At 37.3% G+C, this 144,179-nt stretch overlaps 1 long non-coding RNA gene across 2 annotated transcripts; it reads right to left on the reverse strand.

Annotated features, from left to right (window-relative positions):
* Positions 1-21,553: 21,553 nt before the first annotated feature.
* Positions 21,554-108,962, reverse strand: LOC109029116 (uncharacterized). Of its 2 annotated transcripts, none has more exons than XR_008672610.2 (5): positions 108,411-108,962; positions 79,187-79,305; positions 75,937-75,984; positions 32,956-33,271; positions 21,554-29,047 (listed from the first exon to the last, which is right to left on the reverse strand). It is a non-coding gene; the product is annotated as an uncharacterized lncRNA (long non-coding RNA). The 2 variants fall into 2 exon arrangements; XR_008672596.2 differs by having other exon boundaries at positions 108,347-108,962.
* Between the last annotated feature and the right edge of the window lie 35,217 nt (positions 108,963-144,179).

Consider the following 144,179-nt stretch of genomic DNA (forward strand, 5'->3'; position numbering starts at 1 on the left):
ATGAGACTTATTCACTACCACGAGAACCGTGAGAATCTTGGGGGAAACCACCCTCATGATTCAAATTATCTCCCACTGGGTCCCTTCCGCAACACATGGGAATTATGGGAGTACAATTCAAGATGAGATTTAGGTGGGGACACAGAGCCAAACCATATCATTCTGCCCCTGCCCACTCCAAATCTCATGTCCTTACATTTCAAAACCAATCTTGCCTTCCCAACAGTCCCCCAAAGCCTTAACTCATTTCATCATTAACTCAAAAGTTCACAGTCCAAAGTCTCATCTGAGATGAGGCAAGTCCCTTCTGACTATGAGCCTGTAAAATCAAAAGCAAGTTAGTTAATTTCTAGATACAACGGGGGTACAGGCATTAGGTAAATACAGCCATTCCAAAGGGGAGAAATGGGCCAAAACAAAGGTGCTACAGGCCCCCATGCAAGTCCGAAATCCAGGGGGACAGTCAAATCTTAAGCTCCAAAATGATCTCCTCTGACTCCATGTCTCACATCCAGGTCACGCTAATGCAGGAAGTGGGCTCTCACCACCTTGGGAAGCTCTGCCTCTGTGGCTTTGCAGGATACAGCCCTTTTTCTGGCTGCTTTCGTGGGCTGGCATTGAGTGTCTGCACCTTTTCCAGGCACATGGTGCAAGCTCTCGGTGGATCCACTATTCTGGGGTCTGGAAGATGGTGGTTCTCTTCTCACAGCTCCAGTAGGCAGTGCCCCAGTAGGGATTCTGTGTGGAAGCTCCGACCCCAGATTTTCCTTCCATGCTGCCCTAGCAAAGTCTCTCCATGAGACCCTAACCCCTGTAGCAAACTTCTTCCTGGACATCCAGGCAATTCCATACATCATTTGAAATCTAGGGGGGGGTTCCCAAACTTCAATTATTGACTTCTGTGCACTCACAGTCTCAACACCACATGAAAGCTGCCAAGGCTTGGGGTTTGCATCCTGTGAAGCCATGGCCCGAGCTCTACCTTGGTCCCAGTCATGGTTGGAGTGGCTGGAATGCAGGGCACCAAGTCCCTAGGCTGCACACAGCACAGGGACCCTCGGCTCGGCCCATGAAACCACTTTTTCCTCCTGGGCCTCCAGGCCTGTGATGGAGGGGCTGCCATGAAGACCTCTGACATGCCCTGGAGACATTTTCCCCAGTGTCTTGGGGATTAACATTTGGCTCCTCGTTACTTATGCAAGTTTCTCCAGATTGCTTGAATTTCTCCTCAGAAAATGGGATTTTCTTTTCTATTGCATTGTCAGGCTACACATTTTCCAATGATCTGTTTTCCTTTTAAAATTGAATGCCTTTAACAGCACCCAAGTCACCTCCTGAATGCTTTGCTGCTTAGAAATTTCTTCCACCAGATACCCTAAATCATCTCTCTCAAGTTCAAAGTTCCACAGATTTCTAAGGCAAGGGCAACATGCCACTAGTCTGTTTGCTAAAACATAACAAGAGTCACCTTTACTCCAGTTCCCAACAAGTTCCTCATCTCCATCTGAGACCACTTCAGCCTGGATTTCATTGCCTATATCATTATCAGCATTTTGGTCAAAGCCATTCAACAAGTATCTAGGAGGTTCCAAACTTTCACACATTTTGCTGTCTTCTGAGTCCTCCAAACTGTTCCAACCACTGCCTGTTACCCAGTTTCAAAGTCGCTTCCACATTTTCAGGTATCAGCAATGCCCCACTCTATTGGTACTAATTTACTGTATTATTAGTTTGTTTTCACATTGCTGATAAAGTCATATCAAAAACTGGGAAGAAAGAAAGGTTTAATTGGATTTAAAGTTGTATGTGGCTGCAGAAGCCTCAGAATCATGGTGGGAGGCAAAAGGCACTTCATACATGGCAGTGGCAAGAGAAAAGATTTAAAAGCGGAAACCCTTGATAAAACCATCAGCTCTCATGAGACTTATTTACTACCATGAGAACAGTAGAGGGGAAACTGCCCCCATGATTCAAATTATCTCTCACTGTGTCCGTTCCACAACACATGGGAATTGTGTGAGTACAATTAAAGATGAGATTTGGGTGGGGACACAGAGCCAAACCCTATCAATCTTCAACTCCTCTTTGGCTTTGAGTAGGCTCTTCAGCTGCATCTAGAAATCAAACGGACACCAGGCAGATTAACAGGAGAAAAAAAATACAAATTTTATTAGTTTTACATGTACGTGAGGACCTTCACAAGACAGTGAAGTCTAAAAAAGCCAAAGCAAAATGCTTCTATATTTTTTAGACAAAAAATAATAAATATAGAAGAAGTGACAGGACAAAAAAAATCTGGCTAACGGCAGTAAATTTTTAGGGAAGTCACGAGAAGATATAGGAGGTGGGGTGTAAAACTAATGGAAGATAAGGGTTACTTCGGTAAGCATATTTATTCAGGTCCATTGCAGCCCCCAATTCCCAGTCTCTGGTGATAGGGCTATTTTTTCACCCTGATACAGGGAGGCTACCCCTTTCAGATAAATTTTTATGGTTTGCTGCATGCAGGAAGAGACAGATGAGCTAGCCCTTTGTGAAACTACAATTTCTCCAATATTTTCCAAATAATCAGAATAGCAATCTGGTATATTTGGGAATGTCACATCTTTCCCTCCACAGTAAGTTGACACATAAAATTATTCATAACAAATATATCCCTTGGTCTCTGCTGCTGGTAGACAGGGCACTCAGCAGCAGCCATAACAAGGCTTACCTTGGTAAGTAGAAGACCATGTTGCTGAGCCCATATATAACCTCTGTTCTTGCCACCATGGCCACTTTGTCCATAAGCCTATTAGTAAATGGCAGGAGTGAGTGGAGAAAGAAGTGGACTTGTATCTACTGAATGTGCCTTCCTAACAACTTCATTTTTAAAATCGTCCTCTTCTTAGGTCACACTGTGGTAAGCATTCATTTGACACACAAATATCTTCATGGTTTTTTTTGCCTATTTAGAGAGCTCTATCTACATACCTTTTCCCAAAATTTCCTTGTCACCAATTTGCCAATCATCTTCCAAGTCCCTGACCATCCGGCCGTTGACCTCATTATATACTGAGTGTATGACTCAGTATATAATCACACATCTGGCCATTTCTCCTTCTAAGTAAAGTGAAATCTGATGCACTACTTGGAGTTTTTCCTACTGAAAAGATTAAAATTTACCAACACAGTGTCCAAATTCCCTACTGGTTTACGAATTCTGTGTACATGGTCTCTGTGACTTAATTCTTGTTCTTTCTGAGTCTTCTATATGGCTGCTGAAATTACCTGTCTTAAGATGTAAATCTAATGACATAATTCCTCTACTCAAAAATTTTCCAAATATTTAACTCTAGGTTGAAATCAAAACACTTTACCATGACATTCAATACTTTAATTATCTGATGTCAGAATTTTTTAAGCTGTATCATTTACCATTCTTATATTACACTGTGACCCAGTTATTCTGAATATTTTCATCATTTAATGTCCTGTCCTTTATGTTGCATCTATGACTTTCGTGTTTAAAGGTTGTCCTTGACTTCTCCACTTTGCGTTAAGCCTCTTTATTGTTTCCTCAATGCCACTGGCCCGCTCCCCTTAAAGAAATTCTCACAGATTGCATTGCAATAGTATATGTTTGCTTTTCTCTCTCACTGAAGTGTGTGCTCTTCATGGGTGGGCTTGATGTGTTTATGTCTGTAGAAATGGTATTTGGAACTTTAGAGAGAGAGATTGATGTATTTTTTTCTGGAAAATATTTTCTTCTAACTACCAAGTGAGCTACTAGTTTCAATATCCCCTATCAATTGATTACACAGAGTTTGGCAACAGACCATATTCAATTCCTTCCTCTGCCATATATTATCTGTATGACATGAGACAGTTTACATAACCTCAGTAAGCCTCAGTTTTCCCACAGCGTCTACCTAACCTAATAACTATAATAATTTTTTTTTTTTTTTTTTTTGAGACGGAGTTTCACTCTTGTTGCCCAGGCTGGAGTACAATGGCAGGATCTTGGCTCACCGCAACCTCTGCCTCCCAAGTTCAAGCGATTCTCCTGCCTCAGCCTTCCCAAGTAGCTGGGATTACAGGCATGTGCCACCATGCCTGGCTAATTTTGTATTTTTTTAGTAGAGACGGGGTTTCTCCATGTTGGTCAGGCTGGTCTCGAACTCCCGACCTCAGGTGATCCACCCGCCCTGGCCTTCCAAAGTGCTGGGATTACAGGCATGAGCCACCACACCCAGCCAATAACTATAATAATTTAAACAATATAATTCATTTGTACCAAGCCTAATAGTTTGAGGTTGTTTAATAAATGCTGGGTGATGGTCATGGTAATAGTAGTAGTAGAAATGCAAGTAATGCTAGTAAAACTTGAGAAGAAAAAAAGCTAAACTGTAATTCAGGTGAAACATAAAGCATATTATCTTTTACTCTAGTAGCTCTCAGTAAACACACACAAATCTTTTCTTGCCTCAAACTGAACTCATTGCATCATCGTTCCCTGATTCTCCCTAACCCCATCTTGAATTTTCTATCTACTGAAGAGCACCACCACCCATACTCACAGCAAATCTAGTAGCTTTGGAGGCCTTCTTTATTCCTTCCCACTCTCAGTTCTTTCAGCCAATTAATCATCAAACCCTGTTGCTTCTATAATGCGACAACTATCATACTAGTCTCACTGCATTGTGTCTCGCCAACTCTAATTGATTTTCTAAACAGCTGCCAGAATAAGCTGAATGTTTCTATCCCCTTCAGTGCTTCCTATTGAGCAAACTCCTTCCCATTGCCCAAATGAGACTCAAAAGATTCACAAAACTCTATTCTGGCCTAATACTCCGCCATCATCCCTCACCACTTCTACCCTTATACCCTGTACTCTGTCTGGTAATAATCTGTTCCATTATTTCAATTTATCTTGCTCTTTCTCGGAATTATGTCTTCACCCAAGCCATTTCCTTGTCTAAAACAGGCTCCCCAAGTCTTCTTAACCTGGTCATCTATCATCATTCAGTTTTCACCATATGTGTGATTGACTTCCTCCAAAAAGTCTTACCTGACATACATTATCCCCATACACACACTCCAACTAACCATGGGAATATCTCCTATGGCTCGTTCAACACAGCACTTAACCTATTTCATTGTATTACAAATACCTGTTTTCTTGTCCTTCTTTCCCACTGCATTATGCTATAAGCTTTGTGAGAGCAGAAAACAGATGTGTCTTACTTATCTCAATCCCTGCTGCACATAGTAGGAATTGCAGTATTTATACATGATAAAATAAATGAGTGAATGAGGAAAATTTTAAGCCTATTTTGAAGCCATCTGAGTGAAACTGGTGGGTCTAAAATTCTTTCTTCTGTAGCCCAGCTTCTGAGGTGACCCTAAAAAAATGGCTGCATTCCTGAGTTTTCATAGCTGTCTGCAGCCACTGTTTGAAGTTTAGCAGTTCTGTGAAGTTCTGTGGTGTGACGTATAGCAACTCTCTTCTGCTCAGCAGTAAGAAACTTTTTCACTTTATTTATGAGACTGGACACACTCATTCTTTCACTGAAAATTTCTTCTTCAACTGATTGATTTTATTTTTCATAAACATTACTTTTAAAAACTCTGTTTATTTGATTCTTCCTTTCTGCTGTCTGTGTTTAGAATGCCACTGGGTTTTATTACCATTACAATTGGTAAAACCAGCCAGCTATGCTGACTGGGTCAAGATCTTATTTTGCTTATTCAAACTTTTCTTTTTAACTTAATAAACAAATAAAAACTACATTTCTAGACATCAGTGATTTGTTGTACTTGAAATGATACTGTCTATTATATACAACCTTCATTCTTTGAAGAAAACTCTGGACAATCCTTGCCTCTATTATTATTTCTAATGAGAGGAATGGTTAGGTTTCAGTGGTGCAAATCAAATCCTTCCCAGAAAGTTTTGGCATCATCTACTTGTGAAGATAAATAAAAGAGCAATTTGGCATAATGGATAAAACATGGGCTTTTGGGAATCTGATGGCAGTGAATGAAGTTGGAGTCATGGCTTCATTAATTCCTAGCTGTGCAAACTTTGGCATTTTAATAAACCCTCTCAGACTCACTTTTCTCATTTGTTTTTTAAAAGGTTTACAATAATAGTTACAACAAGATTGAGTGTTAATTGAGTAGTGGACATTAAGTGCTATATTCATTATACATTATTATCATAGTTTATATATGTGCGTTACTGTTTACAGTGAAGAAACATCTGCAGCAGAGTATATAAAAACATTATACTATTATATAATCCCAACCTGAATGATGCATGTTGATCCTGGCAATCTTGATAAATAGTCCTTTGAGGAGAGCTAACCTGGGAGCTACCTTTCCAGCTGGGGATTCGGCATGATCTGATGTTTTTCCCATTTTCATGTAGGGTGGTTCGATTGTTAGTATGGAAGTTAGAACATTCGAAGGCCCTTGTTATTGTACATATACATCACAACTCTTGACCTACAACTTTCAAGATGATGTCAGGCGATATGGATTATTGCAACTTTTTCTGAACTTTATTCTTGAGCTTTAAAATGGCATATTCACCCAATGTGACTCAATGTGATCTCTAAAAGAATGTGCTTGAATGTTGAATACAAAAGCAAACTATGGATAGAATACTATTCAGTTTGAGCTCAATGTTTGAAATAGGCTAAAGATTTTCTAGAATTGGTACTTCTTCTCACTTACTGACTCAAATGGGAAACAGTCTCTACCTAAGTACTATGTCCAAGATTAATACTGAAAAGATGCTTCTTTAATTTTGTAAATGTTAATGAAGTGGCTTCTCTGAATAGATTTCTTATTTGAATTACTAAAAGATTACAGATTTTACTCAGCTAAAGACTTGCTGATGGAAGAAAGATGTTTTCTGGTTATCTATAGGTGCTTGAGAAACCATCTAAAACTTAGGTGGCTGTGGGAGACTCACTCTAAGGTGACCACCCATGAGTCATGCTCTTGCATAAGTGGAATTTGTGCAAATAAGTTCAAGTAGAATCTATGGCTTGCTTCTAACCATTAGAAAATGACAAAGGTGATGAGATGTCTCTTGAGTGATTAGATTATGTTGTGTGGTGAAGGTGATGGGATGTCGTCTTTGATTATGCTGTATTACACAAGACCGTGTCTCAGCTGATTGGAGTAAGGAGCAAACACCACATTGTGAATGGCATCTGGAGAAGGCCATGAGGCAGGGTCTGCTAATGGTCTCCAGGACCTCAGAGAGGCCTTCTGCTGACAGCCAGAAAGAAGACAGGCCATGAAGTATATAGCTGCAAGGAAATGGATTCTGCCAAGAACATGAATGAGCCTGGAAGTGGATTCTTCTCTAGACAACACTTAGATGAGATGGTAGTTTTGTGTAACATCTTAATTACAATCTTCTGAGATCCTGAACAGAGGACCCAGTTAGGTTAAGACCTGACTTTTGACCCAGAGAAACTCTAAGATGATAAATGTGTGTTATTTTATGCTAGTAAATTTGTGGTAATTTCCTGTATATCATTAGAAAAGTAATACAGTGGCTGAAGCAAAAATGATTTATTATTTCTGATTCTTCTTTGGGTTGACTTGGTCTCATGTGGGGTCAGCTGGAATAATCACATGGTTACCTTCAGCTGGAAGCTCAGATGTAATGTCTAAGATAGTCTCACACTCCGCCCACGCCACCCACCACAACAGGAAAACTGAACTTCTTATATGGTGGCTCAGAACTCCAAAAGAGAGAAAAAGTGGAAGTTGTCAATTCTCCTAAGGCTTAGACTCAGCACTCTCAGACCTTCCTTCTCCCTTATCTAATTAGTCTAAGCAGAGCACATGGCATCTCAGGTTCAAGAGTAGAAGAAATAGACTCCACCTCTTAGTGCTGGAGCATCATGGGCATATTTGAATGGAATTAACTGTTGATGGCAATATTTTCAGGTAATTTACCACAATACACTGTCTGGCTTTAACAATTCACATCTATCCCACATACAAAAGGCACTCACTCCCACTCAAGACACAAAAGTCTTATCTAATTATGGAATCGAGTTCGAAGCCCAGTATCAGGTGATCTACGTTCATATCAGATAAATCTCTTACCATGTGGATCTTGTCAGTTGGAGATTTGCAATCCAAAGAAGACAAAAATATGTATACAATGGCAAGGCATATGTTCCCATAGCTTGCTACTCTGGGACAGAAAATATTCTGATTCTAGTCTGTTTCCTGGAAATGATTCTCCATGACTCTAAGCTCCATCCTTGACCTTTGGCTCTGTCCTCAGAATGATCCTTCCTTTTGATAAGAAATGTCCTATAGTTATAGCTGAGTAACTTTCTCAGTCTTCATCCTGCTCATAGAAGGCTGGGAATTTAAATACCTCTTTTCATTTTAAACTTTCTTTGTTCCAATATAATTCAACTACCTTTAAAAACACTGAGTTTTCAAGATATCAAATTGTAATCCACTACATTAGAAAAATGCCACAATCACAAATCTCTTTAAGGCAGGCCTCTCTCCACTTTAAGTTGAGATTCAGGATGCCCCAAGATAATATCTTTAAAATCCCTAGAAGGCTTTTGTCTGGTTGCATTTTTCTACCAAGCACTGTCCTTCAATCTTTCAGTTTTTAACATTCTATACCATTACTTTGTTCTTAATGCTGAGGCCACACATTATTGTCAGAGCCTCAGTTTCATGTTTTCTCTGAAGCTACTTCTTATTTTGGAAGCCTTTTGTTGATTTGAAAAATTAAGAATGATAAATAGTGTCCTTTTCCATCCCAGCAATAACTGGGTTAAAAACATTTCTTCTCAATTCTGCTTGAAAATTGAAAATTTTCTTCTTTAGTTCATCTGTCTTTTGCATTACTTTCTCATAAGCAGCTTAAAAAGCCATTTTCAAAAATTTGCCTAGAAACTTACCCAGCCAGATCCAGAGTTCTTTAGATACTTTTATCTGTCTTCCCAGTAACTTTAGGCAACAGTCTCACAAATTTTTCTGCCAATACATGACATGATCTACCCTTTCTCCACTTTTCCATAGCAATTTCCCCAGTGTCCATTTTCCTCCATTAGCAATCACCTCACTTACCATTCAGGTCTCTGCCCGCTACCCAGTCACATGCCAAGCAAGGCCTTATATTTTATGTTGCAAACTCTACCCAAGACCCTGAGTATCTTTATCCATATCTGGGCTTGATTGAAGTGACAGAATCCTGGACTTGGAGCTGGTTCCATAATGGGACGTCACCTTTTAAGGAGATATGAATGTATTTTCAGGTGAAGGGAGATGTGAATTGTTGTGGCAGAGTACAGAGATAGATGGTCTCTAAATATGGCTGTCAACGCTACTTTCCATCCTTGTCCATGTCTGTCACTCTCTCCATCAAGAAATGGAGTCTATTTCCTCTCTGCTTGAGATTGGCCTAGTCTTCTGACTTCCTTTAAATGCAGCTAGACTGGCATTCTGGATCTAAGTGTTAGGAAGACTGCATGTTCTGCTTTCTACCTTTTGGAACCAAGTCACAAGACTAATGTATGTCAGAAAGCCATTTGTACAGGCACCCTAGAGGATAAGATGACATTTTGGTCATTTTAGCCCCAGCTGACTTTCTAGTCAAATGTGTTCCAACAGCCACCTGGAAAAACTACCCAAATTAGCCCAGTCAATGCATAGAACTATGAGAAACAATAAATAATGTTTTGTATCACTAAGTTTTATAGTATTTTTTAAGGCAGCAGCAGAAACCTGAAATAGAAATCTTGATTATAAAATCACATGCAACACAATTATGTTACATCTCAGTTAAAATTGTGGTTCCCTCATAAACAACTACCACTTATTTGACACTAATGTGACACAAAGACAGTTGCTTGTATCCACCAAAATGTATCTGAATAATATGACATTGAGTCTAGTTCTCTAATTATTTAGTGATTTCTTCAAATATACTTGATTACGATGAGTCAGAAATACAAAAGGCTTAAGAAATAAGTTTGTCCTTCACAAACACATAGGAATTGATTATTTGATATTATGTTTGTTATAAGGTAGTTCTGGGTTTCTCACAAATGCATACCAAAGGGCATGGTAACTAATATGGAATACTAATAATGTGCCTACTAGTTACCTTTTTATTCATATAATTTACTCACATATGGAGGCTGGATTAATTTGCTTAGGAGAAATTTAAATTAAATTGCCTTTCTCGATATTTAGTTTTCTTTTTCACACTAGGATTCTAGTCTCATTAGCTGAAAATACAGTGTCTGGTATTTGGTAATAACATAGCAAAGGTTATGTTTTAGACCTAAAAATCATAGAACGAATCAAGCTCTACATACTTTAGCTTAGGAAAATAAAAACCGCAAGCCAAAGTAAATATAAACATACTCAGATAATCATTGCTTTTACTAGGAGGAAACTGAGTTTCAGGGAGATCAAGTATCTTGCCCAGGATTGCATAGCTTTCAGAGATGGAATTTTGAGCCCAAGTCTGTCTGTGCTAAAAGTTCATGCTTGTCTCTTTTTCTTTTCCTCTTTGTCACAGTGCCTTCTAGAAACTGAGGTACCCTGTAAAGTGTGAAACCTGGGAATAGAACATTGAACAAACCTTTGGAAGGAATGTGTCCTGTGTTTTTTTAGTGGCCATGGTAGACTACAACTCTAGAAGGTACTAGTCTCCTGCAGAATAGAACAGTGTTACTTATCAATCACTGACTATGGCTGCCTTCATTTTATGTACTATGAAGTTCCATTATACTTTTTAAATTCTTAATTATTCTGTGTCAATGTATTCAACTCTCAAAAAAACTTACAAAGGAGAATGAAAAAAGGCATCTAATACAATTGCTATCTTTTATTGAGTGCATACTATGTGCCACCAATAATTATATACCTAGAAATTTCTATTTAATAATTTCTATATCTATGGTATCACTTATTTATGGTATCACTAGGGTCTCATGAGAAGATAAATTTTCCCTAAAAATCAGGAAAGTAACTAAGGTTGTATGATTGCAAAAGGCTAATATAATAAATTCATTGTACCTGGGTAGTTAATATATCTGAATATACCACCAGTAAACAAAGCATGGAAAGAGCCATGGACCAGTATTTACCAAATCTAGCCTAAGGATCTGTCAAAAAAAAATATTTCTAGTTTAAAACTTCATAGATTCTGATTAATTAGTTGTATCAGGCATGATTTCAGCATGAGTCAAAAGAAGTAATTGAAAAAGATTATGAAGAGAGTGTTTTTAAAACCAAATTAATGCAAAAAAATTATGATCAACAAAATATCACAATTTTAAATAAAGTGTCAGGCACAGCCATATTGGAACCTGAAGGAAAATAAAAAATCACTAATAATGATATCATTTTTGTTCAAAATTTTGATATTGTATTCAGCATAGATTTTTTTTCATTAGTTTTAAATTTAATAAATTAGTGCATTAGAATATTACCAATCTTGATTACTGAGATGTATGGCAAATTTTGTTCCCTTAAATTTTGTGCTTGAGGCAAGAGCCTGAGGTTCGTCATTCCACCCTGTCCCATAGAGCATGTGACATCAAACATGAGCCACTTAACTAACTGCTTGGCTCCAGAATTTATGCCACAGCTTTACTGCTTATCAACCTCATGGCCTTGAATTATTTTATTTATTTAATAACTTATTGTATAAATCTATTGTGAGAATTAAATGAAATAAACCTTATGAAACAGTACAATGTTCAGTACCAAGTAAACTCTTAACAAGTATAAGTTAGTATTTATGTCTAGAGTTTTAATTGTATTTGATTAATTGAGGAAGTAAAATTCTTCATTTTATAATATTATATATTAATAAAGTGTTTGTTTAGAATTGTAAATAGTAACAGTGGCATCGGGAAAAATATCTACTTGAAAATCTCCGTTTGAAAACCTCTGCCTTCTAAGAGGTCTAATTCCAAAGTAGTTCTATCCAACAGTAACAGAAATAAAATGATAGGAACATTCTAAAATATATACTGTCCAATATGGTAATCACTAGCCATGTGGTTTAACATGTAGCTAGCATAACTAAGGAACCAACAATTTTAATATAATTTAATTTTAATTCATTTAAATTTAAATAGCCACATGTGGATGGTAGCTACTTTATTGGATACCACAGATACAGGTCCCAGAGAATATGAATTTACTATTTTTCTTCCACGCAGAAAAGGAGAATCAACGTGAAAGTACTTACTAAAAGACTTGTCACAAAACGGGTGTCCAATCACGGCTGTTTCCCCTCACTCAAACTTAAAGAACTCACCTTTACTCATCACTCCAGTTTTTGATAATTTTTCCACATACATTCAAAGTTTGCAGTTTTTACAGTGGTCTACAAAGTGGGAGGTGCATAACCAGGAATGGGCAAGATGATCCACTGAGGGCAGGAGGAAAATAAAGTTACAGTACCTGATATTTATTTTTAATATAAATATGAGGAGGAAATTAAGGTTTATAATATTCAATAAATGGGCTAACCATGACATCCTTACTCTTTCTTTATATCAGAAAATCTTCCCCGCAAAGCAGAAGAACTCCACAAGTTGGAGATGTTGATAGTTGTGATCTCACTGGATGGCTTCAATATTGTAGCATATCATAGTTTGAATTTATGATATGTTATCATATTGTTAATTACATTAAAAATAAAGAATTTAAAAACATCTCTTTCATGTAAAAGTGATGTTTCAAGAATAAATTAGAGACTTTTTTCAAGATGGCTGACTAGACAATTGCATGCTGAATACAGTATCCAAAAGGAAATATGGGAGCTCAACAGACAAGTGATGGGAAACAGCAAAACCCAGGAAGGAGAAGAAAGGCAGCTGTTTTACCAGGATAGACCAGGAACTGTGAGTGACTTCCCAGAACGAGAGAGCATGAGTAACAGTATTTCGGATCTCCACTTTCCCCCTGGGGAATTTTACAATTCAGGTCTTGGGAGAGCACCTTGACCTCCAAAGCTCTAAATATAACTTAGGTTGTGGCTGAGAGACTCAGAAGAAACTGCTTCAGGAAGGGGACACATCCTGGGTCCCACACACTTTCTGAAGCCTAAGCAGCTACAGCAAGATGTCATTCTTGATCCTAGATTTGAGTAGACTATGCACAGACCTGGGAACCAGTGACAGCAGTCCTAGGAGTTAGGGAAACTTGGGCTGCTGCTTGCTGAACCAGGGCAAAAGTAAGGGGTGGGGTCATACAACCAAGACTGAGAAGAAAGCATGGTGTGGGATTTAGCTACTGTCACTGGAAGTTGGAACCACCCCCAAAATTGAGCAGAACAAGATACTGCGGAGGCTTAGCCTTGGGTTGGGGGAGGGATCCTATGGCAATCCTATAAGTTGTGGGCTAGGAGTGAATTGCTGGGTCCGAAGGAACAGCTAGGTCAGCTGTGACAGTCAGGACTGGGAAGCAAGCCCTGCTGGGACTGAGGCATGAGAAGGATGTAAGTCCCCTACCTGCCAGTAAAGGCTGTGGCTTCTGGGCCTGACCTCACCTACTATGGGAGAATGTAAGTGCAGTGGCATCTGCCTTTCACCCAAGCATTCTATCAGAAGCCTTAGACCACCATACCCCTACCTGTCATGGATGGTGCATGCGCTTGCCACTGGGGGCCTGAGTGCAAGCTTGCTCAGTCAGATTCTACCGAGCTTCACCCCCATATGGAACAGAAAACAGAGTGTGAGATCCAGAGTCCTGGAGGATGCACAACCGAATTCACCACATGAAACACCTGAACACTCCTTCCAGGGTACTAGGGTTGAGCATAAACATCCTACCACTATGACCTCTGCTGCCTCCTACCTGCAAGCACTACCTGCTGGTCTGGAGGCCAGCCTGCAAAACCCATTGCAACCACTGCCAAGCACATAGCATTAGAAACCAAGGAAAGCCTCTCAACACCACTACCGTTATTGCCACACTATGCCAGCCACCCAGGGGCTTGAGATCCTGCTCATCCACCTGGTACGCTGCTACTACAACTCACATTTGAGAAAGCCACCCAGAGGCACAAGAATTAGCCTGTCTGGCATACCAATCCCCAGCACAACTTCACTACAGCCTCCACAAATAACTGCACTCTAACACACTGAAGAAAATACAGATACCAATAATGCTGTTTATAGTCAAAGAAATCATACAGAAACTTCACTACTACATGCACACAGAAGCGAAGCCTACCTAACCGACATTATAGTAGCCTACCTAACAACATTATAGTAGCATCTGCAGGAAAAAGCTTTCACTACAGTGAAAGGATATTTTAAAAGAAGCAGCAGCAATATTTACACCAGATGTGCAGAAATCAAGTTAAAGACATGGGAAACATAAAAAAGTGAGGTAATATAGCACCCTCAGAGAACCACAATAATTCTCAAGCAATAAATATTAACCCAAAAGAAATTATCTAAATCCTAAAGTATTTAAAAATTGATTTTGAAAGAAGCTAAATGAGATGCAAGATAAATCTGAAAACCAATATAAAAAGCTCAGAAAAATAATTCAGAATATGAATGAGAAATTCATGAAGGATATAGATATCTTAAAAAATAAAATAAAAATAAAACAAGACAACAAAAAAGTCTGAAATCCTATAACTAAAGATTTTATTGAAGGAAATACAAAACATATTCAAAAGCTTCAACAATAGGCTAGAGCAAACAAACAGAAGGAAGAATTTCAGACCTTGAATACGGGTCTTTTGAAATAATTCAATTAGATAAAAACAAAGAAGAAAGAATTAAAAGAATAAATAAAGCATTTGAGATGTTTGGGACAATATAGAGTGACCAAATTTATGGATTATTTGTATCTCTGAGATTGAAAAGACATTGAAAGGTTTAAACTTATTTAATGACATAGCAGATGAAAACTTCCCAAATCTAGCAAGAGACCTAGGCATCTAAATACAGAAGGCTAAACATTCTCCAGGAAAATACAATGCATAAAGGATTTCGCCACGTCACATTATAATCAGACTGTCTAAAGGCAAAATGTAAGAGAAAATTCTGAAAACATCACAGGAAAACCATCTAGTTACAAGTACAGGAAATCTCATCAGACTAACAGCAGATTTTTCAGAAGAAGCCTTACAGGCCAGGAGAAAATGGGATACCATATTCGAAGTGCTGAAAGAAAAAAACTGGCAGGCAAGAATTCGATATCCAGCAAAATTAACCTACGTAAATGAAGGAGAAATAAAGCCTTTTCCAGACAAGCAAATGCTAAGGAAATTTGTCACCAGTAAACCAGTCCTACAAAAATAGTTTAAGGGATTCCTAAATGTGGAAACAAAAGCACAATTTTTACCATCGTGAAAAAACACAAAAGTATCAAACTCACTGGTGAATCAATTAAATAGAGAAAAAGAAAGGAATCAAATGGCATCACCACAGAATCCCACCAATCACAATGAAAAAAACAGAAAAAAGAAAAAAAAATATGACACAACTAGAAAACAATTAACAATGTGACAGAAACAAAATCTTACATATATACATTTACCTTGAACACAAATGGATTAGACGTTGCAGTTAAAAAGACAGACTGACTGAATGGATTAAAAAACCACCCAACTATATTTTCCTTACAAGAAACTCACCTTACCTGTAAAGACACGTATCAACTGAAAGTAAGGGAATGACAAAGGATACTCCACACAAACTGAAACCAAAAGCAAGCAGGAGCTATACTTTTACCAGAAAAAACAGACTTAAAAACAGTAAAAAAGAAAAAGAAGGAAATTATATAATGATAAAGGAATAAGTTGGCAAAAGGAAATCACAATTCTAAATATATATGTACCCAATTGTGGAGCACCCAGATTCATAAAACAAATATTACTAGACTTAAAAAGAGAGATAGAAATACAGTAATAATGGGAGCCTTCAACACCCCACTCACAGCATTAGACATATCATCTAGACAAAAAAAAATCAACCAAAAATATTGAATTTAAGTTGGACTTTAGACAAGATGGATGTTATAGACATTTACAGAATATTCTACCCAATAACTGCAGAATATACATTCTTTTCAACAGCACATGGAACATTCTCCAAAATAGACTATAGTTTTGGCCACAAAACAGGTCTCAGCACATTTTCTAAAAATCAAAATTATATCAAGTGTCTTCTCAGGCCATAGTGGAACAAAACTAGAAATCGATACCAAGAAAAACTTTGGAACCTACAAAAGTATGTGAATTAAGCAACATTATCTTGAATGATCACTGGGTCAGTGAAGAAATTAAGACAGGAATCAAACTTTTTTTGAAACAAGTGAAAATAAAACGAAATTTGTAGGACACAGCAAAAACAGTGTTAAGAAGGAAGTTTATATCATTAAATGCCTACCTCAAAAAAATAGACTACAAATTAATCTAATGATGCATCTCAAGAAATTAGAAAAGCAAGAACAAATAAAATCCCAATTTATCAGAACAAGAGAAACAAAGCTCAGAGCAGAACTAAATGAAATACAGACTAAGAAAATAATACAAAGAATTGAGGAAACAAAAAGTTGGTCCTATGAAAGAAAAACAAAATTGATAAACTGCTAGCTAAACTAACAAAGATAAGAAGAGAGAACATCCAAACAAGTTCAGAATGAAAAAGGAGACATTACAACTGATAACACAGAAATATAAAAGATTATCATAAATTATTATATTTGCATGCTTACAAACTAGAAAACAGAGAAAACGACAAATTCATGAGCACAAAATCTACTAAGATTGAGCCACGAAGAGATAAAAAACCTGAACAGCCCAATAATGAGGAGTAGCAAGATTGAACCTGTAATAATAATTTTTAAAAACTCCCAAGGAAAAAAATCCCAGGAGCAATAAAATCACAGATGAGTACTACCAAATATACAAAGAAAAACTAATTTCAATTCTCCAGAAACTGCTCCAAAAAATGAAGAAGGAAATTTTTCTTAACTCTTTCTACAAGGCCAATATTATCCTGACACCAAAACCAGATAAAGACATAACAAAAATCAAAACTACAGACCAATATGCCTGATGAACATTGATGCAAAACTTAATAACAAAATACCAGCAAACTGAATCCAACAGCACATCAAAAAGATAATACACCATGATCAAATGGTATTTATCTCAGGGATGTAAGAATGGTTTACATATGCAAATCAATAAATGTGCTACATCACATAAACAGAATCAAAGGCAAAATACCATGTGATCATCTTAACAGACACACAAAAAACATTTGATAAAATTCATCATTCCTTCATGATAAAAACCCTCAACATAGCAGGCAGAGAAGGAACATATCTCAAAATAACAAAGGCTATATAAGCTGAGGAAGAGTTGAAAGTATTTCTCCTAAGAACTGGAACAAGACAAGGATGCCCACTTTCACCATGACTATTCAACATATTACTGGAAGTCCTAACCAGAGCAATCAGGCAAGAAAAAGAAATAAAAGACATACAAATTGGAAAAGAAGATGACAAACTGTTTTTCTTTGCTGATGATATTTTCTTATATCTATAAAAACTTAGTCTCCTCCAAAAACCTCTTACATGTGATAAATTAATTCAGTAAAGTTGCCGGATACAAAGGTAAAGCACAAAAATCAGTAACATTTCTATACACCAATAATGATGTAACTGAGCAAGAAATAAAGAAAGAAATTCTACTTACAAAGCAACAACAACAAAAATAACTGAGACTAAATTTAACCAAGGAGGTGAAAGATCTCTACAAAAAAATTACAACACTGATGAAAGAAATTGTAGATGACACAAACAAATGGAAAAAGGTTTCATACTCATGAAACACAAAAATAAACCTTGTTAAAAGGACCATACTTCCCAATCTACAGATTCAATGCAATCCTTATCAAAATACCAATGTCATTTTTCATATGTAGATCAATGGAACATAATAGAGAGCTTAGAAACAAAGCTATATATTTAAAGCCAACTGGTCCTTGACAAAATCAACAAGAAAAGACATTGGGGAAAATATACTGTTTTCAATAAATGGTGCTGGGAAAACTGAATTGTCATATGCAGAATAATAAAACTAGCCCATCTTACCACATACAAAATTCAAATCAAGATGGATTAAAAACTTGAATGTAAGTCTCAAAATTATAGAAATACTAGAAGAAAACCTAGGGAAAACTCTTCTGGACATTGGTTCAGACAAAGAATTTATGACTAAGACCTCAAAAGCACAGGCATGAAAAACAAAAATAGACAAATGAGACAATTAAACTACAAAACTTCTGCACAGCAAAAGAAACAATCAACAGAGTAAAGAGACAACCAGAAGAATGGGAGAAAATATTTGCAAACTATGTATCTGACAGTGGACTAATATCCAGAATATATAAGGAACTCAAACAGTTCCATATTAAGAAAACAAATGATTTCATTAAAAAATGGGCAAAGGATATGAACAGACATTTCTCAAAAGAAGACATACAAATGGCCAACAGGTATGTAAAAATATGCTCAACATCACTAATCACTAGGGAAATGTAAATCAAAACCACAGTGAGACATTATCTTACCCGAGTCAGAATGGCTATTATAAAAAGGACAAAAAATAACAGATGTCATTGAGGAGGTGGAGAAAAGGAAACTCTTACACATTGTTGGAATGTAAATTAGTACAGTGTCATGGAAAACAGTATGGATATTTCCCAAAGAAATAAAACTAGAACTACCATTTATTTATTCCAGCAATCCCACTGCTAGGTATTTATCCAAAAGAAAAGAAATCAATATATCAAAAAGATATCTTCATTCATATGTTTATCACAGCACTATTCATAATAGCAAAGATATAAAATTATCCTAAGTATCCATCACTGGATGAATGGGTAAATAAAATGTAGACTACATACACAACAGAACACTATTCAGCCATAAAAAAGGATGAAATTATGTCCTTTGCAGCAATATAAGTGGAACTGAAAGTTATTGTCTTAAGTGAAACAGACCAGTCACAGAAAGTCAAACATCACATCTTCTCACTTATCATTGGGTGGTAAAAAATGTATACTCATGAACGTAGAGAATGGAAGTGCAGAAAATGTAGACTCAGAAGGCAAACCACATGGGAAGGGGGTAGATGATGAAAAATTAGTTAATGTGTACAATGGGTACCCATTATTATTATCATTTGGGTAATGTATATCCTAAAAGCCCTGACTTGACAAGTACACCGTCTATGCATGTAACAAAATTGCACATGTACCTATAAATTTGTACAAATTTTAAAACAAGTTAGAAAATAATCGCATTTTGAAAGAAACTCTCACTGTGGAGAGATAAAAAATAGATGGTTAGAATTGTTTCCATTCCTAGGGGTATTACTGCCAAAAATGCTGTATATCATTCCTAAAAACATTGATATCTGGAGTCTATATCATCTCAGAAACATACATTTTTTATCTTCCTAAAATCTTTGAAGTGGTTTGAATCCTATTTTAAAAATATAAAAATGGAATATTTTGCAGTTAGGTTGATAAACAATCAATTGAATCACAGAAGAATAAATTTTATGAGATGAAATTTAACATAAACTTTGCATAATTGGTAAATAAACTTAAATTTTTGTGTAATTTTTTAAGTACAGTCACCTTTTTACAATTTGGATTATGTTTTTTTTTCAGTTATGACAGTCAAAAATCAGGAATTTAAAAAAGAAGCCAAAATTAGTCCTTTTTATTGCTATGTCACAAAATGCTAAACCAAGATTAAAAATAAAGGAGGCATATTTAATCACATTGCTTTTCCAAAAGAATAACGTACGTATATCTTGTTAATACTGTTTTAGCAAGAGGAAAAAAGATTTTACGTTTTTTTGTTTGTTTGTTCGTTTTGAGAGGGAGCCTCGCTCTGTAACCCAGGCTGGAGTGCAGTGGCGCAATCTCGGCTCACTTCAACCTACGCCTCCTGGATTCAAACAATTCGCCTGCCTCCGCCTTCTGAGTAGCTGGGATTACAGGTGTGTGCCATCACGCCTGGCTAATTTTTGTATTTTTAGTAGAGAGGGGTTTCACCATGTTGGCCAGGCTGGTGTTCAACTCCTGACCTCATGATCCGTCCGCCTCAGCCTCCCAAAGCGCTGGGATTACAGGCATGAGCCACCACACTTGGTCAGATTTTACATTTTTAATAATGTGTTATGTCATTCTTTTAGTCTGTTTGTATATATAATACATTAGTACAATAACATATGGTAGTTTGTTTTAGATATAAATAAATATTCATATATTGGCAAAGTCCAACTGATTTACTGTGAGCTACCAAAAATTTTAAATGTTTGGATGATTCACTTCCTAGTGTACTCTGTATGTCTTTACTTCCTAATTACATTTAGAAAGAGATCTGGAACATATATTTTTTAACTTCCCAATATTTGCCTTTAAAATATTAACATCGAAAAAATTAGGTGATAATAACAATTACTATTGCCTATTGAATGCTATGCCAGAAATTATATGGGTGCTTTGCAGTATAGTTTAAAATTCTCAGGAAGGCTTTGTTTAAACCTCATAGCATATCTATAAGGCAGACAATATTATCCTTTTATGACATAGAAATAAATTGAGTCAAAGGAGCTAAACAAGTTTTTCAAGTTTACAAAGCTAGTGTGAGACAAAATTGTGATCTAAATACATTTCTTTCTGGATCTGAGTAATAATATTTCAGATAAATAATTATAGTAATAATAATGTCTATGATTGATTGAGTTTTTATTATATGCCAGTATTCTAAGTGCTTTATCTTATATCATAATCCTTATAAGTCTGGGCATGGTTGCTCATGCCTGTAATCCTAGTACTTTAGGATGACCGAGGTAGGTGGATTGCTTGAGCCCAGGAGTTCAAGAATAGCCTGGGCAACATGGCGAAACCCTGTCTCTACAATAAATATTTAAAAATTAGCCAGGCACAGTGGTGAGTGCCTATAGTCCTAGCTACTCAGGACGCTAAGGTGGGAGGATCGCTTGAGCCCTGGAGGTTGAGGCTGCAGTGAGCCAAGATCGTGCCACTGCACTCAAGCCTGGGTGACAGGGTGAAACCCTGCCTCAAAAAAAGAAAAAAAAAATCCTCAAATCCTCATATGAATTCTATGAAGTAGATGCTATTACAATTTTCCTGTACAGAGTGTAATAAGTACAGTTTAAAATACAGTTGATGTTACGAGTGAAAGCTGGTAATTAGTGAAGCCAGTATTTAAATCCTCATGTCCATGCTCTTCAGTACCCCATGCTGCCTCTTTAGAATACGACATCCTTCTAACATTCACCACAATAATAGTATCATTGCTGACTTCATCATCTTAAGACCATTTCTAGGTTTTTATACTTATACATTATGTTTCCAAATAGTTAAGATTAATAAATATCATAATGTTAGAGGCAAAAGCCAAACAAGATAAATTTGAAAGTTGAAAAATTTATATACATAAGTTCTGGACTCCTTTAGATATTTTAAGCCTAAGTATTTTGTTTACTTATGTAACTTAGCTTTAGAATTGTCTGACTTCTCCACTTCTCTGAGAATATCTGCTGGGTAGGAATGATGTGAAGGAGAATTTGTCTCATAATTAGATGATAGTGCTTAAGATATTCACTGTAAAATCTGTGACAAATTGATGAGCCCTTGTTGAAAGCAAAATTATTAAAATGTCACTTGTGAATTTTATGCTCCAGGCTTTCTACCTTATGGCAACCTGGAATTCAAGCCACTATCAGAATATTTTGACTTGAACACTATAGTTTATCTATTCCTAAGTGCCCTAAAAATCTATCCTATGTAGCTATTGTTAGCTATTGATGGAAATGTCTTCATAGTAAATGGGATAAAAGATTCAGTACCAGGCAAATATATATTCGGCTTGCCATGATGAAAATCCTTTTGTTAGGTCCTGAGGAATCTTAAGTTTAAACTGGCTTGTGCTTTTCCCCATAGTCTGTGGAAGACTCACCAGGACTGTATAGTTTCATTTCTATTGAAAGAAAATGTAGTCTCAATTCACTGATTATGATGCTATGTTGTATTAAGTCTCCTATTATGCTAAACCAGCTGGACACACTTGACTAACTCTGGAAGACAGTGGATGAATACGTTGGCTGTCTGGCCCAAATTCTAACTTTCCATCTGTGAGTTGGCTCCATTTGCTGATGCTCTACACAGGAGATTAATTTTTTTAAAGTTAGAAGAGTATTTATAAGGACAGTAGAAAGGGGAGCATAGAAAATAAAGATAGAGAAAGCATTTCGAAATAAAATTGTTATTATTCACTGGGATTTTCAAACTTAGACCTTTTTTTCTTTCCCTGAGAAATAACTTAGGAGCTCTAGATAAAAGAGTTACAGGAAACAGATTTTTAATGCACTTCAATTCAATTCAACAAATATTGATTCATCACTCTCCACTAGGAGTAAATCAAAATGGAATCTTTTTCTTGAGTAATAGGGTATTTTTTAACAAAGTTACAGATTTAGTAACCTTGGCTATGACCTTTCAAACAAATCTCTGAAGAGAACCAAACATTAGGCACATCCAGCACTTCCCCCACAGGTTCTCTCTCCATCCATTTAGCTACCAATCTATAATCTTATTTATAAAGGGCAATGAAACATAGATCATGAAGATAAATATTCAAGTAGTTTGATGTTTTCTTCAAAGACAAAAATGTTTCTTGAGGAGAATTATATCATTGAACAACGGTAAAAATTATAACTTTAATCATATACTGAAATACTTCATGTACTTTACAAACAATATTATTTTTAATTAATATTCTGACATAGTGACAATACTCTGTCATATATTAGATAATGGAAATACTGTAAATAAATTAAACTTACTGCGGAGACCATTATGTGAACTTCTGATACAGGCAAAAGAGAATACAGATGTTATTTCCAGAAATTTTCAATGTGAGCAAAGGTTTCATCACCCTTCCTTAAGATAACATTTCATAAAAATTTTAATAAACATCTATTAAGGACTACCTATACATCAACTGCAGCTTTTAACATTTAGCAAGAGGAAAAAATGCAAAAGCATATGATTACAATATTATGTGGTGAGTGTGATAATAAAGATAAGACCAGAAAAGGTGTTACCATGGCTGCCTACAGATAGTGTGTAAGGACAGCTAAGAAACAAGTCTTCAAAGAAGAGTGGACTTAATGTACTTTTTAAAGAACATACTTAGTTAATTTTTAAATTCAGATAAGAAAGAATACATCTTAGCATAAGTATGTGTCTAATGTTGCATGGGATATACTTATGTTAAAAATATTTGTGGCATATCTGAATCTTAAATTTAACCAGGCACTCTTTTTTATTTGCTACTGACTACCCTACTGTTAAGTCAGGCTTAGAACTGGAATATCATTGCTTCTACGCAAATTTCATTGGCCAAAAAAAGCTACATGGAAGAGCCCAAAGTGTCAGGTACATTCAAGTCAAGAAAAGGAGGGAATAAGTATTTTGAGTAACAATCTAATCTACCACGACTTGTCAAGCCTGGAAAAAGGATCAATATAACATAAGTTAGATGTTTTAAATGCTTTTTTCTGAAAAAAATGGTTGCTTTATTTTACTCAATTTTGAAAAATCTGCTTTTGTGAGCAATATAAAATGATATTATAATAAGGTTCATAGGCCATAATGCAAAGTTAGTCTCAGTGGCTTTGTTCATACCTTTTACAGAAAAAGTAACATACGAATATTTCCAAATAGTATGTCAGTTAAATTTAAATACCCATTTCCTAAAGTAATAGCGCTTTTTAATTTCTCCATGCATAATTTTGTGCCAATTTGCATTAAAACAATTGTATGTTATCTGAATATTTCTTTTAATTATTCCTAGCTACAGTGTTTCATCTCTGAGTTAGAAGATTCACTCTAAGTACAGCTCCAAACATCTTTACACGTTGGAAGTTTCTAAATGGCATATTTATTCTATGGACTATTTTATAAAATCAGATTGCACTCAACCATCTCCGGTAATTCTAATCCGGTAACAGTGTTGTTGCATTCTGGATAAACAGATTATTTTCTCTTGCCCTAGTTTGGATATGATTTGTGCTTACTCAGTTCCAGCTATATCCTCTGGCACTGCATGCTTTTAAAATACAAGGTGAAGCATTATTGATATTATCTCACAGCAAAAATCATTCAGAAGCAAGCAAGCAGATAAGCAGGAACACTGATAATGTAGGAGTATATCTTGACTATTTCAGTGAGGAACTCATATTGTGAGAGGTCTGCAACCTTTGGAGGCACTGTATACATCGTTTACTCATTTATTCATTATTCATTCTACAGGTATTTCTTAAGTGTCTATAACATAGTAGACAGTACACAAAATGCTGAGATGCAGGGTGAAAAGAAGAGCAATCTTCTAATATAATATAATAAATACTTTTTAACTATAAGACAACATATCACACACTTTGCATACACTGCTTCATGTAATCTTCATTGCAAGCTGGATAAATTGAAAGTTTATTAGTCATTATACTGATTAAGAAACTGAGGCTCATGACGTCCGACTTGTCAATGATCATAAAATTAACGATTCATGGAACCAGATTTCAAACTCCAATCTCTTTTTTCCTTTATAAACCATGCTTTATATACTAATTTTACTATATGGAAATAAAAACTTCTAGGAATCTAGAAGACAGCATTATGTAGGGTTTGAGAACACGTACTTTGGAGTCAAATAAATGCAGGTTCAATTTTTTAACTAACACAGGTGAAATCCTGGGCAAGTGACTTAAAGTTCTAATGTTAAATTTATTTACAAAGGGATAAAAGGACAAAATAGCACTGATATCACAGGTTTCTTTACTAGCATTATGCTTGGAACACAACGCACAAGACTCTAAGTACTAAGTAAATCCTTGTGGAATAAATGTAGTAAAACATATTAAGCATTTTGCATACTCCTCCTAGCACACCATCAGTACTTAACAAATGTTAAATTCTGGAAACTCCCCTGACTACTGGAGCTCTGATTTCTAGGTAAGTTCCTAATTCTTTTTCAAATGTAGTTTTTTTCTTATGTTACCTATCCCTCTGTTCTCTAATAAAGGCAATTTTCCACCCAGTAGTGGTTAGTACTCTGAATTAACTTATCTAAATCAATGAAAATAATAGTGAACCTCTGCTTTATTGTGTTACATGGGAAACATTGTTATCACTGATTTCGTTATATCACATTTAATCCACCCAGCAATTCCAAGAGGACACTAGGTTTCATAGAGTTTAATGAGAGAGAAGAAATAACAGCTTGGTTTTATACTCTCACTCCTTATCATAATAATCAAACTCAGTGATATTTCACAGACCTATGAGTTTTATAAAATACCTGAATCTGGTTGTGTATATACAAGATACATAAAGAGAATGAAAAGTAGTTGATTGGTCTGGGTCAATTTTTTTGTATCTGTATAATTATTCTGAATTGCCATAGTTGTACTGTGGGCATCTGTACTAATTGTTAAGTATGCTCTGGCCTGAGAGAGTGATCAGTTTTAGAATAATTTTGTCCAGTATTATGCTGCACGAAACCACTGCTTTATTCCCCAAAAAATCAGGATACATTCTGCTTAAGGAAAATCTCCAGACACGGCTTTTGCAAACAGGTTGGTATGGTTTACCACTATTGGCTTGGAGGAAAGCAGAGAATAAACCTGACATTTTTGTTTGACCAAAAGGATGCTGTGCTATCTATCAATATAAAGAGTACAGGATGGTTAAGTTATTTTTATTTTTAAAGGTATGATTTTAAACAACACAAATTTGTCTAGGAGCTCAATTTTAAGTCAAATTAATTCCAAGATGTAATATAAGGTACAAGACAGTATAAAATGGCCTAGGTCTCAGAGTAATTTGATTTGAATTCTACATCCTCCTTCTACCAGCTGTGTGAAATTGGGAATTTACTTGTAATCTCTTTTTTTCTCATGTGTAAATAAGGATGATATTATCTCCTTTAAAAGGCTGTAATAAGGTTGACACAATGCATGGAAAGTGCTCAGCACAGAGCATAGCATAGTACAGGATACCCAGCTAAGGAGGTCTAGTATGCAATTTAATACATGGCTGTAGAGCTCAGGGCAAAGTTGGAGCTAGAGAAAGAGGTTTGAGAGAGTCCCCACTACACAGATAATAGCATATAAAAATGACATCATATCTGAGAAAGGGGTAGTTTGAAGATCACAGAATTCAGTTGATCTGAAGAAGCCATTCAAATGAAAGCCTCGTTGCTAGTTATAACCTTAATGTTGAATGTAGTTAATCATGTTTTGAGTGCAGGTCCTATAACCAGAAAGAAAATGAGAGCTCTGGAGACCCAAAATGACAAGCCAGTGATTGTGACTGTTCAATGGTGTGTCCATGCTGATTTAAAACTAAATAATCATCACTCCATTGGTGAGTCCGATGATGCTTTTATCACAGCAGGATAAATTCCTCTTGTCAAAATTGGCACCCATTATGCAAATGAAATTTGAAGGGTTCATTAGCTAAATGGTAATTGGAATAACTTGCATTAAAGAAATGATATACAAAATTTCTATCAAGCAAAATTACTTTGTTTCTACAATAACCTTTAAAATGTTTATCAGTGAATAATACATCAAAATTCTAAAATTATAGATATTTAATGGCTTCATAGCTGACATTCTGTTCATGATGCATTTTTAAATTTGTTTTTTTCCTGGCTATTTCTTTGGTTACTGCCTCCGGTACTAACAGGAAAGATATTGTCCATTATTTCAAGGCACAGCATTGTATTGACAGCTTACAGACATGTACAATCAACAAGGTTTGAAAGAAAATTCAAAGCTTTCCCAATCATCTCATGTAGATCTATAAATACCTCATATGTGCTGCAATAATAACATCTATCACTGGCCTTGTTCATGCAATAAGTTTTAAAGTATTTCTTCTTCAATTTTTCTGGAAAAACATTTGTATTGAATCAGCATTATTTTCCTAAAATGTTTGCTAGAATTTAACAGTGCAACCATCTGAGCTTTATCTGTGGAACATTTTAATTTGAAGTGAGGCAGCATATGGTTAAGTCTGGCTTTTTAAACCAAATATAACAATCTCTATCTTTAAATTGATGCACTTAGATCATTTACATTGATCTTAACTATTGTCATAGTTAAGTTTAAAGCTATTGTCTTGCTATTTATTTTCTATTTTCTCTTGTTTCCTTTTTTGTCTTCCATTGAGTTCACTGAATATTTTTTATGATTCTATTTTATTCTGTTATTGTCTTATTAGCTATAAATCATTTTAGTGGTTGCATTAGAATTTATAGCATTCATCTTTAACTCATTTAGTAAACCTCTAAGTGATATTATTTTACTTCATGTATAGTATGAGTCTTAGAATAGTATACTTTTAAAAATAGACTTTATTTTTTAGCAAAGTTTTATGTTCAAGCATAATTAGCAGAAGTTACAAAGGTTCCCCATATACCTCCTGTCCCCATGCATGCATAGCCTTCCCCATTATCAACATCCCCCACAAGAGTGGTTCATTTGTTAGAATTAATGAACCTATATTGACACCTCACTATCACCCAAATCCCATAGTTTACATTAGGTTTTACTCTTGGTGTTGTAAATTCTGTGGGTCTGGACAAATGTATAATGACATGTATCCACTTTTATAGTATCATACAGAATAGCTTTCCTACACTAAAAGTTCTCAGCTGGGGATGGTGGCTCATGCCTGGAATCCCAGCACTTTGGGAAGCTGAGGCAGGTGGAGCACCTGAGGTCAGGAGTTTGAGACCAGCCTGGTCAACATGACAGAACCTCGTCTCTACTAAGAATACAAAAATTAGCAGGGCGTGGTGGTACACGCCTGTAGTCCCAGCTGCTTGGGAGGCTGAGGCAGGAGAATCATCTGAAACCAGGAGACAGAGGTTGCAGTGAGCCAAGATCATGCTACTGCACTCCAGCCTGGGCAACAGAGTGAGACCCTGTCTCAAAAAAATAAAAATAAATAAATTCTCTGTACTCCACTTGTTCATCCTTGTTTTCCTCAACCTCTAGACAACCATGAATTGTTTTAATGTCTCCATCATTTCCCTCTCCTCAAATGTCATATACTTAGACTCATAGAGTATGTTGCCTTTTCAAATTGTCTTCTTTCTCTTAATAATATGCATATAGGTTTTCTCTCTTTTTTCATGGCTTGATAGCCATTTCTTTTGAGTGATGAATAATATTTTATTGTATTTCCACAATTTATTTCTCTATTCACTTATTGAAGGATATCTTTGTTGCTTCCAAGTTTGGGCAATTATGAATAAAGTTGCTGTAAACAATTATATGTAATTTTTTGTGTGGATATAAGTTTTCAGCTTCTTTGGGTAAATACCAAGGAGGATGATTGGTGGATCATATAGTAAGAGTATGTTTAGTTTTGTTAAAAACTGCCAGCCAAACTGTCTTTCATAGTGGCTATATCATTTTGCATTCCTACCAGCAATGAATGAGAGTTCCTGTTGCTCCACGTCCTTATCAGCATTTGGTATACTTTTGTTTTTCCCCGCTTGGCCTTAATGCCATACATTTTACCATTATATCTGTAATAAAATCTATAAGGTACTGTTATTTGTTTTGATTTTTATAGCTAATATCTTTTTATTATTATACTTTAAGTTCTGGGATACATGTGCAGAATGTACAGGTTCATTACATAGGTATATACATGCCATGGTGGTTTGCTACATCCATCAACCCATCATCTACATTAAGTATTTCTCCTAATGCTATCCCTCCCCTAGCCCCCGACCCTGGACAGGCCCTGGTGTGTGATGTTCCCCTCCCTGTGTCCATGTGTTCTCATTGTTCAACTCCCACTTACGAGTGAGAACATGTGGTTTCTGGTTTTCTGTTCCTGTGTTAGTTTGCTGAGAATTATGGTTTCCAGCTTCATCCATGTCCCTGCAAAAGACAAGATATCATTCTTATTTATGGCTGCATAGTATTCCATGGTGTATATGTGCCACATTTTCTTTATCCAGTCTATCACTGATGGGCATTTGGGTTGGTTCCAAGTCTTTGCTGTTGTGAACAGTGCCACAATAAACATACATGTGCATGTGTCTTTATAGTAGAATGACCTACAATCCTTTGGGTATATACCCAGTAATGGGATTGCTGGGTAGAATGATATTTCTGGTTCCAGATCTTTGGGGAATCACCACAGTGTCTTCCACAGTGGTTGAACTAATTTACACTCCCACCAACAGTGTAAAAGCATTTCTATTTCTCCACATCCTCTCCAGCATCTGTTGTTTCCTGACTTTTTAATGATCGCCATTCTAACTGGCGTGAGATGGTATCTCATTGTGATTTTGATTTACATTTCTTTAATGACCAGTGATGATGAGCTTTTCTCATATGTTTGTTGGTTACATAAATGTCTTCTTTTGAGAAGTGTCTGTTCATATCCTTCTCCCAATTTTTGATTTGGTTGTTTTTTTTCCTTGTAAATTTGTTTAAGTTCTTTGTAGATTCTGGATATCAGCCTTTTGTCAGATGTATAGATTGCAAAAATTTTCTCCCATTCTGTAGGTTGCCTGTTCACTCTGATGATAGTTTCTTTTGCTGTGCAAAAGAAGCTCTTAATATCTTTTAAAGAGAACTAATAATAAATAATATTATATTTACCCACATGGTTATCATTTCTAGTGCTCTTATGAGTGAGAACATGTGGTGTTTGGTTTTCTGTTCCTGTGTTAGTTTGCTGAGAATGATGGTTTCCAACCTTATCCATGTCCCTGCAAAGGACATGAACATTCATTTGTGTGGAGCCATATTTCCATCTCCATTTTATTTTGTTCTGCCTGGAGGACTTAATATTTTTTGTAGTGTGAATTAACTAGTAATAAATTATTTCAGCTTTTGTATGTATGTCTGACAGTGAGTTTATGTTATATAGCCTTCACTTTTGAAATATATTTGTGCTGGGTATAGAATTCTAGGTTGACAGTTTTTTCTTTCAATACTTTAAAGACTTAGCTATATTTTCTTCTCATTTGTATTGCTGTCAAAAAGAAATCTGCTGTTACCCTTAAATTTGTTCTTCTGCATGAAATTCATGTTGTTTTCCCTCTGGTTGAAGTTCAAATCTTTAACTTCGTCACAAGCTTGAGTATTTTAATCATGATGTGCCTTGGTTTAGTTTTCCTCATAGTTTTTATGTTTGGGGTTCATAGAGTTTCTTGGATTCACAGATTTACTTCTCCTCCCTCTACCTCAGGGACTCTGATTATCCATACATTATGTTTCTTAAAGTTATTTCACAGCTCATTAATGTTGTTTTACTGATTTTGTTTTCTTTTATCTTTTTGCTTCAGTTTGGATGCTTTCTAGTTATATCTTCAAATTCACAATTTTTTTCTTCTACTATATCTAATATGCCTTTAATCTTCTCTAGGTTATCAACTAGTACATTTTTAATCACTGTCATTGTAGTTTTAATCCTCATAATTCAGATTCCGAACTTTTTTATATCTTATGTGTCTTCTCTTAACTTTTTGAACATATAGAATATAGTTATAGTAACTAATTAAACATCTTTGCCTACTAATTCTAAGATCTATTTCTATTCTGGATCCACCTCAACTTACTAATTATTCTCATTGTGAGTCATGTTTTTCTGCTTTCTCAGTATACCTGAAAATATTTGATTGGATGCCACACATTTTGAATTTTACCTTGTTGAATGGTGGACATTTTTGTACTCCCAATTTAAGCTTTGTTGTGTTTAATTTAGTAATTTAAAGTTGTTTAATACTTGAAAACAGTTTGATTCTTTCGGGTATGGATATTATGCTTTGCAAGGTGGGTTTTCAGCAGTGCTCCAACTAGGGCTAATTATTTTTCACTCCTGAGAGAAGACCTTCTTGATTAGTCTACCTAATACCCTGTCAATTAGTTTCTCCATTTAAGATGGTGGGAAGAGGCACTGCTCCCAACCCTGTATGAATATAAAGGTAGTAATCCCTTTTTTCTCTAGCCTCAAGTTATTTCTTCACATGCACACACTGATTACTCCACAACTGAATAGTTGAGAGGTATCCTCTGCAAATCTCAAGGTTTTTTTCTTTTTTTTTTCTTCCTTCATGCAGCTCTCTGTTATTCTGTCATGTCACTTTGGTTTTCCTGATCTTGCTTCTCATCTTCTCAATTAAGGAAGTTGGTTGGTTTCTGCCTGAGTCTTCTCTTGGTGAGCTACAGCCTAGAAACTCTCTCAAGCTGCTAATTTTGGGTAATTATAAGGCTTACCTCATTTGTTTCCTGTCTTTTATGGTTTATCATCTTTTGTAGCTAATTCTAGTGTCTTGAAAAAAAGTGTTTCATATATTTGTCTGTCTTCTTTTTTGTGTTTTTCTGCATTATTTTGGCATTGAGTGAAAATCCAAATTCTGAGACTGCATCATATTTTATTTTAGCTATAAATACAGTATGTGAATTCATATTTTCCCCAAAATAGCCTGTGCTCTTAACTATTATGCTATGCCACAATATTGCAGATGCTACTGTGTTACTTTTAGAGAAAAAGAGAGTATCATCTTTTCTTCTACAGGGAATAGTAAAGATAAACACGGAGGTACTAAGCAGGAGGATGGAGAATTCACACCTCACTGAAGGAATAGAAAAAGTTGTCATCTGTAAGGAGAGGTGGGTGAAAGAAAAGGAATGGAAGGCCAAAGCATAGATCTGCCACTGAAAGGAGGGAGCCAGAAATCCAATGAGGGATGAACAAGAGCATTGCCAAGCAAGTGTCCTCAGCCAAGTTGTGGTTGGAGAGCACAAGCGTCTAGTAAGCCAAGCTTGATGGCTACAGCTAACACTGTAGCCCAGAAGTAGGAACAGAGTAGAGAAAGCAAAACGTGAGGATAACGCAGGGCTTGCTACTGAAATGCCAAGAGATGGGTGTGTCAAAGCAAGGGAGTATATCAGCAAGTGAGGTAACAGAATTCAGGTGTCTGGATTGGAAAAAAAAATCACATTTAACCATGAGAAGACTCATTTAATAATTTAAGATAATAATATTTAAAAATGTAAATATGATGGAAAAGAATTTTTGTCCCTAAGAAGAAGGAAGGTAAGAGATGACAAGTTATTTTGTTTTTGGACAGTACTGAAGGAACTCAGGGACAGTATTTTATTCTGTTATTTGTGGCAGATGGCCAATATGAAGTGGAAATTAAGATTAACAGAAAAAGAGGGTAATTGACCATTAGACCAAGTATCTGAAAGATAGTGAGTGCTTACAAAGAAGTGATATTGTTGAGTCAAATACTGGAGAACTCCAGTCAGGATGACACTAACAGAAGAGGGTTGAGGTAGATGCATTAATATAATCTCCAGTGCTGAAGAGCTGAGGGATGATGGTCAATCAGTTCATTATGGTTCCAGGCTGATATCACTACATGTGATATTTCCAGCTCAATTACAGGCAACCATAAAGTCTTGCCTGGCAGGACTCATGGAAGGAAACTGCCCATTCTACACAAGTCTTGGTGCACTGTAGTTTTCTGAAAGGAGTTTCAGTCAAGTACTCAAGCCACTCCCACTTCCCCGAGTCAGCCATGCTTATGCACATATCTGCATTCTAGCCTAAGCGCTTCATTCAAAATCTCTGCTCTGGTGGCCTTGGCTGAGGTATTTTTCTCCACTTTAACTCAGTACTTTTCCACTCCTCCCCTCCATCCCTGAAACACTGGTCCATAAAAAAGGCAGGAGCCTTTCATTCAGGTCTCTTGGGCAGTAAGACAATTCTCCCCTGACCCCCATCCCCTTACCACCTCCTTGTCTGCACTGATCCACCTGACCCTTACCTACTGCTGTTCCACAGGGAAAAAAAAGAAACGCCAGTGAGCCAGTGCCAACGTTTGCCTCTTGATTGCTATGCCACAGTCAGTGAATAAAAGCTTGATTGTTACTTTAAGTTTGGCTCATTGTCCTGATTGACCATCTCAACACCTGGTTCTTCAATGGCCAGGGACTAAAAAATGATCATTTTCAAACTAAAATGAAATCACTTCAAGTTTCATATCAAACTTAAAATTATAAAGGCTTCTCTAGTTTCAGTGAATGACTGCTATATCTTCGTGGCACAAAGTTTTACACATGAAGACTCTTTCCTCTGAGTTTCTGCAAAATGGACAAAAGGCCAGAAAACTAATTAGTAAGATTAATCATGGCATTCTTGATATTCAATACCTACTGTCACAATTATGTCAATTAAACAAAACTTGATGCTGATTACTTAAAAACACCATGACAAAATATGTGGCTGATATTAAAACTGTTCTTTGAAGATCAGACGCTTCCTAATTTCCTGTAATTTACAGCATTGAATTCAGTGTGTTAACTATAGCAGTCACACAGTAAACATTTGTGATTTTCAACTAAATTAGGTACTCAGGCTGGTGTATTGTTTTATTTTGTTTTGTTTTAAATTTGACCTTTCTCATTTACACAACATTTAATCATCTTTTTTTTATCAAATACTTTATGGTGTGTCTACTACATTTCAGCCACTTCACTAAGCATTAAGATATAAAGATGAAAAATACTGGTACCTGACCTCAATGAAATATCAGTGTTTATGCAATGCTAGCTCTCTTATGAACAGCATGATTCAGTGTTGGTAAGAATAGTTTTTATAAAACTGTACTAAAATATTAAGAGGAAAATAAGAAAATTTTAAACATCAAATGCAATAGAGAGAAATGATGTTCCATGTTGTATAATAAAAAAACATAGATTCATTTCTTAAAGTTTCCCAGAACATGGCAGGAAAGCAAATATCCTCCTTAGTTTTTCTATGTTTGTACAAGATTTTCTCCAGTCTTTGATTATTTTTCTCCCAGCATTGAAGCCTTGCCTTGAAAACATTACCTATTTGCAGCTTTAAGAATCTAAGTAAAAGGTCCTTTCCCTCCTTTCCTTTCTCTCTCTCTTCCTTTCCCTACATCTGCTTTCTTCCTTTTTACTTTTATAATCATAGAGGATTTAGAAAGCAGCTACCTGGGGAGAAAAAAATCACTGTTACGTTTTTATCTCAATAAAAAAGATGTATCAAGAAATTTGTTAGGTAAATCTTAGACCTAGATCTGCTTTTTTATGTGTGATGTAGTGAATTAACAACAGAAAAAGTGAAGCAAAAATATAAGTGGTTTAAATTCACATAGGATTTCCCCTTAGAAATGCTTAATGATTTGCTTGATTCTAATTGCAGTACAAGAATAAGATGAGTGCCCAGATCTCAAATCAAAAGCAAAATCATCTAGATTTTTAAAAAATGCATTATGTTTCTTTTCTCTTGGCATTTGGAAGCTGAAAACAAAAATAATCCCATAGACAAGTAAAAAAAAACCTGACTAAAGCATTCTGAGATTGCCATGTATATATGCTTGCCATATCATATAGACAGTACTTACTTCAGAGATAATTCTTCTTTTTCAACCAAAAGAAAAATCTGTAGTTAAAATGGATACTAAGGAAGAAACAACTTTTGACCAACAGTTATTGCAGTTATCTTACAATCTAAGAAAAGAATATAGTCATGTTAAATATTTTTGGGCTAAAATCTAGGGTAAATTCACAGCTCTACATTCAGGGATAATAAAAGAAAAGCCATCCTTTCTAGATAATAGAATTTGCTCATTCTTTTTTCATTCTTCCCTCCCGCTCTCCCTCCCTCCCTCCTTCCCTTTCTCCTCCCTCTCTTTCATTCTTTCTTCCTTTTTTTGTTTATATTTTCTCCCAGCACCCCACCCAAATGATGTTTGATGAAAAATGCATTTGAGGCAGACGTGGCTCTCAATTATTTCTTTTTTAAAAAGTTTTGTCTTTTTATATAAATCTTATCCCTACCACTTATATCTCATTTTAAAAATAGCACAGGCTTCTAGGATGCTGATGATCTTTGTCCTCATATTACCAGTAGTATAAAACAGAGCACTTAGATTTGAAGTCTAATGAAAAAAATACTCAGGAACAGAATATAACCCCATGCAAAATAACCCAGATGGTGGTTCTCAAGAGCAAAGAATACAACTGTCCAGTGCTTACCAACTTCATGCATTGTGTAACAATCCACAGCTTTGCCATATTGGAGTGTCACTTGTATTGTCAATATTCTTTTAACTTAAACTATTTGCTTATTGGTTTAAATACATTTATTCTAAAGAAAAATGATATGTTAGCTCTAATTAAAGAGAAATCTTAAAATAAAATGACAAAAATAAAAATCATATTATAAAATTGTAATGATATTGTTGTGTACCTCAAATATTTAGAATGATGCCTCTCCCTTTTGTAAACATACTTGTATTAGAGAGGAGCTTAAGGTATAGGAGCATCAAGCTGAAGTATTCTCCTTGATAATACTTAGGAGGTTTCGAAGAGAGGTGAAAAGAGCTTACCCATTGTATGATGCTCTGCCATTTAATACCATCTCAATCTACTACCTAAAACCATTATCTAAACCACAGTTAGTGCGATGCACTAACTTAGTAATTTTCTCCCTGCACATACACAATATCTAGCAAATGCTTGATGCATACGTATTAAATATCTGCTGAGTCGAACTTGGACTGATTATCTCTTTAGTTCCTTTATTTGGCCAGATTACCTTTATAATCTTAATTGATGGCATCAGACTTTGTGTGTTGTCCCAAGCACAAAATAAATACTTGGTAATAACTTCTCAGTCAATATTTAGAGCCATATGGACAGAACAAGCCACGCATCTCTACCATCAATCTAAATGATAGGGATGAAGTTCCTATATACTTTGTGCTGTAAAGAGTCAAATGAGTTACATACTATTTATATTTTTCCACCAGTATATTCAGTAAGATACTGAACTACAAGGTTTCACATAGAACTCAAAGAAAAAATGATTTACGTATATTGGCTATAATATCATTATGGAAGAAGCTAGTGCTTCTCTGTTGACTCATCTGCTTAGGAAAGCTAACCTTTTTCTCACTACAATTTCTACTTTAGACTTTGCCCTAAAATGACAATAGCATGTGTTTGGTGTTAAAATTCAATTTTATTCTAGTTGACTTTAAAAACATGTATATTTGGTCCTAATTGCATCCAGAAGCATAAAGTTGCACCATGTTTTAAAAGTAAAGAGGGTTCTGTACAGCAATAAAAATAACATGTTTGCCCCAGCATGGAGGCTCACACCTGTAATCTCAGCACTTTGGGAGGCCAAGGCGGGTGGATCACCTAAGGTCAGGAGATCAAGACCAGCCTGATCAACATGGTGAAACCCCATCTCTACTAAAAATACAAAAAATTAGCTGGGCATGGTGGCAGACACCTGTAGTCCCAGTTACTCGGGAGGCTGAGGCAGGAGAATCACTTGAACCTAGGAGATGGAGGTTGCAGTGAGCTGGGATTGCACTACTGCACTCCAGCCTGGGAGACAGAGCAAGACTCTGTGTCAAAAAAATAAAAGTAACATGCTTATATATTAATACCATGATTTAGGAAACCTAGAGAGGTTGAATATATAAAAACATGTCTTTGAGAATAATAAACATCATCCTAATTCAGAAGCATTGCAAAGCCATTGAAGACTTAATAATGAAAAAAGTATAAAATTTAAAATGTGAATGCGCTGTTCATATAGAATAATATCAGGAAAAAAAAAACACGTTGGATAACCAGTAAGAAAAAAGTAAGAAAAATGAAAACAATTTTAAAAAGATACATACAGGTTAATATTAGGAGATATGGTGCACATGTTTCAAGTTTTATCTAAAAGCAAGCTAGAACCTTTTAAAAAATAATAAAGCTAGATAAGTTAGGAGAAAGGTCTTAGAATAAATCAAATACGTGTTCCTGTGTACTTCACACTTCTAAATATAAAACTTATGAATTATGAAAATAATATGCCATGAAATTGTTATGTGACAATTTTTATGACTTCATTAGTCCAAAATTATCTAATTGTTATTCTGCCTGAACCCAGGGAGATGGATTAATCAATGATCTTTCTGGCCATTTTCAGCTCTGTAATTATACATGGATAGCACAATGGTAAAGGAGAAACTGAAATGGAAATAGAACAAAATCTTAAAATTTTAAGGAAACTAACGATGTTCAAAGTAAAGATATCGGTCAAGTGTTAGTTCTGTGCAAATGTCTTATTGGATTTTTAGGTTATGTTTGACTGAGTAGGTTCAACACATTCAGGTGCACCCTTTTCTCTGAGAAAGGTGATAAGTTAATTTTATGCAGCTATCTCAGGGAAATCTTATCTTCAGATGAGCTCTTATGTTTAATGGTCTCAAAAAATGGACCAGAGAATTACTCAGTATAAAATCTTACAGTCATAAGACTGGACAGAAATCAATTTTAGGGGGCATTTTAAAGAGCTTCTCATTAAATATTTTATCATTTACAACTCTCAGAAAAATGATCAGTCTTATTCATTTAACAAATGTTTATTGTGTGCCTCATGTATGTCAGACATAACTTTAGTGTCTGGAAATTTGCTTCTGCCTGGCCAAATTATCTTATTTGGCACAGTTTAATTTATTAGAAAGTCCTTTCTTATTTAATTGCTCTTGATTATGCCTTTGAAACTATGTAGGCTAAGTCTACTTCCTCTTTCAGAAGACATTCTCCAAGATTAAGGAAAAGTTTTCAGCTTTACTAGAGAAGAGTTCAGAACAGAATATTTCTTTTTATATGCTCCAAAGTGTTTTATATATGAATATATGTGTATATATGTATATTTTAAAATACATTAAATATATTTAAACATAATTAAATATATTAAGATACATATCTATATATTTTAGTACTATATTTAGTGCTTTAAAATGCCAATAGCAGAGTTGTTATTAATTAATTACATGTGGCATTTCCAAGGTTTAATCTGTAGGTCTGTTTCTACTTGTAGTAGTCTTTCCAGTTATCTCATATCTCCATAACCTGGATACTATAAGTATCTCTCCCTAGACATCCTGATTGAGCTCCATGTGTGATTTTTCCATTGACTGCTGGTCATCTTAAATTAAATATCCCATAACCACTTCATAGCAAAATTTCCAAATCTCAACATTTTCTCAACAGATTTGTGCATCCTCTATCTTGGTAAATTGAGCCACCATCTACCCAAATTTCTAAGGCAGATGCTTTAAGTCTCATATTTACTGTTAAGTTCACCTCTTCATTATCCCTCAAATATGGCCCCTTCTTTTGACCATGTAAGTGTATTAGTTTAGACATCCATTATTTCTTATCTACATTTCTGTAAAACCACCAAATTGGCTTTTTGACACTTGTTTTTCCCCTCTAATCACTGTCATGCTGTTTTAAGAATATGCAAATTAATTATGTCATTCCCCTTCTTAAATTTCTTAAAATACTGTATCTTGTATAGCATATGTAGTCACATAAAAGATTTTCCCAATTTTCCCTTCTATATTTTGCACAAATTCTACTCTTTCCTAGCTCTATTCTAATTAAGAGTTCCACTTACCAACTCTTGGTAAAATCTATAAAGTCTTATTTTTTTCTTTGTGTTAAAACCAGAGCTTTACATTATTCTTTACCCACATTCTGGATTGAACAGAAATTCCTGAAGATATTGGTAGAATTTTCAGTTTCCTCATCACATAGGAATATTCCGAATTACTGGGAAATTTCATCATGTCCATTTCCTTTCAATGTTATATCCAGTGTCTTTCACTTTAGGGATCTTATGTGTAGTCAGGAACCAAGAGTATATTAATGTCAATAGTTAGCACATATATACCAAGACAATATGTAAGTTCAAACCTCAGTATTTTTCCTGAAGCTATTCAACACATCATAGTCATTATATGCATGCAAACCTACGCTAGAGGTGAATGGGGTTTGGAAAACATAAGAATCAAAGATAATTAGCTATTAAAGGTATTATATTAGGAAGCAAGTTTAGTGGGCAAATGGATACTCGTTTTTCCTTTTATTTGTCATATTTTGATTTCATTGTTATTTTAAATGCTTTGGTTTAAAAATTTTCAAACATTCACAAAAGTGGAAGGAAAAACATCATCTACACTGGCAATAGTGGTCTGTATATGTCCTGTGATTAGTCATTTAACCTTTGCACTACCTTTTCACCTGAGATCTCAAGACAGAATTCTAATAACCTCCCCTTAGTGCTCTTAAACATGCTATAAAAATTAAAGCTTCTGCTGGAGAAGCTAAATACAATTTACATTTAAATACAAATACAATTCAGATTTAATGGGAGAATTGGGGCATGTAAATACAGCAATCAGAGCAAGAGAGCAGGGTGTTGACTGCATTTTATTGATGAGAACAGGGACCTAGGAATCAGAGTGTGAATTATATTCCCAATTCTGTTACTTTTGCTGTTACCAGGAGAAACACATTTTACCTGTCTCAGTTTATCCAGCTGCAAGGAAAAACTGCTTTTATTTTCTGATGTGGTCTTCACTCAGATTTCAGATTATTAAAGCTGTCTGAACGCATTTTTTAAATGTAAAAAAAATATGATTTCAAAATAAATATTACATCATTCAGTAGAGTGTTGTTTATTACCACACTCAGTTTCTACAACTGAGATAAAAGAAATAAAGGCAACTGTATGAGTTGTCAGGTGGAGTATCATGTCCTAATGGTTAAAGACTTAGGAGTATGAATGTTCACAGTTCATAGGTCAAAGGTAAGAAACACAGGTCATTTCAGAAGAAAAGATGGTGCCATGATAAGCCTACTGCCTTCCACTGACCAAGACACTGTCCTCTATGAGATTTTAGACAAGCTCTTCTGAATCCTGTTTTCAACTGAGCCTCATTCTTGGGCCTTGTCTTTGGCTTACTTAATCTGGTTTTAGCAAGAATCCTGCTAGGTGACTTTAGAGAAATTCCCCTACCTTTTATATCTGATCATCCTCAACATTTGATCAAATTCCTCAACCTCAAACCTTGGTTTCATTAAGTTAGTTCAGCAAAAATTCTCCATAGCACTGATATCTTCTCTTAGTCATTCTTTATCCACTGTCCCCTGCCCCTTGCTTCTTGGCTATAAATCCCTAGTTCTCCAGCTATCTTTGAAGTATTCAGAATTGAGCCTTTTCTCACTCTGTATTGAGATAGTTTGGCACCTACTGAAATAGTCCTAAATAAAGTGTTCCTTATTAAAATAAAGGGTTCCTTATGACAGGAACACTGAATAATTTTTTTCTTTAACATGATCAACACACCACACACACACACACACACACACACACACACGGACAAGTCCTAGTGTGTGAGAGGAATCAAGTGTACAGAAAGCCCAGATGCTGGGAAGCCTGTAGAAAAATGAATGAACAGGCTGGGCACGGTGGCTCAAGCCTGTAATCCCAGCACTTTGGGAGGCTGAGGCGGGAGGATCACGAGGTGAGGAGATCAAGACCATCCTGGCTAACACGGTGAAATCCCGTCTCTACTAAAAATACAAAAAATTAGCCCAGCGTGCTGGCAGGCACCTGTAGTCCCAGCTACTCGGGAGGCTGAGGCAGGAGAATGGCGTGAACCCGGGAGGCAGAGCTTGCAGTGAGCTGAGATCACGCCACTGCACTCCAGCCTGTGCAACAGAGCGAGACTCCGTCTCAAAAACAAAAAACCAAAATGAAAAATGAATGAACAGAAAACTGTGGAACAATGCCAATTAGCTATAGAAAGCTTCATAGAGTAACTGGTACTTCTTCTAGACTCCCAACCTGTGTCACTGGCCAAGTCACGATTCTTTGCCCTGGAACTTTTTGATTAATGTTTATTCAAAATGAGGGCCTTAGAAGAGGGGATTTCTGGAAGTGTCAAACTGTCATTTGTCTTTCTTCTTTCCTGTGAGGCTGAATTCCCCTGATTGGCTACTGCGTATCAGAGAGTTTTGTTCCACCATTACCAATGATACTGCTCTGGTGTCTGTTAGGTGGTGCTGCCCCTAGACATGGACAGGGAGCCAAAATTAAGTTGGAGAGTATTCTGAGACTCCTCTGTCTGGTGGAGCTGCCTCTGAACTAAACACTTTGCTCCCACTCCACTCTTGAACCTGCACCTGGCAGTCCCCTCCTTACCCTGTTTCGTTATTTTATTTTCAAATTTCTGCAGCCAGGGAAGACTTACAGTCAGGTCAATGCTTCTCTGCCCTTGCATTAGGATCCAGTTACTAATCCACAATCTGCTTCTCTCCACCCTGCCCTTACGTAAGCTGAGAAGCCATTCCCTCTGCCTTTCTCTGAGATATCATCAACCACTTTGCTTTGTATATTCCTCCCAGTGCCCCTCACCCCTCTTTTAATAAAAGCCCAGACCCTTCCCTTCCCTTCAGCAGAACCACATTGTTGTTTGTTTGGTTTTCGATTTAGCTGTGGGATTACAAACCAAAAGAGGATTGGGAAGTCATCATAGAGATTATCTGGTTCATATTCCCCATCTGGTATCTGATCACTCCGATGTACCAGCGGCCAGCCTCTGTCTGCCTCTAAACCACTCACATGAAATTCACCTCTGCCTGGGCAGCTTTTCTCATTTAGGGGCAATTAGACATCCTTATACCACAGAGCTGCTACTGCTTAGACAAAGAAATAATAGAAAAGATCCAGGTTAAGATAAGTAGAAATGTATCTGATTCCCTAATTTAACTAATTGTTAATAATTGTTTAAAAAAATTGTTTTAAAACAACTACCTTGTATTTTAGTTTCTAATATGTTAAATGGGACAAACAATGACTTTCCCCAGCTGTCTCAAAAGGTTGTCAGAAAAACCTCCCGTGTGAGCCTAAACTGGGCCCAGTGCTAGGGTTTTTCTGAGTGTGCCTTATGAGTTGATGGGGGACCTGCTCAAAAAATCTGTACTTGGTGATAAGTATCCAATTATGTGGAAGAAGAAGGGAGGAAAATGTAGCATAAAATTGGTTAAAGCAAAGCATTCTCTCCACTTCCCTGGGGAACACAGCACCTCTCTGGTACAAGGGTCAGCATGGACATTAGCACTGTCATTTTAGCATTGTTACAGTCCCTGTGAGGCATTTTCAAAGTAGTTTGGAGGACAGAGAACACGAAGAAAACAAACCAGAACAGAAGAGAAAGAAAACAATGGACATCTTGGGATAACAGTACCTGCCACGCAATGTTTTGAGACAAAATCAAACATCACCTCCAAGCTTTATAAAACACAAAGATGAGAGGCACTGCCAGTGTATGCACAAATGGGGTCAAGATGCCACCATGTTTGGTTTTAATGTTAATATTACCTATTTGTATCCAGAAAAGAAAAGTTGTATTATTTATATTAAAGTACTTTGCAAGCTACAAAGTTCTATGCAAAATTAATGTAATACTATGCTTTTAAAATGAGTAAAACCTCTAGGCATGCCTTTTCTATATAGATGCACAATAAAAAAAAATGTTATAAACCTCTCAGCTTCATGATACGAATGTGCAACTCTGAACCACTACTGAAATAAAGAGAAAACAGGTTGCTTTACTTTGTTCCTGACCAGGCTTCTGTCTATTTTTAGACATTTGCAGGAGTGCTGCTCTTGAATAGCTAATTAAAGAGCTAAGAAGGAAAGTCAACGCGGGGGAAATTCTTTTGATTAACTTATATGCTGCATTTATTTCCTCTGGAATAATCTGCATCATCTATAAAGCACCCACTTAGCCAAATTTTTTTTTTTTTATAAAGCGCCATTTCTGAGAAAGGATGGGGAGGGACAGGCATAAAAAACATGAAGGAATCCTTCCGCTACTCTTAAGCAAACCTCTTTTGTCACCTGTGCTCAGTTTTAGAATCTTACATACCACCTGTCTGAAAGATGAATTTCCCTTCAGCTCCAGTATGCTGAACTTTGCCCAAAGTTAAAGCAAACATGTTTTATGCATGATCTTGAAGGCAAATGAATACAAGGAGCAAAACTATATAGACAGCATATTTCCTACTTCTGCAGACTAATTACGGTCAGCTTTGCTTGCCTTCCAGAATACCAGTTCAGCTCTTGAACAAAATCTGTGGTGGGGTGTCTCTGGTACACAAACCCTTGCTTCCAGGATGGGCGTGACACTAGGCCCTGGCTTCTATATATACCAGACATTTTAGCGATACTCTAAACAACAAACAAATTGCTCAAGGAAGTCTGATACATGAAAGGCACTAAACAAATATTGATGGTTGTTATTTAATTTATTCAATCCAAACCTGTACCAAGTTGGGAGTAAAGCAGTGAAGGCAAAATCCCTCCCATCATGGAAATTACATGCAAAATAAATGCATAAACAAGTAAAGTTAGTATTTTTAAATAGGGTCAAATTCTATTAAAAAATAATGCAGATTAATTAAGGTAGTCCGTGAGTATGAGAAGGTGCCTTACTGAGTATGAGAAAGTATGAATCATGTAAAAATCTGGGGGTAGAGCAGCCCAGGCAGAGAGAAAATAGCAAATGTGAAGGCCTTGAAGAGAGAAATGAGTAACAGCAAGACAGAATAGTTGGAGAAAAGGAGGGCAGAGACAGTGAAGTCTGAGGGACAGCTGGAGTTGGCTTTGTAGGCGCTCATCAAAATTTGGGTTGTATCATCAGGGTGGGAGCAGAAACCACTGCAAAGAGAGATTTTAGTAGGAAAATGATACAAACTGATTTGTGTTTGGAGCTCACTCTGACAGCAATGTGAAGAATGAACAATACCAGGCAGGTCAACATATCAAAGGGTTGTTGAATAAACAAATGAGAGGGAAGTCAATATAAGTTGTTATGAGAGGTTTGTTTTGTTTTTTTCCAATTTTTAGTACAATTGCAAGGAATATGGTCCTGTGCAACTTTTTTTGAGATTCTTTTCTAAAGAAATCTGTTGCTAAGGAGGTTGCTAAGGAGACTGAGCAAAGCCTGGAAGATAAGTGACTTAAGTATTTTATGCAGACTAATTTAAATACCAGAGAGGTGGAGCCAAGAGTAGTTTAATCCCCCAAAGGAGAAAAATGCATGAGTTAGAAAAGGTCAGTGAAGGAGCTTGCAAGTCTATGTGTGAGTGTGTATGTCTATGTGTATGTACATGTTTCAACCAGGAAAATGGTGGCATGCCTCAGGGGACTAACCAAAGAATTTGTTTAAAAAAAACATGTAATTCTTGATTCAAGAAAGTTAGAACTAGCTAAGATACCACTGGCTGATTTTAAAAAGTCAGTAAAAATAGGAAGATTGACCTCATTTGGGGAAAAGAGCACAAAGAAAGAACAGAAAGGACTGTTGCTCACTGAAGATGGTTTAGTGTAGTGTTGCATACCTACGCTTAAAATTAGATAAAAATTGAGCAGCCACTTAAAGGTCGTGAATCCTAAAGTTCTTTGAATCTTCATGACCTTTGGTATTCTTAATTGTAAAATAATGAAACAGAAATGCATCTTGCTTTTTGTGGCTGAGAAGTTTAGTGACATGGTTTGGCTCTGTGTCCCCACCCGAATCTCATCTTGAATTGTAATCCCCATAATTCCCATGTGTTGAGGGCAGGACCTGGTAGGATGTCATTGGATAATGGGAGCTATTTCCCCCATGCCATTCTTGTGATAGTGAAGAAGTTCTCCTGAGAGCTGATGGTTTTAAAAGGGGCTCTTCCCCCTTTTGCTTCTTTCACATTCTCTCTCTCTCTCTCTCTCTCCCGCCACCATGTAAGACGTGCTTCTTCCACTTCCACCATGACTGTAAGTTTCCTGAAGCCTCCCCAGCCCTGCCAAACTGTGAATTCATTAAACCTCTTTTTTTAATATATTAACCAGTCTTGGGTATGTCTTTATAGCAGTGTGAAAATGGACTAATACAGTTAGTCATCCACTCCCAAATTTATTCTCTCTTTCCTAGCCAGGACTCTTTGGGAAACAGCCACCCATTTGGGGCCTATATCTCCCAGGGTCTTTCTGACTCGTTCTCTTGTATTTCCCCACCACCTCCCTTGCTTTGAAGTTTGGTCTTGTGAGTTATTCTGGCTAATGGAAGAAGAACTCATTTTCTAGGCAGCTGTTAAGAAGCAGTTGTGCTACTATATACACTTTAGGTGATAAAAGACCCACAAGATGCAGGAAGCCTAGGTTCTAGAATCATCACATGAAATAAAGTGTATCATTTAACAGGATCAAAGACAGGGTAGTTAAATATATGGAATAAACTTTTATTGTGTTAAGCTACTAAAATTTGGGGGTTAATTTATAGCAGTTTATATTACTACAACCAATGCATGTGCTGATTGTGAACATTGCAAATGTTGTATAGTCTCACTCTGGCAATGACTATTTCATAAATTAAATGACAATTGGTATTAGTTGTGATACCTTGGACAAGTTATTCAACCTCTCTGAGTCTCAATTCACTCACATATATACTACGTCTTCCCCAAATATTTTCTTCTCCACTCAACATCCCCAATTTTGTCCTTCATTTTTCAAGTTAGATCTTTATCATCCTTGCATTTTCTAAAAGCCCTCAGGTTGATAAATGCTCCTCTTAAAATAGAGCACTCAGAATTAAGGGCATTACCATAGACAGGTCTAATACAAGAGTTCCATAACTTTGCCTGTTTTGAATATTAGACATCTATTATAGTTAAAGATTACATGGACATAGGTAAAACCAGTGTCACTTTACTTATTAAGATAGCAATTAGGTACTGTGTATAAGTGAGCCTATATCTTTATTCTATATTGATGCAATCATATTCTAAGACTTTAGTTTGAATTTCATCATATTTGTTTTAACTTGTTTTATGATGGGTGTGACACATCACGTTAATTATTATTCTCAACATTGTTTTATTTCTATATCTGATAAGCATGACACGTATATCTTTTTCCAAGCTATTATGAAAATGCTGAACTGAAAGAGTCACTTCCATCATATTTTCTTCTAAAAGATGGTTTTAAATATCCTAATAAATATCCAAGTTTTTAAACCCATATTTTTAAAGCGTCAATCTTTATAGTCAGGAGGTGGTTTTTAAAACATTGGCTAATTTCTACTTTTTATATTCCTAGACTATTTGAATTCCTTGAAATTTTACCTATTCACAACTAACCCAATACTGAGGGTCTATTTGCTCAATAAGCAGATGCACTTAACAAACATTGAACATAGCAGTTCTCAATGGTGCAGCATCACTTTCAAAGAGGTGTTTTTGAATTTTAGGTATGTTTTGGTTGTCACAGTGATTAGCTGATTGTCTAGGAATGAACAGGGATGCTATCCATCCTTCAATGCCCAGGCCTATCCTGTATATCAGAGAACTGTTCTGTATCTGGAAACTATCAAATATCCTGTGGGAGATTTATGTTGATGAATAATCTCTATATAACCGACCCTAGATTCTAGCTGTCTACATAGAGTTACAAATAAACACAAATATAAACATATTTTTCTCCATTTTAATTACAAAGAACTTTTCAGAAATGTCATGTTAAACAATGAGAGAAGTAATTTCATTGTGAATTAAGATTTCATTTCTTAATGAAATTAAATCTTTCATTTTATTTCTTCACAAAAGCATGCTGATTGTGAACATTGCAAATGATGTATAGTCTCACCCTGGCAATGACTATTTGATAAATTAAATGACAATCAGTATTAGTTTTGATACCTCGGACAAGTTATTCAACCTCTCTGAGTTTCAATTCACTCACATATATACTATGTCTTCCCTAAATATTTTCTTCTCCACTCAACATCCCCAATTCTGTCCTCCATTTTTCAGGTTAGATCTTTATCACCCTTGTATTTGCTAAAAGCCCTCAGGTTGATAAAAGCATGCCATAAGCCATAATCTCATGAAATTTAACTTGTAAATATAACACTTCCTGTTATTCTGCATATTTATTATTGTATTCACACTGAGTCTATTTATATATACATTGAGTCTATGTATTAGCCCATATTTCATTAACAAAGATTTTTTAAGTGGCAACAATATTCAGATGAATGTTTTCTGTTTTCTCTTAAAACTAAATACATTTTTATAAGTACGTGCAAGTACTTTATCATATTATGCCTTCTAGTGTACTCATGCCTGATCTTTTATGTAATGAAATTCATATTATTTTATTATATATTAGTTGCTTATTATTCCTTCTTTTTATTAGAATTAAGACATACCCACATTAATCATGTGCGTAAGTAGGCTGCCATAACAAAATACTATAGTCTGTGTGGTATAACAACAGAAGCTTGTTTTCTAACAGTTCCAGAGGCTGACTATCTGAGATCAAAGTGCCAGCATTGTCCAGCTCTGGTGAGGGCTCTCTTCCTGACTGCCAACTTCTCATTGTGTTCTTACATGGCAGAGAGAGAGAGAGAGAGAGAGAGAGAGAGAGAGAGGAGAAAAAAGAAAGAGGAGAAGGAGATCTCTTCTTCTTATAAGGCCAAAGTTCTATCACATTAGGGCCATACCTTGTAAGCTCATTTAACCTTAATTCCTTCCTAAAGGCCCTGTCTCCCAATACAGTCACATTGGCAGTTAGGGTTGCACCATACGAATATTGGGAGAACAATGTAGCCCATCACAGTAGGTTATATTATATCTTAATTTCAGGGTGGTAAATAGAATATATCAAATTACTGTTAATAAAAAGGGAAGAACTTGGGTCTGACAGAGTTAATAAATATCTATTTAATATCTTACATTTATTAAGGATTTCTGTGGCCTATTAATGGGGATTAGATAAAGAATAGGAAATAGCTTCTGCCTTAAGGAGCAAAAGTTTGCATTAGAAACAGATAGGTAATAAATGCAGTGATAGACATATAAAGAAGGCACTAAAGACACACGGAAGAGAAGCACCTAATTCAGTCTTGTGAATACAGCAGGTACTGCCATAGTCCCTTCTCACTCACCGTTCCTGCACATGCTGACAGGATCTTACTGCAAGCACTTGTGATTCTCTGCCTGTGGACTTTCTGTGACTGTAGGAACATGTTAACCCCAAGCCCAAGGCAGGCTGGAAGTGCCATCCAGGTACTGGGCCATCTCCCCCTAAGAGCAATTTTCAATCAAAGATGGAGGAGAGTTGGTGCATACATATGTTGACTTCCTCACCCCTCAGGTAGAATATCTGATGCATTTTCTATGTAATCTCTCCAGTGTCCCCAGCATGACTAAGCTCTACCCAGTTGCCCACAGTGGCAATCTGCTTATTAATGCATTGACTTCCGTACTTTCCATGTATCATTTTTCTACTTCTGTTCCTAGGTACATTGGATTCACCTCCCATGTAAACTACTTGAACTCAAGTCCTGGTTTCAGAGCACTTTTGAGTAGGCCAAATCTAAGACAGGTTGTGGAATTCATGTACACGTTTGCTGTAAGATTCACTCCCCTCTCCTTGCTGCTCTGCTTTGTATCTTAGGGAATGACATTCCCTGAGCTCCCTTGCCAACTGACCTGTAACTAGTTTAGGCAACGGAAGTCACTGGTGGAAGAATGAAGGCCAGGAAGAGAAGCCAGAATATTTACATGTCTCTCACTCTGTATCGTGGAATTTCTAGCAGTTGCTGTGTTTTTTTTATTTACCTCCCAAGGGAAAACCCATTTCTTTGTAGTCTCAGGTCCCACCAGACAGCTCATACCATGGTTCTAGCTCTTTCAGGACAATCCCAGCTTCCAGACTCAGATAAACCACCTGCTCCTTGTTTCCCTACAGCATGGTGTATATAGAAAATTTAAATACTTCTGTGTTGTTGAAATATTCAGTGTCAGCTGATGAGTGACAGGAATGGACCGAAAGGTAAGAAGCACATAAATGAAAGAGGACCTCAGACATCATGGAATTTATCCTGTTAAGTAAAATTTATTTATTGAATTCAAATACTATCTTTTATGTTTCCTTTTAAAGATAACCCATCATAGTGTTAAATTATTCAACACAATCTGAATCCTTATTTCTAAATTACAAGAACGTTTCTCCATTTATTTTAGAAGCACTTCCTTTTTGGGCAACAAAATTTTTCTCTCCCTTGGGATTTAAAGATTTCACAGAAGGCATGATTCATATCTATGGAATCTAAGCCCAAAACAGGCAAAGAAATATGCAAGAGGAAGGTGTAATGTGATGACCATCAGACTGAGTATTAGATGTGAATTCTATACTCTATCCTCCCATTTTGGGATGGTGATGACAAAAACAAACAAATCAATTAAGTTAGAACAAAAGCCACTGGAGATCACACCAACTTCCAGATACCCACCAGCCCTCAAAATGCTTCTTGACTCTTGTTACTTTAGAGAAATTGTAGACCAAAATTCAGATACATGTGGGGCCAGACACTGTACACTAAATGTGTTACTACATCTTACCCTTTCAATAAATACAAAATCTAAAGTTGTGACCCAACACTGTACAAAAATAAATTGCATCAGAACAACTGAGGAAATTATAAAGTAATTGTTTTTCCTCCTGGTTTCTTCTCCCCAACACTGAAAAAAGGATACTTCAGGAAATGGTGGCCAAAAATCTAAACTGATAAAGCATAGAATACTAAAGACCAGAAGCTGAATACATGCACATGGCAGCAATTTTATATTCCCTCATGTTTTCAGAGATCTGATGAATTTATTGCAAGGGATGTTAAATTGACTGAAGCTTAATTCATTTTAATCAAGATATATTTAAAACAAAACAAAAGTCTCTAAAACCACAGTTGTTCTTTTATTTCTAAGCCCTGTCCACATGTTCAAATTTCAGCAGAAGTCATGATTAGAAAGAGGCTAAATCAAAGCAACTTTGACAAAAACTGCATTTGATTGATGCGGACATGGTGGTGGTAAGCGTGGTTCAGGCATTTCCATAGAAGATTCAAGTGCTTTCAAGTCTTCACATCCCAGTGCACCCTAAACCTCCTTAGTTACCAAAAAAAAGTGCTTTTCTTTGTAGGAGATTGGCAATTTCCCTGGTATTGCAGCATGACATTTTCCCAGATAGGCTGTCAAAAACTAGGGCATTGAGCTGCATGCTTTGCCAAGTAGTTTCCCTTCTGATTTATAAAAACAAGTGATATTTTATCCTCCTTTACTGGATTCATTCAAATGTAACATAAACTCATATCTACAGGCTTTCATCAAAATGATACAAAATCGAGAAACCCAAAGGATGCTTATTATTTTGCCTCTACCCTAAACAAAGACTTTACTAATTAAGGCAGATTTTTGTTTTACTCTCCAGTCTGTCCTCAAAGTATCTCTGGTTGGAAATCGCTCTGTCAATAATTTTTAAAATTCAATTGCATAAGTATCATCTAGGAAACATGTTAAATACAGAAACCCCATAAATTACTGAGACTGCATAAACAAGGATTCTAATCTGGGGTTAGGCCTAGAAAGCTGCACTTGCAACAAGAACACCAGGTATTACTGATGCAGGTAGTTTAGAGATAGTGCTTTAAGAAACACAGCTACAGATATTTAGGAAATGGTATAGTATAGTTGACTTCTGGGAATGCAACCTTTTCACATTTTCAAGAGTGAGCCATTCTAGAACATGTGGCCAAAGTATGGTAATTCTCAACCCGGCATGTGCAGCAGAATCCCCTGTGTGGCTTGTAAAAAGCACATATTACTGGGCTCCTCCTCTGATCCCTAGCCCAGAAGGCCTATGAGTCAGGTCAGGTCAGAGTCAGCTTGAGGCATGCAGGTTTTTAGAAAGTTCATCAACTGTTCCTATGCACAGCCATGACTGAGAATCACTGGAAAGAACTGAAGACAACAAGCTGTTATAAGCATTAAATAACAACAGAATATTGAATAACCCTCCTCCAGGATGGTGATCCAAGATGAAGTACATTGGCTGGAACGTATTAAATGATTAGTCTTTGTCTAATGATTACTTGATTTCTATTCCTTTGCCAAAGTTAAACACAGAAGGAAGATGGACATGGTGGATTGAAATACAGCTGTGTAAGGTACTTATACTTTTAAAGTATTAGAACAATCTTATGAAGAGTCATTATCCCCATCTTAAGAATGAGAAAAAAATGGAGGTTCATGGTGGTTAGATAACCTTCCAAGATCATACATTTTGACTCACTTTCTACTCTCTCTCAATATGTATTACCACTCAATAGTTAGGCTAGAAAGTATATGCAATGCCAGGAAAAAGGATGAAGTCCCAGTCTAGCAGAGAAATTCAAAGAAAAGTATTGAGAACTAATTTCTTTAACTTAAAAACAAGTAAGCTGAAAATCTCCCCAGTCATCAAGGTGTAGATTTGGAGAAAGCTTTAGAAAACATCTGTGCGGCGATCACTTCTGATAGCCAAGAGACTTGCAAACACATGTGGTCTAGTTGACTCTGATCTGGATTTGCAAGTCTAAAGACTTAGATTTCCAATATTGAATTAATTTTGGCAAATCTCTTAAATTTCCAAAGATTTGTTTATCTCTGTAAAACAGAAATCTATCTCAAAGAGATGTTCAAGTGATGAAGATGAATAATGTCACTAAGAAAGAGATTAGTTTAATATATGCCCTTGATAAATGTTAGTTCCTTCTCTCCACTCTGCTAATAAGAAAAATGTGAAAAGAAACTCTACCCAGGGTGAGCTCTAAGAGCTAGGAGCAGAGCCTAGCTCCTCTCCCACTATTGTTTTTTCCTAATCAAAAGAGAATACTGGGAATGTAAATATTTGGTCTCACAAGCCTCAGACGTATCTCTCTGCTCATATAATCTACAGCATTTCTGAAATAGGAAAAAATATTCAAAGTTTATCAGTCACTGCTTCTCCTAATTCTACTCCTTGCATCATTGCATCCCTCAGGTAAACTGAAAGGGTCAACTCAAACCTTTCAGGGACCAATCCCTTATAGTGACCTTTATCCCTCAGGGAGTAATAATTCAGCAGCTAATGCCAGGCAGTCATTTTCTGTCCTGGGATTTGTGTTGTATTTTCTGGCTGAGCAACTGGCACCATCTATTGCATTGGAGTTTGGCAGACCTTGGCCCCCCTCTGGCTTTCCTCCTCTTCTAAAAAGAAAAAAAGTTAAAAACTAGTTTGATTTTTTTAAATCATAATCATGAAGTTATTTCTATTTCTAGTTCTTTTCTTTCAGTGAGTAATTATAATATTTGTATTAATTCCAGTAACTATTTTCTGTGATATTTCATTAGATGACTTCCTAGCTTCATAAGAAATTACCAGTTTCTAGCCATATAGAACTACTTGAGGGACATGATATTACATAGATCCCACACATGTTGTAATTTGGAGGTACCTAAGATTCTAAAACTAAAGTATAGTGGCTCAAAGTCAAACAGTCAAAGATATAGGTCAAGACTTCTAAATACCACATTATTAAACAGTCTCATTGATTTCTGGGTGATAGCAGTTTTGCCAACATATTTATAACTTTCATTAAATTAAAATCCAATAAGCTTTCCAATCAATCAAAATGAATGTATCGATCTCCTGTGTCATGTAGCTTGTGTCTGACAGGCCTGGCTATATATTCTGGCGTTAGTTATGCTCTTTAAAATGTTGAAAAAAAGCACTAAATTATCCTGAGTCTCAATGTCCCTCAGAAGTAGAAAACTGAAATACCCCTTCCTTAAAATGATATTGTGAGGACAACATTAGATAATATGGTGGGTCATATCCTAGGCATATTTATTTTTCTTATGTGATTTCAAAAGTATATATACTTGGCAGAAAGAGAGAGAGAGAATGTTAAATAATGTCTGTAGTATTACCTGACAATCTCTCAATGAGCAAATGTCCTAGAGCAAGAACAAGAATCTGTAATATTTATTGAAATAAACTCAGTTCTCATTTGCCTTACATATTTTGTGCATCTCACTACACAGGGTATTATTAGAGAGTTTTAAAAGTATATTTTTCCTAACATGGCCCTTAATAAAAACCAAGCATGGCCGGGCGCAGTGGCTCACGCCTGTAATCCCAGCACTTTGGGAGGCTGAGGCAGGCAGATCATGAGGTCAGGAGATCGAGACCATCCTGACCAACATGGTGAAACCCCGTCTCTACTGAAATACAAAAAATTAGCCGAGTGTGGTGGTACATGCCTGTAGTCCCAGCTACTTGGGAGGCTGAAGCAAGAGAACCACCTGAACCCAGGAGGTGGAGATTGTAGTGAGCTGAGATCGCGCCACTGCACTCTATCTAGCCTGGCAACAGAGTGAGATGCCATCTCAAAAAAACAAAACAAACAAACAAAAAACAAGCTCCTGCTCAATTCAAAAAGCAACAATCTGTTTCAATAATAAAGAAAAAGCACTTGTTGTATTGGTCTTACTACGAGATTTTGTGACTATCTCTAACATAATGACATGAGACTTTTTACTTTCCCTGGATAATCAGGTAGGATTTGTAGTTGTGAGGAATAGAAAAACAACTCAAACTGTCCTAAACAATAAAAAAATCTATTAGTTCCTAGTCTTGGGTCAGGAGTGACTTGGGACTCAAACAATATTCTTGAGACCCAGGTCTTGCTCACTATTTTATAGCTTAGGATTTTCTTCTTGGTCCTCACAAAGGACTTGACTTGAAGCTGTGGAAAAAGGAAAAGAACTTTTCTTATACCTCAAGCCAAAACCCAGAAATTATGTTTCAATTGGTTTTGCTGGAGCCATGTGACATCCTTGAATCAATAACTGTAGCCAAGGATGAATGACATGGAATTCATTGACTGATATGAGTCAATTAGGGCCCATCCTAAAGCTGTGATGGACCAGTCTCATTCAAATTCCACATGGCTAGGAAGTGAGCATATGCCTTTCCAGGCAACTTGATGCTGGGGAAAGTAATCACCATATGTGCTGACTTTAGAATCTAATCCTCACATAAAATGTGATTCCATAGGAACCTGTGTTGAGCACATACATGATAATATCTTGTCTGCTCCCTTGTCTTTGCTGTAGCTGGATTTCTTATCTTATGTGAGGCCCAGAGGAGGACACAAAGAACACTTTAAAAAAATTAAAAAATAAGCCAAGCTGCCCTTAAGGATTGATCTTCATAAAAGAAACAGAACGATTTGTGAGAATATAAAACTATGTGCTAAATTAAGTGGTGCAGATATTGAAACATCTTCAATTTCTGGCTCTGTCATACATTATGAATAAAATATTCAATTTCACTGTCTTACATTTCATAGGAATGTTTTTAAATGTTGGTGGGTTTCACAGTGCAATTCCAAAATCAGATTGGAAAGGCTATAAAATAGCACAAATTTTAGAGATAAACAGATCTAAGGTTAAGCTGACTCATTTAAACTCCCTGAGATTATTATAATAGACATTATAAATATCTGCTTCTATGGAATATGGGGTATGATTAAAAGAGGAGATGCATACAGCATACTGCCAAGCTCAAAACAAATAATAAATAACCATTATTGTTATTACCACGATTTGTCCCTGGCAATTTGATTTGGCATTCAAATAGTCTCTTCCACAAAGTCAATAAAGATCGCATAAATAATAGTTTGACAATCATGATGAACCAGAGTTCTGGTACACACACACACACACACACACACACACACACACACACACACACACACACACATATTCTACTTCTCTGCAGCATTGGCTGCAGACCTCACAGCTTGTGGATCAAGATGCTGGGAGTTGCAGCCTGCAAAGTCAACATTCAAGCAGAGGAAGGAGCATTGTTACCCCATGGCATTCTGCTTCATCTTTCCTTGGCCACACACATAATTTGTATGAGTAGGTGTTATCAACCCCTTAATCAAGTATGACTCATGTACTCCCCAGTATATGAATCGAAAGAGAACAGAACATGACCAGACCCCCCAAGAACTAGTTGGGCTGTGCCATTCTTCCAAAATTTAAGGAAATACATGTTACATTTTCAAGTGAATTGTAGGGAAGAAATTCCACTTGAAGGAGCCACTCTGTCATTCTTTCAGAAACTGTTATGGAAGCTGCTAATGGCCAAAATTCAGAAAAATTCTAAATACTGAAGCAAAACAAGCCAATCCAAAGGGAAAAACCAAATGTCACCTGCAGGTCTCTTTCCTTATGAAGGGTCCTCCTCTCAACTCAGTTGTTCACAGATGTGATCTGCTTTCTCAGCAGTGTCTTCTCCTAGCATTTTTATGTCTGAATGTGATTTCTTTCTTTGCAAGCATTCCCAAAATAGCCTCTTCTCTTCAATGTGTGCATGTACTTGTGGGGGTAGAGAGGGAAAGAGGTGGAGAGAATGAAAAGTAAATGGAGGCAGATAAGGGAAGGTCGCCCCCACAATTTTTCAGGCACACAAGGGTACACAAGGCACACCAAATCCTGAGATGCCCATGCTTGTCTATCCACTTCTTCTGGCCATCCCTTTATGAGTCATGGCCAGAATCTCCACCCTTTTCTGCAGGCAAGTAGGAGACTGTTTTGGCTAGAATCAAATAGACACAGTCACTGCTGCAAAGTACAACACCTACTGTAAGTTCTTTTGTGCTTGCTATCTCCAGAACAGCTCTTGATATTTTATCAATTTGTTCACAGAGGGAGGAGATGTATCATCAAGAAAACACATGGGATCTTGACAAATGTCTTTCTCGGTTGTGTGTTAGTGCTGAAAGAGGCATCTTTTTAAAGTGTTTGCTTTTCTTTCTTTCCTATTTTTATTTTTGTTTTTATTTATTTATTTATTTATTTTTTTATTATACTTTAAGTTTTAGGGTACGTATGCACATTGTGCAGGTTAGTTACATACGTATACATGTGCCATGCTGGTGCGCCGCACCCACTAACTCGTCATCTAGCATTAGGTGTATCTCCCAATGCTATCCCTCCCCCATCCCCCCACCCCACCACAGTCCCCAGAGTGTGATATTCCCCTTCCTGTGTCCATGTGATCTCATTGTTCAATTCCCACCTATGAGTGAGAATATGCGGTGTTTGGTTTTTTGTTCTTGTGATAGTTTACTGAGAATGATGATTTCCAATTTCATCCATGTCCCTACAAAGGACATGAACTCATCATTTTTTATGGCTGCATAGTATTCCATGGTATATATGTGCCACATTTTCTTAATCCAGTCTATCATTGTTGGACATTTGGGTTGGTTCCAAGTCTTTGCTATTATGAATAGTGCCGCAATAAACATACGTCTGCATGTGTCTTTATAGCAGCATGATTTATAGTCATTTGGGTATATACCCAGTAATGGGATGGCTGGGTCAAATGGTATTTCCAGTTCTAGATCCCTGAGGAATCGTCACACTGACTTCCACAATGGTTGAACTAGTTTACAGTCCCACCAACAGTGTAAAAGTGTTCCTATTTCTCCACATCCTCTCCAGCACCTGTTGTTTCCTGACTTTTTAATGATTGCCATTCTAACTGGTGTGAGATGGTATCTCATTGTGGTTTTGATTTGCATTTGCTTTTCTTTCCTTCCTTTCCTATTTTTAAATATTTAAAGGTGCTCATCTGTACCTTCTCCTGGGCATTTTCCTTCTCTTTTCCCTTCTATTTTAAGTAAATGTATTCTTCTAGATCTTGGTATTACTCATGGAACAGTATTTGCAAAGGTGAGTTTCATTTGAGTTAACTATACCCCACTTAGCCCAGGGCCAGTTTGAACATGGGTCAAGGAGTCTGTGGGTGCCTCTGGATAGGAAACAAGACATATCAAATGACTTATGAAGAGATTTCCTTGAGACAACTTACTCCCCATCACTAATGTCTGTATCAGCTGCTGATTTTAAATTAGATTTCACTCAAAATGTTCAGCCTAATGGGAGTGGAGAAAGGGATTGGGCAGCCAAGAGTATTTGAATGATTCTGCTACAGCCACCAAACTATGCTAGGTGTTTACCAAGAAACTATCTCAAAAGCTTCCTGGGAGTTCTCCTTAGGCTCTCGCTCTCCTTTCCAGCCAACAATTCTTTGCTTAGTCTGTGCTTCCTCCCTGCAATAACTTTTCCTTTCTGTTCTTTCTGAATTCCTATTCATTATTTATGCCCTTCTTTTTTTTTTTTTTGAGACAGAGTCTCGCTCTGTCACCCAGGCTGGAGTGCAGTGGTGCGATCTCGGCTCACTGTAAGCCCTGCTTCCCGGGTTCACACAATTCTCCTGCCTCAACCTCCCAAGTACCTGGGACTACAGACGCCCGCCACCACACCCGGATAATATTTTGTATTTTTTTTTTAGCAGAGACAAGGTTTCACCGTGTTAGCCAGGATGGTCTCAATCTTTATGCCCTTCTTAGTACCATCTCCTCTCTGAAACCTTTCCCTACCTTGCCACACTCCATGGCAGAATGAATTGCTTCTTCCTATGAATTCTCAGAGTTTTGTGCACATAGGTCCATCACAAAAACTTATCACACCATACCATAATGAATGGTTTATATGCCTGTCAATCTCCCTGTAATCATTATTGGGATTTTCAAGGGTATTTATTTACTTATTCTTTTGATACATCACTTAAAACTTGTATGATCTCTGGCACACAAGTGCTAAATACATATTAAGTTTGAACTGCCTTTGGAGGCTTTGCTTTATTACTTAGGATGTGGCCACATTGTATCTGAAATAAAAGAGCCTGCAACAAGAAATTCAGTGCTCTGCAACCTGCCTTCTCATACCATCAGTTGAATCTCTGCTGTCGCCATCCATCCCACCACCATTAAAACATTTCCTGGAATTTCCTACCTGATCATCCTTCCAATCCATCACTCCTTTGAGCAAAACACCAACAAATACATTATGTCTAACCATTTTATTTTCTAAATTATAAAATGCACACCATATCACTAAAGAATGCATCAACCTGTATTGGGAAGAAAGGATTTTTTTTTTTTCCTAATGAGCAACAATCATAGAATAACTATAGTAGGGTCCATATATGGCTTTCTTCAGGAACTCTTGCTGGTCTCCGTATGTAGTTATATTTACTAAGGCTTTTGATTTATGCTTTGAAGCAAATATTTAGAACAAATCTTGAAAGTGAATGTTTCTCTTTTTTTTCTTCCTATCCCTGTATGTGAAGTAGCAAGGGTGTGAAATAGTTCAAATATCTGTCCCACTGACAATGCCTCTGTGACATCACTGTTTCAGGCAGAGTTCTTTAGTTTGCAAAGAACAAAGACCCACAAAGCTAGATCAATTAACCTGGAACCTGTGGTATTATAAGGCTGCTCAGTAGGTTCTCATACAGATCCAGGAATAGGAATCGAGTACAGCTGACCCGATGGGGACTGAACTGGGAAATGCACTCCTCCTCTCTGCCCATCTAAATCATTCCATTTCTCTTTACTGATTATCTTCCTATTTACTGATAGTTCATAGAGCTCATATTGCCATCTTCTGTGCCCTAACTCTACTTAAACTTTGTGTGCCATTGTCAACTGGCAACTTTTACTGAGTCCCTAAGTAAAAACTCCCAAGACAGAGAGAGACTGAGAGAGAAAGAGAGAATGGTAGGAATGGTTCTGATTGTCCCAGATCACTGTTTTGAGCCACACAAGCACACAAGTCATGTATCTATGGCCTCTCTTTCACTTTGGTTTATGTGTCTACCATTTTCTTAACTCAGCTGGGGCCAAGATGATGGGATCAACGTTAAATAAAACATAGGTATTTAGGGCAATTGATTATGTTTCATAAAGGATGAAACATGTCTAGTAGAAAAAGCAATACAGAATATCTTCCCTCTAACAGTTCTTAAGCCTGTGCTCTATTCTCAGAGCCAAGCTGTCTCTTGGTAGGCCATTAAAAAAAATAAAAGTTTCAATTCAAGGTATTTTACAGAGAAACATATGACTAAAAATTAATTAACTAATTAATTAACAAATGAAATGAGTGAAAAGTTAGAATTTGTCTATGTACAATCACTTCCAATGAAAAATGTTTCTGCCAGGCATGGTGGCTCACAATCCCAGCACTTTGAGAGGCCAAAGCAGGTGGATCACTTGAGACCAGGAGTTCAAGACCAACCTGACCAACATAGCAAAATCCCATCTCTGCTAAAAATACAATAATTAGTCAGGTGTGTTGGTGGGCACCTGTCATCCCAGCTACTTGGGAGGCTGAGACATGAGAATTGCTTGAACCGGGAGGCAGAGTTTGCAGTGAGCCCAGATTGCACCACTGCACTCCAGCCGGGGCAACAGCGTGAGACTCTTATATCAAAAAAAAAAAAATCTATTTGAGTTTCACGTTGTACCTGTTCAGGGAGTTTTAACACACATTTGTTAGTTTTAGTGGGCACAGAATGACCTCTGGAATCCAAAGGACTAGGTTTCACTTCACTTTTACTATTATGCACTGTAAAGTTTTGGCAGAACCTATTGATCATTTAAAACCTTCCTTATTTATAAAATGGGAATATGAATAATAATTGTTCATTAAAAATTATGTATTAACTATTGTGCTGTGAGATTTACATATGCTACCTTATTTAATATTCATAAATATCATAGGAGCTTAACCCCAGTTTATACAGAGAAGATAATAATAATAATTGCATTTATCTCAAGCATCTATTGAAGGGCTCTTTATGCTTGAGGCAGATAATACTACCTTCATCTAACAGATTAGGTGGCTGAGGAACTAAGAGGGTAATTGTCTGCCCAAGCACACACAGCTCATAAGTAACAGAACTAAATTCCTATTCCAATCTCTTTCCAAAGCTTCTGTTCTTAAGCAGAATACATCACTATCCTAAAATAACCTGCTGCTGCACTTCCTCACATTTGTTGAGCAGAACCAGTGAGACTGTAAAAGTGAAAATGTTTGGATGCAGTAAGTGTCTATATTAGGGATGAGACATGTATGGCATCTGTGTCACCAATCCCTCTCTGTCCACTGACAGCACTGCTAATTGCAGGGGTCAACAAACTCTGGCCCAGCAGTGGGCCAAAGCCTGCAAACTGTTTTTGTAAAGGAAGGTTTTTTGGGACACAGCCACACCATTTCATTTATGTATTGTCTTGGCTGCTTTTGGACCAAAAACAGCAAAATCGAGCAGTTGCAACAGAGATCATATGGCTTGCAAAGCCTAAAATATTTACTATCTGGCCCTATACAGAAAAAGTTTGCCAACCTCTGGATTAGAGCATAATGATCTGGTAACTAAGACACAGCTTCAGATTTGTTATCAACAAATCTGAAGCCATTTTCCTCCTGGTACCTACTACCGGTTGACTGAAATTTGACAAGGAAATAAACCTATTGAATATTCCTGTAATCTAAAACTGTTTATTATTATTACTACTAAATCAAATAGAGAAATGAATGGAGTCATTGATAAATCAATGGACTCAAGTAAGGTAACAGGAATACCTAGCCGCATTTGGAAATTCAGATTTCCTTTTGCCTGGATTTCTCCTTTTAAATCTTGGGGTGAAAAGATAGTGGGAATCACTCAATTAAAGTGTTTCTGACTTAGGGGCAGAAAGGGAGCAGAATGGGGAGAATACTGGGCAAACCACATTGTTATCCCGTTTTTTCTGGAGATCCTATCCTCTGGGGCCTTAGCAGGCTTCCATATCACAATATGACTAACTGCCACCTAAATGAACGAAATCTGATTCACCACATACTTGAATACAGGAGGAAAAATGTGGATGAAAAAGAGCTATCTGAAAACCTTCAGGAGAAAGTAGAGTATAGAGAGTGAAGGGGGTGGAGTGGGCTGTGTTGCCTATTCTGGTACATTCAGAAATTCTATTTCAAGTCAACTTTAAATTTCAATATCTTGTTCTTAAATGCCAGGCACAAAATGGCCACAGCACAGCTATCTTAACCTTGGGAGGGACAATTTTTTTAAACATATGCCTTCAGCCATGTACAGAGTGAGCTGAAGGGCCACAGTGCAGAATATGTAGAACAATGGTCTAGTAGCTTATCCAAAAGGAATATGGTGCATGCGGTTTTCCAAGACACCCACTCCTCAGAGATAATGCCAGTGAGTTAATCAACTACTTTTCTGCCTGCACAACTGTGATACCTAAAGCTGCTAGGAACATCATTTTTAGACATTCGTAGGAGGGATTCTTTTTTGTAATTCTACATTTCTTTAACTCCTACCACATGTCTAGGCTTGCCTTCCAGAGACACACATTGCTACCTTTTCAGAGCACTTCTTTCTTTTTTTTTTTGATCATGGACTAAGGAGCCCTCCTACAGCTAATTGCAGTAAATGCTAAAACAGCAAACAATTTCACTGGAAGGACATAAAATGACCTGCACGCAGGTCCTGTTAGGCACCCTAAAATGAAGGCTATCATTCTCCTCTCCTTCAAACCTCCTTTTGTTCTTGCCTCCCCAGGAACCATGACTCCCCTCCAGTACCCAAACTAAAACAAAAGGGATAGTCAACTCTTGATACCTTTTTCTTGAAAGTATACTATATGCCAAAGCCTAGAACAATGACAGTAAACAAGGAAGGAATTCAGGTGATTCAGTGATCAAGAATAAAATATTCTAATGGCTTAGTGACAGGTAAATAAAGCATGCAAAAGAATGGATCATGTGCTGATAGAGGCAATGAATCATATAGAGAAGAAGGGATGTGAGGGAAGGCTTCCAAGAAGAAGATATATTTAAATTGAAGTATAAAAACATGAACAAGACTTAGCCAAGAAAAGAGTGGGAAAAAAATCTGTCCCAGGCACAAGGAACAGCATATACAAAGACCTGGAAAAGACAGAAAGCATTTTGCAACTGCAGGAAGACAGATAGAATTAGTTACGAAATTAGGCACTTAAGCTTGGTGGTCAGAAAGATCTGGATCTGGATCTCAATTCTGTGACTTTGAGTAAGTTATGTAACCTTTCTATGTCTCATACTTTTCATCTGCAAAATAGAGATTATAACAGTGCTTTTTCTGTGGAGTTACTGTAAGGATTAAACACATATAATTCAAGTGGCATAAAATTAGGCAATCAAAAACTGTCAGGTTATTATATTACTATTTTATTATTTATATTATTGTGACTATTATTTTTAATATCAAAAAGCTTACTTTTAAACTTTTTTATACCAATCTTTAAAAAATCTCAACTGAGAAAAAAAACTACCTACTCTCCTGGAATTTTATAAAAATTAAAAAAGTAATGCTTGTCTCCAAGTAAAAATAAAAAATAAGTATTAGAAATGCTTTCAGCTACTAATAACAGAAGACCTTCTGGCAGAGTCAATATAAAAACAAAAAAATAGGGCAGTTCCAAGATGGCCAAATAGGAACAGCTCCAGTCTATAGCTCCCAGCATGAGCGATGCAGAAGACGGGTGATTTCTGCATTTCCAACTGAGGTACCGAGTTCATCTCACTGGGGCTTGTCGGACAGTGGGTGCAGCGCACCGAGCATGAGCCAAAGCAGAGGGAGGCATCGCCTCACCCGGGAAGCACAAGGGGTCAGGGAATTCCCTTTCCTAGCCAAGGGAAGCTGTGACAGACGACACCTGGAAAATCGGGTCACTCCCACCCTAATACTGTGCTTTTCCAACCGTCTTAGAAAATGGCGCACCAGAAGATTATATCCCGCACTGGGCTCAGAGGGTCCCACACCCATGGAGCCTCGCTCCTTGCTAGCACAGCAGTCTGAGATTGAACTGCAAGGCGGCAGCGAGTCTGGGGGAGGGGCGCCCACCATTGCCGAGGTTTGAGTAGGTAAACAAAGCGGCCAGGAAGCTCTAACTGGGTGGAGGCCACTGCAGCTCAAGGAGGCCTGCCTGCCTCTGTAGACTCCACCTCTGGGGGCAGGGCATAGCCGAACAAAAGGCAGCAGAAACCTTTGCAGACTTAAATGTCCCTGTCTGACAGCTTTGAAGAGAGCAGTGGTTCTCCCAGCACGGAGTCTGAGATCTGAGAACGGACAGACTGCCTCCTCAGGTGGGTCCCTGACCCCCGAGTAGCCTAACTGGGAGGCAGCCCCCCGTAGGGGCAGACTGACACCTGACATGGCCAGGTACCCCTCTGAGATGAAGCTTCCAGAGGAACGATCAGGCAGCAACATTTGCTGTTCAGCAATATTCACTGTTCTGCATCCTCCGCTGGTGATAGCCAGGCAAAAAGGGTCTGGAGTGGACCTCCAGCAAACTCCAGCAGACCTGCAGCTGAGGGTCCCGACTGTTAGAAGGAAATCTAACAAACAGAAAGCACATCCACACCAAAACCCCATGTGTACGTCACCATCATCAAAGACCAAAGGCAGATAAAACCACAAAGATGGGGGAAAATGCAGAGCAGAAAAGCTGAAAGTGATGGGGAGAATGGAACCAAGTTGGAAAACACTCTGCAGGATATTATCCAGGAGAACTTTCCCAATCTAGCAAGGCAGGCCAACATTCAGATTCAGGGAATACAGAGAACGCCACAAAGATACTCCTCGAGAAGAGCAACTCCAAGACACATAATTGTCAGATTCACCAAAGTTGAAATGAAGGAAAAAATGTTAAGGGCAGCCAGAGAGAAAGATCAGGTTACCCAAAAAGGGAAGCCCATCAGACTAACAGCGGATCTCTCAGCAGAAACTCTACAAGCCAGAAGAGAGTGGGGGCCAATATTCAACATTCTTAAAGAAAAGAATTTTCAACCCAGAATTTCATATCCAGCTAAACTAAGCTTCATAAGTGAAGGAGAAATAAAATGCTTTACAGACAAGCAAATGCTGAGAGTATTTGTCACCACCAGGCCTGCCCTAAAAGAGCTCCTGAAGGAAGCACTAAACATGGAAAGGAACAACCGATACCAGCCACTGCAAAAACATGCCAAATTGTAAAGACCATCAATGCTAGGAAGAAACTGCATCAACTAACAAGCAAAATAACCAGCTAACATCATAATGACAGGATCAAATTCACACATAACAATATTAACCTTAAATGTAAATGGGCTAAATGCTCCAATCAAAAGACACAGAATGGCAAAGTGGATAAAGAATCAAGACCCATCAGTGTGCTGTATTAAGGAGACCCATCTCACGTGCAGAAACACACATAGGCTCAAAATAAAGGGATAGAGGAAGATCTACCAAGCAAACGGAAAACAAAAAAAGGCATGGGTTGCAATCCTAGTCTATGATAAAACAGACTTTAAACCAACAAAGATCAAAAGAGACAAAGAAAGCCATTACATAATGGTAAGGGGATCAATTCAACAAGAAGAGCTATACTGTCCTAAATATATATGCACCCAATACAGGAGCACCCAGATTCATAAAGCAAGTCCTTAGGGACCTACAGAGAGACTTAGACTCCCACACAATAATAATGGGAGACTTTAACACCCCACTGTCAACATTAGATCAACGAGACAGAAAGTTAAAAAGGATATCCAGGAATTGAACTCAGCTCTGCACCAAGCGGACCTAATAGACATCTACAGAACTCTCCACACCAAATCAACAGAATATACATTCTTCTCAGCACCACATCACACTTATTCCAAAATTGTCCACACAGTTGGAAGTAAAGCACTCCTCAGCAAATGTAAAAGAACAGAAATTATAACAAACTGTCTCTCAGACCACAGTGCAATCAAACTAGAACTCAAGATTAAGAAACTCACTCAAAACCACTCAACTACATGGAAACTGAACAACCTGCTCCTGAATGACTACTGGGTACATAACGAAAGGAAGGCAGAAATAAAGATGTTCTTTGAAACCAACGAGAACAAAGACGCAACATACCAGAATCTCTGGGACACACTAAATTTCCCTCTACATGTGTAGAGGGAAATTTATAGCACTAATTGCCCACAAGAGAAAGTAGGAAAGATCTAAAATTGACACCCTAACATCACAATTAAAAGAACTAGAGAAGCAACAGCAAACACATTCAAAAGCTAGCAGAAGGCAAGAAATAACTAAGATCAGAGCAGAACTGAAGGAGATAGAGACACAAAAAACTCTTCAAAAAATCAATGAATCCAGGAGCTGGTTTTTTGAAAAGATCAACAAAATTGATAGACAGCTAGCAAGACTAATAAAGAAGAAAAGAGAGAAGAATCAAATAGACACAATAAAAAATGATAAAGGGGATATCACCACTGATCCCACAGAAATACAAACCACCATCAGAGAATACTATAAACACCTTTACGCAAATAAACTAGAAAATCTAGAAGAAATGAATAAATTCCTTGACACATACACCCTCCCAAGACTAAACCAGGAAGAAGTTGAATCCCTGAATAGACGAATAACAGGCTCTGAAATTGAGGCAATAATTAATAGCCTACCAACAAAAAAAAGTCCAGGACCAGATGGATTCACAGCCAAATTCTACCAGAGGTAAAAGGAGGAACTGGTACCATTCCCTCTGAAACTATTCCAATCAATAGAAAAAGAGGGAATCCTCCCTAACTCATTTTATGAGGCCAGCATCATCCTGATACCAAAGCCGGGCAGAGACACAACAAAAAAGAGAATTTTAGACCAATATCCTTGATGAACATCGATGCAAAAATCCTCAGTAAAATACTGGCAAACTGAATCCAGCAGCACATCAAAAAGTTTATCCACCATGGTGAAGCGGGCTTCATTCCTGGTATGCAAGGCTGGTTCAACATATGCAAATCAATAAACGTAATCCAGCATATAAACAGAACCAAAGAGAAAAACCACATGATTATCTCAATAGATGCAGAAAAGGCCTTTGACAAAATTCAACAGCCCTTCATGCTAAAAACTCTCAATAAATTAGGTATTGATGGGATGTATCTCAAAATAATAAGAGCTATTTAGGGCAAAGCCACAGCCAATATCATACTGAATGGGCAAAAACTGGAAGCATTCCCTTTGAAAACTGGCACAAGACATGGATGCCCGCTCTCACCACTCCTATTCAACATAGTGTTGGAAGTTCCAGCCAGGGCAATCAGGCAGGAGAAAGAAATAAAGGGTGTTCAATTAGGAAAAGAGGAAGTCAAATTGTCCCTGTTCGCAGATGACATGATTGTGTATTTAGAAAACCCAATTGTCTCAGCCCAAAATCTCCTTAAGCTGATAAGCAACTTCAGCAAAGTCTCAGGATACAAAACCAATGTGCAAAAATCACAAGCATTCTTATATACCAATAACAGACAAACAGAGAGCCAAATCATGAGTGAACTCCCATTCACAATTGCTTCAAAGAGAATAAAATACCTAGGAATCCACCTTACAAGGGATATGAAGGACCTCTTCAAGGAGAACTACTAACCACTGCTCAATGAGATAAAAGAGGACATAAAGAAATGGAAGAACATTCCATGCTCATGGATAGGAAGAATCAATATCGTGAAAATGGCCATACTGCCCAAGGAAATTTATAGATTCAATGCCATCCCCATCAAGCTACCAATGACTTTCTTCACAGAATTGGAAAAAACTACTTTAAAGTTCATATGGAACCAAAAAAGAGCCCACATTGCCAAGACAATCCCAAACCAAAAGAACAAAGCTGGAGGCATCACACTACCCGACTTCAAACTAGACTACAAGGCTAGAGTAACCAAAACAGCATGGTACTGGTACCAAAACAGAGATATAGACCAATGGAACAGAACAGAGCCCTCAGAAATAATACCACACATCTACAACCATCTGATCTTTGACAAACCTGACAAAAACAAGAAATGGGGAAAGGATTCCCTACTTAAAAATGGTGCTGGGAAAACTGGCTAGCCATATGTAGAAAACTGAAACTGGATCCCTTCCTTACACCTTATACAAAAATTAATTCAAGATGGATGAAAGACTTAAATGTCAGACCTAAAACCATAAAAACCCTAGAAGAAAACCTAGGCAATACCATTCAGGACATAGGCATGGGCAAGGACTTCATGTCTAAAACACCAAAAGCAATGGCAACAAAAGCCAAAATTGACAAGTGGGATCTAATTAAACTAAAGAGCTTCTGCACAGCAAAAGAAACTACCATCAGAGTGAACAGGCAACCTACAGAATGGGAGAAAATTTTTGCAATCTACTCATCTGACAAAGTGTTAATATCCAGAATCTACAAAGAACTCAAACAAATTTACAAGAAAAAAACCAACAACGCCATCAAAAAGTGGGCACTTCTCAAAAGAAGATATTTATGCAGCCAACAGACACATGAAAAAATGCTCATCATCACTGGCCATCAGAGAAATGCAAATCAAAACCACAATGAGATAACATCTCACACCAGTTAGAATGGCCATCATTAAAAAGTCAGGAAACAACAGGTGCTGGAAAGGATGTGGAGATATAGGAACACTTTTACACTGTTTGTGGGACTGTAAACTAGTTCAACAATTGTGGAAGTCAGTGTGGCGATTCCTCAAGGATCTAGAACTAGAATTACCATTTGACACAGCTATCCCATTACTGGGTATATACCCAAAGGATTATAAATCATGCTGCTATAAAGACACATGCACACGTATGTTTATTGCAACACTATTCACAATAGCAAAGACTTGGAACAACACAAATGTCCATCAATGATAGACTGGATTAAGAAAATGTGGCACATATATACCATGGAATACTATGTAGCCATAAAAAGGATAGTTCATGTCCTTTGTGGGGACATGGATGAAGCTGGAAACCATCATTCTCAGCAAACTATTGCAAGGACAAAAAACCAAACACCGCATGTCCTAACTCATAGGTGGGAATTGAACAATGAGAACACTTGGGCACAAGAAGGGGAACATCACACACCGGGGCCTGTCGTGGGGTCGGGGGAGAGGGGAGGGATAGCATTAGGAGATATACCTAATGTCAATGACGAGTTAATGGGTTCAGCACACCAACATGGCACATGTATACATATGTAACAAACCTGCTTGTTGTGCACATGTATTCTAGAACTTAAATTATAATAATAAAAAATAAAAATTAAAAAGGGGGTATTTTTCTTACATAAAAATAAACTTGGAGATAGGTGCTTGCTGGTATTGATTTAGAAGGTTGATGCTGTTTGGGCTGACATTCTGAAATTTTCTTGAAATTTCCATTCTTCTTCCTTCTCTAAGGGCAGAAAGGTATGATGTATTTTCTCACCCATTATAAGGATCATGGCCTACATGCCTTCTACATGAAAGCTGGGTTAACAAGAGAAAAGCGTAGCAAACTTAGTCAAAGCTTTATGTGACATGGGAGCCTTCAGAAATGAAGACCCAAAGATCCAGGGAAAGCTATCTATTTTTATGCTTAGGTACAATGAAGAATAAATGGCTGTGTAGAAATCTGATTGGACAAAGGGTATAATATAATGGTAATAGACTAGTAAGGGAGGGGAGACCCTGTAAGGCTTGCCTGTTCAGATTGTTGTTGGTTTCTGTGTAGCATTCTTTCCTCCCAGGTATGGGGCAAGAGCCCTCTGAAATGAGACTTCAAGAGAAAAATTAAAGGAGTGACTTTCTAGGTTTTATGGCTTGTTTTGGAGGAGAAATTTGGTTGGTGTGTTGTCTCATCTGCCATTAAACCAGACTGCCAATCTCAAGAATAGGTCAGTCCAGTTAAACAGTTAACAATTGTATCTCATCTCAGGAGGCAATGTTGTAGGTGAGCTTTCACCAAAGTTAGGCTTTTATGTAGTGTAAGCAATCAAGTATTTAATAAGAGGTATTTTTATAGAAACGAAGTAAAAACAAAGGTTAATAGAACAAACTAAACTCAATTTTTGAGTCCAGAGGGCACCTGGTCAAGATTTCTAGATGTTAGTCTCCAAGTAGCTTCAGTTGAAACAAGGGCAGGCAGTGGTAGTTTGAACAAATTTTCTTGGTTTACTGCTTGCATGGGGTGCACCAGTGAACTTCCTGAATAGTCTATACAGCAACAGGCATGAAGGTTGTTCGTACACAAGTTGTGGTAATTTATCTGAAGTCTATATAAAGTGATCCAGCTTCAGTTTGCTAGGCTTCAGGAAAATAGCAGTTTTTTTGTTTTTGTATTTTTTTCAATGATTCCAAGCCAGAAAGTGGGAGAAAAATTAGTATTAATTATTTGAAGACTTGCAGCCAGAACTGGGAGGAAACTAGAAAATTCAAGAATGCAGTCCAGATTTTAGGTAACTAACAAACCTTCAAAAACAATGAGCTAGAATGTAATAACAGATACACTATAATTTTATTCTGAAACAGAATTTTTTTGTACAGTCACCCGCATTTCTACCAAAAATAAATCAGACTGATTTGTTTGCACAATTGGTTTAGTTTCATTCAACTTGACCTGCTTATTTTAAAAAGTGCAGCAAGAATAGTGATTGACCAATAAGCTCTCTTTACATTTGCTTTGCTGGTACTTCTTATAAGAAATCTCAGTGAGGAAGTCAAGACAAGAACTCACCATCAAAATTAACCTATAGGACCTATAAATTTGGATACATTTATTTCTACTTGAGGTCCCCAAAATATCCCGAGGTTTCTTGGTCTGTCAGGAAGTGAGATTCTTTACCTACTTAAAGGGTAACTGTGTGGACCATATATTTAAGGCAGCAAGCCAGTTTTTCCAAGGAGTTCTTTATTGGCTCTATAAAGTCAACCCTAGTTTCTTAAAGTTGTCTGATCACAAATGAAAATAAGGCATTCCAAAAAAGTTTTGGTAATAAAACCAGTATTTCTATTTGTATCCTGTTATAAGGATAACAGATTTATATTGAACTTATGCAAATAACTATATTGCCATAAGAATAAGAATACTCAGGCCAGGTATGGTGGCTCATGCCTGTAATCCCAGCACTTTGACAGGCCAAGGTGGGCAGATCACTTGGAGCCAGGCGAAATCCCATCTCTACTAAAAGTACAAAAATTAGCCAGGTGTGGTGGCAGGTGCCTGTAATCCCAGCTACTTGGGAGGCTGAGGCACGAGAATCACTTGAACCCAGGAGGCAGAGGTTGTAGTGAGCCAAGATCATGCACTGAACTCCAGCCTGGGCAACAGAGAGTGAGACTCTGTCTCAAAAAAAAAAAAAGAAAAAGAAAAAGAAAAAAGAATAAGAATACTCATAAATAATATTTTTTAATTCTGAAGGAATCAGGTGAAAAAAAGTAAATTTTTTATATTTTTGTTCATAAAATTATAGTTTACCAAATGACTGTAAGCTATAGCTAGCTTAAACAAAAATAAATTTCTTAAATCTGAATAACAAAACTTTTATTAAAACAATAAAATTTCAAAGAAAATGTCATAAAAACATTTTTTTTTCTTTTTTGAGACAGGGTCTCACCTTGTCACCCAGGCTGCAGTGGCATGATCCCAGTTCACTGCAACTTCCACCTCCTGGGTTCAAGTGATTCTCATGCCTCAGCCACCCAAGTAGCTGTGATTACAGGTGCATGCCACCACCACCACACCCGACTAATTTTTGTATTTTTCACAGAGATAGGCTTTCACCATGTTGGCCAGGCTGGTCTTGAACTCCTGGCTTCAAGTGACCCTTCTGCAGCAGCCTCCCAAAGTACTGGGATTACAGGCATGAGCCACTGCGCCCTGACAAAAATATTCTTATCAGTTAATTTAGTTCCATGTAATTAATTATTGTTCTGTTTGATTTTGGTTAGCAGTTTCATAAAGCCATCAGTTTCTTCATTAGAGTACTGAAAATTCTTACCCAGTCCAATGATGTATTCTTTATCAGAAACCTATACTCAAGAGTACTTTAGAGTCTTTTTCATGAATCTTCCTGAAAAAGCAAGTTTGGACTATACCTGATTAAAAGTGCTTTTAGAGAAGAAGGAAAACAATAACCATCTATGAATGACAAAGAATGGCCATGTATGACAAAGAATGGCCATCTATGAATGACAAAGAATGGCCATGTATAAAATCAGATGAGAGACTTCATTATAAAAATGATGCAACTTACAAAAAGTTTTGGTTATTTCTGTGGTATACAACATTTTAATATAATAATCAAAATTATGACAGATTTCTAGGAATTCTATATAATTTTTGGAACACTATCAAAAACATACTTAGATGTTGATATTAACATATATATGTTTAAAAGGTTTAGCAACACTTATTATTTGACAATGCATCCCATGTAATTTAACATATCAAATAAGACTTATTAGTTTAATATCTCTCTTTTATAAAGTGAGAGAGACATCCTTTAAGCTTTCCAGGGACCCAACTGAACAATTCCAAAGTTAATTCAAAGTCAAACAGAGTTAATTTAGAATTTGACTTTGGGAAGTTTGTCAAAAATGTCAAATGGTTTAAAACACATGATTAAATATGAGCTTGGCTATCTATTCAAAATGACAATAACATATTTTAAAGGCAAATGCAGGAGGTTACATATTGTGAACAACGACATAGCTCTTTTAATACTGAGAAGACTCACTTTTTATTAATAAAAATAATCAAGGCCAGGTGTGGTGGCTCAAGCCTGTAATTCCAACATTTTGGGAGGCTGAGGTGTGCAAATCACTTGATCCCAGGAGTTCAAGACTAGCCTGGGCAACATAGTAAAACTCCCATTTCTACAAAAACTACAAAAAATTAGTCGGGCATTGTGGCATGCACTTGTGGTCCCAGCTTGGGACTTGGAGGCTGAGATGAAAGGATCAGTTAAGTCCAGACGGCGGAGGTTGCAGTGAGCTGAGATCACACCACTGCACCCCAGGCTGAGTGACAAAGTGAAATCCTGTCTCAAAAAAAAAAAAAAAAAAAAAAAAGTAATCAAAGACCTAATAACATAAAGTGTAAGAAATTATCTTTTTTTTTTTTTTGAGACAAAGTTTTGCTCTTGTTGAACAGGCTGGAGTGCAATGGCGCAATCTTGGCTCACCACAACCTCCACCTCAAGGGTTCAAGTGATTCTCCTGCCTCAGCCTCCCGAGTAGCTGGGATTACAGGCATGTGCCACCACGCCCGGCTAATTTTGTATTTTTAGTAGAGACAGGGTTTCTCCATGTTGGTCAGGCTGGTCTTGAACTGCTGACCTCAGGTGATCCGCCCACCTCGGCCTCCCAAAGTGCTGGGATTACAGGTGTGAGCCAACGTGAGCCACCACGCCCGGCCTAGAAATTATCTTGACAAAACACAAAATATTTGTCCTAACAAATTATTTAAAAGGAAAAAAAAAAAAAAACCCTTCACATTCTCAGACCAATACTCCAAGAAAACGTCATGATTTTAAACTAAGAAAAAGAAATTCTAGTTAGATCAGGGTAATATAGCTAATTTTAATAAAACCTGATGAATAAATTTATCCAGTCTCAGTCATCTTTGACTGATAACACAAGGTAAAATTTTTACAAACCTTTTATAACTTTTTGTTATATCCATAAGCTTTTTTTTTAAAAAACATACTTTTGTATCTTTCTTTATCAAAACATCTATTTTCTTCACATACAGAGTTGTTTCTCTATACAGTCATATCTCATTTTGTTGCTCTTCATTTTATTGTGCTTTGCAGATATTGCATTTTTAAATAAATTGACAATTTGTGGCAACTCTAAGTTGAGTGAGTCTATTTGCATCATTTTTTAAATAGCATGTGCTCACTTTGTTTTTGTCAGCATTTTTTTAGCAAAGGAAGTATTTTTAAATTAAGGCAAGTACAATTTTTTTTCAACATAATGCTATTGAACACTTAATGGACTACAATATCGTATAAACATGACCTTTATATGCACTAGTGATATGACTCCGATGACTGGAGGAATATCAGGGTCCTTAGTCTCATGCCAATTTTGATAAAATGACACGGAGACACATGGAGTGGTTTTAAGGAGCGGGAAGTTTAATAGACAAGAAAGAAGGAAGAAACTCCCCAACACAGAGACAGAGGGAGGGAGGGCTCCAAAGCCAAGAGAGGAAACTCCCCTGTGCAGCAGAAAAGTGGCTGCTTATATGAGAAGGCTGGAGGAGGTGGTGTCTGATTTGCATAGGGCTCAGGGGCTGCTTTGACCAGGCAGGTCATTTACGGAGCCGTGAAAAACCTAGCCCTTCCACCCTAGCCTTTCAATATGCAAATGCACAGCACCATGATGTTCTACACATGTGGGGATATGTGGGGGCAGCCATGTTGCCAGGCACATGTGGGGGCAAGGAAGAAGCTGCCAGGAATTGACATGTTTTGGTGGACCCAGTTTCTAAGGGGCCCATTTGCATATCAAAGTTTGCTGACCGAGCTTTAAGAACCAGGGCTTTCCTGCTAGGCAAAAAAATGTTTCTGGAGCTGCTTAAAAGAAACAAAAACTTCCCAAGGACCCCTTTTCCTCTTTATTTGCCTAAAATAATTTCTTAATAACTCCTGTTACACTGGGAAATCAAAAGTATGTATGACTCACTTTATTGCAGTATTCACTTTATTGCAATGATCTGGAACCAAACCTGCAACATCTCCAAGGTATGCTTGTAATTTCTAGTAGCTTAATAACATATGCTAATTATAATCTTTAACTCTAGTAACCTTAATTTCTAATGAAAACTAGCAAGTATTGTAAATTGGCTTACATCAGCATTTACCATTTTATAATTTCCAGAAAGATGTTTCCTCAGTTTTCATGCTTATTACCAGACTCAGATATATGTAGCTCTCTATGCCATATAAAAAGAGGATGCTAAAATATTTAAACTTAAACTTATGCTTAGTACTTAATGTTTTAGTATTTTACCTTACTGAGGCATATAGCAAGTACATGTTACTTAATCTCACATTAAGGTTTTAAGTTACCAAAAAAGATTTTTGAAGATATTCTTAAGTAGACATATGTTATAAAGCATAATTATATTGAAAATTTTACTTATAGACTTTTATCTCACATTCATCTAATTCATTCATCTTTAAGAATTATGCTTGAACTGTTTATGAAAATTTTATAACACAGTAAATAAAGCTAACCACTATCTTATCTTTTTTGTTGACAAATCAGAGAAATATCAAAAAATCACAGACACAAACTAAAAAGCTAAACATGTTCTCTCCTCTGTTTTTTTTTTTTTTTTTTTTTTTAGAAACTGACATGCATCAAGCAATTAATTCATGTTTTACTGTGCATTCTGCTTTTAGGCTAGATTTCTAGTTTTATAATCTTAAACATCTAACGAGACAATATAAACCTGTCTGTACCAAAAACCCAGGCAAAAATGTATGTCTGTATTAGATTTAATGATATAAACATACAGACAGAGCAGATTTTACAGTTTCTATTCTATAACTTTTAGCTACATGCCAGGTTCAATAATTTAAAGCTCACTAGCTGGATCTGTCAAATGGGTAAGGTAAGGTTATCTACTCAAATGACTACAGCTTTTTACCAATTTTTCTGGAGAAGGCTTTTAAGAGTTTTCATTTGACCAGTTTCCAAATAGTTTATTTTTTTCTCTTTTCTATGAAAGTCATCTCCCTGAAGTTTTTATTGCAAAGGGTAACTATCAAGTTCTAGAGAAGAGTGTAGAAAATTTACAAACCAAAGGCACAGAGAAAGCCTACTATCAGAGACCAATCTTATGGAGGCTATGAACTAGATTGTAAGCTAGTGCCTGAGGAGACATCTTACAGCTGTTTGAATGTCTCCAAAGACCCACCTGAGTGGACGAGTTATCCATTTCTGTTACAACTGAATTTGTTGCATTTTTCTCGATTTTTGTCTGAAGTTCTCACTAGAGAGTGTTTATAGACACTCTCTAGTGAGAGAGATGGGCTTATCAAGATAGCCACTCTATGGTAGAGCCCCAGCTGGGAGGATCATTAGGCTCAGGTATGTCAAGTAAGGGACACACAGAGGAAGATTCAAAATGAATGCTGAGGTAACATAAAATTATGGGAATTTACTACAGGATTTTACAAGGACATATACAGATGGACCTAAGAGAAGGTTTAGAAGCCTAACTAAAGTCTGGCCACAGAAACCAGAGTCCTTCTAAGAAGGGGTCTTAGAGAAGCCAGTTTAAGAAGATTTTGAGTCCCCTTCCCCATCCCCCTAAAAAGCCAATGATATTCTACATTCTTCTCAGCAAAAAATCTTGCCAGCAAGAAAGAAAACAGAAGGGCTGAGCATATAGTTAGCAGGGATTCAACAAGAGTTTCAGTCAACTAAGTTCCCATGGAAGAAGCAATATCCAATAGTGAGAACACAGAGGCCTTAAAAAAAGTAAAGCCTGAATATCAGCTTTCAATTAATCAGACTTCTGACCAGAGTTCTTTGAAGAAAAAAACAAAACAAAAAAACTTTTCAAATCTTTTATTTTCAGATTTCAGCCACAACAAACAGCGACTGCTTGAACTACTTGTGGCTTTTTTTTTCTGCTTTTAAACTGAGGCCCCTACCAAGTGACTCAGAACCAAAATCAGTCAGTCTTTTATGACTTAACCAAGGATGAAAGAGATGTCCTGAAAAGAGGGTGCAAAAAGCTGTAGTCCTCCCAAGATCCAGAATCATCCGCAAAAGACAATCAAAAGAAAGAAAGACCTTTGTTGCCACAGAACTAAGCAATGAAGGCTGAGACCAAAAAAAACAAAAACAAAAACAAAAACAAAAAAAACAGGCCTCTCACGAATTGGAACTTCTAATAAGACAAATTCCCCTGAGAGGTGACACTACATGACAAAAAAAAAAAAAAAAATTCAGGCTCTCAGCCTATTTGGACTGGCTGCCTGATGTAAGCTGATACTTGCACCCCCCAGCTGGCAGAGACCAGAGAGAATATTCTCACTGATAATAAAACCAAACCTTCAGGACACAGAACAAGACAAATAGGAAAGAAATGGATGTCCCTGGAAAGGAAAAGATCAATAACAAATATGTACTTCCAAACCAAATTTACACAAAAGACACAATCCAAACAAATGATTTCTTCCTGCTAATCTGAATTTGGGAAGGAAGGGATAAAAACAAATGCTTACCTTCCATTCTTAATTGGGCACTACAGGCAGAGATCCAGGAGAGGTGACCTTGGTTTAAAAAAAAAAAATGTGTTTTGTTGTTGTTGTTGTTGTTGATTTTTTGTCAGTTGTCCCAAGATCTGGTGTGAGGTGTTTCAATGACCCCACATTGGGCACCAGAAACTGTAGGGGCAGGAAAGGGGTGTGATAACTTGATATTATAGGAGGAGCAAACGTAGCACTTACTCACCCACCGTAAGTGCTACGTTTGATCCTCCTATAATAAAAGATAGGTTAACAAGAGAAAAGCATGACAAATTTGTTTAATCAAAGTTTTATGTGACACAGGAGCCTTCAGAAATGAAGACCAAAAGACCCAGGGAAAACTACTTTTATGCTTAGGTTTGATGAAGAGTGGACATCCATGTTGAAATGTGATTAGACAAAAAGGGTGATTGAGTGGTAAAAGACAGAGGAAAACCTAGTAAGTCCTGTCTGTTCAGATTCTTCTGGGTTTCTGTAGAATTCCTTCCTCCTAGATATGGGCCAGGACCCTTCTGAAATGAGGTTCTTCAAGGGAGAAGAGAAAAGAGTGACCTTTCTAAGTTTAATGGCTTGCTTTGGGGAAAGGGTTCTAGTTTCTATGACCCACTTTAGGCAAGAGGAATTCTACGACTCACTTCAGGAGAGAAAGAGAGCAGGAGAAGGTCAGAGAGAGATTTTGCTTTTGAGGCTTTCCCATCTCCTTTAGTTCAAAGTGCTCAGCATGCCAAAGTGCCATACTTTGTGTTATCATTTTCTGAGCCCCAATGCTTGGGTCACATATGGTAGCTTCAGCTCCTGACATTAGATCCACATTCAAGGAAAGAAAAATGAGAAAGGGATGATGCCAGGCAGATATATCCCCTTTTAATAGGAAAGCAAAACCTCCCCCAAAACATTCAGGAGACTTCCATCTACCATGTGTTAAGCACAGCTGCACACAGAACCAAGCAATGAAGGACACAGAACCAAGTCATGAAGCTGTGTGGCTACTGTTGGCTCAAAGGAAACTGAAATATGAGCATCTATCTGGGCACATTGCTCCCCAGTCTGGAGTTTTGTCAGCAAAGAAGGAGTGAATGAATATTAAGTAAGCAATCAACAATATCTGCCACAGTATTATTTACTGAATCTTCCATGTGCCAAGCTCTACACTGAGATCTTTATATAAATTATTTCATTTACTCCTCACATTTAATACAATAAGGCTTTTTAAAATTAGTATTTTTTTTTAAACAGATAAGGAGATAGTGGCACAAAAAAATGTAGACAACACAATTCAGCTACAAGGTGGTGAAAGTGTGTTTCAAAACCAGATATTTTAAACCTAGAGCTTAGAGCTTAGCATTGTTGGGTTGATGGGAAAAAGTTACACACACACACACACACACTCATAGGACCTCTGGAAAATTCTCTTATACCTATGAGCTATTATTGTGGCTAGAACATAGCATGTGAGATTACATGCTTTACCCTTCCTCTGAAATTTCACCCCACAGCTCTGGCACTCAACATTTTACAAGTGCTTCTGTTAAACACTATACGTATGTAAAACATTCCCCCACTCCCCACCTTGACTGGGCTTCTTGGGTTAGAGATTATATTTTATATTTCTTAATGTTCTCCTCTCCAACAGTGCCTTGCTCTTATTCAACCAAGAAGTGAATGCTGCCAGTAAAAGCAACCAGAGTAAGTTTTTAAATTCAAAAGACCTGAAGTCCTGCTTTTCTAGGCACAGGGTCTGCTCCTTAGCAGCTTCAAAGGGGCTGTACTGGAGCAAGAAGGAACCGTAGGCAGGGGATTCATGGCTGGAGACAGACTTCACAGATACCCTCTATTCTCAGCTAATTAGTGTCTTCAACTCCTCTCTTGCTCATCTTCTTAGATTCCTCTCATTGTTGCTTTGAGAGTTTAAAATCGGAAAAATACTGTATTTCCTATTATAAACAGTATAATAGGAACACATAACATCAATGTCCTGGCCTAAGGCCTATGAGGCTTGGAATGTGTATGATCACCAAACATCAATAATTTAAGATCTATTCCAGTATAGAATACTGCAAGTATATCATGCTATGCTGTAAATGTAACACATTTATAACTACAGCTCTCAGAGCTCTAAGCATGTGCCTAGACCTAAAACAGATCCAGCAGTGGGTCCACTTAAAAAAAATCAGATAGTATCTCTGTGTCTCTGTTTTTCATTAAACATTATGCTTGAGAATAATTTAAGCTCAGTCAGTGTCACAGAGTTAATACTATTTATTTACCCAAAGTTACTTTAAAAAAATCCATTTCTACAGAGGTCCATCGGCATTGCCACTTTGCATTGGAACCTGTGGTCAAGCAATTAGTAACAGTTCTCAGTTGGTGTCCTTGTCTTAAGGATCCACAAGTACAGAGAACTTTAGTGAGGAGGCTCCAGAAAGAATTCTGCTCTTGGATAGCAACTTGACAATCAAACCTGAGAATTATTAGGAAAGAGAATAGCCAAAGCAGAAAGGAAATGGGACAGCTTTGTATTGTAATTAAAATACAGGAATCAGATACATGTGGATTTGAATCCTAATACATATGCACTAGCTGTGTGAATTGGGGAAAGTTACTTAATCTCTTGAGTCTCATAGTTTTCATCTGTAAAACAGGAAGGATACGATACAAATATCTGACAGAAGGGACTTTAAGTTAACATATGCAGTGCCTGTTTAGGCACCATGGTTAGGCATTCTATAAATAACATTATTATTTACATGAGACACACAGGGCGAAAGAATTAACAGAGCATATTGTTTACCATAGGAATCAGATCCCAGAGGGGCCAGTAGAACCAAGGAAAGGCTTTTCTTACTAAAGATGCTTTCCTCCAAGCTCACTTTACCTTATGCCTTGCTATTCTGCCTCCTCGGCTAGAGTGGCTATTCTGAAATATCCATGTGCTGGCTCCATACTATCCTACCGATAGCTATTTGTCACAGCCATCATGCCCACTAGCTCTGTGAAACTTTTGTTTCCAAGGTAAAAGAACAATTCCAGCTATGATTTTTTTTTTTCACTGTTGGTTAAATGGATCAGAAGGATCAGCTGCATATCTCTCCCACAAATAAGACCAGCACATTGCCTATTGGAAAGAGATCAGTATATTTGAAGGAGTCAAAGCCTCTCAGGTCTGCTTTTAAGAAAACAAAGTGTTTTCTACTATTATAAGTAGCCCCTGAACAAACAGTCTTACCTGCTAACAATGCACGTTGAATAGATTGGCTATAAGTTGGTGTAGGGGTGTTTTCTGTGATCCTCATAAGTTTGTGGGTGTTTCCGTGATCCTCTTAAATTTATAGTTGGGACTGACTCCTGTAACAAAAGACAGATTAACAGGAGAAAAACAAGTAGGTTTACAAATACATGCAGTGCACTTCACATAGAAGAAATTTCAATGAAAGGTGACTCAAAGCACTGGCTTAAAAACCTGGCTTATATAAGACCTTCAGCAAAGAACAATAAATTTTAGAGAAGTAACAGGACAAAGGAAAACAGTTTAAGGCTTCCAGAAGTGGGAAACTGTGGGAAGGTAAATTTATGAAAATAAACTAATAGAGCAAGGCTTGTTTGCGTATTCCTCTGGTGCCATCTCTGGGCTGATAAGAACTGTCTCCAGTAAAAGATAATTTATATCCTGTCTTCAGGCAGAAAAGGAGGATAGAGAGAGCTTCTCTCCTTTTGCTGCTTCTTAACTGCCTTTAGTTAAAAAATTAGAGGTTACCTTCTCTATGTTAAAGAGGTATATTTTGGGCTGACATATTCTAATTTCCTTCACTGGGACTGAAGTCCCTAAGCCTAGCACAATGAGACTGAATAGAGCAAGGTGAAACTGTCTGATGAAATAAGATCATGCTGTATTCTGTTTCATTGGTCAATGTATCTGTTTTTGTACCAATACAATGCTGTTTTGGTTACTGTAGCCCTGTAGTATAGTTTGAAGTTGGGTAGTGTGATGCCTCCAGCTTTCTTCTTTTTGCTTAGGATTGCCTTGGCTATTCAGCCCCTTTATTGGTTCTATATGAATTTTAAAATAGTTTTCTCTAGTTCTTTGAAGAATGTCAATAGTAATTTAATAGAAATAGCATTGAATCTATAAATTGTTTTGGGCAGTATGGCCATTTTCATGATACTGAATCTTCCTATCCATGAGCAGGGAATGTTTTTCCATTTGTTTTTGTCATCTCTGATTTCTTTGAGCAGTGGTTTGTAGTTCTCCTTGTAGAAATCTTTCACCTCCCTAGTTGTCTGTATTCCTAGATATTTTATTCTTTTGTGGGAAGTGTGAATGGGAGTTCATTCCAGATTTGGTTCTCAGCTTGACTGTTGTTTGTGTTCTATTATAAAGATACATGCACGTGTATGTTCACTGCAGCACTACTCATAATAGCAAAGACATGGAGTCAACCTTAGTGTCCATCAATAATAGACCTGGTAAAGATAATGTGTTACATAGACACCATGGCATACTATGCAGCCATAAAGAAGAATGAAATCATGTCCTTTACAGGAAAATGGATCGAGCTGGAGGCCATTATCCTTAGCAAACCAACACAGGAACAGAAAACCAAATATCACATGTTCTCACTTATAAGTGGGAGCTAAATGATGAAAACACATGGACACATAGACAGAAACAACACACACTAGGGGGGAGGGTGGGAAAAGGGAGAGGATCAGGAAAAATAACTAATGGGTACTAGGGCTAATACCTGGAATAATCTGTACAACAAACCCCCTTGACACAAGTTTATCTATGTAACAAACCTGCACTTGTACCACTGAACTTAAAAGTTTTCTTAAAAAAAAAAAAAGATCCCTCATGTATATAAAACAACAACTCAAATTTTACTGTCAAGCAGAATGCTGTTCAGCCTAATGATTTTTGTTTCAAACTCTCCTCCTTGGCTGTTTGAAATAGACTATACATTTTCTCTGTGGTGATCTCAGCCTACACCAATTCAAATACAATATGATATGGTTTGTCTTAGTTTTCCTTGTTAGAGGATACATCTGCATGCTGACTTCTTTCACCAAATAGCTGTTGCATGAGACAAGTGTGTAAGATCTATCAGTGCATTTCATTAGGAGTAAAAGCTCACAGATGGGATTCAGCAAAGTGATTTTAAATCTAAAGTCTTTACCTCTCAAACTCACCTGGCTATTGCACCATGGAGAAGATGAGGGAGGGAGGAGGCAGAGTTTCTATTTCTGTAGAAAAATGGTAAATAGGCAGCTAGGAAGTCATAACCCTGACAAGTATTGAAGCACAGTGGATATTTATCTTTGAAAGAAAAACCAATTTTATTTGTTTTACATAATAATGGATTCAGAGAAGTTTCCAAAACAGAAAAATTAGTTAACTGATCAAGGCTTAGTTCTGAATATTTTGATAGGCTGAGTATACACAGAATGGAAGCTGACTCTAGATGTCCTATAGGCTTTCCAAAGAATGTCTCAATATGTCAATTTTCTTTCATTGTGGAAGAAAAGAAAACAAAACAGCCACAATTTTCTCAGAGCAAATGGAAAGTATTATCTCTTTTCTGCAAACTAATAGGCCAGCATTCGTATTACATAATAAAGTCATAATTTTAAAAAGACCTTTATTTCCATGCGTTATAAAGAAAATTGTATTTTTCCTCACAATTGTGCAGCACTCCAACAAGAACCAAAAAAGCCATCCACTAAGATTAAAGATCGTTCCAGACATCTAATTTCTCAAGACATAGATTTTCTGTAGCCAAAAATTAGATGAACTCCCAGATCAGGAAGAAAGCTTTCCAAAGCCCCGTCTTTAGTTGAGTTGACTTGCCCAGCATGACATATTAGGATGATCCAATCATTTTAAAGTAACAAATCCTCTCTTAAAGAGAAGGTAACCTCTGATATCATTAGAGACCCCAGTGTTCCTTTGGTTGTTACACTCTTTTCTTTTATTCTGATCTGTAATCTGTTAACCAGTGGGAAGTCAGGAGAACAAAGACATCTCAGACACTGTATATCAATCAAGGAATCAGCTGTACTACAATGACAACTCAGCTGGCGGCTTTGAAAGTTTATACCATGAGCCAGCATAAAATGTAATCATCTCAGAAGTCAGAGCATATTATGGGATAGAAAGCTTTTCTTTAGAGCCTGAGAAGATCAGCAGGAAAATATTTTATCGACATGGTATTGATGATGGTAACATAGATAAAAATCTTCAACCATTTCAAAAATTGTTTTAATAAACAATTCAGGAAAAATGATGGCCTTATATAATATTTCCATGGGGGGCACAGTTTTAAAGGGTGATGGTGAAATTTAGAACAAAGAGCAGCAGGAATTTTCCTATGACAGCATTTGTACATCCTTTCTAGTATAAGACCTGACTAGCACTACAGAACTGAAATAACACTACAAAAGAAACACATTTTTTAAGGCCAAAAGGACTTTTAAAAATAAACATTTTCTTTTTTCATTCTTGACTATCCATTGAGACTATTTCTCTCTCTGTTATTGGCCTCACCCAGTAAGCGAATATTGTGGCATTCTAAAGTTCTATAATCAAGCATGTTGGAGTTCACTGAGATTAGCACTGATCTTTTGACACTAGCTGGCCATCTGATGAGAGAAAAGCATTCTTAAGTGAGCTACGTGCCAAGTACAAAGGCAGAAAGTTGATTACATTGTCTTACTCTCCCAAGCTCCAGTTCCCTTCTATTATGCAAGAAGTTCCAGTATTCCAGCACATTCTTGCTTGTGAAGCTTTGAGGTTCTTATCACTCAGCATAATGTAGAAACTAATATGGTTTATTTAAATTTTTGCCTGTTTTGTCTGTTCTCTGAAGCAAACAGTTTTTTTCCCAATATCTCCCTTCTAGGTCTATTTCAATCATGGCTGTTGTCAATATTAATGTCATCATTTACCCTTACCAAACATTAATTACATGGCATGTGCTGTGCTAAATACTTTCCATACATAATTTTATTTAGTCCTAACAACCATCTTGTGAGGAAGGCAATATCTCTACATTATGTAAAATAGAATTTAGGCTTGCCTAAGATCATCCTGTTAGCAAGTCACAGAGCTGAAATATGAACCTAGTTTTCCTGAACTCGAAGCCCATCTGTCAGGTTTTATACTATACCATTTACCAAAGCTGAGCTTAAACCCTTCTTGCAACTTTAATCCATTTCCTTATTAGAGTTTTGCACTGTAGTGTCCAAAATCTCTCATGCAATACCAGGAAAAGGAAAACTCTGGTCCACTTTTGGCTTACAAGACTGGGGAGAGCTAGTAATTGCAATAATCAAAAAATTATCTTAAAAACAAAAGCATATTGAAAACCTCACCCCCACACTACGTTCCAACTGTACTAAACCACTTGTTATGCTAACTGGGACCTGCTTTACACTTGCTTGCCTATTTGTCTGTAATTTCCTTTTTAAAATTTGCAAAATGTCCAGCCTTTCCTTATTTCAATACCTAATGTGCATTTTCAACAGCATATTTATTATCAGTGTCACAGAGATTTGCTCCCTCCAAAGCCCGCTGAAAAATGTAGGCTTCTTGCACATGTTAACAACCTGTGTTGGGGTTTTTTTTGTCTCTGTGTTTAATGCTGAAGCCTCTTTCTTTGGGACACTTCAAACTCTGATCCATAGCCATGTGAACGACCCCTCTGCTTTCTGCTGCAAACAGGAGAAAGTGCTGCAAATAAAAAAATTCTTTAAAGTCCATCTTATAGTGTGAGCTTAAAACACCTTTCTTCCTACTTACACTATCTTCCTCCTCAAATGAATAAAGATATAAACACCGTCACAATTTCTATGTTATATGCTCTCATTATTTAACTATGTTATACTGCACTTCAGGCTGGGCATGGTGGCTCACGCCTGGAATCCCAACACTTTGGGAGGCCAGGATGGGACCCAGGAGCTTGACACCAGCCTGAACAACATAGGGAGATCCCGTCTCTAAAAATAACAATAAAAAACTTAGCCAGGAGTGATGGTGCACACCTGTGGTCCCAGCTACTCAGGAGGCAGAGTTAGGAGGATCACCTGACCCTTGGGGGAAGGGCCGAGGCTACAGAGAGCCATGATTGGGCCACTGCACTCCAGCCTAGGTGACAGAGTGAGACTCTCTCTCCCTCTCTCTATCTCTGTGTGTGTGTGTGATACATAAACACACACACATACACACATATATAATACATATATATATATACATACACACATATACACTGCACTTCCAAATCAAAAAATAATTTTATTGACTCATAACTCTTAAATTTGAAGAGGATCCCAGATTGTCTTCCATCTTTTTGCACAGAATTACAAGACATATTTTGGACATCATGTGAAGCTTTGAATAGAGAAATAAAAATGAGTGCTGGCACTCTTCTATACAGATGTCTGTACCTTTGGGCTCTGATGTCTCCTTACTCCTAGGTAGTTAGGGGGTTACTTATAGGTTATTGGGAAGAATTTCTGAGTGGCTTCGTTATGCAGATTACAATAATAGCAACTGGTGGGGGAAAAAAAAGAAAGAAAAGCCAAGATTCCTCTATTCAAGAAACTGATGTATTTTTGCTACAGATATTCTAATCGTATCAATGATGGAAGATAACACTGAGGGCTTGCAAGGCAAGAGGCTCTGTGTTACATATTCATTCTCTCACTTAACCTTCATGATAACCCTATGGAGAGAAATAATTACTAGCTTTTGTTCAAATTTGAGTTGAAAGGCACAGAAAGGTTAAAGAGTGTACTCATAGTATCACAACCAGTGAAAGTACAACATCCAGGTCTGGAGCACATGCTCTCGACACTAGACTATCCTAGAACTTCAGAAATGTTACTGAAATAAACCTCTCCTGCTTCCAAACAAAGAAACACAAGAAAAGTTCATCAGAAGAGAACTTAATGAGAAAAGCAGGACCCTAGACTAAACAAAATGCCATTTTCTTAGTGTATCAATTGATGTCATCTAATTTATTCATTCAAAAAGCATTTATTGTGCTTACTTAATATGTGCCAGGAACTGTTCTAGGTGGTAATCTATCAGTGGATAAAACAGACAAAAAATCCTCACCTTCCTGTGTTGAAATCAGACAGTAATAATAAGTATGCAAGCTAGATAATAATGGGCAGAGAGAGCAGAAGAAGAAAAGTGGAGTAGGGAAACCCAGGGTGGGAGGGTTGTTCAAGAGATTAGGGGGACAAGGAAAAACCTGAATGAAGACCGAGAAGGTGTGGTCAGGGAAGTAGGAGAAAAAGCAGAAGAGTTTGGTGTCCTAGAAGCCAAGTGAAAAGTGGTTTTTAAGGAAGAAAGAATAATCAACTATATCACATGCTGTGTGGTGTCCTTATGTGTCATTTTGGAAGAGCTATGTTGGTAAAAACCCAAGTGGAGTAGGCTCAAGAGGAAATGGAAGAGACGAATTGGAGGCAGCCAGGGTGACTATAAAAAAATATCACAGACTGCTGGGTTAAAACAGCAGAAATATATTTCCTCTCCATTGTGGAGGCTTAAAGTCCAAAGATCAAGGTGTTGGCAGGTCCGGTTTCTCCTGAGGACTTTCTCCTTGGCTTGCAGGGGGCTGCCTTCTCATGGTATCTTCATGTGGTCTTTCCTCTGTGCCCGTTCCCCTAGTGTCTCTCTGTGGGTTCAAATTTCCTCTTCTTTAAGGACACTAGTCAGATTGGATTAGGGCCCCCCCAGTGGCCTTGCTTTAACTTAATCAAGGCCCTATCTCCAAACGTAGTCACGTTCTGTGGTACTAGGGAGTCAGGGATTCCATATATGAATTTAGAGGGGATACAGAATTCAGCACAAAACACAGCACATACAGACAACTTTTTAAATGAGATGAGCAGAACAGGGGGTCAGAAAACTGGGATGGTAATTGAGTGCAGTCAATAAAGAGATTTCTATTTTATTTTATTATTATATATATTTTTTGAGTTGGAGTCTTGCTCTGTCACCTAGGCTGGAGTGCAGTGGCACAATCTCGGCTCACTGAAACCTCTGCCTCCAGGTAAGTAATTCTCCTACCTCAGCCTGCCTTCTGAGTAGCCGGGATTACAGGTGCCTGCTACCACGCCCAGCTAATTTTTGTTTCACCATGTTGGCCAGGCTGGTCTTGACCTCCTGACCTCGTGATCTGCCTGCCTCAGCCTCCCAAAGTGCTAGGATTATAAAGGCGTAAGCCACCACACCTGGCCTATTGCTTTTTTAAATGAAAGAAATGACTGCGTTATGTGTGTGCTGCTGCAGTTGATCTGGTAAGGTGGAACAATTACTTAGTGTCACAAAAGAGGATGTTATATGTAACACAATTATACATTCTGCTTAGTTTACTTCATAGATTCCTGTATAAGTTATGCTTTTAGGAACTTTCTTCAGAATATATTCTTCCAAATTCTACTTTCAAAGAATGTCAGTGGGATAGAGTTCTGGTTTCACAAATATTTGGAAAATAGAACTATTCACTGTGTTAGAAGTGGCTAATGACAGTTGTTGACAATAAATGATTATTACCACAGGGGGCCACTTGTCTTTTTGTGCATTTGGATAAGAAAAGGCTGACCTGGAGACCCTTAGAGGTTATGGAAACACTCCCCCCTGAGGGATAAGACTCGTGGGGAATGAGGTGATTACAGAGTGGGCTGACTAACAGTGAGTTGCCCACCAGCCTCTGGGGAATGCGAATGTGCTTGCAGCGAGATACTCCATGGAAGCATTGCACTCTCTATCCCATGGTGTTTCCCTACTTTTGGGACCCAGAGTTTAATGTAAAAATGGGATCCCTGATTTTGAGGGACCTGTGTTCTACCTTCCACCTGTGCCTGCTTTTCACATTTAAATTTTTAGCACTATAAACTGCATACTTTCTTTCTTCTCATGAAAGGGCTCCACCTGGAAGCCAATAATGTAATTAAGATACAAGCTAAGTTAAAAAGCCAAAATACAACTTTCTGACATTTATCTGGCTATTATGAACCTCTTTTGTAAAATAAATTTATATCTATAAACAAAAATCTCCATTTGTGAGAGCATCTCCCTCTGTGCACCTAAACCTCTACAAACTTTTAGGATGGAGAAGAAAATGGCTTAAAGTTTACATAACAAATCTTACCTTTGTTTACATCTAAGTTCTGTGCCTTTGTCCTAGGTTCTGCATCTTTAAAAGTATTTAGCTTCTAAGTTTTTCACTAAAAACAAGGGTTACTAACAGTTAACACTGTAACTAATGTATATAATTAAAAGCACTAGATATAAAATAAACAATTCTATATACAAAGTGTATAAGAAAAGCAGGATGTGTTTTTGATTTAAAAAGATTATAAGAAGATATGATAATGATGTGATTTTTGTTAAAGGAAAAGCATTTTTGCATAAGTTAGAGGCTTTAAGTGTTGTTTTAAATGAATTAAAAAGAATGATAAATGAAACAATGTATAGAAAGCTGAAAAAAGAGAATGGAAAATATTGTAAAGCGTTATGAAAGGTTTATAGTAATCTTACCTTGTGTATTAGTTCGTTTTTATACTGCTATAAAGAACTACCTGAAACTGGGTAATTTACAAAGGAAAGAAGTTTAATTGACTCACAGTTCAGCATGACTAGGAAGGCCTCAGTAAACTGACAATCATGGCAGACGGTGAAAGGCAAGCAAGGCATTTTGCTCGCAGGCAGCAGGAAGAAGGGCTGAGTGAGGCAGGAAGCGCCCCTTATAAAACAACCATATTACCTCGTATTCAAAATGATTAAGAATGTATTTGTTTATTAGGTTTTATTACAATTAACTTTAGAATTATAATACATGAATGTAAAAGTGAAATTTAGGTTTCTCTTTGGAAAGAGATTTCCATGTAATAATAATAAGAAATAAAATATTTTTGTTTACTTTTTGAGTAAGCTACAAACAAAAAGAGGGAAAGAGGAAGAGATTGATTCAGTTTGCCTTCTGATGTATTTTGATTGTTTGGGAAACCAAGTCTTCTCTCTATAAAAGAGTAAAGGATTTTGCTTTTTGAAATCTTTGAATTATCACATTGGCTAAATGAATGACTTATTTTACAGTGACCTGTGAAACTATTTTGTGATATCAAGTTTTTAGACCTTTGATATTTGATAAATTTTCCAAAATTGTATTTCAAACTATAAATTTAATCTTTTTTACCTCAAATTAACAGTTTGGATATTAGGGCCCCTGAAAGTCCAAAAGAGGTATAATCAGCCTATTAAAATTATACAAGAAGCATTGCCAAATATAAAATGATGTTTAACTTTCTGTGGGTTATGTTTATAAAAACATGTTTTTAACATGTGTCCCACAGTTGCATGAAATTCCTAAAATTCTGATGTCGTACTATATGTTAGGATTAATAATTATGATTATTATGGTAAATTGTTGTGTGTCACAGAAATAACCCAATTTCCTTGTCAATTTTGTCTTTAATTATGATTGTTCTAAGACTAATGTCATTCAAAGCAATTATTGTTTTACTCTGATTCTTCTCAAAAAAATAGATTATAATCAGCCACAGTCAAAAATTTGCTTTTTTAAAGAAAATCATAGAAAGGACTCTGACAAGTTCTGTTGAGCACAGTTTTCTGATAATTTTGGAGATTATACCTTTGGGTTTGGAAAAAATCTTCCAAGACTTTAATCAAAAAGCTGGTTTGTTCATGGGGATTCCTAACCCAACATCAAGCAGAACAACAGTTAATTACATGAGATTGAAATAATAGAGAACTAAACTTTTCTTTTACTTTTAAAATGTGAAACATACTGATTCTTTTTATATTTTATTTTCCAGAGTCATGAATTTTTTTCTGTTGGGCTACTTATAACTTACAACAAATTGGGCAAAGTATACTTACTCTTGCAAGGAAAATTTAAAGCATATCTTTTTCTCTCCATCTGATTTCTCCAGAATAAAATATTTGTGAGTATTTTTTTCAACTTTGACTTTAGATTCAGGGGTTACATGTGCATGTTTCTTACCTGAGCAACCCTGAGGTTTGGGGTACACATGATCCCATTACCCAGGTGTGAATATTCTTAATTTATGGCATTAGAGTTATTTGAATAAGTTCAATAAGTATTTGTTCTCTTTTACAACAGGACACAATAGAAAACACTGGTTATTTTACCAAGGCTTTGACTGAAATGTCATATTTTCAGATATGACCAGACTACTTTTAAGAATTAAGCTTGACTTTATAAAGGTGAGAAAACGATCCTTGAAAAGACTGCTCTGATACTTCCTTTATATAATATAATTTCTTTACAAAATTCCTGTAGTAAGTAAAGAATGCCACTTTCTGACAGGCCCAGGAACACCAAGTTATTTTAGAACACCAAAAAGAGAGGAATTTACCAATTTCATACAGGTATCTGCAGGCACATATAAATTTTTGGCTTGGCTCAAGAGGCTTTTAAAAGTCTAACTTAAAATTCTTTATGAAAAAAAGTACAGCAAAGCCAATTTTAAAAGAGCCTGTATAGCCAATAACTATTATTTGTGCACACTACTATAAAAATAATCACACCAAGTATAATAAGACTAAAATAAATTTTTCAAATAAGTTGTTCCTATTGTGACTGGTCTTTGGTAGAAATGGGAAGCAGGAGAGGAAAAATTATGTTTCTAAAGAAAACTGTAGAGGGGTGGGGTTAAGATGGCCAACTAGAAGCAGCAGCAGTTGGAAGCTCCCACCAAGAAGAACCAAAACAGCATGTGAATTCTGCACTGGCAACCAAGGTGGTATGGTTTGGCTGTGTCCCCACCCAAATCTCATCTTGCATTGTAACTCCCACAATTCCCATGTGTTGTAGGAGGGACCTGGTGGGAGATAATTGACTCATGGGGATGGGTCTTTCCTGTACTGTTCTCATGATAGTGAATAAGTCTCACAAGATATGATGGTTTTAACAATGGGAGTTTCCCTGCACAAGCTTTCTTCTCCTGTCTGCTACCATGTGAGATATGCCTTTCACCTTCCACCATGATTGTGAGGCCTCCCCAGCCAGGTGGAACTGTGAGTCCAATAAACCTCTTTGTTTTGTAAATTGCCCAGTCTCGGATATGTCTTTATTAGCAGCATGAAAACGGACTAATACAGTAAATTGGTACCAGTAGAATGGGGCACCGCTGGAAAGATACCCAAAAATGTGGCAGCAACTTTGGAACAGGGTAACAGCCAGGAGTTGGAACAGTTTGGAGAGTTCAGAAGAAGACAGGAAAATGTGGGAAACTGGAAATTCCTACATACTTGTTGAATGGCTTTGCACAAAATGCTGATAGCAATACGGACAATAAAATTCAGGCTGAGGTGGTCTCAGATGGAAAGGAGAAACTTACTGAAACCTGGAACAAAGGTGACTCCTGTTATGTTTTAGCAAAGAGACTGTCAGCATTTTGCCCCTGCCTTAGAGATTTGTGGAACTTTGAACTTGAGAGAGATGATTTAGGGTATCTGACAGAAGAAATTTCTAAGCAGTAAAGTATTTAAGAAGTGACAGGTGCTGTTAAAGACATTCATTTTTATAAGGGAAGCAGAGCATAAAAATTCAGAACACTTGCAGCATGACAATGCAGTAGAAAAGAAAATTCCATTTTCTGAGAAGAAATCCAAGCTGGCTGCAGAAATTTGCATAAATAATGAGGAGCCAAATATTAATCCCCAAGACAATTGGGAAAATGTCTCCAGGGAATGTCAGAGGCCTTCCTGGCAGCCCCTCCCAGAGGCTAGGAGGAAACAGTGGTTTTATGTGCCAGGCCCAGGGTCCCCATGCTGTGTGCAGCGTAGGGACTAGGTGTCCTACATCCCAGTCGCTCCAGCCATGGCTAAAAGGGGCCAAAGGAGAGCTTGAGCCATGGCTTCAAAGGGTGCAAGCCCCAAGCCTTGGCAGTTTCCATGTGGTATTGAGCATGCAAGTACATAGAAGTCAAGAATTGAGGTTTGGGAACCTCCGCCTAGGTTTCAGAAGACTTACAGAGACTCCTGGATGCCCAGGCAGAAGTTTGCTGCAGCAGTGGGGCTCTCATGGAGAACCTCTACTAGGGCAGTGTGGAAGGGAAATTTGGGGTTGAAGCTACCACACAGAGTCCCTACTGGGGCACCACCTAGTGGAGGCATGAAAAGAGGGCCACTATCCTCCAGACCCCAGAATGGTAGATTCACCAACAATTTGTACCATGCACCTGGAAAAGCCACAGACACTGACACTTAATGCCAGCTCATGAAAGCAGCCAGGAGGGAAGCTGTACCCTGCAAAGCCAAAGGGTCAGAGCTGCCCAAGACCATGGGAACCCACCTCTTGCATCATGTGACCTAGATGCAAGACATGCAGTCAAAGGAGATCATTTTGGAGCCTTAAGATGTTACTGCCCTGCTGGATTTCAGACTTGCATGGGACCTGTAGCCTCTTTGTTTTGGCCAATTTCTCCCATTTGGAATGCCTGTATTTACCCAATGCCTGTACCCCCATTGTATCTAGGAAGTAACTAACTTGCTTTTGATTTTACAGGCTCGTAGATGGAAGTAACATGCCTTATCTTGGATGAGACTTTGGACTGTGGACTTTTGAGTTAATGCTGAAATGAGTTAAGACTTTGGGAGACTGTTGGGAAGGCATTACTGGTTTTGAAATGTGAGGACATGAGGAGTCAGGGGTGGAATAATACAGTTTGGCTGTGTCACCACCCAAATCTCATTCCCATAATTCCCACATGTTGTGAAAAAACCTGTTGGGAGGTAAATTGAATCATGGAGGTGGGTCTTTCCCTTGCTGTTCTTGTGATAGTGAATAAGTCTCCTATGATCTGATGGTTTTAAAAATGGGAGTTTCCCTGCACAAGCTCTCTTCTCTCATCTGCTTCCATGTGAGATGTCTATTTCACCTTCCGCCATGATTGTGAGGCCTCCCCAGGCATGCAAAACTGTGAGTCCAATACACCTCTCTCTCTCTTTTTTTTTTTTTTTTTGTGTGTGTGTGTATGTGTGTGTAAATTGCCCAGTCTTGGGTATGTCTTCATCAGCAGCATGAAAATGGACTAATACACAAGGTATCCAGGTTCTATCATCAGAACTGACTAGGCATTTGCCATTACCCTCGGAGAGCAAGGAAAAGCAGGGTAGTGCATTGGCCCACCTGAGAGCCACATGGGGCAGGGGAACCCCCACCCCCAGCCAAGGAAGGGGGTGAATGAGCATGCTACCCAGCCTCGGAAAGGGTGCTTTTTCCATGGAACCATGCAACCTACAGATCAGAAGATCCCACTCGGGAGCCCATACCACCAGGTCCTTGGGCCCCAACCACAGAGCCATGCAGGTTCTCATCAGCCACTTAGCTGGAGTTTGCCTAAGACCATCAAGTTCCTAAAGGGAGGGTCAGCTGTCATTACTGCTGCTGCCTGCTGTCTAAGCCATCTGAGCTCCCTAGAGAAAGGGTAGCAGTCATCATCATGACTGCCTAAGACAACTGAGCTCCCCAAGGGAGGGGCAGCCAGCATCACTGCAGCTGCCGACTGCCTAAGAAAACTGAGTTCCCCAGGAGAGAGATGGCAGCCATCATGGTGGCTGCTAACTGCCTAAAACACTGAACTCCCGGGGGGAAGGGCAGCAGCAATCACTATAGCTCCAGGCTGCAGTGTTCCCCTGCTGGAACTGGGAAAATTAGATGGCTTGGTCCCAGTAGGTATTCCCCACAGCACAGCACACCAGCTGTAGCAGACCATGCCAGACTGCCTCTTTAGGCCAGACCCTGACCCATCCTTCCTCACTGGGCTGGGCCTCCCTGAAGCAACTCCAGCAACTCCAGCCAGGTGATTAGGGACAGAACTCTGATGTCCCTGGGTCTGAACCCCTAAGGGGTGGGGTGGTCATAGTCTCCATGGATCAGCAGGCTTAGCCTTTTGCCTTGCTAGCTCTGAGGAATCCAAGCAGGCCAGATGAGTGGCTTTCCCCCCAGCACAACACACCCCCTCCACCAACAGATAGCCAAAGTGCTTTGTTAAATGGGTCTTGATTCCCATGCCCCTCAACTGGGTGAGACCACCCCCCACAACAGGGGTGACCAGACACCCTATACAGGAGCATTCCTAGTCACATCAGGTCAGTGCCCTTTGAGGTCAGAGATCGCAGAGGAAGGAGCAGGCACCCATCTTTGCTTTTTTCCAGCCTCCTCGTGTGACATCCCCAGGTGCAGTGGCGCCCCAGATGAATAGGACCTGAAGTGAATCTCCAAAAAACTTCAACAGCCCTACAGAAGAGGAACCTGACTATTGAAAGTAAAGCAAACAAACAGAAAGCCTCAACAGCAATTAACAAAAAGTCCCCACGAAAACCTCATCAAAGCAGCCTCAAAGATCAAAACTAGACAAACTCATGAAGATAAAAAGAATCAATGAAAAAATGCTGAAAACTCACAAGGCTAGAGTGCCTCTTCTCCTCCAAATGATCATAATATCTCTCCAGCAAAGGAACAAAACTGGACAGAGAAGGAAATGGACAAATTGACAGAAGTAGCTTCAGAAGGTGGGTAATAACAAAGTGCTGAGGTAAAGGAGCATGTTCTAACCCAATGCAAAGAAGCTAAGAACCATGACGAAAGGTTACTGGAACTCCTTACTAGCATAACCAGTTTAGAGAGGAACATAAATGACCTGAAAAACACAGCATGAGAACTTTGTGATGCATACACAAGTATCAATAGCTGAATCAATCAAGTGGAAGAAAGAACATCAGAGCTTGAAGACTATCTCATTGAAATAAGCTAGGGAGACAGGAATAGAGAAAAAAGAACGAAACAGAATGAACAAAACATCCGAGAACTATGGGACTCTGTAAAATGACCAAACCCATGACTAATTGGAGTACCTGAAAGAGATGAGGAGAATGAAACCAAGTTGGAAAACACACTTCAGCATACCATCCAGGAGAAATTCCCCAACCTAGCAATACAGACCAACATTCAAATTCAGCAAATATGGAGAACCCCAGTAAGATACTCCATAAGAAGATCAACCCCAAGACACATAATCATCAGATTCTCTAAGATTGAAATGAAGGAAAAAATGTTAAGAACATCCAGAGAGAAAGGCCAGGTCACCTACAAAGGGAAGCCCATCAGACTAACAGTAGAACTTCAGTAGAAGCCCTACAAGCCAGAAGAGATTGGGGGCCAATATTCAACATTCTTAAAGAAAAGAATTTTCAACCCAGAATTTCATATCCAGCCAAACTGAGCTTCATAAACAAAGGAGAAATAAAATCCTTTTCAGACAAGCAAATGCTGAGGGATTTCATCACCACCAGGCCTGCCTTGCAGGAACTCCTGAAGAAAGCACTAAATATAGAAAGGAAAAACTAGTACCAACCACTGAAAAAACACACTGAAATACAAATACCAATGACACTATGAAGAAACCATATCAACTAGTGTGCCAAATAACCAGATAGAATCATGATGACAGAATCAAATTCACACATAACAATATTAAACTCAAATGTAAATGGGCTAAGTGCCCCAATTAAAAGACACAGACTGGCCAAATAAGTAAAACGTCAAGACTCATGAGTGTGCTGTATTCAAGAGACCCATCTCAAAGACACACATAGGCTCAAATTAAAGGGATGGAGGAAAATGTACTAAGCAAATGGAAAGCAGAAAAAAGCAGGGGTTGCAATCCTTATCTCTGACAAAACAGACTTTAAACCAACAAAGATGAAAAAAAGACAAAGAAGGGCATTACATAATGGTAAAGGGTTCAAATAAACAAGAAGAGCTAACTATACTAAATATATATCCACCCATTACAAGAACACCCAGATCCATGAAACAATTTCATAGAGATCTACAAAGATACTTAGACTGACATACAATAATAGTGGAGGACTTTAACACCCCACTGTCAATATTAAACAGATCATTGAGAAAGAAAATTAACAAGGATATTTAGGACTTGAACTCAGCTCTGGATTAAGTGGACCTGATAGATATCTAGAGAACTCTCCACCCCAAAACAACAGAATATACATTCTTCTCACACTTACTCTAAAATCAATCACATAATTGGAAGTAAAACACTCCTCAGCAAATACAAAAAATACTGAAATCATAACAGTTTTTCAGACCACAGCACAATTGAATTAGAACTCAAGATTAAGACATTCACTCAAAACCACACAATTACATGGACATTGAACAACCTGCTCCTGAATAAATCCTGGGTAAATAATGAAATTAAGGCAGAAATCAAGAAGTTCTATGAAAGGAATAAGAACAAAGTGAAAAGGTACCAGAATCTCTGGGACGCAGCAAAAGCAGCGTTAAGAAGGAAATTTATAGTACTAAATGCCCATATCAGAAGGCTCGAAAGATCTCAAATCAACATTCTAACATTGAAACTAAAAGATCTAGAGAAGCAAGAGCAAACAAATCTAAAAGCTAGCAGAAGACAAAAAATAACTAAGATAAGATTGGAACTGAAGGAGATAGAGACATAAAGAATCCTTCAAAAAATCAATGAATCCAGGAGCTGGTTTTTGAAAAAAAAATAATAAAGTAGATAGACTGCTAGATAGACTAAGATGAAAAGAGAGAAAAATCAAATAGACACAATAAAAAATGATAAAAGGGGTATCACCACTGACCCCACAGAAACACAGAATACTGTCAGAGAATACTATAAACACCTCTATGCAAATGAACTAGAAAATTTAGAAGAAATGGATAAATTCCTGGATAAATGGATAAATTTCTGTTATTCAGTCTATTCCTTGAATAGACCAATAACAAATTCTGAAATTGAGGCAGTAATAAATAGCTGACCAGCCAATAAAGGCCCAGGACCAGACAGATTCACAGCCAAATTCTACCAAAGAATAAAGAGGAGCAGGTACCATTTGTTTTCTGAAACAATGCCAAATGGTTGAAAAGGAAGGACTTCTCCCTAACTCATTTTCTGAGGCCAGCATCATCCTGATACCAAAACCTGGCAGAGACACACACAAAAAAGAAAAGTTCAGGCCAATATCCCTGATAAACATTGATGTGAAAATTCTCAATAAAATACTGGCAAACTGAATCCAGTGGCACATCAAAAAGCTTATCCACCATGATCAATGTGGCTTTATTGCCAGAATGCAAGACTGGTTCAACACACACAAATCAATAAGCATAATTCATCACAGAAGCAGAACCAATGACAAAAACCACATGATTATCTCAACAGTTGCAGACAACACCTTCGATAAAATTCAACATCCCTTCATGTCAAAAACTCTCAATAAACTAGTTACTGATGGAACATATCTCAAAATAGTAAGAACCATTTATGACAAACCCACAGCCAATATCATACTGAATGGGCAAGAACTGGAAGCATTCCCTTTGAAAACCAGCACAAGACAAGGATGCCCTCTCTCAACACTCGTATGAAACATAGTATTGGATGTTCTGGCCAGGGCAGTCAGGTAAGAGAAAGAAATAAAGGGTATTCAAATAGGAGGAGAGGAAGTCAAATTGTCTCTATTTGCAAACAACATTATCCTATATCTAGGAAACCCCATCATCTCAGCCCAAAAACTCCTTTAGCTGATAAGCAACTTCAGCAAAGTCTCAGAATACAAAATCAATGTGACAAAATCACAAGCATTTCTATACACCAACAATAGACAAGCAGAGAGATAAGTCATGAATGAACTCCCATTCACAACTGCTACAAAGAGAATAAAATGCCTAGGAATATAGCTAACAAGGGATATGAAGGACCTCTTCAAGGAGGAATATAAACCACTGCTCAAGGAAATAAGAGAGGACACAAACAAACGGAAAAACATTCCATGCTCATGGATAGGAAGAATCAATATAAAAATGGCCATCCTGCCCAAAGTAATTTATAGATTCAATGTTATTCCCATTGAACTACCATTGACATTCTTCACAGAATTTTTTTTTTTTAAACTATTTTAAAATTTACATGAAACTGGCCAGGCATGGTGGTTCATGCCTGTAATCCCAACACTTTGGGAGGCTAAGGTGCGTGGATCATCTGAGGTCAGAAGTTTGAGACCAGCCTGGCCAACATAGTAAACCCCATCTCTACTAAAAGTACAAAAATCACCTGGGTGTGGTGGCATGCACCTGTAATCCCAGCTACTCAGGAGGGTGAGGCAGGAGGGTCACTTGAACCCAGGAGGGGGAGGTTGCAGTGAGCCAAGATTGTCCCACTGCACTCCAGCCTAGGTGACAAAGTGATACTCCATCTCAAAATAAACAAATAAAATAAAATAAAATTTACATGAAACCAAAAAACCCATATAGCCAAGACAATCCTAAGCAAAAAGAATGCAGCTCAGCTGGAGGCATCACACTATCTGACTTCAAACTATACTACAATGCTACAGTATCCAAAACAGCATGGTACTGGTACCAAAATAGACAAATAAACCAATGGAACAGAATAGAGATCTCAGAAATAAGTCCACACGTCAACAACCATCTGATGTTTGACAAACCTGACAGAAAAAAATCAATGGGGAAAGTATTCCCTATTTAATAAATGGTGCTGGGAAGACTGGCTAGCCATATGCAGAAAACTGAAACTGGACTCCTTCATTAGATTTTATACAAAAATTAACTTAGGATGAATTAAAGACTTAAATGTATAACACAAAACGATAAAAACCCTAGAAGAAAATCCAGGCAATACAATTCAAGACATAGGCATGGGCAAAGATTTTACGATGAAATTGCCAAAAGCAATTGCAACAAAAGCAAAATTGATAAATGGGATCCAATTAAACGAAAGAGCTTCTGTACAGCAAAAAAACTATCATCGGTGTGAACCAGCAGCCTACAGAACGGGAGAGAATTTTTGCAATCTACCCATCTGACAAATGACTAATATCCAGAATTTACAGGAAACTTAAAAAAATTTACAAGAAAAAAACAACTCCATCAAAAATTGGGCAAAGAACATGAACAGACCACTTCTCAAAAGAAGACATTTATGGGGCCAACAAACATGAAAAAAAGCTCAACATCACTGATCATTAGAGAAATGCAAGTCAAAACCACAAATGACATACCATCTCACGCCAGTAAGAATGGAAATTATTAAAAAGTCAGGAAACAACAGATGCTGGCAAGGCTTTGGAGAAATAGGAATGCGTTTACATTGATGGCAGGAAAGTAAATTAGTTAAACCACTGTGGAAGACAGTGTGGCAATTCCTCAAGGATCTGGAACCAGAAATCCCATTTGACCCAGAAATCCCATTACTAGGTATGTACCCAAAGGAATATAAATCATTCTATTATAAAGATACATTCACATGTATGTTTATTGCAGCACTATTCACAATAGCAAAGACTTGGAATCAACCAAAATGCCCATCAATAATAGACTGGATAAAGAAAATGTGAATCATATACACCATGGAATTCTATGCAGCCATAAAAAGGAATGAGATCATGTTTTTTGCAGGGGCATGGATGAAGCTGGAAGCCATCATCCTCAGCAAACTAACACAGGAACAGAAAACCAAACACTGCATGTTCTCACTCATAAGGGGGTGCTGAACACTGAGAACACATGGACACAGGGAGGGGAACACCACACACCAGGGTGTGTTGGGGGGAAGGAGGGAGGGAGAGCATCAGGATAAATAGCTAAGTCATGTGGGCCTTAATACCTAGGTGATGGGTTGATAGGTCCAACAAACCACCATGGCATACATTTACATATGTAACAAACCTGCACATTCTGCATATATATCCTGGAACTTAATAAAATAAAAATAAAATAAAAAACTACAGTATACTTGTTATTAAATTCTAGCTTCTTCCATTGTTTTTCAGTTTTTATTATTTACTTACAATTTAGATTGAATGCTGAATTCTTTCCTGACTACAAGTCTCTAAACAGATTTTTACATTTTTATTCTGTTTTTCTCACTTGGACTTAAAGAAATTGCCACTACCTTTTTCCTAAGGCCCTGCAAGCTTACGCTCATACCTTGAAATACAGGTGGGAAAAACTTGTCAGATTGCCACTGCCTTCTTTCACTTTAACTGAAGATGCTTTGAGTCTAACATCTGGACACTTCAACTGGCTGCCCTCCAGACTCTAAGGACATGGGTTCTTAGACTGCTCTCAACATTAATTTTCGCTTTCTTCTTTTGAAAGCCTATCTTCAATGTCATGTCCTAAAATTAGACACAGCTGTTTAATGAGACTGGCCTATTCCCAGAAATGGGAGAATGGTCAAATCGGATCCTTTTCCACTCAGCAATTAACTCAGTTTTTCCCTCCACATCTACCAACTCAGTTTTTAGTGGGTAAAACTTTTCTGAAGATTCCTTTGTCTGCCTAAATTCCAGACCCACCAAAGAGAACATTTTTTTCCTCCCCTCCATGTAATAGCAGAAAAGAGGACCAAGAATGTAACCACATCTAAACAGACCCTTTGCAAAATAATGGCTATCTCTAAGAATCATTTAACTCCAAATAAAACTATTAAGAATTTGTTTCCTGATCCAATCATTCCCCCAAGTAATCATTTATCGCCCCTCAATAGTATTCCTCTTCTCCCTCCTCCCATAACCTGTTTTACCAGAATCTAAGCCCACATTTTTTCTATAATCTCAAGATAGTATATAAGCTTAGGTACCTTATTGTGGGGAGGTCTTCATTCTGAAGGTTCTCATGTATAAATGTTAAATAAATTCGTATGCACATTAATTAATGTGCCTCATGTCAGTGATTTTTCAGTGAGTCTTTAAGGGAACAAAGAACTTGGCCCTCACAACATCAAGATTCTGTTTCCCAGAAGGAACAAAACCAGTAAGCAGCCATCATATTGGAATTTTGTTACTTTAATATTTTTTTCTCCAAGTGTATTTTTCACAATTAGTCTAGTAAAGATAACTTATTTATTCTGAGGACTAAACTCTGATTATTTAATCTTGCCCAAATTCTTATCTAAAGGGTCTGGTGAGTCATGCCCTACAAATCATAAATTCTCATTAGATGGGTGATATTTAACCATGTACATTGTGACTTACTTTCCAGCCTGACTCTAGCATAACATCAGAAGACAAGCAAGAAAATCAAAATATTTAACCCCAAAACATGGTTTTTGTTTTATTTTGTTTTTGTTTTTGCCATATTCTGAAATGACCCTATTCTTTGTGGGGGAAAATTTGCGTCTGTAAAGAATCTCTATTAATACAGCTAGATCTTTTTCTTCCAGACCCTCCCAATCCCAAAGAGATTAACTAAGATCTGAACAGGAAACATTTGTCATCTATTGTCTCTAAGGGAAGCCACTATAAGACTTCAAAAGAACTTTGGTTTCCACAGTCTTTATCTTAACCTGAACATTCCCTTTCTTTCAATCCCAGGTCTTTGGACAAACTCAACCAATTTGTCAATCAGAAAATGTTTAAATTTACCTATAGCCTGGGAGCCCTCACTTTGAGTTTTCCCACCTTTCTGGACCAAATCAATGTATTTCTTAAATGTCTGATTGATGTCTCATGCTTCTCTGAAATGTATAAAACCAAGCTGCGCCCCAACCACCTTGGGCACATGTTCTCAGGACCTCCTGAAGGCTGCATCACAGGCCATGGCCACTCACTTTTGGCTCAGAATACATCTCTTTAAATATTTTACAGAGTTCATCTCTTTTCGTCAACAACTCCTAATACCTAGCTGAAATCACCTTACAGAGAAAAGGCTTTTGAAGGACATGAAGAAAAAGGGGGCATATGGGATGAAGAAAAAGGGGGCATATGGGATGTTAAGTGCCAGATGAAATTTAAACAGCTAAAATATAGGTGAGGCCAAAAGAGCACCAGGGTAAACAAGAACAGTAAAAGATAGAAAAAAATGAGGAAACAAAAACAAATTTGCAAATTTTGAAAACTTGCTGAGGATTCAAATAACTTTAACCCTGTAATTGGGTTGGATTGCTTTAAAATATGCTTTAAAAATATTACCACTGTCAGAGACCAGAATATGCCACTTCAAAATATGACTGTAAGAGACCAGAATATGCCACCCCAAAATACGACTGTAGGAGGCCAGAATATGCCACCTCAAATATGCCTCTTTGGCATAAGGATTACTTTGAGCTGATTATTTTGAGAAACAGCAGACACAGGAAAAGCTCCAAAACAGAGTAGAAGTTACCCTTTTATAATGGAAATTTACATTTATAAAGAAAATCTCTATTTGTAATGGTGTCTCCTTCTCTGTACCAGGAAAATCAGGATGACTGTAAATCACAAGAGAGACTCGTCTATGGAGAAGGTACTGACTTTAATCTACATAGCAAAACTTATTCTTGTCTAATGTGCTTTTCTTGGTTTCCTCCCTGTAACTGACTTTGCCAACACCCTTCTTTCTTTGATTTACCTAAAGGTGATATTTAGGCCTGAATCTAAGCCACCACTTTGAACTACACATTGCTCTGGGTATCTCCCATGTATATATGAAATATAAATGTTAATAAACTTGTTTGTTTTGCTCCTGTTAATTTGTCTTTTGTTACAAGGACCGCAGCCAAGAACTTGTCAGGGTAGAGACAAAATTATTTTTTCCTTACTCATATAACTTATATTTTAATATGTACCACTAGCTGGCTGCAGGATCAATTTCTTCCAGTATAGATGCAAAGTTCAGTATTAATTTTCTCACTGTGTTGTTGTAGGAGTTATTAAGAAATTATTTTAGGCAGATAGAGAGGAAGAGGGCTACTTGGAAAGTTTTTATTTCCTTGAAAGCAGCTCCAGAAATGTTTCTTGTCTAGCAGGAAAGCCCCAGGTCTTAGAGCTGGGCAGGCAACCTTTGATATGCAAATATTAGCCATTAGAAACTGGGTCCACCAAACATGGAAATTCCGGCTGTCTTCTTCCTTGCCCCCACCTATCCCCACACATGTAGAACATCATGGTGCCCTGCATTCGCATATTAAAAGCCTAGGGTGGGAGGGCCAGTTTTTTTGTTTGTTTGTTTGTTTGTTTTTTTGCGAGTGACATGCCTGGTCAAATCAATCCCCTGAGCCCTATGCAAATCAGACACCACCTCCTCCCACCTCCTTATATAAGCAGCCACTTTTCCATTGCACAAGGGATTTCCTCTCTTGGTTCTGGAGCCCGCCTCCCTCTGTCTCTGTGTGAGGGAGCTTCTTCCTCCTTACTTGCCTATTAAACTCTCCGCTCCTTAAAACCACTCCATGTGTGTCCATGTCATTTTATCTAATTCGACTCGAGGCAAAGAACCCTGGTGATTCTCGACTCACTGGAGCCGTATCAGTGTGTACTGTATTTTGAACTCAAATTACAAACACACTGCTTCTTTTTTAAAAGCAAATTACATGAGACATTAGAAGTCAGTTCATGGGTTTATCAGTCTTTCAACCTTTGTAAGACTTCTCACCTTTGGAGCATGAACGCCCCTCACCATGCCACTGCCCAATGGGTTCAGCTTGCCCACTGGCCAACTGAGTAATAGAGAAAGAGTAATTCATGCAGAGCCAGCTGTGTGGGAGACTGGAGTTTTATTATTACTCAAATCAGTCTCCTTGAGCATTTGGGGATCAGAGTTTTTAAGGACAACTTGATGAGTTGGGGAAGCCAGTGAGCTGGGAGTGCTGATTGGTCAGGTAGGAGATGAAATCATAGGGAACTGAAGCTGTGCTCTTGCACTGAGTCAGTTCCTGGGTGGGGGCCACAAGAGCAGATGTGCCAGTTTATCCATCTGGGTGGTGCCAGCTGATCCATCAAATGCAGGAAAATATCCGCCAAATATCTCAAGCACTAACTTTAGGAACAGTTTAGGGAGGGTCAGAATCTTGTATCTTCTAGATGCATGACTTCTAAACCATAATTTCTAATCTTGTGGCTAATTTGTTAGTCCTACAATGGCATTCTAGTCCGTGAGCAAGAAGGAGTTTTGTTTTGGGAAAGGGCTGTTATTGCCTTTGTTTTAAACTATAAACTAAGTTCCTCCCAAAGTTAGCCAGCCTATGCCCAGGAAATAACAAGGGCAGCTTAAAGGTTAGAAGCAAGATAGAGTCAGTTAGTTTAGATCTCTTTCACTGTCTCAGTCCTAATTTTGCAAAGGCGGTTTCACCCAGATGAACATTAAATGTCTTCTACTTCAAAGTACTTGAGTCTCTTTTCTGAACTTCTCACTTCGATTGACATTTTGTGCTTGAAAATCCCAAATAGCCAGTAGAAGTAAATTATCTATAAACAAATGAAAGACTGATCTTGGATCAAGCAACAGATGAAAGAGATAAGCTGTAAAACTAGAATGGCTTACAAAGAGAAGGCAAGCATTTAAGATCAGAGAACGTTGTGACACTATAAGAAGTTAATGAGGACTCCTAAAAGATGTAAAAATAACTGTCCCTACAAACCAAGGAAGATAAGACACCTAAGCAGGTGGCAAAGATTCTTTATTCTTAATTAATTCTCTATTTAGGTAATATGCTGAGTAGAAGGTTTTGCCACAAGTCCATCTGTACTAGGGTTATTAAAGGAATATATGAGTTAATAGAAAAAACAAAGGCTGTACTCTAGCTCTCTAGCTCACATTGTAAAAATCAAAACTTTATAAAATTTAATCTTTTAAAAAGGGAGCCAACCTGTGAGAGGAATGAAAGCATAGCCACCTTTTCCTTTTATTTTAGCTAATCTTATTTTATTTTACTGTAATTTAACAGCAAGATGGGCAGCTGGACTTAATGAGCAAATGTAGCTCATCGTTAGCAACAAAAATTCTCTCTTCCTTCCAGATTAAAATGGAGAGAACTGAAGCTTTTGCTATTTAATCGAATTGTTGGTTTCATGGAGATAATCAATGTTGTCAATAAGAAGTATCTAATACATGGCCATGACAAAGTAAACAATACCTAAGGGAGTAAATTACATTTCACTTAAAATGCTTGGGTTCTGCTATTGCACTTTTTGTTTTTATCTTGTAAAACTGTTTGTGTACACTGCTGGCAGAGTACATATCATGATAAATCCTTCTCTATTAAATACATTTAGGGTTCCGGGACTTTGCATTTTCCTACCTGGAAATAGACTCCCTGGTTCCCCCTCCTTTCTCTTACCCCCTCCCCCATCTTTAATGCAACATCTTACCACCCTAGCATTTAACACTTCTGAAAGATGAATTATACCAGTATCTCCTTCAGTCAGCAAAAATACCCAGGCTATGTAACTAGAGAAAGACGCAGCTTTTACATATGCCTGTCATCATATTTAGCACAAAGAGGTAACAGTCTTCTTAAATAATACCCTTACATTTCTCTTTTCTGTGACCTATGGACTTGAGGTTTAAGTAGTTTGCAGCTGAAGACTGTTAATTATCATCCTTGGCAATCATTTGCATTTATATAGCAACTTTTATAGGAGCAAATCAAATCATTAAAGCTATTATACTAATGAATGCAAGGCGGTAAGTGTCATTACTTCCATGTACGTGGTGATTCAGTGAGGGTCTCAGAGGGGCCAAGAGAGGAGCCAATTAAGTTCAGGTCACCCAGGTACCTTCCCAGACTCAAATGGTTCCGATGGAGCTCAAGGACCTTGAGAGAAATTCCCCAAAACTTTGTTAAGGTCACTTCTGAGCCTAATAAAAAAATTATTTTCTAAAATTGTTGGGAGGCTCTGATTTTACATTTGTGACAGATAAACCCTGTGTATCAGCCTGTATCTGGAGGAGTCCAGCAGTCTTTTCTTGTAAATATATATCTTCATCAAAAAATTCACAAATTCCATCAGAGGTGTGTTGTTCCTGACACTGAGGGACTAGACATTTTGCTTAATCAGGCCCATCAAATTGAGTCTTTGAAAGGTTTTAGAATTGTAGCCTCTCAAGATTAAAACTGACATTGAGGTTATCTGCTTTGATCCCCTCTGAATTTCCTCTATGGCAGTCTACCAAGAGGTCCACTAGCTTATATTTAATTCCAGATACACAGCCAAACAATCACTAATGAAAGAAATTCTGGGTGATAAGACAAAGTCTCTTATTTATTCAGCAGCTTTTAATACTTATAAAACTCTACATAATGCCTTGCCAGTGCCATAGCCTGAGGATACAGCAAAAAACAAGAGAAACACAGTTTCTATCCTCAGGAACCTTGCCAAATCCCTCTTTACCATGCTGTTAGGATTCCAAAACAGGTTGAGGAAGAATGATATCTGCCTTCCCTGAGCACTACGCCTGAGAGGCTGGAAAAGTCTGCTGGACTACCTTTTTACTCCTGGTAATCACGTTCGAAACACTTCAACAAAACATTTCATTAAAAGAAAAAGTCATTTTCTCCGCCACTTGAACTTTTAAATCCTAAAACTTTCTCTGCTCAGGCCTGTGCTTACCTATGATAAACTGTTTCTGAATTCAGTAATTATTTTGGGGGCTGTTTATAAATACTATGTGTAACAGCATTTTCTCCTGGCTTATAGGAAGAATACTGGTTCACATATTTTTCCCATTGCCTCAAGCATGGTGCCACCAGCAGACATACTTTCTCCAAGTCAAAAATTGAAGCCTCAAAGTAACTAATAGCAAAGAAACATAACAACATTTACATTCTCAGTCTAGTAACTTTTTTTTTTTTTCCTGTTCTTTTCTTTCTTTCTTTTTATTGGGTTGTGGGGGTGGTGGGAGTGGGTCAGACTATTGGATCTCCAAATAACTTTGGAAATTGGAATGAGATAATGCACACTCCCACACCGACATTTTTATTACACCCTCCCCCAGGCATTTGTTTGAGGCTCAGTGGCATTTCCCAAGCAATCGAAAACAATTAAATGATTATTGTTCTGGTCCTGTGCTACTTTACTAACTGTCACATTAAGATGACAGATGCTTTCTTATTTATCCAAGGGCAATTTCTTTCTAACAACTCGATAGAATTGTCTGAAAGATGAGATGGCAAGGTCATAAAGACAGGGGAAGAGGATGGCTATTCAGGTAGGGTCTAATGGAGTCTCCAGGATTCAGGGTTTGGTCTTGCCAGACCTCAGATCACAATACCACAATACCACAAATATGGCATCTTGGCATGTTGAGCATCTTAAGCAGAAGGAAATCAAGAAATCCACAGCAGCAGCAAGGTTGTCACCCTGACTTTCTGCCTTTATGTCCTGAAGCAGGTCATAAAAGAAGGCTCTGACTACTTCTGCTGAAAGTAAGTCAGAAGACCCTCGTTCCACAGGGTCTTTACTCTTCATCTAGAAACCAAGAAGAATCTGAAAAAACAGACCTTAGTAAGTTCCCTCCAGCTTATTAGAATTAGATCATACTCTCTGTATTCCAGTCACACTTCTGCACGACTATCCATGAAAGTAGGGTTTTCCATAGATGTTTGGGTCTTTATTTCTGAACACTTCTATGTCATATAAAACTACTAAATAAATTTATATATTTTTTCTTATTAATCTGCCTTTTGTTATAGAGGTGTCAGCCATGAACCTTGCAATGGGTGAGGAGAAAAATATATATTTTTTTCTCTCCTACAGCCTTCAACTTTAAATAATTTTTTTTCCATACCCAGAGTTCACTGGGGCCTTGGGACTAACGTTGTTAGCCATTTCATAAGACATCAAAATATAAGTTGAATTTCTAAGCAGTAATTTTCAAAGGGAAATATAGCTTTAGCTGATTAGAATACTTATGTCTAAGATTTTAAGGGACCTATTGCTAGTGTCAGTGTTCACAGAAAGATAAATATTAGTCAAAAGGCTTGACTGTAAAAACACATGTAATATACTGAGAATAAAATAGAACAGAGCTAATGTGGTGGACTCTCGAGTTAGAAATCAGCAGTTTAAATCTCAGCATCACCAGCTGCTAACAATGAAACTAATTACTTTGCATCTCAATTGGTTTATCAGCAAAATTACTATAAGAATAGTTCCTAATTCATGTGAGAAACAAATGAACACAGAACATAGCTCTGAGTAAGCATTCAATATATATTAGATATGTTTCTGAAATCACAGTAAAAAGATTTGCACAATCTAAAACCATATTTCGCCCAAAGTCTGATGAACTCTCTGAGATCACAGTGGAATTTACTGCACTGGTGCTTCACAACTGGAGTTTACCAGATTCACATTCTTCTCCTTTGGGTAGCTTTATCTAAGTTTTCCCAGAGTCTTACCATTTCTCACCACATCCCAGGCAAACTTTTCGTTATTCTAAGACTCAGCATTTTTCTTAAGCCTCCTCCTGGTGACTACTCTTGTCTTCATTATTGGTTTGAGATGTTGTCAAGTTTTCCCCACTATGTATTTCCAAACCACCACTTAGAGTAAGACTTTTTTTAGAGATGGACAGTCTACTGATTAATGAGTGATTTGTACTAGGTTCAATTTAAAGCTAGATTTAAATTATTATCCAGAAGCCAGTCTCTGAGAGCACTTGGGTATGTAAAACCCCCTATGTGTTTACTAGAACTGGAATATTCTAGAGCTGTGCTCTCCGATAAGATAGTCACTTATTCCACTTGGCTGCTGAACATTAATCCATATTGAGCATGTTGTAAGTGTAAAATGCACCCCAGGTTTCAGACTTTAGTAAAAGAACAAAATGTAAACAATACCATAAATAAATGTTAGTATTAATTACATGTTAAAATAGACTATTGTTGATTTTTGGGTTCAACAAATACATAAATGATTAACTTCACTTGTTTCTTTTTACTTTTAAATTTTTTAAATTTTTTTTTTTTCTTTTTTGGTTGGGGGAGTCTTGCTCTGTCACCAGGCTGGAGTGCAGGGGCACGGTCTTGGCTCACTGTATCCTCCGACTCCCTGGTTCAAGCGATTCTCCTGCCTCAGTCTTCTGAGTAGCTGGAATTACAGGCAGGTGCCACCGTGGCCAGCTAATTTTTGTATTTTTATTAGAGACAGGGTTTCACTATGTTGGCCAGGCTGGTCTCAAACTCCTGACCTTGTGATCCGCCTGCCTTGGCCTCCCAAAGTGCTGGAATCACAGGGGTGAGCCACCGGGCTTGGACCCTTTTTACTTCTTCAATGTGATTATTAGAAAATTTACAACTACATATGTGGCTAGGAATAATTTTGATATAATCAAAATAAATGAACAATGATGTTTATCATAACACTATTTTGCAAACAACCTAAAATATTCATCCACAGGGAAATGATAGGCTATATTAGTATACATCCACCCTAAGGAATGCCTTGTAGCCCTTTAAACTGAACATATCGATTACTATTTCTTTTAGTTAGCAACTGCTGCTTTCACTGCCCAGTTCCCATTCTCCCAAACCCCAATTTTTTCAGAAAAATTACCTTAATTTTCTCTGGAAAATCATTCGTTCATATTCTCAGTCTTTACTCTCTGAGCTGGTCCTACCTTTAAGATGCAGAAGGCAGGTAATCCAAGTTTGGCCAATTTGTGTCTTTATCCTCCAGCCTCAGTAATTTGTTCAAGAGTGGGCACTTGCTTGAAGTCAGTTCAGAGCAAATTTGGACTTTCAAAGAACTGGACTTGAAGGAAAGAAGACCCTTAAAGCCTGTTGATATTTGTAGCCAGTTGTCCTCTTCTCAGTGACTACCCATATGTGAAGTCAGTCCCATTGTTACATTGTTACCAATGTACCACAATGTAGCAGTCTTTCATTGTGATGTGTCACCTGGAGTTCTTTGTTTCAAAACAGAGAGAATTAAGGAACGTGGACACAAAGGGTGAGGTTGGAGCAAAAATTTAATAAGTGAAAGAAGCTCTCTGCAGCAGAGAAGGGGACCAAACGGGTTGCTGTTTTTACAGTTGAATGCAGAGGCTTTTATAAGAAACTGATGGGGCCTGGATGTCTAATTTTCACAAGGCACAAATTTCTGGTAGCTCCATCCCCATCCTCCTAGTGTGTATGTGGGCCCTTAGCTTGAGTTACTCTATATTGCTTTGTTCCCCTTAACTGCACATGTGTTAGAGGATGGAATTTTCTATTGTGGGCATGTCTGGGCAGGTCACCTGTGTAGCCTTTCTTGTCTGTGCTGCAGTAGGCATGTCTTAGGCAAGCTCTGCTGTGCAAGTTCCCTTATCTGTGCCCACAGCTTGATTTTTCAGGCTGTTCTTTTGCTCAAAAGAATTCAACCAAGGGCCCACCCTAACCATCTGCTTGACCATTTTCTTCTGTTCTCCTCTCTCACAATCAAAGCTAATCTTTGAGCTTTCAAAGAACTGAAGGTGGCAGGATCACATATGACACTGTTGATATTTTAGCCAAGTTGTCTCCTTTATAGTGACCAAAGTTCATGCCCTCATGGAATCAACCGGTTAAGGTAATGTAGAATACTTTAGAGTAAGTAAAATAGACTAATAAAATAGAGGCAGGGTGAGGAGGGGCCTACTTTAAGATTGTCAGAGCAAACATTTCTAAGAAGATGACATTTGAGCTGAGAACTGAATGAAAAAAAGAAAACAAACAAACAAAAAATCCAGATACATGAAGACCAGGGAAAATGTGGATGATGATAGGCAAAATTTCTAAGGAAGGAAGAGCCTAGACATGACTGAATATTAAAAGGAAGTCTACTGGGAATAGGGAACCAGGCAAAAATATTAAGAGAATAAACTATAAAGACAGGTGATATAAAGACAGGCGACATCTAGATTATGTAAGGCCTTGCAGACATTGCATTTGAAATTTATTCAATTTGCAGTGCAAAGCCATTGGAAAATTTTAAGCAGAAAGGTGATGTCCACAAAACTTAGAGAAAAATATTTCGTTTTTTTGCTCTTATAATAGGTTTTCCATAGTCAAGTATCTTAAGCTCACTATAAGGAAAAAATAAAGGTATATTTATAAACATCATTCAGAGTAATCTTATTTGTGAAATTTCTAACATGTCATAATTCTCATTATCATTTTTTTGAGACAGAATCTCACTCTGTCACTCAGTCTGGAGTGCAGTGGTATGATTCAGCTCACTGCAACGTCTGCCTCCTGGGTTCAAGCGATTCTTGTGCCTCAGCCTCCCGAGTAGCTGGGATTACAGGCCAGTGCTACCATGCCCTGCTAATTTTTGTATTTTTAATAGAGACGAGGTTTTACCATGTTGCCCAGGCTGTTCTTGGACTCCTGACCTCAGGTGATCCGCCTATCTCAGCCTCCCAAGTGCTGGGATTACAGGCGTGAGCCACCGCACCAGACCTATTATTAATTTTTAAAACATGATAGTTATGCCAATTGCCGTCTAAGTGTGATATTGCATAAAACAGAGCTATAGTGTTTCTCCAGCCTAGTTCCCATTCAATCTGAACAGTGTTCTGGAGGTGAGGACAACAGAAATAAGGGAGTTGGGAATCAAAAGGCTGGTGAGTGTTCTAGAGGAGAACAACTAAGACAACCACACAAATGAATAGTCTCAGAGCCTCTGTTCCAGAAATCAAGAGAGGTCTAAAAGAAAAACTGGCAAGATAAAGCTGTAAGTGACATTTCACATTTGATATTGATTTTGTTTTTTGCTCCTAGGTATAACTAACACCCTATTCTTGACCGCATCTGTAGGAAACCAACAAAACATGTTTGTTTGTTTTTTTCATTAAGCAGATGTGTGAATGCCATTTGCTTTTTACCAATGGCTAAAAACACTTAGTTTACCAAACCAATCCACTTAGGCTTAGGCAATAGATACTGAAAACAAACTAAAATTGAAATCCCAGAGAGCTTTGTGAAAAATTGTGAGTTACTTTTCAGCAAGTAACTTACTCTCAGGTTTCCCATGGTAAGCACATTCTATGCTCTTTAGGGGTGGCCAGTTGCTTGTTCGTTTTTTGTTTGTTTGCTTTTTGTTTGTTTTTTTTGAGACAAAGTCTCGCTCTGTTGTCCAGGCTGAGTGCTCGGCTCACTACAACCTCCATCTCCTGGGTTCAAGTGATTCTTCTGCTTCAGTTTCCTTAGTAGCCAGGATTACAGGTGCCCATCATCACTCCTGGCTAATTTTTTGTGTTTTTAGTAGAGATGGGGTTTCACTATGTTGGCCAGGCTATTCTCAAATTCCTGACCTCGTGATGGGGTGGTCATTTTTTAAACCTTCTTCAATATGCAGTGCCCCATCACTAGTACCTAGAACTGCATCCTGCCCCCTATGTCAAGCAAAACCTATGCCTGTCTTCACCACAATCAGTGAATATGACTAAATAGAGGTGCTAAACATACTTACAGTCACATATATTTTTATTGAACAAACATTTATTGAGCACTTATTTACAAATTACTACTTATAAGAAATACTATGAAAAACACAAGCAAGGTGTCTGTTCAAGGAGCTCAAACAATCATTAAAGCACAGTGGGATAAGTGATATAATGAACATATCCATAAGATATTACAGAAACATAGAAAAGTTATATGGGGGTACTTCCTGAAGATGATGATGCTTGAACTGATCCTTGAAAGAGACATAAGAAATAACCACAATAAGAAGCAGTGAGGGGCACTCCAGGGAGAGGCAGGAGAAAACATGAAGTATGAGACAATATATTGTTAATCTGATTGTATAATTCAAGCATCTGGCAATAGGTGGAAAGAAGAAAACACATTTAGGCCTTTTACATCTCTAAAATCAGTAAATAAGATCTACAGGTAATATGCTGATGAACAAAACATAAAACAAAAATAGAAATCAATATAATCAAAAGCTTAAGGGATTTAATAAACTATCCAGTTAAGTAAAATGACATCCATTCTATTTCTGGTGTGTTCCAATATTTATTTTTAGATATTTATTCTTTAGGTTAATCCACAAGTTTAAAAATATTATAGTCTGCTTTATTCCAATGCTATTTTGAAGCAGTCTTATAAATATACACATCAATCACTAAATAACAAGGTAAGAAAAAGTAAAGGTGATGGGGAATAAATCATATATAATATTTATGCAGTACATTTATGCTATAAGGCCTGTGGTTCCATACGTCACTAGCTATCCCTTCAAGGAAACTTGCCATGAGCACAGTAGCTGGAAAAGATCTTCCAGTTACCACATCTTTCGATCCTCTACAGTTCAGTGTTTTCCCCAAGGCCATGCTCACTCAGAGTTGCTCAAAGCTAATGACTGAACTTGGTGGGGGTATTATAGCTGGGCCATTTCTGCTAACATGAGACTTCTTTGATAGTTAATCTTCACTTTGTAGCTCCCCCTTGTCTGGGCTGAGACTTCCCCAGAAGTACATTGTAGCATAAAGCTTTTCCTAACCAATTATTCTTCCTTCCCTCTCCTCTTTCCCGGGTTTCAGAACTGCATCATCGTCTGAATAATCTCTCTGCCTACTCTTTCACTTCCTCACCTTTATGTTTACAGACATTGCTTCCAATACATCTCTTGCATGGCTAATTCTATTTTGACCTCTGTTTCTTGGAAAACTCTGATATAAAATTCTTATACTTCCTAGGAACGTTGGGCAAAGCAGCTTTAAAATATCTACAGGCATTGGAAAGTTATCAGACAATAAAATTTTGAGGGCTAGGGTTTGGGGTGTGGGGGGCAAGAGGAAAACCAAAGAGATGAGCTTGGCAATTAGTACTACGTTTCCTGTTGAGGGATTGGCTAACTCCAAAAGTATCTTTGGAAAGTTTGAGAATGTAGGCAGAGATTTTGGCAGAGAGAAAGGGCTGAGAGAACCAAAACTGGAGTTCAGAACCCACTAAGCAGGAAGGGTTCTGGCACATGCATAGGTTTCTGTTGGGACTTTAAAGGGCTAAACATAGGAATAAGGGTGAAAGTTAAGAGAAGGATTAAGTTTCAGCTTCAAATTATCTCAGACCTTTATTGTATTAAGATGATCTGGTATTGCTATTGTCCCCGCTAGATACATGCTAGAAACAAAATTAAAATTTTTTTTGGAGAGTGAAAACATCTAGAGTCTCAAAGTATGTTTACAATTTTTACGTTTAGTATAAAAAGTACATTTAATGTAAAAAAAAGTAATAAAAGCCCCAAACATAAAAAAAGATTTCATCAAAAAACCAAGAAAAAGAGCAAATAAAATCCCCACCAGAGCTATACATAAGTGAATTTTCAAATCCGCTCTAAAACTGTGATTAATATGCTCAAGTAATTAAAATACAAGGTGGACAATTTAGGCAGAGGACTGGAAACTGTATCAATTAGAAATCCTAGCACTGAAAAAATATAATAACAACGTGATATATATATATAATAAATATGTCTCTCTTCATTATTATATAAATATGTAACAAAATATAATATAATGTAATATAAAATATAAAAATATAATAAAGTAAAATTCAATCAATGGCATTAACAAATTAGGCACATACAAAGTAAGAATTGTCAAACTGGAAGGTGGTTCAAAAAATAAATCTAGACTAAATCATTGAGAGGCAAGATGACAGAAAATTAAAAAAGGAGTAGAGAAATATCTATTATTTTAATAAGGATTATTAAACAAGTAATTGGAGTACCAGAAGCAAAAGGAAAACAGACTGGGCCAGGAACAATATTTCAACCTAATCGTCATTCACCAATATATATGGATATTTATCTTAAGTGTAGATAAGTTTGAATGCCCAATCATCTTCACGATATTCTCATTCTTTGCTGATACTCAGACTTTAGCATCCATAGGAGTTACTGTACAAGGTGACCACACAAGTATACGCTAAGAGATTTTTCAGCACTTATTTTGATAATACAAGATATTTGCCTCTTAAAGTTGCCGTCAGAATCTAACTGTAACTTAAATATGATTTCAATGTATAATTACAAAAATCCTCAGGTTATTTTTATGCAGCTGGAACAAAACCAGCATTTAAAAATAGGTGGCCTAAAAAATAAGGTCTCAGCTCCTTGCCATGATGTTTAAGACCCCACATTATAAACACCACATGTTCTCAGTCATAGGTGGGAATTGAACAATGAGAACACATGAACACAGGAAGGGGAACATCACACACTGGGGCCTGTTGTGGGGTGGGGGGAGGGGGAAGGGATAGTGTTAGGAGATATACCTAATGTTAAATGACGAGTTAATGGGTGCAGCACACCAACATGGCACATGTATACAACATATGTAACAAACCTGCACATTGTGCACATGTACCCTAAAACTTAAAGTATAATAAAAAAAAAAAAAGAAAAGAAAAGGCAAAAAAAAACCCACATTACCAAGTCTTAATTGCTAAGCTTCCTCTACTCATGTTCTTTCTATTATTTTATGTTTGAATTTACTTAGATTTTTATAAAACTTCAAAACTATTTTGTTTCTTCAAACGAAAATATCCTAGCTTGTCTTCATATTTTCAAGTTTAAAATGTTATTTAACCAGAAGAATCTGATGTAATTTCTCAGTGTGTGCAATTGTTATGGGACAACTGAAACCAAAATAAAGAATATAGAGTATTTGAAAAATCCGAATGATAATGTTTATTTGATTTTTAGATATACATTATTTTTAGATGTATATTGAATAGTGAATACATTCAATGTATATCTAAAAATTAAATAAATATTGCCAACCCCTCATAGAATGTTTTAAAACATATAAGAAAAATAACCTCAATCAATTTTCAGAAGTAAAACTCATAAGGCGACAGTGCAGTAATACTAAAAAATTAACAGTATTCACACTCACTGTAACAAACAAACCATTGTTTTAAAAATTGCCAAAGTATTAGAAAATAATTAAGTTATATTATTAGCTTTCACCATAGACCACAATGAATTTTTGATGCCTTAGAGAATAAAATGTAAATTATAGAGTTGTAAAAATTAGCATAGCAAAGACGATTTGGGTAACCTTAGCTTATCGAATGACTTTCTTATGATAAAAGCAATGAGATAAACTACACTGAAAAGATTTTAAGGAGGAGACCAACATGGCTGACTAGAAGCAGCTAGTGTGCATCACTCTCATGGAAAGAAAGAGTAGCAAGTAATTATTAGATCTTCAACTGCAACATTCAACTGGAACACATTGGGATTCATCAAGGAAATAACTTGACCTATGGAGAACAGAGAGGAGCGAGACAGGACAACCTCCCACTCAGGTGTGGCATGGAGCCAGGGGAGACTTTTCTACCTTGGGGAAATGATGAGCAATTGAGTCCCCAGGGACAGACACTTCTGCCATGGACCTTTGCAACCCTAGGCTCAGGTGATCCCCTTGTAAGCTCACCCCTCTGGAACCTCCAGACTGACACAGAGAGCTACGTGGAGTCTGGACAGAGCCTCTGCTCAGGCACACATGGAGTCCCAGGAGCCTTGAATCCCCAGGCATCCTAGCATTAGCAGCTGCAGCTCCCGGAATGGGCAAGTCAGGCTCTCTTGCACACCTTCAGGAAAGGGGCCAAATCCAGGGGGCTGAGCAGCAACAGACTGCAGGCCTTGCCTCCCCTGCATCTTACAGGATAAGGCCCTCTGGCCTGAGTCTCCAGCCAACCCTGTCTGGGCCCTTGGGCTGTTAGCAGTTCTCTATTTCCTTGGGATGGAGCTCCCAGAAAGAGAGACTGGTTACCATTTTTGCTATCTCACGGCCCTCGCCACTATAGCCTTCAGGCTCTAGTGGTGATTAAGGAGTGGCACAGATCCCCAGCACAGCACAACCATAGCACAAGAAAGTGGCCAGACTACTTTTCACATGGGTCCCTAATCCCACTTCTCATGGAATGAGACCCCCTCAACCTGGGACTCCAGCCACCACCCACTGGGCATCTTGGGCTGGTAGCAGCTCTGTACTTGTGTAGGACAGAGCTCCCAGAGGGAGAGACTGACCTCTGCTTTTGCTGTCTTGCAGCCTCCACTAATATAGCCTTCAACCTCTGGAGATAAAGCAGTGATTAGGGAGTTACATGGATCTCCAGCACAGCGTAGCCATTCTAGGGAAAAGTATCTGGACTATTCTTCACACAGGTTGCCACCTCTGCTTCTGCCAACTAGGCAGGGCCTCCCAACTTGGACTCCAGCACAACTACCCTGCTCTCACCTGAACACTTTAGTCAGAGGTAGTTCTGCAGTTCTCTGAGGAGGAAATCCCCATGACAATCCACAGCCACTCTGCCATTGCAGTTGCAGTGGTACCACTGTAACACCCTTGGGCAAGGGAAAGAACAAAGGGTCTAGTTGCTATGCTGCCACCTGCAGCACACTGCAGCCACTGTAAGATAGGAGTCCAGTCTCTCTTTCTTGTGAGCCCCCACTCTCCACTCTTCACCAGGCAGGTCCCCCAGCTTGGAACTGGAGAATAGCCATCCCACACACCCCTGAGCCTACTATTAGTGGCTCTGTACTTCCTTGGGGAGCGGCTCCCAGAGGCAACTGATAACCCATCTGCCACTGCCACACAGTTTAGACTCTGCTGCCTTCAGTCTAGGGAAGAAACAAAGCCTGAGGGTTTCACTGGAGCTTCCAGCATGCCACAGTCACCATATGGAGAGGAGCCCAGTCTCTCATCTTTGTGAGCCTTCAATCCTCCTGCTCTTTACCAACCAGAGCCCTCAGCATGGGCTAGCAGAGAATCTGTGCCACTCACTGGACATTCCTAGTAGGAGCAGCTCTGCATTTCTCTGAGGTAGAGCTCCCAGAGGCAACCGAAAGCACCATTGCCACTGCCACTGCATTGCTACTCTCCTTGCTGCCCCCAGATTGGGGAAGGAGCAAAGGCCCTGAGTGCTTTAACCAAACTTCTAGAAAGCTGCAGTTGCTCTAAGGAGAAGGCCAGTCGGCCTCGACCAGGTTCCACCCACCCCCCAATTCATCACCAGGTAGGGGCTTCCTGTCTTGGCCCACAACATAGCTGCCCCATCCCGGGCCGATCACACTGATTGATAGTGGTTCCACATCTCTTTGGGATGGAACCTCAAGAGACAAGTGAAAGACCCTCTGCCACAGCCACAGCTAAGGTCCTTTCCCCTGCTACCTCCAAGCTGGGAAGGGAACATAAAGCCTGCTTCTGAATGACCTTATGGTAAATAATGAAATTAAGGCAGAAATCAAGATATTCTTTGAAACTAATGAGATTAAAGATACAATATACCAGAATATCTGGGATACAGCCAAGGCAGTGTTAAGAGGGAAGTTTATAGCACTAAACACCCACATCAAAAAGTTAGAAAGCTCTAAAATTAAAATCTAACATAACTACTAGAAGAACTAGAAAAGCAAGAGCAAACCAACACCAAAGCTAGCAGAAGAAAAGAAATAACCAAAATCAGAGATGAACTGCAGGAGATTGAGACGCAAAAACCCGTATAAAGATCAACAAATTCAGGAATTTCTTATTTGAAAACATTAATCAAATACATAGACTGCTAGCTAGACTAATAAAAGAAAAAAGAGAGAAGATCCAGATCAATACAATTAAAAATGACAAAGGGGATATTGCCACTGACCTCACAGAAAATACAAAAAAACCCCAAAACAAAACAAAACAAAAACAAAAACAGAGACCATTTTGAATACCTCTCTGCATGTCAACTAGAAAATCTAGAAGAAATGGATACATTCCACACATACGGTCTCCCAAGTTTGAACCAGGAAGAAATTTAATCTCTGAACAGACGAATAAAAAGTTCTAAAATTGAATCAATAATAGAAAGCTTACCAACCAAAAAGCCCAGGACCAGATGAGTTTACAGCTGAATTCTACCACAAGTATAGAGAAGAGCTGCTACCATTTCTACTGAAACTATCCCAAAAAATTGAAAAGGAGGGGCTCCTCTCTAACTCATTATATGAGGCCAGAATCATCCTGATACTAAAACCTGGCAGAGACACAACACACACACACACACACAAATTCAGGCCAATATTCTTGATGACCATAGATGCAAAAAGCCTAAAAAATACTAGCAAACCAAATCCAGCAGCACATCAAAAACCTAATCCACCATGATCAAGTAGGCTTCATCCCCAAGATGCAAGGTTGGTTCAACATATGCAAACAAATAAATGTGATTCATCACGTAAACAGAACTGAAAACAAAAACCACAAGATTATATCAATAGATGCAGAAAAGGCTTTGGATAAAATTCAACATTCCTTCATGTTAACAGCCCTCGATAAACTAGGCATTGAAAGAACATACTTCAAAATAATAAGAGGCATCTGTAACAAAACCGCCGCCAACATCATACTGAATGGAAAAAAGCTGGAAGCAGTCCTCTCCAAAACTCTTAACAAGAGAAAGATGCTCTCCTTCACCACTCCTAGTCAACATAGTAGTGAAAGTCCTGACCAGAGCAATCAGGCAAGAGAAACAAATACAAAGCATCTAAATAGCAAGAGAGGAAGTCAAACTATCCCTGTTAGAAGACAGCATGATTCTGTATCTAGAAAACCTCATAATCTCTTCCCAAAGGCTCTTTAATCTGATAAACAACTTCAGCAAAATTTCAGGTTACAAAATCAATCTACAAAAAATCAGTAGCATTTCTATACAACAACATCCAAGCTGAAAGCTAAATCAAGAATGCAATCTCATTCACAATTGCCACAAAAAGAATAAAATACCTACAGATACAGCTAACCAGGGAGGTGAAAGATCACTACAATGAGAATTAGAAAACACTGCTCAAAGAAATCAGAGATGACACAAGCAAATGAAAAAATATTCCATGCTCATGGATAGAAAGCACCAATATTGTTAAAATGTACTTACTTTTCAAAGCAATTTGCAGATTCAATGCTATTCCTAACAAACTGCTGAAACAGGAAAAGTTCCCTTGTCCCCCTCGCAGGGCATGTGATGGGGTTGTGGCTCACTTCTTCAGTGTCCTGTTGCTCAAAACCCCTAAGGCGAGCAGGCAGATGGGCAGGTCGTGGGAAGCGTGGGCTCCGACCCCATGGCAGCATCTAGGGTTAAGTGTTTACAGCTCCTGAAGCCCCAGTGTGTGTTTTACAGTGTGCTCTTTCAGCTTAGCCATCCACAGGTGACTTGTATTTAATCAGCTCAATCAGACCTTTTGCCTTATTGCAAGGACAGAGGGTTTTCTGTATCCCAGGTTCTTGCCGTAGTATACTGAAAATATCGAATCACACGTGGGTTTGGAGAATGAGTGCAAGGTTTTATTGAGTGAAGGTAGCTCTCGGCGAGGTGAATGGGGAGGCTTGAAGGGGACAGAGTAGGAAGGTGGTTTTCCCCAGGAGTCGGGCTTCCCAGTGGCCAGACTCTCCTCAGACCACCCTCAGCTGAATTCCACTTCATCCGCATAGTTCTGCAGTGGATGGCCTGCTGGGGTCCGTCAGTGTGTTATTCTGCCGGTGTGTTCTTCCACCCCTCTGCTTCTCTCGACGTCCAGCCACTTGTGTCTGCCCACTAGGGTCTCGGGGTTTTTATAGGAATAGGATGGGAGTGTGGTGGGCCAGAGTGGTCTTGGAGAATGAAACATTTGAGCATGAAAACAGGAGTGCCTGTTGTCACCTAGGCCAGTGGGCACAAGCCCGAAGGTGGTGCCCTTAACAGGACCCCTCCTTTCTCCTACCTAGCACTTCTCTGCCCCACTCCGATATCACTACCAATGTCATTCTTCACAGAACTAGAAGAAAAAATTAAATTCATATGGAACCAAAAAAGAGCCTGAAGAGCCAAAGAAGTTCTAAGCAAAAAGTACAAAGTCAGGCTACCTGACTTCGAACTATATTACAGGGCTACAGGGCTACAGTAACCAATACAGCATAGTTCTGGTACAAAACCAGACACACAGGCCAATGGAACAGCATAGGGAACCCAGAAATAAGGCCACACACTGATGACCCATCTGATCTTTGACAAAGCTGACAAAAACCAGCAATGGGAAAAGGACTCTCTGTTCAATAAATGATGCTAGAATAACTTGCTATTCATACACAGAAGATAGAAACTAGATCCCTACCTTAAACCACATACAAAAATCAACTCAAGATGAACTAAAGACTTAAATGTAAAATGAAAAGCTATAAAAACCCTGAAAGATAACCTAGGAAATACCATTCTGACACAGGACTTGGCAAGGCTTTAATGGCAAAGTTGCCAAAACCAATTGCAACAAAACAAAAAATTGACAAGTGGGATACAATTAAAACGAAAGAGCCTCTGCAGAGCAAAAGAAACTATCAACAGAGTGAACAAACTACAGAATAGGAGAAAATATTTGCAAACTATGCATTCAACAAAGATCTAATATCCAGAATCTATAAGGAACTTAAACAAATTTATAAGCAAAATCAAACAACCCTATTAAAAAGTGGGCAAAGGACATGAACAGACATTTTTCAAAAGAAGATATGCATGCAGTGTATACAAGCCTATAAAAAATGCTCAACATCACTAATTATTAGAGAATTGCAAATCAAAACCACAATGAGATACCATTTCACATTAGTCAGAATGGCTATTAGTAAAAAGTCAAAAAAAAAAAAAAACCAGATGCTGCTGAGGTTACAGAGAAAAAGGGAATGCTTGTACACTGCTGGTGGGATTGTAAATTGGTTCAGCCATTGTGAAAAGTAGTGTGGCAATTCCTCAAATAACTTAAAACTGAGCTGCCATTTGATCCAGTAATCCTTTTATTAGGTATATACCCAAAAGAATATAAATTTTTCTACCATAAAGACACATGAACACAGATGTTCATTGTGCACTATTCGCAGTAGCAAAGACATGAAATCAACCTTAGCATCTATCAGTGGTAGACTGGATAAAATAAAATGTGGTACTGTAGTACATTTACACCATGGAATACTAGCCAGCCATAAAAAAGAGTGAGATCATGTCCTTTGCAGGGACATGGATGGAGTGGGAGGCCATTATCTAAAACAGGAACAGAAAACTAAATACCACATACTCTCACTTTATAAGGGCGCTAAATGATGAGATCACATCGACACCACATAGAGGGGAACAACACACACTGTGGCCTGTTTGAGGGTGGAGGGTGGCAGGAAGGGGAGGATCAGAAAAATTACCTATTGAGTACTATGCTTATTACATGTGTAATGAAATAATCTGTATACCAAACCCCAGTGACAAGCAGTTTACCTATATAACAAATCTGCACATATACCTCTGAACCTAAAATAAAAGTTAAAAAAAGTTTTTTAAAAATAGGTAATCTAATATTTTTGAATATCAAAAAATCATAAAATTTAAAGAAAAACTGAGAGACACATTTGCACCAAATTTTACAGAATAATAGATTAATGTTATCTTACATATATTTCTAGACAACTGTTAAGGGACCCTAATGTTTTTGTTTCTCTAATAAGTGTATATCTGTGTCTTTTACCACTGTGTTTTTATTGCCTTTAATCATACTTAAGACTGTTTTCTCAACTATCAAAGTTCTGCTTGTTCTAAAGGTAAAATGCACAGAATTAAATATGTCTCTTCAGTAAAATAGCTCCATTATAAGATGACTCAGATGGGAAAATGAACTAGCTTCTGACCTGTATGTGCTATTTTTAATCTAGATAGTCTTATTTTATACAGTCTAAATCAATATAAATCACATAAAAGGTCTCATCTCTTGCATAAGCATCATTTTCTGATCAAAATATATTTTCTATCTCTATGAGAAGTAGCATTTCATCTTGAGAATAAAATTTTGATACAGTCTAGTATAGCTATAAAAATAACAGGTACAAATATGAACACACTTAGAAATGAATATCATTAGAAAGTGAATAACGTATAGTTGTTAAAAGGGGAAAATTCTAGGACTATTCACCTAGGTTTATATACATTTAATATAATTAATACATTTGTTAAATTAAACCCATACATCTCCATACATATATCTCCATATCTATATGAACCCATATATATGGATATTTATTTATTTACATATTTACATAATAAATATAGGTTGCTGCAATAATTATTGTGTCTTTTTGCCATTACTTTCCATAACAAAAATTGCAATTACTTTTGCACCAATATATATGTATATATACACACACACACATACATACACACACATATACATATGTTTGTATATGTATGTATAAAATTTGTAATTGTACCTACTTAGAGGTATTATTATTATTTGGGTAAAATTAGCTAATTACCTTTGCTCAGAGAAATTTAAAAGCATACGTATTTTATTCTTCACAGACACCCAATAATTATATAAAGAAATATGTCAAATTTATCAATAAAGACATTAAACAAAAATATAATGAATTACCTTAGTTTACTCATAAATTATCAAATCTAAAACTAATGCTCACTGTTACAAAGGATGTTAAAATAGACATGCTAATATATTGTTGATGTTAGTACAAAGAGAGAAAAGTTTTTCAGAGAGCTATTTTCCAAGAAGTCTTAAAAATATCCATACCTTTTGGTCTGTGTATTCTACTTCTCAGAATGTACACTATAGAAATGATCAAAAATTCTGACCAAAATGTACAAGCATGTCAATCAAATCATAATTCGTAATATTAAGAATAGAAATAATCCTACATTTCCAATAGTGCTATAAAATAATAAAATAAATTACAGTCTATCTGTATGTTAGACAACTATATAGCATTAAAAATTACATTCTCAAAAAGTCTTAATGTCCTGGGAAGCTAAAACTATAAAGTTAATTGAAACTAATTATAAATAATAATGTTAACTCTGCATAATTTTGACTAACAAATTTAGTATCAGCAATGTTTTTAGACTAAGTTTTATTTGTACTTGATTTTTTTTTCTAAATTTTCATATTTCTCATTGGAGATAGCCTACTTTTATTAATTGTCTCTCTTTTTCCTTTCTCTTTAGTCTTTAGGTACAGAGAGTTAAATTCATCTTCATTCCGCATATGTACATGCATATATGCAGATATTTATATGTGCATGTACATGTGTAAAATCTTAGGAACACATGTATTGTTATACTTTTTTTTTTTTTTTTTTTGAGATGGAGTCTCACCCTGTCACCCAGGCTGGAGTGCACTGCCACGATCTCAGCTCACTGCAACCTCCGACTCCTGGGTTCAAGCAATCCTCCTGCCTCAGCCTCCTGAGTAACTGGTATTATAGGCACGTGCCACCACACCCAGCTAATTTTTGTATTTTTAGTAGAGACACTGTTTCACCATGTTGGTCAGGCTAGTCTCAAACTCCTGACCTCGTGATCCACCCACTTTGGCCTCCCAAAGTGCTGGGATTAAAGGCGTGAGCCACCGCACTCGGCCTATTTTGCTTTTGTAATGCAACAAAATACAAATTTGTAAGTAAAAACGTAGTCTATTTTTTTATATATTTTATTCTTTAATTTCTGTGGGTCCAAGCAGGTGTATATATATTTATGGGGTACATGAGATATATTGAAACAGGCATGCAATGTAAAATAAGCACACCATGGAGAATGGGGTGTCCATCCCCTCAAGCATATTACACTCTTCAAGTTATTTTAAAATATACAATTTAGTTATTAGTGACTATAGCCACTGTACTGTGCTATCCAATAGTAGGCCTTATTTATTCTTTCTGTGTTTTTTTTATAACTATTAACCAACTTCACCTCCCCCATATTCCCCACTAACCTTCCCAGTCTCTGGTAACCATGCTTCTACTTTGTGTGTCCATGAGGTCAAATGTTTTGGTGTTTAGATCCCACACATAAGTGAGAACATGTGATGTTTGTCTTTCTGTACCTGGCTTATTTCACTTAATATAACCATCTTCAGTTCCATCCATGTTGTTGAAAATGACTGGATCTCATTCTTCATTATGGCTGAATAATACTCCTTTTTGTTTACATACCACATTTTTCTTATCCACTCATCTGTTGATGGACACTTAGGTTGAACCATCTTTGCATCCCCAGGATAAATCCCCATTGGTCATGATAGATGACCTTTCTAATGTATTGTTGAATTGAGTTTGCTAGTATTTTGTTGAGAATTTTCGCATCAATATTCATCAGATATAGTGGCTTGTAGTTTTCTTTTTGTTAATGTATCTTTGTCTGGTTTTCATGTCAGGGTAATATTGGCCTGGTAGAACGAGTTTGGAAGTATTTCCTCCTCTATTTTTTGGAATAGTTTGAGAAGGATTGGTACTAGTGCTTTTTTAAATGTTTGGTAGAATTCTACAGCGAAGCAATCAGATAACAGGCTTTTCTTTACTGGAACTCTTTATCATGGCTTTCAGCTTGTTACTTGCTATTTGTTCTGTTCAGGTTTTGGGCTTAATGGTTCAGTCTTAGTAGGTTGTTTGTAGCTAGGAATTTGTCCATTTATTCTAGATTTTTAAATTTTTTGGCATATAGTTGCTCATAGTAGCCACTAATGAACCTTTGAATTTCAGTGGTATAAGTTGTAATCTCTCCTTTTTCATTTCTGATTTTGTTTGTTTGGATCATCTCTCTTTTTTTCTTAGTCTGGCTAATGGTTTGTCAATTTTGTTTAACTTTTCAACAAACAGCTTTTTGTTTCTTTGATCTTTTGTATTGCTTTTTTCATTTCAGTTTTATTTATTTCTACTCTGATCTTTATTATTTCTTTTCTTCGACTAATTTTGGGTTTGGCTTACTCTTGCTTTCCTTTTTTTTTTTTTTTTTTTTGAGACAGAGTCTCGCTCTGTAACCAAGGCTGGAGTGCCGTGGGATGATCTCGGCTCACTGCAACCTCTGCCTCCTGGGTTCAAGCGATTCTTCTACCTCAGCCTCCTGAGTAGCTGGGACTACAGATGAATGCCACCCATGCCCAGCTAATTTTTGTATTTTTAGTAGAGACGGGGTTTCACCATGTTGGTCAGGCTGGTCTCAAACTCTTGACCTCGTGATCTGCCCACCTCTGCCTCCCAAAGTGCTGGGATTACAAGTGTGAGCCGCTGTGCCTGGCTGGTTTTCTAGTTCATTAAGATGCATCATTAGATTGTTCATTTGAAGTATTTTTTCTTTCTTGAGGTAGGCAGCTATAGCTATAAATTTTTTTCTTAGTACTGCTTTTTCTGTATCCCATAGGTTTTTGTATGTTGTGTTTCCATTACTATGTGTTTCAAGAATTTTTTCAATTTCATTCTTAATTTTTTCCTTGACCCACTGGTCATTCAGGAGCATATTGTTTAGTCTCCAGTATTTGTATAGTTTCCAACATTCCTCCTGTTATTAATTTCTAGTTTTATTCCATTGTTATCAGAGAAGATGCTCGATATTATTTCAATTTTTTTGAATATTTTAAGACTTGTTTTCTCACCTAACACATGGTCTATCCTCGAGAATAATTCATGTGCTGTGGAAAAGAATGTGTATTCTGCAGCATGGATGAAATGTTATGTAAACATCTATTAGATCCATTTGGTCTACACTACAGATTAAGTCTGATGTTTCTTTGTTGATTTTCTGTCTGGAAGATTTGTCCAATGCTGAAAGTGGGGTGTTAAAATCTCCAGCTATTATTGTGTGGGGACCTATTTTTCTCTTTAGCTCTAATAATATTTCCTTTATATATCTGGGTGCCCCCATGTTGACTGTGTATATATTTAAAATTGTTATATCCTCTTGGTGAATTGACCCCTTTATCATTATATAGTGACCTTCTTTGTCTCTTCTCATAGTTTTTGTCTTGAAATCTATTTTGTCTGATGTAAGTATAGTGACTCCTGCTCTTTTGTTTGGTTTCCATTATCATGGAATATCTTTTTCCATCCCTTTATTTTCAGTCTGTGTATCTTTATAGGTGAAGTATGTTTCTTACAGCAACAGATCAATGGGTTTTGTTTTTTCATCCATTCAGCTAGTCTCTGTCTCTTGACTGGAGAGTTTAGTCCATTTACATTCAATGTTATTATTGATAAGTATGGATGTACTCCTGCCATTTTGTTATTGTTTTCTGGTCTTCTCTTCCTTTTTTTTCTTTCCTTCCTGTCTTCCTCTAGTGAAGATAATTTTATCTGGTGATATGATTTAGTTTTTTGCTTTTTATTTTTTGTGTATTCATTGTATGAATTTTCATTTGAGATTATAATAAAGCTTGCAAATACTATCTTATAATCATTTTAACCAGATAACAACTTAACACTATTTGCATAAACAAAGAAAAAGAAAACTAATAAAAAGTCTATGCCTTAACTTTGTCCCCCAACTTTTTAACTTTTCATTGTTTCTACTCATATCTTATTGTAGTGACAATGTTTTAAAAAGTTGTTGTAGTTATTGTTGATTGATTCATCATTTAGCCTTTCTCCTTAGTATAAGAGTAGTTTACACATCACAGTTACAGCGTGTTATAATATTCTGTGTTTTCCTTTGTACTTACTATTACCAGTGATTTTTGTACCTTCAGGTGATGATTTCTTGCTCATAAATGTCCTTTTCTTTATGATTGAAGTACTCCCTTCAGCATTTCTTGTAGGGCAGTTCTGGTATTAATGAAACCCATCAGCTTTTATTTGTCTGGGAAAGTCTATTTCACCTTCATGTTTGAATGATATTTTCAATGGATATACTATTCTAGGGTAAAAGGTTTTTTTTGTTTGTTTTTTTGTTTTTTTGTTTTTTCCTTCAGCACTTTAAATATATCATGCCACTTTCTCCCGGCCTGTAAGGTTTCCACTGACAAATCTGCTGCCAGATATATTGGAGTTTCATTGTATGCTATTATTTTTTTTTCTCTTGCTGCTTTTAGGATTCTTTCTTTATCCTTGACCTTTGGGAGTTTTATTACAAAATGTCTCCAGATAGTCTTCTTTTGGTTAAATCTGCTTGGTGTTCTATAGTCTTCTTGTACTTGGATATTTATATCTTTCTCTAGGTTTGGGAAGTTCTCTGTTTTTATCCCTTTGAATAAACTTTGTCCACTATCTCTTTCTCTACCTCCTCTTTAAAGCCAGTGACTCTTAGATTTGCCCCTTTGAGACTATTTTCCAGATCTTCTAGGCATCCCTCACTGTTTTTTATTCTTTTTTCTTTTTGTCTGCTCTGTGTATTTTCAAATAGCTATCTTCAAACTCACTAGTTCTTTATTCTGCTTGATCAATTATGCTATTAAAGGACTCTGATGCATTCTTCAATATGCCAATTGCATTTTTCTGCTTCAGGATTTCTGCTTAATTCTTTTAAATTATTTCAATTTCTTTGTCAAATATATCTCATAGGATTCTGACTTCCTTCCTTGTGTTGAAATTTTTTGAGTTTCCTCAACACAGCTATTTTGAATTATCTGTCTGAAAGGTCATATATCTGTGTTTCTTCAGGACTAGTCCCTGGTGCCTTATTTAGTTTATTTGGTGAGGTCATGTTTTCCTAGATGGTGTGAATGCTAGTAGATGTTCTTCAGTGTCTGGGCATTGAAGGGTTAGGTATTTATTGTAGTCTTTACTGTCTGGGCTTATTTGTAGTCATCTGTCTTGGGAAAGCTTTCCAGATATTTGAAAGGACTTGGGTATTGTTATGTAAGCAGTATCTGCTTTACGGGTCACCTCAAGCCAGTAACCTTGCAGTTCTTGCAGACTTGGAGGGGTACCACCTTGATAGTCTTGGGCAACGTCCAGGAGAATTCTCTGGATTACCATGCAAAGACTCTTGTTCTCTTCCCTTATGTCCTTCCAAACAGACAGCATCTCTCTTTCTGTCCTAAAGCTGGGGGTGCAATGACACAAGCACCCTTGTGGCCACCACTACTATGACTGCACTGGGTCAGACCTGAAGCCAGCATGGCACTGGGCCTCACCCAAGGCTGGCTGTAACCACTTTCTGGCCACTGCCTATGTTTGCTCAAGGCCCTGGGGCTCTATAATCAGCCAGTGACAAAGCCAGCCAGGCCTGTGTACTTCCCTTGAGGGTAGCAAAGTCCCCCAGACTCTGGGTGGATCCAGAAGTTTCATCTGGGAGTCAAGGACTTCTAAGGTTTTTAAAGTCTACCTGGTGTTCTGTTTTACTGCAGCTAAGCTGACACTGAAACCACAAGATGCAGTTCTTCCCACTCCCTCCTCCCCTTATCAAAAGCAGAGTAGCCTCACCCCGTAGCCACTGCCACCCTAGGCCACAAGGAGTACTGCCAGACACCACAAATGTTTCCTTAAGGCCCAAGGTCTCTTAAGTCATCTTGTGGTGAATGTTTCCTGGCCTAGCATTCACCTTTCAGGGCAGTGGGCTCCCCACTGGTCCAGAAAGGGTCCAGAAATGCCACCCAAGAGTCAAACCCTGGAATCAGAGACCTCAAGAGCCCACCTGCCATTCTCTCCTTCTGTGGCCGTCTTAGTATTTAAGGTGCAAGACAAAGTCCCCTTTTCTTTTCCATCCACTTTTCTCAAGCAGAAGGATTTTTGCCCTGTAGCCACCATAGCTGGTAATGTGTTGAGTCTCAACTGAAGCCAACAAGGCTCGCCCATGGCTCATGATGTTGTACCTGGGTATTGTTGCTGGCTATTCAAGGTCCAGGGGCTCTTTAGTTAGCAGGTAATGAATACTGGCAGGACTGGGTCCTTTCATTCAAGGCAGTGGGTTCCCTTCTGGCCCAGAGTGTGTCTAGAAGCGTCATCTGGGAGCTAGGGCCTGAAACACGGGCCTCACGACTCTTACCAGTGCCCTATCCTGCTATAAATGAGCTGGTATCCTAGAAGCAAGACAAAGTCCTCCCCACTTTTCCCTCACCTCTCCTGAAGAGGAGGTAAGAGGTCTCTTTTGGAACTGCATGCTGTGCAGCCTGGGGTTAGGGGAGGGGTGATGCCAGCACTCTCTTTTCTGCCCCAACTGGTGTCTTAGTATGTTCCATTCCTCCATTCCCCCAGTCCACCATTTCTGGGCCTAGTTCAGCACTGAAACTCACCTAAGCATTGCAGTCCTTATAGCCTAGACTGCCTTTCAAGTTTACTAGGAGACAGAGTGCTGTAGCACTCAGTGGTAAGGTTTGTAGGCACTCAAGTTTGTACCACTTGGACTGGCAATTCCCCTTGGCTGGAGCTGGTTTAAATGCTACCTCCACGGGCAGACATCAGCTGAGTTTGGTCCGGTTTTTCTTCCTGCTCTAATACGACAGAACTGAGTTCAGTGCCTTACAATTGCTGTGTTCTCCCGGGTCGAGAGGTGCTCTCCATATCCTGTCACGACAGCTAGGGGGTTGGGGAGAGGCGGTGTTGGTGATTAAGGACCGTTTTTTCTATCTCTTCAGTGCCTCTTTCAATGACATAAAGTTAAAACCAGGCACTTGAGTGCTCAACTGATTTTTTGTTCTTATGATGATGTATTTTTTTTTATACTTAAAGTTTTAGGGTACATGTGCACAATGTGCAGGTTAGTTACATATGTATACATGTGACATGCTGGTGCGCTGCATCTACTAACTTGTCATCTAGCACTAGGTATATCTCCCAATGCTATCCCTCCCCCCTCCCCAACCCCACAACAGTCCCCAGAGTGTGATGATCCCCCTCCTGTGTCCATGTGTTCCCATTGTTCAATTCCCACCTATGAGTGAGAATATGTGGTGTTTGGTTTTTGGTTCTTGCGATAGTTTACTGAGAATGATGATTTCCAATTTCATCCATGTCCCTACAAAGGACATGAACTCATCATTTTTTATGGCTGCATAGTATTCCATGGTGTATATGTGCCACATTTTCTTAATCCAGTCTATCATTGTTGGACATTTGGGTTGGTTCCAAGTCTTTGCTATTGTGAATAGTACCACAATAAACATATGTGTGCATGTGTCTTTATAGCAGCATGATTTATAGTCCTTTGGGTATATACCCAGTAATGGGATGGCTGGGTCAAATGGTATTTCTAGTTCTAGATCCCTGAGGAATCGTCACACTGACTTCCACAATGGTTAAACTAGTTTACAGTCCCACCAACAGTGTAAAAGTGTTCCTATTTCTCCACATCCTCTCCAGCACCTGTTGTTTCCTGACTTTTTAATGATTGCCATTCTAACTGGTGTGAGATGCTATCTCATTGTAGTTTTGATTTGCATTTCTCTGATGGCCAGTGATGGTGAGCATTTTTTCATGTGTTTTTTGGCTGCATAAATGTCTTCTTTTAAGAAGTGTCTGTTCATGTCCTTGGCCCACTTTTTGATGGGGTTGTTTGTTTTTTCCTTGTAAATTTGTTTGAGTTCATTGTAGATTCTGGATATTAGCCCTTTGTCAGATGAGTAGGTTGTGAAAATTTTCTCCCATTTTGTGGGTTGCCTGTTCACTCTGATGGTAGTTTCTTTAGCTGTGCAGAAGCTCTTTAGTTTCACTAGATCCCATTTGTCAATTTTGGCTTTTGTTGCCATTGCTTTTGGTGTTTTAGACATGAAGCCCTTGCCCATGCCTATGTCCTGAATGGTAATGCCTAGGTTTTCTTCTAGGGTTTTTATGGTTTTAGGTCTAACGTTTAAGTCTTTAATCCATCTTGAATTGATTTTTGTATAAGCATTCTGTTTGAAAACTGGCACAAGACAGGGATGCCCTCTCTCACCACTCCTATTCAACATAGTGTTGGAAGTTCTGGCCAGGGCAATTAGGCAGGAGAAGGAAATAAAGGGTATTCAATTAGGAAAAGAGGAAGTCAAATTGTCCCTGTTTGCAGATGACATGATTGTATATCCAGAAAACCCCATTGTCTCAGCCCAAAATCTCCTTAAGCTGATAAGCAACTTTAGCAAAGTCTCAGGATACAAAATCAAAGTACAAAAATCACAAGCATTCTTATACACCAATAACAGACAAACAGAGAGTCAAATCATGAGTGTACTCCCATTCACAATTGCTTCAAAGAGAATAAAATACCTAGGAATCCACCTTACAAGGGACGTGAAGGACCTCTTCAAGGAGAACTACAAACCACTGCTCAATGAAATAAAAGAGGATACAAACAAATGGAAGAACATTCCATGCTCATAGGTAGGAAGAATCAATATCATGAAAATGGCCATACTGCCCAAGGTAATTTATAGATTCAATGCCATCCCCATCAAGCTACCAATGACTTTCTTCACAGAATTGGAAAAAACTACTTTAAAGTTCATATGGAACCAAAAAAGAGCCCGCATCTCCAAGTCAATCCTAAGCCAAAAGAACAAAGCCAGAGGCATCATGCTACCTGACTTCAAACTATACTACAAGGCTACAGTAACCAAAACAGCATGGTACTGGTACCAAAACAGAGATACAGATCAATGGAACAGAACAGCGCCCTCAGAAATAACACCACATATCTACAACTATCTGATCTTTGACAAACCTGAGAAAAACAAGCAATGGGGAAAGGATTCCCTATTTAATAAATGGTGCTGGGAAAACTGGCTAGCCATATGTAGAAAGCTGAAACTGGATGATGTCTTTTTTATGTAGATAATTTTTTGTAGATGTCCTTACAGGGGTATGATTGGTGGAGCTTTCTATTTCACCATCTTGTTTTGCCTGCTCGGTTTATTTTTCTTTATCTTAAACTATAGTGGAAAGATTTTAATAAAGTAAATTGAAAAAGTACATTATTCAGACTCAAGGATCAGGGTTTATGTCATTCTTCTTCTTTCCAGTTGTACTACCGTATTAGTCAGGGTTCTTGAGAGGGACAGAACTAATAGAATATATATATATATGTATATATATATATATATATCTATGTATATATACACACATATATATACATATATATACACATAGATATATATATATATATATATACACATATATATACACATATATATATATATACAGATATATATATACATATATATATATGGGAGTATATTAAGTATGTTAAGTAGTATTAGCTCACGCTATCACATGATCCCACAATAGACCAACTGCAAGCTGAGGAGCAAAGAATCCAGTCCAAGTCCCAAAGCTGAAGGACTTGGAGTCTGATATTCAAGGGCAGGAAGCATCCAGCATGGGAGAAAAATGTAGGCTGTAAGCCAGTCTAACCTTTTCATGTTTTTCTGCCTGCTTTATATCCTGGCTGTGCTAGCAGCTGATTAGATGGTGCCCACCCAGATTAAGGGTGGGTCTACCTTTTCCAGCCCTGTGACTCAAAGGTTAATCTCCTTTGGCAACACCCTCACAGACACACCCAGGGTCAATAGTTGCATTCTTTAATCCAATTGAGTTGACATTTAGTAGTATTAGCCATCATAACTAACTTGGCCAAATCACTCAACTTCTCTAAACCTGGGTTTCCATATTTGTTAATCATGCCTGTAGTCTTGAGGCCTGAGGTGGAAGATTGCTTGAGGCCAGAAGTTTGAGACAAGCCTGGGAAACATAGTAAGACACCATGTGTAAAAACAAAATTCAAAAATTAGCTGGGTATGGTGGTGCATACCTGTAGTCCCAGCTACTTGGGAGGCTGAGGTGAGAGGATTACTTCAGCCAAGGAGTTCAAGGCTGAAGTGAGCTGTAATCACACCACAGTACTCCAGCTTGAGTCACAGAGTGAGAGTCTGCCTCTAAAATATAAACAAAGAAACAAACAAATAAAGAAATAGGAATCATAACACTTATATCACAGAGTGCTCGTATTGATCAAATGAAGTGCAGATGTTAAGCATCTACTACAATGACTGTCAGTCACATTATGAGTACTCAGTAGGAATTTTTAAGAATGAAATTTAATTCCATATTTACAATACAGAACTTGATGAAATAACCTGGGTTTCTTAGGTTTCTTTGAAGATGAGTGTTCTTTCTTTACATCCCACAATCTTAATAAAATGCTTTGTAGAGAATAAAGATTTATCACCAGTCAAGGAAAATAAAAACAGAAGCAGTTTCCTTCAAACAACAACTACATTTTATTTCTTTGAGCTAATGGCATTCATATACACCTGAATGTTTTCTTTATGAGCTGGAATCAAAGAACTACATTCTCCTGAATCAGCTGTCAATTTAGTGCACAAGATATTAATAAATATTTTCATTATGTCATGCCTATCTTGAAACAAACATATTCCACCCCCATTCTATTCTTCTGCCTTTTTTATTATAGATTTTCATTCGTTGAGGAGTCAAATATTTCTCAAGAAATATCATGTATTTAATATTTAATTGCATTCTCTTCTGAGTATGCAAAAATTTTGCATGGTATATAACATTTTTTGAATGAGCATCTTGATTACTAGTATCAGTGGGTCACTTCTATGTACATGGGAACACTAATTCCTGACTCACATATTGTAAGTGAAAGAGAAGAAAGCCTTCAGCTATTCCAAATTATTATACAGTGTGAGTCATGACATTCTTCCATTAATAATTAATTTTTTATGATAATTGCTATTCTTTTTAAAAAGTGAATTTTCTTGAAAAGAATATCACATTGAATTTTTAACAATTGTGCTTATAGTTTTCAGCTTGTTACCCAAAATTCATAAGCAGCCTGAGATAAATAAATGTGCTGGATGCCCCATAGTCAGGGAAGCAGACAAGATAAAGGATGGCCAACAGGCAGATAATGAGAGAAGGTAGGCATGAGATGTCAAGGAAATATTTGCTTGTGTCAGTTTTGTGGGGGCTAGACAGGATCTTCATCCTTGCCATGACTGAACCTTATGGTTTAGAATATATTATGTTTATCTAGAGTTACCTCCTTTACATAAAAGTCTGGTTTATAAAAAAGTAGAAGGGAGTCATCAGTTTTTCTCCTGCAGTGTGGTTTCAGGATTCTACAGCCACCAATAATATATTTTTTTTCCATTTCTCTCAGTGTGTTCCAATCTTTTCTATCCATCAAGAATGATTCAGGTCTGTTTTGTTTATAAAGTTTTACCTTGTCATGTGACCCATAGGGATTCCATGATGTTTTTAAACACTAATTTGACACTGATCTGTGGGACAATATCAAAAGGTCTAAATTCATGTTACTGGAAGATCAGAATTAGAACAGAGTGTAGTGCAGAAAAAAATTTTGAAGAAATAGTGACTGAAAACTTCCTAATTTTTGTAAAAGAAATAAATTTATAAATTAAAGATTTTAAAAATTAATTTAAATTTTTATTGATACCTAATATTTTACATATTTATGGGGTACATGTGATATTTTGTTGCATGCATATAATGTGTAATGATTGAGTCAGGGTATTTGGGATATCCACCACCTTGAGTATTTATCGTTTCTATGTTGTGTGAACATTTCACGTTCTATCTGGTAGCTACTCTGAAATATACAATACAGTGTTGCTAATTATGGTCGCCCTACTGAGCTATCAAACAGTGAAACTTACACCTTGTATCTAACTGCATGCTTATGCCCATTAGCCAACCTCTCTTCATTTCTTCCTCCCACCCACACACCTTTCCCAAGCTCAGGTATCTATCATTCTACTCTACACTTCCATGCGATCAAATTTTTTAGCTCCCAATTCGAGTAAGTATATGTAAAATTTGTCTCTCTGGGTCTGGCTTATTTCACTTAACGTAATCTCTAGTTTCATCCACGTAGCTGCAAATGACATAATTTTATTCTTTTGATGGCCAAATAGCATATCTACCCCTTTTCTCTATCTATTCATCATTGATGGACACTTAGACTGATCCTGTATCTGTGCTATTTTGTACAGTGCTGTGTGCTGTAATAAATATGCAATTACAGGTGATACAGTGTTGATACAGGTATCACTTTGCTATACTGATTTCTTTTCCTTTGGATCAATATCCAGCAGTGAGGTTGCAGGATCATATAATAGTTCCATGTTTAATTTATTAAGAAATCTCCATAATGTTTTCCATAGTGGTTGCACTAATGTACATTCCCACCAATAGCGTGTAACAGTTCCCTTTTCCCCCTGTCCTCACCAGCATCTGTTACTTTTTGTCTTTTTAATAATAGCCATTTTATCTGGTAAGCTGATATCTCATTGATGTATTGATTTGCATTTTTCTGATGATTAGTCATAGTAAGGATTTTTTTTCCTATACCTGTTGGCCATTTCTACATCTTCTTTTGAGAAATGTTTATTCATATCCTCTGGCCACTTTTAATAGAATTATTTGTTTTACTGTGTTCTCTGTTGAGTTGTTTGAGTTCCTTGTCTATTCTGAATATTAGTCCCTTGTCAGATGAATAGTTGGCAAATATTTTCTCCCATTCAACAAGATGTCTCTTTACCCTATGGATTGCTTGCTGTGTAGAAACTTTTGAGTTTAATATAGTTCCAATTTGCCTTTTTTTGTTTTAGTTGCCTGTGCTTTTGAGGTCTTTCCCATAAAATGTTTGCCTAGACCAATGTCCTGAAGTGTCTTCCTTATGTATTCTTCTAATAGTTTTATAGTTTTGGGTCTTACTTTTTTGCCATTAACCCATCCTGAGTTGATTTTTGTATATAGTGAGATATAGGCTTTCAAGTTTTATTCTTCTGCATGTGGATATTCATTTTTCACATAATGAATTATTAAAGAGGGTGTCCTTTCCCCAGTGTAAGTTCTTGATGCCTTTGTCAAAAATCAGTTGTCTATAAATATTTATTTCTGGGTTCTCTGTTTTATTTCATTGGTCTATGTGTCTGTTTCCATACCAATAGCATGCTGTTTTGGTTACTATATGTAATATATTCTGAAGTCAGGTAATGTTATGCCTTCAGCTTGGGTGACTTTGCTCAGGATTGCTTTGGCTATTTGAACTCTGTCTTGATTTCATACACATTTTATGATTGTTTTTCTCTAATTCCGTGAAAAATGACATTGTTTTTCAGCACGTTGAATATATCATCCCATTTTCCCCTGGCCTGTAAGTCTGCTGAGAAATCCACTGCTAAACTGATGGGGGTTCTTTTATAGTGACTAGACACTTTTCTTTTGCTGTTTTTAAAATGTTCTCTTTGTCTTTGACTAGATATAATGTGTTCTAAAACAGAATTTTTTGTATTATATTTATTTGGGGATCTTTTAAACTTCCTGAATCTGGATATCTAAATCTCTTGCTAGACTTGGGCAGTTTTCACCTATGATTTCATTACATAGGTCTTCTAACCCTTTCATTATCTCTTTGCCTTTTAGGACACCAAAAATCTGAATATTTTGTTTCTTTGTGATGTTCCACATATCATGAAGACTTTGCTCATTCATTTTTATTCTTTCTTCTTTATAATTACCTGATTGGATTATTTCAATAGACCTATTTTCAAGTTCTGAGGTTCTCTTTTTTTGCTTGATACATTGTATTGTCGAAGATGCTGAACGTATTTTGTATTTTATTCAGTGAATTCTTTAGTTCCAGAATTTCTGGAGTTTTTCCTTTTGTATGATATCTATCTCTTTGATACATTTCTCATTCATATTCTGAATTGTTTTTATGATTTATTTGTTTTGTTTTTCAGAATTATCTTTTATCTCACTGAGCTTCTATATTATGCATATTTTGAAATCTTTTTCTGGGATTTTATGAATTTCTTTTTGATTGGGATCTGTTGCTGGTGAATTATTGTGTTTCTTTGGAGATGTCATATTTCCTTGTTTTTTCATGTTTCCTGTGTTTTTACATTGATATATGTGCTTCTGGTATAATTGTTGCTTCTTCCAGTTTTTGAATTTGCTTTCATTGCGAAGGACATTTTTCTGAAAATGTATCTGGGGTGTTGGTTGGATAAAACATTTTAGTTTTGCTTCTGGCTGCATTCAGTACTATAGTCTTTGTATAATTTCTTTGGCTATAAACAGTGTCAGTGGTGTCTATGATTTCCTTGGTGGCTGAGGGTATGGTTATTAGTGGAGGCTGTGGTGAAGTTTTTCTGGGCACCTGACTTCCAGGTGGGCCAGTCTTCAGGCCCTAGAGATGGCACTGGTGGGTTTAGCATGCCTGTCGTTGAATTGTGTATGCTGGCACTGGTGTTACCAAGTCCAGGCAGGCTGATTAATGGGCCTCTAGGTGGCTTGCTCATGTTCTAGGAATGACAGTCGTGGTTTGGGTAGATGGGTGGGTTCTTGAACACTTAAGAATTGAATGTGGCATGGGTGATGACAGTAGCAGTGGTGGGACAATGCCTAGGACCAAAGCGGTGCATGTGGGTATGCGTAGTGGTTGCAACAGGTTGGACGGGCTGGTGCCCAGACCTAAAAGTAGTTTATGCAGGTGGGTGCCAGTAGTGGTGGTAGCAGCAGATTGAGTGGTCCTGATCTCAGACCCCAGGAGAATTCAGGTGCCACTGGTGGTGGATTGGACTGGGCTTCATGTCTCTGGACAGTATGCTTAGGTACTATGGGGGAGAAGCTTGGTGAACCTGGACCTACCTTCAGGCCCCTTGGTGGTGAATTGTTCATTAAAGTGTTAGTTGTGGTAAGCAGAGACATGGTTATCCCCAGGTAGCTGATAGAATGCTCAAGGGGTACTCCAGAAGCTGTACCGAGACCCTGTTACTGGAAAGGGTAAGCTTGCTTTCCCTGGGAGCAGCCGCAAACAAGCAGCTGTGGGGCATCAATTTCACTTGTGCCTCAGCTATGCAGCAGCCCACAGCATTGGCAGTTGCTGGCAGTGGAATTTGTCCTTGGGACACATGAAAATGTGAGGCAGTACCTGTGCTGGGGTCGGGGGAATGTGTGGGATCATTGTTCATGGTTCACGCCTCAGCCCAGGTGGCAGTGTAGGATACTGACTGGCAAACACTGTGTTCTTTTAACAGCACCATGCTGCAACTGCTTAGGACATAGGGGTTTGTGGTACCCCGTATGAGCACTCTCTCTAGAGCAATGCCTTCACACAGTCTCCAGGCAGCTTTTTTATGTTAATCCTGGGGCCTGTGAGGGTTAAGGGGCTCTTCCACTCCTGGAATTATAGGAGTCTGTGGCAGGAATGTGGAATATTGAGGGTCTCTCTCTTACCTTTTCCCCGTATTAAGGAGCTACTTCAATTCCCAGCCAATCCCAAGCAAACATGCTGCCTCATTTCTCTCTTTGCTTTTGGTGCTTTCTGTCACTTCTCTATTGAATGTCAGAGTTCTCTCCTAGATAACCTATTCCAAATATGATTGTCTATTCGTTATTTTGGTTCCTCTTCATGGAAGAGGTAAGGACCAGATGTATCTAGTCAGCCATCTTGAAGCCCCTCCATTAAATGGTTTTTGAAAAAGCCCTTAATGTATAAACTCAAGGAATCCCACACTCAGACATAGGATGATCCAACTTGTGGAAATCAAAGGGGAAAAACATGGAAATGATACATTACCTTTAGAGGAACAAGAATTCATGTAATAGTGGATTTATATAATAGTGGATTTCTTATCTGAATCCACAGAGGCAGTAAAACATTTGTCAAGTGATGAAAGCAAATAATTATCAATCCAGAATTCTATATAAACAAATTCATTAAAGAGTGAAGGTGAAATAAAAACATTCTCAGATGAGGAAAAACAAAGAAAATCTGTCATCAGCAGATTTATACTGAAAGAAATGTTATAGGAAACTTCAGGGTGGGACAAATTTCAGAAATGAAGGGAGAACAAAAAAGATTGTAACAATCTGGTTAAGTGTATTAAAATATATTATAATTTTAAATAGGATAGGTATGACATATTAAAAATTATAACATTATCTGGTGGGTTTTGTGAATGTATGTAGATGTAATATATATGACAAAAACAAAAAGGAGAAAGAATAAAGGACTGTGGTGGCAAGATTTGCAAATTCAAACTGCAGTGATAAAACATTAGTTTCAAGTGGATTGTAAAGTAAGCATTTATATTATAACCCTTAGAGAAATCGCTGAGTATATTGAACAAAAATATAGTAAAAAACTCATTAAATAAAAATGCAATAGCAAAAAGGATTTAAAAATTCAACCAAAAAGCAGAAGGAAAAATAAAAACTAAAAGCAAAGAGGACAAATAGATATCAAGTAATAAAATACTAGCATACATTCAAGCATATTAATAATTATATCAAATGTAAATGATCGAAACACACCAAGTGAAAGATTGTCAAATTGGATTAAAAAAACAAAGCCCAATTATAAGCTGTATATGATAAAGCTACTTTAAATATAATGGTATAGATAGTTTAAAATAAAAACAGTTTAAAAAATCACATGCAAAAACTAATCAAAAGAAAGCTCAAGGAGCCACAGTAATATCAGACAAATTGCATGTCAGCTCAAAGAAAATTATCAGGAATAAGAAGAAAACAATATGATAGAAGGGTTTATTTAAGAAGATATAATAACCCTAAGTGTATAGGCACCTCACAACAGATATTTAAAATACATGAAACAAAACTGATACAATTTAAAGGATAAATAAGCGAAATCACAATTATAGGTGGCAGGTTTAACAACAGTGCAAACATAATGAAATCCATATGGATAAAGATGATTGGAAAAACACCATCAACCAGTTAGATCTTATTGATATTTATAGAGTATTACACATAACAACAGCAGAATCCACATTACTTTCAAGTGCACATAGAACATTTATCACAGTAGATTTATCATCATGAGTCACAAAATAAATGTCAATAAATGTAAAGAATTGAAATTACACAAAGTTTGTTTTTTTGGTCACAGTATAATTGAACTAGGGATCTATAGCAGAAATACATGAACAAAATTCTCAAATACTTGGAAATTAAACACAGATCAAAGGAATTTTCAAGAAATAAGAATATATTTTTAATTGAAGGGAAATTAGAATATAATACATCAACATTTATGGGATGAAGTTAAAACAGTTCTTAGAGGGAAATGTACAGTTTTAAATATTACTGATATAAAAGAAAGACTTTGAATAATTATTTTTTATCTAAAAAAATCAGAAAAAAAAGTAGCATAAACCCATAGCAAGCAGAAGGAAAAATAATAAGAAAAAGATTTAAAAAATTAATGAAGTTGAAATCAGGGAAAAAATAGAGAAATCAATGAAACCGAATTTTGTTGTGATAGTTAGTTAATTTTATGTGTCAACTTGGTTGAGCCATATTGTCCAGATATTTGGTCAAACATTATTCTGGATGTTTCTGTGAAGGTTTTTTTTAGATGTAACTTACATTTAAATTGATAAACTTTAAGTAAATCAGATTGCCCGTCATAATTTGGGTGGGCCTTATCCAATCAGCTGAAAGTTCTTAAGACCTCATCTGAAACATAAGCTCTTCCTAGTTTTCTAGCAGACTGCCTTCAGATTCCATTTGCAACACTTTTCAACAGACTGTCTATGGACTCAAACCACCACTTTTTCCTGAGTCTCCAAACTGCCAACCTTTCTCATTGGATTTTAAACTTGCAAAGCCTTCACAGTCCTGTGGGCCAATTCATTCATATAAATAAATAAACAAATATCTTCTGTTATTTATATTTCTGTGAAGAACTTTGACTAACATACTTGTTATTTGGAAAAAAATCAATAAAACTAATAAACATACAGTAAGATTCAATTTCATAGAGAGAGGGCACAAATAACTAATATCAGGAATGGAAGAAAGCATATCACTACAGACCATGCAGACATTAAAAAAGAAAGAGAATATTATTAAAAACTCCTTGAACATAAATTGAACAACTTAGATGAAATAATACATTTCTCAAAGTCACACATTATCAAAATTACCTGAGAAGAAATAAATAACCTGAATAGTCCAAACTTTTAAATAATAAAATAGTAACACAAATTCTATGCAATCTCTTTATAAATTAGAAGTAGAGGTAAAACTCATTTTATTCCAACATTACACAAATTCTAAAATCAGTCGAAAAATTCACAAGGAAAGACAGTTAACAACAGATATATATTTATTATGAATGTAATCACAGAAATCCTCAATAAATATTGTAAATCTAATGAAACAATATATGAAAAGACTAATATATCACCACAAAGTAGGATTTATCCTGGGAATGGATGGCTGGTTAAACATTTGAAAATTAATATAATCTACCATCTTTATAGACTAAACAAGAAAAATCACGGATTCTTATCAATTGGTGTAGAACATACTACTGACAAAATTCAATATCAATTCATGATAATAACTGTCAGCAAACTAAAAATAGAAGGAGCCATTGTTAACACTGATACAATAAATTTGAAAAACGTCTACAACAAACATCATATTTTATGGTGAAAAACTGAATAATTTCTTCCTCAGCTTAGGGACAAGGCAAGCATGTCCATGCTTACCGCCTATTCAACATCATACTAAACATTCTAAGGAGTACGATATTATAAGAAAAATAATTGAAGGCATGCAGATTATGAAAAAGAAAGAAAACTGCCCCTATCTTAAATTAGCAAGATTATCTCTGATGAAAACCTTACACAATCCACAAAAAAAGCTCCTAGAACTATTAAGCGAAGTTAACAAGTTCATATCATGCATAAAAAATCATCCAACAAAAATTAGCCATATTTCTACAAATCAACGTTAGAAAATTGGAAACTGAAATTAAGAAAACAATACCACCTACAATAGCTGTATGAAAAATAAAATATTTAGGTTTAAATATAATCAATATGCACAGATTCTCCTGAAAAATATACAACACTAATGAAATAAATAAAAAATCTAAATAAATGAAGAAAAGTATGTTTATTTATGGATTAAGATATTCTATGTAGTTAGGATGTCAATTTTTCCAAAAAAGTTTAATAGATTTAATGCAATGCAAACTACTCTCCCAGAAATGTTGCTGTAAACGTAAATAAGCTGATTCTAGAATTTATATGGAAAGCCAAGGAACTAGAATAATCAAAACAACATTTAAAAGGTCAACAAATTTAAAAGAAGCAGTAACCCAATTTTGATCCTCAGTAAACAAGACAATGTGGTATTGGTGAAAGAAAGAACAGACAGATAAATAAAACAGAAGAGAGAGTACAAAAAAAGACACATATAAATATGGTCTACTAATTTTTGACAGAGATACAAATGCAATCTATTATATAATAGATAGTTTTTAAAAAATAAATGGCATTGATGTAGTGATTCATATCAGACACAATAGACTTACAGACAAGTATTATCGGAAAAGATAGAGAGAGCATTTCAAGATGACAAAAGAGTGGATTGAGCAAGAAAATATAATAATCCTAAATACGTATGCACTTAATTAACAGGGGCTCAGAATATATGGACTAAAAACTGGCAACACTAAAAAGAAAAACAAATTCACAACCATGATTGGAGATTTTAACAGCTTTTATTGATAATTGATAGAGCAATAGAAATAAAATCACTAAGGATATAGTTAATTTGAACAACACTATCAATCACCTTGATCTTTTTGACGTTTGTAGTAAACCACGCCCAACAACTGCAGAATACATATTATTTTCAAATGTACATGGAATGCTGGCCAAATTGGAACATATGTTGGGTCATAAAACATGTTGCAATAAATTGAAAAAGGTTGAAATATGATCTAACCACAGTGAAATTAAATTAGTTACTAATAACAAAATTATATTTGGAAAACTTCCAAATATTACTAACAATACCAATTTAAATGAATCATAAAGAACAATTACAAGGGAAATAGAAAATAATTTGGAACGGAATGGTAATACAAATAAAAATTTATGGGATGATGCTAAGTTATTGGCTAGAGAAATTTACATCTTTATTTACATTAAAAAGAAGAAAGGCATGAAAAATAAACTAGCTTCTACAGTAAGAATTTAAGAAAAAGAGAGAAAATTAAATCCAAAGTAGATAGAAGAAAGAAAATAATAAAAATAGGAGCAAAAAGAAATGTTGATAGAAAATTGCAGAGAAAGTTATTGAGTCAAAAGTTTATTTATGCTAAAACTAATAACATTTTAAAAACTGCTAGCCAAACTAATAAGGAATAAAATACAAAACATAAATTAATAATATCAGAAATAGAAGGCTGTTACTACAGATCCTCCACATTTATAAACTAATAAAATGTTACGAACAATTTTATACTCATAAAATTCCAGTAACTTAGATAAGACAAATTGCTATTAATAATAAGACTCAAATTACCAAAATCTAACACATTGTAAAATAGAACATGTGAATATCCCTATATCTTATAAAAGAAATACATTTGTAATTAAAAACATTTCCACAAATAAGATTCCACTGTTGAATGTTTAGAAAAGACTTTCACTTGTACACAAACATTTTCAGAAAACTGTGGTAGAAGGCATAACCTTCATAGGAAAACCAAGCCAAGATCTAAGATTTATGTTCCAAATCCATTAGTATTTATATAGGATAATGATGTATTACATTATAACTATGTGGGTGGCATTCCAGGAAAGCTATGGTATTGTTAAATTTAAATAACAATATAATGTACCATATTAACAGAATAAATATTTGAATCACAATATTTGAATCACAATATTGAATGAATATTTGAGTCACAATACTCGCAATATCTGTGATACAGGCAGTATCAAAATGCTAATTGGTCCAGCCACCTCTGATGCAGGAAAATTTTACATGATATTTCTTTTTTTGAGTCATCAAATTTCTATCTAAGCATTTTCTATGTGATACTGCTTTTGTAAAATGGAAACAATCTGCATTTTAGAAACAGACAGTCCTGTGCTTGATTTATGGCTCTGTCAATAAATAGTAGTGCATTCATGGGCATGTTTCTTTACTTCTTTAGATCTCAACTTCATTGTTCACATGGAGATATTTGACAGAGACTGCAAAAATTAGAAATAATGAATATGAAGCACCTGACATATTGTAGGCATTCAATAAATATTGAATGTTTTGAGTAAAACTTGGAAGGCAGCCAGGCACAGTGACTCAAGCCTGTAATCCTAGCACTTTGGGAGGCCAAAGCGGGAGGCTCATTTGACCCCAGGAGTGTGAGGCCAGCCTGGGAAACATAGTGAGACCTCATCTCTCAAAAAATAAAGTAAAATAAATAGCTGAGGGTGGTGACATGTGCCTGTAGTCCCAGTTACTCCAGAGGCTGAGGTGGGAGGATTGCTTGAGCATGGGAGATTTAGGTTGCAGTGAGCCAAGATCTCAACACTGCACTCCAGCCTGGGTGACACAGAGAGACCCTGTCTCAAAACAACACCAACAACGAAAACTTGGAAGGCATCTAATTCTCGTAATATTAGCGTATAGTTCACATTAATGTTACAGAAATAAGGTCTGGTGCCTTTCAAGTTTTTTTCTTTACTACATTCAACATATGCATCTTAAATGTATGTTCTGTTTTTTTTCTCCTCTGACACTCTGACACCTAGAATAGTTCCTGAGATAAATGTCCACAATCGTTTGATATTATAGAAATGAAAAGTAGCTTATATCAGAAGTTTTCAACTTTTTGGTCTCATTATC

The sequence above is a fragment of the Gorilla gorilla genome, chromosome 1 (genome assembly GCF_029281585.2).
Source record: "Gorilla gorilla gorilla isolate KB3781 chromosome 1, NHGRI_mGorGor1-v2.1_pri, whole genome shotgun sequence".
In the NCBI taxonomy this organism is placed as follows: Eukaryota; Metazoa; Chordata; class Mammalia; order Primates; family Hominidae; genus Gorilla; species Gorilla gorilla.